At 35.5% G+C, this 125,147-nt stretch overlaps 11 protein-coding genes and 1 long non-coding RNA gene across 13 annotated transcripts; 6 read left to right on the top strand and 6 right to left on the bottom strand.

Annotated features, from left to right (window-relative positions):
- Window positions 1-1,047: 1,047 nt before the first annotated feature.
- Window positions 1,048-19,649, bottom strand: LOC112043630 (uncharacterized). The gene is made up of 22 exons (XM_024079135.2): window positions 19,522-19,649; window positions 18,302-18,410; window positions 16,355-16,411; window positions 15,694-15,877; window positions 14,559-14,659; window positions 13,631-13,723; window positions 13,139-13,177; window positions 12,595-12,633; window positions 12,472-12,513; window positions 11,700-11,826; window positions 10,776-10,914; window positions 9,824-9,950; window positions 9,408-9,641; window positions 8,419-9,343; window positions 8,076-8,228; window positions 7,129-7,255; window positions 6,057-6,193; window positions 5,811-5,834; window positions 5,574-5,732; window positions 3,944-4,390; window positions 3,461-3,717; window positions 1,048-2,825 (listed from the first exon to the last, which is right to left on the bottom strand). Exons 2-22 carry the CDS (start codon window positions 18,382-18,384, stop codon window positions 1,064-1,066), a joined length of 5,256 nt encoding a protein of 1,751 aa, XP_023934903.2. The 5' UTR covers window positions 18,385-18,410; window positions 19,522-19,649; the 3' UTR covers window positions 1,048-1,063.
- Window positions 19,650-20,164: 515 nt separating this feature from the next.
- Window positions 20,165-27,140, bottom strand: LOC112043631 (E3 ubiquitin-protein ligase RNF181). Its single transcript, XM_024079136.2, has 3 exons — window positions 26,861-27,140; window positions 22,586-22,760; window positions 20,165-21,865 (listed from the first exon to the last, which is right to left on the bottom strand). The coding sequence occupies exons 1-3, from the start codon at window positions 26,992-26,994 to the stop codon at window positions 21,731-21,733; spliced, it is 444 nt and encodes a 147-aa protein (XP_023934904.1). The 5' UTR covers window positions 26,995-27,140; the 3' UTR covers window positions 20,165-21,730.
- A 158-nt stretch (window positions 27,141-27,298) lies between these two features.
- On the top strand, window positions 27,299-29,180 carry LOC112043633 (uncharacterized). Its single transcript, XR_002886694.2, has 3 exons — window positions 27,299-27,503; window positions 27,949-28,105; window positions 28,471-29,180. It is a non-coding gene; the product is annotated as an uncharacterized LOC112043633 (long non-coding RNA).
- An 8,560-nt stretch (window positions 29,181-37,740) lies between these two features.
- Window positions 37,741-53,492, bottom strand: LOC112043634 (uncharacterized). Its single transcript, XM_024079138.2, has 14 exons — window positions 53,121-53,492; window positions 51,473-52,049; window positions 50,304-50,869; window positions 49,632-49,806; window positions 48,314-48,445; window positions 47,183-47,262; window positions 45,393-46,395; window positions 44,458-44,531; window positions 43,616-43,766; window positions 42,401-42,540; window positions 41,153-41,730; window positions 39,606-39,725; window positions 39,272-39,373; window positions 37,741-37,922 (listed from the first exon to the last, which is right to left on the bottom strand). The coding sequence occupies exons 1-14, from the start codon at window positions 53,148-53,150 to the stop codon at window positions 37,835-37,837; spliced, it is 3,816 nt and encodes a 1,271-aa protein (XP_023934906.1). The 5' UTR covers window positions 53,151-53,492; the 3' UTR covers window positions 37,741-37,834.
- A 1,453-nt stretch (window positions 53,493-54,945) lies between these two features.
- Window positions 54,946-57,367, top strand: LOC112043601 (protein N-lysine methyltransferase METTL21D). The gene is made up of 3 exons (XM_024079085.2): window positions 54,946-55,511; window positions 55,884-56,079; window positions 56,386-57,367. The coding sequence occupies exons 1-3, from the start codon at window positions 55,255-55,257 to the stop codon at window positions 56,614-56,616; spliced, it is 684 nt and encodes a 227-aa protein (XP_023934853.1). The 5' UTR covers window positions 54,946-55,254; the 3' UTR covers window positions 56,617-57,367.
- Window positions 57,368-57,856: 489 nt separating this feature from the next.
- On the top strand, window positions 57,857-63,499 carry LOC112043635 (ATPase H(+)-transporting accessory protein 2). Its single transcript, XM_024079139.2, has 8 exons — window positions 57,857-58,010; window positions 58,085-58,215; window positions 58,306-58,404; window positions 59,781-59,924; window positions 60,090-60,230; window positions 61,235-61,364; window positions 62,193-62,338; window positions 62,765-63,499. Exons 1-8 carry the CDS (start codon window positions 57,923-57,925, stop codon window positions 62,933-62,935), a joined length of 1,050 nt encoding a protein of 349 aa, XP_023934907.1. The 5' UTR covers window positions 57,857-57,922; the 3' UTR covers window positions 62,936-63,499.
- A 101-nt stretch (window positions 63,500-63,600) lies between these two features.
- On the bottom strand, window positions 63,601-75,133 carry LOC112043638 (LIM and senescent cell antigen-like-containing domain protein 2). Of its 2 annotated transcripts, XM_024079143.2 has the most exons (9): window positions 74,930-75,133; window positions 74,765-74,819; window positions 72,464-72,577; window positions 71,725-71,837; window positions 70,311-70,503; window positions 69,750-69,891; window positions 69,361-69,477; window positions 67,505-67,646; window positions 63,601-65,940 (listed from the first exon to the last, which is right to left on the bottom strand). In XM_024079143.2, the coding sequence occupies exons 2-9, from the start codon at window positions 74,770-74,772 to the stop codon at window positions 65,750-65,752; spliced, it is 1,020 nt and encodes a 339-aa protein (XP_023934911.1). In that variant the 5' UTR covers window positions 74,773-74,819; window positions 74,930-75,133; the 3' UTR covers window positions 63,601-65,749. The 2 variants fall into 2 exon arrangements, with proteins under 2 accessions (XP_023934911.1, XP_023934913.1); XM_024079145.2 differs by lacking the exon at window positions 74,765-74,819 and having other exon boundaries at window positions 74,930-75,132.
- LOC128198394 (myosuppressin-like) lies at window positions 72,599-73,328 on the top strand. Its single transcript, XM_052883738.1, has 2 exons — window positions 72,599-72,793; window positions 72,902-73,328. Exons 1-2 carry the CDS (start codon window positions 72,771-72,773, stop codon window positions 73,134-73,136), a joined length of 258 nt encoding a protein of 85 aa, XP_052739698.1. The 5' UTR covers window positions 72,599-72,770; the 3' UTR covers window positions 73,137-73,328.
- Window positions 75,134-75,347: 214 nt separating the features above from the next.
- Window positions 75,348-77,045, top strand: LOC112043637 (DNA polymerase delta subunit 3). The gene has a single exon (XM_024079141.2). The coding sequence runs from the start codon at window positions 75,477-75,479 to the stop codon at window positions 76,941-76,943; it is 1,467 nt and encodes a 488-aa protein (XP_023934909.1). The 5' UTR covers window positions 75,348-75,476; the 3' UTR covers window positions 76,944-77,045.
- Window positions 77,046-77,788: 743 nt separating this feature from the next.
- LOC112043636 (TAF5-like RNA polymerase II p300/CBP-associated factor-associated factor 65 kDa subunit 5L) lies at window positions 77,789-83,868 on the bottom strand. The gene is made up of 12 exons (XM_024079140.2): window positions 83,643-83,868; window positions 83,415-83,566; window positions 82,603-82,977; window positions 82,090-82,234; window positions 81,048-81,123; window positions 80,796-80,934; window positions 80,095-80,277; window positions 79,721-79,873; window positions 79,391-79,538; window positions 78,977-79,145; window positions 78,365-78,593; window positions 77,789-77,921 (listed from the first exon to the last, which is right to left on the bottom strand). The coding sequence occupies exons 1-12, from the start codon at window positions 83,709-83,711 to the stop codon at window positions 77,813-77,815; spliced, it is 1,947 nt and encodes a 648-aa protein (XP_023934908.1). The 5' UTR covers window positions 83,712-83,868; the 3' UTR covers window positions 77,789-77,812.
- Window positions 83,869-85,360: 1,492 nt separating this feature from the next.
- Window positions 85,361-90,597, top strand: LOC112043640 (isatin hydrolase). The gene is made up of 5 exons (XM_024079146.2): window positions 85,361-85,619; window positions 86,174-86,295; window positions 87,850-88,044; window positions 88,571-88,747; window positions 89,637-90,597. Exons 1-5 carry the CDS (start codon window positions 85,408-85,410, stop codon window positions 89,741-89,743), a joined length of 813 nt encoding a protein of 270 aa, XP_023934914.1. The 5' UTR covers window positions 85,361-85,407; the 3' UTR covers window positions 89,744-90,597.
- A 150-nt stretch (window positions 90,598-90,747) lies between these two features.
- Window positions 90,748-124,471, bottom strand: LOC112043641 (RING finger protein 17). The gene is made up of 24 exons (XM_024079149.2): window positions 124,323-124,471; window positions 124,081-124,229; window positions 123,103-123,344; window positions 122,270-122,351; window positions 121,313-121,444; window positions 120,282-120,433; window positions 120,124-120,204; window positions 118,677-118,943; window positions 118,019-118,107; window positions 116,777-116,943; window positions 112,007-112,189; window positions 111,370-111,441; window positions 108,639-108,791; window positions 107,765-107,909; window positions 105,675-105,806; window positions 104,534-104,687; window positions 103,027-103,152; window positions 102,087-102,177; window positions 100,934-101,115; window positions 99,991-100,214; window positions 98,953-99,361; window positions 96,463-96,837; window positions 94,446-94,723; window positions 90,748-93,605 (listed from the first exon to the last, which is right to left on the bottom strand). The coding sequence occupies exons 2-24, from the start codon at window positions 124,136-124,138 to the stop codon at window positions 92,294-92,296; spliced, it is 5,106 nt and encodes a 1,701-aa protein (XP_023934917.1). The 5' UTR covers window positions 124,139-124,229; window positions 124,323-124,471; the 3' UTR covers window positions 90,748-92,293.
- Between the last annotated feature and the right edge of the window lie 676 nt (window positions 124,472-125,147).

Raw genomic sequence — 125,147 nt, 5'->3', positions numbered from 1 at the left:
AGATTAAAACTTTGATGTTGCTATGGACACAGACCATTATTATTTTTAGTTCATGGTATTGGGCCGAGAGCTTGAGATAGCCTGATATACCTCACTTAAAAAGAAGGCTGACATTTTGTCAGACTTACAGTCCAGTTTAAAGCAGCAGCTTCTGATTACTGAGGATGTGAGTTTGATTACGGCCCTCCAACTTTTAAATTATGTGCGTTTTAAGAAATTAATATCAATGTAATGTGTCTCAAACGGTAAAGGAAAAACATTGTGAGGGGAAACCTGCATACCAGAGAATTTTCTTAATTTTCTGCGTGTGTGAAGTCTGCCAATCCGCATTGGGCCAGCGTGATGGACTATTGGCCTCATTCTGAGAGGTGACTCAAGCTCAGCAGTGAGCCAAATATGGGTTGATAATGATGAATCTTAGTTTTACCATAAGCAAGTATGGTGCAAATTATGACTGGTGGCTTTGGAAGGTATGTTTTCAAGTGTCTTCAAGATACTCAATTGGCTAAGTAAGAAATGTAATTTTTTGTTTTAACATGCTCTCTGAAGCACAGGAATGGAGACATCACCAATTAGTCTTTTTTTTAACAACTTTTTGAAACAAAGAACCCAATACTTGCTTTATTGCATATCCTATAATTGAATCATTACTAGCGTACGCCCGCGACTTCGTCCGCCCTCAGGCCTCCTTAATTCTTAATCTCCCTGCCAAATTTCATGTTTGTACGTCAAGCGGAACTCGAGATTTCGTGATGAATGACCTTTCGCATTTATATATTAATACTATTTTTATTTTTTACAAGTTAGCCCTTGAGTACAATATCCACATGATGGTAAGTGATGCTGCAGTCTAAGATGAAAGCGAGCCAACTTGTTAGGAGGAGGATGAAAATCCATACCCCTTTCGGTTTCTACACGGCATCGTACCGGAACGCTAAATCGCTTGGCGGTACGTCTTTGCCAGTAGGGTGGTAACTAGTCACGGCCGCAGCCTCCCACCAGTCAAATATTATATCAGGAATACAAAAAATCTATTTAACAAATTGATTAGGTATTAATGCATTTATTTGGTTTTTTCAGTAAGTGTCAAAGTTGCACTGTATAGATGAAATTGCTGTCCGTGTCTTCTTATATTCAGTGTTACCGCCATACAATAAATCAGTCTGTTGAGGCTTTCACATTTCAACATATATGCGGCTCCTTGACTAGGACTAAATACTGGAGCTCCGTAACTCTGACAGTCAAACATAAAATAAGAATTGCCAGCTTTACCGAAACCTAAATTTTTTCCAGGGCTGACCAATATCCCCAGGGAGTTCTTTTCAAAGAAATAAACTAAAGCCTTGCTGAGATTAAATCGATCTGGGTAAATATTATAAACAAATCCAAATATAACTTTTTCAAATTTCACAGAAAATGAGTAGGGGTACATATCATCGAATTTCGTTTCCATGTCCTCGAGAACGATTTCATGGTTTTCGCCAAACTTGGAATTACTTTTTTGATGATATTCGTTGCCGGCTTCAACAATTCCATCCAAAAGGCTGCCAGTCCAAGCGCTCAAGCTGCAAGCTTTAATCATAACGAGCGCAACAACGCAAGTCGCCAAGTATTGTTTGCCGCGAACTTTCTCGAACTTCGAGTCCAAAGGATGCACCGAACCCCAGAGCGAATAAAGATCTCCAGGGAATTCTATGTCCCAGTCTTTCCACATAGTTCTAGGAGTCTTTCTCTCCAACCCCAAATCGTTGACGCAATTCATACGCGACCACGGTATACTTTCTATATTCAACCAATACATTTTCTCGTCAACAGTGGGACGAATCCTTCTTCTCCGTAAATATGGCGTGTTGGGATTTTCGTCCGGTTTAAAGAGTGGACTGAGTCTGTAGTTCAGGGCGGAATGACGCGGTGCCGGTTTGATCGAAGTCAGTTCGAAAGTATAAAATTCTGGAGAGTTAGGCGAGCTTACAACTTTTTTTATTCTATGATTTAAAGCTGCCAGAGAGCGATACAGAGTCCAACCAGCCACAGAGCCCACCTTCTGCGATGGGAGTTCTGTGACGCTCGCTCTAGAGTCCTTGCTCTTCTTCCTCTCCTGGTCCTGCACGAGCTCGGGGTCAGGGTCTTCGGAGGGCGGCGGGTAGGGATCGAATAAGTGGTAGTACCCCTCGATATTACAGATGACCATACTACATGACGGGAATCTAATAATGACGTAACGTAGCCTTCTTAAAACCGCTTTCAAATACTGTTCCAATGTTTTCTCCGGATTCTCATTGACGACTATAATTTTTTTTATATTAACGTTAACAAACTTTCCATCTAGAATGATGTTTTTGATCATTCTCTTTTCGCAGACGCTCAGGTTAGTAGCTTTTTCGTGAATCTCCAAGCCTTTTTCAATGCAGGTATCCACCATGACGTGATCCCAGGTTCTAATAGGGTGCATAGTCGCCATTAACATGGCGATCAAACAGACGAAATGGCAGGATTTTACATCTGAAGTAGACGCAAGCATACTGGTCCTCTTGTCCTTCATTGCTGTTGTGCCTTCTACTCTGTATATGCCACCGATCTGTTGGTATCCGACCACAGATTCAGTTTTGGGCTCGGGGGTTTCGAGTGTGGATGACTTACCCTTATCAGACGACTTAGACTCACCAGCAAAAGACCATTTCGTTTTTTTACTTTTGGGTGCCATTGTGGCAAAGTCGTAGTCGTCGGGCAATTTCATGCGCGGCTCTATCAGGAGTCTTCGCACTATTATTCTGCTCAGTATGAACTGTTGGTCCTCGGTTTTGCCGTCTTTATTATACCAAACCCTGAATATAAATACAATAAACCATAAAACTTACAAAATATAGTATCTGGAATTGGTGTTAGGTACATCATTAGGCTCTGTTTATGCCATAGCGTCTATATTTTCTATGCTAAATTCAAAATCACTTTTCAATGCCTCTTTGTCAGGGCGACTAGATTCGGCAGAAGCCTACTGCCAGCAAATTTAGAAATTAGGTAAAAAACCAGAGTCTTTAAATAAAAAGGTTTAATTTTTTGAAAATTCCACGACAGTCGACACTCTTGAAATAAGTAGGATAATGGCTTTCGGACTTTCATCATAAATAGTTACCTAACCAACATAATCAGTCTATTAGTAGTCCATTATTGAAGCTATGATGCGACAGACATACAGAACCTACACTTTTTTTCGTCGAGGATTAATAATAACAATTAAAATTACAATTTAAAAAAAAAATATTTGCCATATCTTTTTTTTTTAATATGATTAATAGGTATGCCCATTCCCCTCCAATTAGTCGGGAATGACTATTACGAGTGGGTACGACAATAGACCAAGGAGGCGTGGATCGAACCACCACCCCGGTTATGAGTCCGACCGCTCTTACCGTTGACCTATTGAGGCTTAAACAAAGCTATTGTGGCTTAAACAAATTACCTCGCCACTAGATCGTGTAAAGAAGTGAAACGCATTAAACACGCTTTCCCTTTGCTCTTGTCAACTTCTCTCAAACCCATTGCGTTGCAAGAACTGCCGTCGTACAGATAGTAGAGGTTGTTCCTCTTGAAGAACGCACTGCTGTAGGTGACAGTCGTGAGCATGCCTCGGTCGTACTTAGACAGGAACTTGCGTAAGGCATCTTCGAGTTGCCAGGTGGCACCTTCTCCTACCACGTCAATATGAGCGTGATAGGCCTGGAAATGAGTAAAAATACTAAAATATTCTTAAGTTTTCCTAAGTTGGCCAACGTTAGTAATCTTCTTAATCAATATATCAGCCGATGGGCGTATACCGCTGGACATGGCCACTTTTATGGGCATATGAATGAAAAATTATATTGGCCTCAACGTTGGCCATCATTGGGGATTGACCGTCCAAGTTGTATTATATGATAATAATAATTATTAATACTCCATTCACCTGGTGACCGATAGCAATCTTCGGTATAACGTGAACAGGGGCAAGTTGGAACTTTTCTTTCTTATTCTGATACAGTTTCTTGGCTGTTTCCACCACAAAATTGACCAAACCGACTGTCCACGAGTTCACGGTATACTTGTATGAGGTGACTATCGCCATTATGGCAGCGAAAGGCAACACATCAGTGGAATCTGACTCGCTTACAGCAGAGGTCCCCCTTATTATCTGACTTTTGTCTGGCAAGTTTTTGAAATTATGAGGCCTGGCTAATTCCTCTTCGGCCTTTATCTCCGCGCCATCTTCTATTAGCGGTAGGGTCATCTTCTTGCGCAGTTGTCGCAGTTTGAAACGGTACACAGCGTCCTCTGTGAGGAGGATCCGGCGGTCAACGTTGACCGGCGGCGCAGTTTGGATCTCTTCCTCGATTATTTCTCTAGGTTGCGCTAGCTAAAATAAAAAAAGCGTTATTAATGGAATTGTAGTCCTTACAGAAATTTACAATTACAATTAAACTCTATAACATAAAACCCAGAAAATGAGGTTTAAACATTGAATTTTCCTGAATTTGAATTAGGGTATGAATTTGTGTTCATGAATGGTTTCCTTCATTGTCATGGTGATGATCATGACGAGGTACGTGAATAAAATATGGCATAAACTTCTGTAAAAAATTTATAATTGAAGATTATTCAATAATATGACACTAGAAAGTTATTAGAACTCTTTTCTCTCATGACGCATACAGAACTATAGTATGCGCGTTATCATCTGAGTCGTCCGGTCATAAAAGTCAAAAAAGATAGGAATGTGCAGCGCGCCTACCTGCGCACCCTAATTATCGATAAACGGCTACCTGCGCACGTGCTAATGATGAGTCAATAATGATTTGGACGATTCTGATTGGTCGGTTTCTAATGTAATTGCATTGCGTATTTTTTTTGCTATAAATGTGTTTACTGCAATTAAATAAATACATTCATGTGTTACTCGTTGCGCACTATGGATACTTTATTTTCTAACGTTGATCTGAAGAAATTACATGGCGATATTAGCCCTCAAGCTCGAACACTGATTCACAACGTATTCCTGTTTCTCAATGAATTGAAAAGTGATCCGAATAAAGTGGCTTCTCTAAATTTCAACAAACCACGTGAAATGGCCGCATTTGTTTGTGGTGTGAGCAGAGCGACAGTGGACCGAATCAAGACGGAAGTATCACAATCAGGCAGTACCTGTATACCAAGAACAAATTTACAAGACGAAGATTCTGATGATGAAGACTCAGATGAAGATTAATTTTATTTAGTTAATAATTATATAATATGAAATATGTATTATATTAAATCAAATATTGTTAATTTTTTTAATTTTGTGAACAAGATACGATAATAAACTTTACTTATCGATAATATGTCTTTCATTGTTACACCCTTCACTAGACGGCTCCATAAGACCCATAAGTGCAAGCGAGATAGATATAGAGAAATGATTTATGGCCCTAAGACTCAGTTGTTAACGATAGTAGTATACGTTCCAGGACTAGATATTATACAGTAAACCACTTAATATTCGGTAGGCCATTTGCTTGTTCCGTCAACTATTACTATAAAAAGACATAGTTATTCGGTACCGGCACTTCGGGCTCCGGCTGCGGCGAGGGCGGCGGCGGAGGCAGCGGCGGCGGGAGCTCCTCCGCCTTCCTGCGAGCCTCTTCCTCCTCTGCTTTCCTTCGAGCTTCTTCCTCTTTCTTTCTTTGCCCCGCCTCTTCATCTTCTTCTTCTTCCTCCTCCTGAGAAAGTATATCAATTATATATTTTTGTCATATCTACGTATTTAATAATAACAAATAATCGCAGACGTATTTTACCTCTTCTTCGCCTCCTTCCGGTGACTGTAAACATAAAGAACAATGATTATTTTTGTTGTTGGACAAAAGCTATTTTTTTCGACATATTTGACACAGGTCCCGGTCTGTGCCCACTCTAGTACTCTGGGCTGCCAATATGTATTTCTATTATGATACTAATAACAGACTTGATGTCTGGGGCCAGGCCCACCCGAGGAAATAATCCTAGATACGCCAATGCTCGGGATCCGAATGCCATCGTCATACCGGCAGCGGCGGCGGCGTGGGCGGCGGTGTGGGCTCGGGCTCCGGATCGGGCTCGGGCAGCTCGTTGGTTTTGTCGCGCGGGCGGGGCCACGGCGGCACCACCTGTGTCAGCGACACCGTCGGCGAGTCCAGGTTCACTGCCGGCAGATAAAGGTATTGAGGATACAAAGTTTGGACATCCTCAATATCAACAAGCTTCAGCGGTACTTCAAGCATAGCTGTTTTTTTTTTTATTCTTTACAAGTTAGCCCTTGACTACAATTTCACCTGATGGTAAGTGATGATGCAGTCTAAGATGGAAGCGGGCTAACTTGTTAGGAGGAGGATGAAAATCCACACCCCTTTCGGTTTCTACACGGCATCGTACCGGAACGCTAAATCGCTTTGCGGTACGTCTTTGCCGGTAGGGTGGTAGGTGGTAGCCACGGCCGAAGCCTCCCACCAGCCAGACCTGGACAAATTAAGAAAATCTCAATCTGCCCAGCCGGGGATCGAACCCAGGACCTCCGTCTTGTATATCCACCGCGCATACCACTGCGCCACGGAGGCCGTCAAAAACAATATCATAGTGTGAATGTATTACATGGGATTGCTTCAGTGCCATAATTGCACTGTCGCAATGGCATCGGTTTTTATCCGATACTAGCTGACACCGCGCGGTTCCACCCGCATGGATCCCGTTCCCGTAGGAATACGGGGATATTGTATAACCTATAGCCTTCCTCGATAAATGGACTGTCTAATACTGAAATATTTTTTCAAATCGGACCAGTAGTTCCTGAGATTAGCGCGTTCAATCAAACAAACTTTTCAGCTTTATAATATTAGTATAGATATAGATACTTTTGAAAACGCACTCTCTGGATCTCAGGAACTCTACAATAATGTCCTACGTAGTACATGCATCAACGTTTCTAATACGAACTACGAAAACACTAATTTGTAATTAATTAGATAATATTGTAAACGATAACTATTTAGGTAGATATTCCCAAATAGAATTTGCTTCCTCAATTGATTTAAACTCCGAACATGAAAAAAAAAACGTTGCTTATCTACGGGTATTACAAACCGACTTTTGGCGCCATTTGTTCGGCAGGCATGTTCTTGTACCTCAAAGGTATAGGCGGCAGGTAGTCTTCCTGTACGCTCTCCACCAAGGAGATTATGTCCCCCATATGTTCTTCGTCCACTTGTAGCTAAGTAAACGTTTAAAATAAAGATAATTGAAAATTTCAATTGGATAAAATAAAGATACCTAATTGAAGATTCCAATTGGATAAAAATTAATAAATATCAAGTTATACAAAATGGAAAAGTGATTTAAGCCTCAACAGGACCAAGAATGAAGGCTGGACTCAAAATCTGATGTCTTGAATTATGTTTTAGCTCAAGATAGCGCCCCTATTTTTTGATACAGTGGCTAGCTCAAATATTACGAGCTTTTAATACATGGGTAGGCCCTAGAGAAGCACAGTCGTGTTTTACCTGCAGAGCTATCCGGTTGTGTATAATTAAAAAAAATATATTAATTGTTTTGTATTTATATTTCGTAACTAATTAGTCTTTTAAAAATACTTCCATTTCGTGTACCACAAAAAATGGTGGCAGTGGTTGAATGCAAAAAATTAAAAATTAAAAAACGTCGCAGGACCGCCTGTGCATAGATTTAAAGGAAGGTAAAAAAGGGCTCATGAAAAATAAGCAAGAAAAGTCTTCTTTAACTTATTAAGTTGGATGGGGAGATATTGGTCATATTTCAAGATATTGCAAAAATACCTTGAAATATGACCAATATCTCCCAATATGCGAAAATTATTTATTGTAACGAGGATTAATTTATCCAACATGATAATTATAAAACGTAGCATTTATCCATATTGAGTGAACTGCTTGCCTCTGCTTGTTAATATTTTGGCATGTTTCTGGAAATGCTCATTTGTAAATTTGTATATATGTATGTTTAGTTGTCTGTCTGAGACTAACAGTTACTGAGCACTGCAAACAAATGAACCTCACCCCGGTAGGAGACGCCTCATCAAGGACTTCGAGTGGCAAGACGTCGTGAGCTATCTCCCTGTCATCGCCATGAGCTTTGCTCATTGGTAGAACTTTGCGTTTCGTCTTAACTCCTGGCAATTGTTCATCACTGAGAGTGCACAATATTTGAGCCTGAAATTATGTATTTAAATGAAGTTATCGTACCTAAGTACCTCTTTGCTTCAAATGTGCCAAATATTTTTATATTTGTTTCCACTAGTGGTTTAATTTTTATCATAGTTTAGCAATGACAAAAACAATTAAAAATATAAAAGTACACGAATACTCCTAATTGTACCAAGACCTTCGCTTTTTTAATTACCTTAACATCTTTCTTCGTCATTTTGAGAACTTTGAAGGCGTGAATGTAAAATTGTGTAGTTGCAGGTAAGTAGTCCCAGTTCTTCTTGAACACGTCAGCCATAGTATCCGAATTAAGAAGCATGAAACAACACGCTTTGCCACCTTTGGCTGATCTGGATCCATCATTAGCTCGTGGGTAAGGGTCGAATATATAAAACATGTCTTTCTGCTTCCACACCGCCAGTAAATAGTTATTGAATTCCAAAATACCACTGTTGTATTCTTGACTAAAGAACTCATGGAGACCTGTACGAATGTTCAACAAACACTCCTTCGTCGTAAACAATTGTCCTTTAACTCTTTCCCTGTAAATGATAATCTCACAAGCGTATGGACCCACTAGTATTTCGTTCGGTATATTATCTATCGTCAAATCAATCAGTACTTTAGGCTGCAAGCAATCCATGTATAATTTGTTGCCTAGACGTAACACCTTGTCTAAAGTTTTCGAGAACCATGTATTCGGCGGTGATATTTTAGCATAAGTCATTGCGACTATTGCAATCGGCAAAGCTTGACGATATTTTGCATCTTCGAAACATCTATCACCTAAATGCATATTAGCATTGACGATAGCGTAGTTTTCGGTAAGAATTCTGTAACCCATCATAGCCTTTTCTGCCTGCGTCAACTCTCTGTCCGAGTCGAAATCTTCATCACATTTCTCACTCACCATCTTTAACACTTTAACGGGTGACAAAACATATTTTTGATCCTCCAAGACGCTGCGTGCTAGCAAAACTTCGGCTACCGATGACAAATCTTTGACATTTATAAGAGCTGCGCTACCATTAGAAAAGTTGGAATAGGCCTTCGAATCCCTTCCAGCTGGATCGAATATATAATAGCATATTCGATCCTTCCATATCACAACTTTAAGCACCCTAAAATATACATAAATTGTTAGAATGGTACACATCAAGCCACATAAAGTCACAAATTACGTACCTAGACAATAAAATGCCAGCACGATTGTTCTTAAAGAACGCCTTGAGTCCTCTACAAAGATTGTAAACGGTGGGATCCAGGGACATAGTGTAGCCGACAACGTCCGGCTCTCCGAGCAGTACTTGCATTTTCTTTCCGTTCAACACCAAAGTTTGCTTCTTGCCAAAGGGTAAAACTTCACACATGCCCATCACTGCCGAGTGATCGTGAACTTTGTCCAAACACTGGATGTACCTAAAGTATTTTTAAAGTTAGAGTGCAACCTAAATAAAAAGCAGATGCAGAAATCCGTTACGGAAAAGTCCACACATATTAACAAAATAAAAAGCATGGCACATAAAGAATACCTACTATTTCCATCGATTAATGATTTATATACTCGTACCTATACTTATCGTAATTTTAGGTGGTCTTACCACTGGTCTCCCGCGTCTATCAAATTGTCCAACAATTTCATAGTCCATTGTTTTGGATGATAGTGAAAAGCTAAGCAGTACGCCATGACGCTCATTGTGAGGGCTTGTCTGCCTTTCGACCTAGCGCCTACAAACAACAAGCAATACCTAATCAAAAACCTGTGATGTAAGTGATCAATAATAATGAACTTATCATCATCAATCTATTTTAATGACCCATTAAGGCTAGGGCTCCATCCTAGGAGGTATCGTTTTAACAGAAGGAAAATTGTGGAACTTACTACGCTTACTTTGTGGGATAATGTTTAAATCTTTATAGATCACTATCAGATAATGACTTGGCTAACTTCCCGACTCAGGGTTAGCACTAAAAAAGTCTAGGAAGGGAAAATAGCTCAATATTTCTTAGCTCGATCCAGAACTCTAACTTAACACCACATAATCCGAAGACTCAGGCTATCACTGGACTAACGAGGCACTAATAGGTACGTCATCATCATCATCATCATGATCATCATCATCATCATCATCATCATCATCATCATCATCATCATCATCATTAATAGCCACGGCTGGACATAGGCCTCTTGCATGGACTTCCAAACAATACGGTCTCGAGCTGCGAGCATCCAGCGGCTCCCTGCGACCCACTTGATGTCTTCGGTCCACCTAGTGCGGGGTCGCCATTCCAGCACCTTGGGACCCCAACGTCCATCGGCTCTTCGAACTTTGTGGCCTGCCCATTGCCACTGCAGCTTCGCGAGCTGAGCTATGTTAGTGACTTTGGTTCTTCTGCGGATCTCCTCATTTCTAATTCGATCACGCAGAGAAACCCTAAGCATAGCTCGCTCCATCGTCCGCTGAGTGACTTTGAGCCTTTTTATGAGGGCCACAGTTAGCGAAATAGGTAAATCAAATTAAATAGGTAAACTTGTAAAAATATTGTACGTACTGAATTTGCCGTCGTACATATTAAACGATCCTGTCAATATGCCATAATGTATTGCGGGTTTCCGTTCCTTTGTGCAAGGCAGCACGGTCAGGGAGTGGGTTTGAAGCGTTCCGCGTTTTAGATTTGCTGGTATTTGCACCTGAAAATAACATTGAATAAAATAATATAGTACAGTAGAAAACATTGGGTATCAAACGATGAAAATATAATAGTGTTAATATATTTTAATGGATTTACAATGTCAACTAGAAAGCGCAGTGTTGTCGGGCAGCTTAGGAGCGTGATGTTTGGAATAGGGTAGTTGACTCATATAAAATTTAATATAAACAATAATAATTTCGTGTAGTAAATGGAATAAGGGTCCGAAATATATCGATATCAATGAATAAAAGTAAAGGATTTCTCATAAAACTTAATTTAAATATCACGTATTTTTTCAAATTTTCCAAACGGCACAAACATTGTCGTCCATTTTTTTAAATATCACGTATTTTTTCTCCAAACGTTGAAAACACTGGTGTCCATTTTGTGACGTCACTAACACACTTGATGTACTTAACGGCAAACTAATTGTTAACTAATATTTTTGTCAAACGCTCCATTTGTATGGGATTTATTATAGTGACGTCATGAAACAGTTGAAATATATCATATTATCATATATTTAATATATCATATATTTAATATGACTGTCATGCGCATGCGTTTTAGATCGTATTGTCAAAAACATATTTAAAAACTAAAATTTTCATGTAATCACGTCTCAAAAAATATGAAAAAAAAAATTCAGTCTAGTAGAACGATAATGAACTATTTAAGACCATTTAAAAAAAGTGTCAGCTAGCCTATTCCCTACAATGTCTATGTCTAGCAATTGACGTCCAGCGGCTAATATGATGATGATGATTTCTATTGTCAACTTACATGTTCAGGGCGAGGTATGTCGTCGAGGCCGCAAACGGACTCATTGTCGTCGAACTTCTGCGTGCCGCGCGCTCGCGGCTTGCCGTCCTTCACTCCTAGGGTCGTGTACGTTGCCTCCGAGCAAAATCTGAAGATATAATATATAGAAAAGTTGGTGTGTGCTTCAAATTCGCATTTTGCTGACTTGACAGTAAGCAAATGCTTTTTTGCCAACATTTTAGCAGTCGCAGAAAAATATGCTCTTCTCATTTGATGAGGAATAACATGTAGATGTCTTTAGACGAGAAAAGTTGTTATCCCTAAAATTGCAAAAGCTATATGCAAAAATAAACGGAGATTTTCTATAAATTAGTTACATATCTTAAAAATTAATATGGTTTTTAGCAATTACAAAATAGATTTGAGAATCTTTCAGAAGAGGAAATTGTCTAAAAGAGCAAATAACTTTCGGATTTGTAAGACCAATATTTCAGCTATTCCAGAAGTAGATTTCCCGCTTCGGACATTTTATCAATATAAGTAAGCTTATTACAAGATACAGATACTCCTACTTTGCCATGTGGCTGTAAATACGATGAGAGTTCATTACTGAGTATAGTCCTAGAATTACTCATAAGCATTTCATCTCTCTAATCTAAAATCTAAATCTAAATCTAAACAAATAATAAATTAATTACATTTGGATTGGATGAATTAACTCTGGAAATAGCTATATGTTATGTTTCAACAACATGTTGCTACAGCAAAATGTTGTTGAAAATATTTCGCTTACCTTCTCCTTGCCATCCTTCTTTTCCTCATTGCCGCGTATTTTCTAGAAAATAATAAATATAATAAAATTTAGTGGCTTATTCGAATATTTAAACTTATTATAAAATATCATATAGCAACTAACCTACACTTTTTCCTGGTACAAGTTTTTTTTGTGCATACACTGGAAAATAATAACGTTTTATTAGGTAGGTATATCTAAGTAATAATAAATAAATAAAAATTTAAAATTGTTTAAAATATTTTAAAACAATTGATAAAAAGTTAACTCCGAAAAAAAAAATGTTTCTATAATTCGAATGAATAGGTAGGAATTTAAAAAGTTAGGTATACGTTGTCAATGAAATGCACTACTTTTTTATTTTATCAACGAAACACGCGAGCTTAGCCGTGCGTGAAATCTAGTACATATTAAGTATTTTGTAATTGATACAACCCTAACGTCAGAATAGATGTAATAATAATGAGAGTTAAAGATGCATAAAGCGGTAGGCTAATAATTTTGTTCAAACTGAATTACGCCGTATTGTGTCATAGCGAGAGTCACTATTTATTTATATGACGTTGCGGAGTGAATCTTCTGTACTTGTACATATTTATTCTGTGACATAGGTACCTATATACAACGAAAACGTACGTAAACTAGTAAACTCAACAAAAGGGCTCACCCTCCTTTGTGACCCGGCTTTTTCTTCGATTTTTTATCACTGAAAATAAAATGGTAAAATAGTAAACACTGATCCTTTTTAAAGAGATATTGTTAGGGTAATTATTATGCATTAAAAAATTTAAGAAAGTTTTAGCAGACTCAGAAGTCATTACCAAAAATAAGAAAACTAATGTCGAATAAACGTCACAACATTTGTTAGGACAACTTAATAAACAAATAAAAATGTAACCAAAATAAGACTTTAGAATAGCATAGAATGACCTTGAATGAAGTCACGCACTTGTGAATGTTGTGTGTAGGGTTAAAGGTACGTTTGACTGTTAACGAACACTCCCCTTCTCCACTCAAGTCACTCTCCCCGCCTATCTCAAGTAACCCATAAAGAAATACACAACAAGAGATGTAGACGGCTCGAACGCCACGAGCACACTGAAGCCGTCCGTACCGCAAGTAGTTGCAACGCGGCGATAACAAAAGTAACTTTACTAACCTTTCAAAAGTTCTAGGGCCAGGCATGTGGACAACGTCAGGAGCAAAAGTTTTAGTTTTGTTGACTATTATCCCGCTATGCGGTTTAAACAATCTGAAATAAATAAATTAATATACCTAATTACACAATACACACATCAGTACTTTGCCCCAAACCCCCCGTGTTATGGGTACTACGATAGAGGATTTTATATCATATACATATAATTACAGTGGTAGTTAAATAGCTACAGCTTGGCAAGTTCGTTGATGACACTCCCATGATATTCGGGCGACGGGGGGAACGGACTGCGCGGGTGTGAAGACGAATGCGCGGGGGGTAGAGGGAAGAACTGCGCGGGTATGAAGTCGTGGCATCACTGCCCCCCTCTCTGCCCGCGCAGACCATCGGGAGTGTTACGAACGAATTTGCCAAGCTATAAGTATAAAAACTATTGTTTATAATGCTTGTATATTTCTTTCCAAACCAACAAATCATCACAGGTTAATTTTTCGTCAACTAGTTAATATTTTTAGTTCCTTATGATGATAGGCCTAAGATTTGAAAGATCGTAAATTTTACCTACGATTTCAATTACTCGATCGTACCTACATCGTACAAGAGAAAAAAAAGTCGTAAAAATATGATCAAGAGTACGACAATAGCTATTATTGTACCCAGTCCTAAGCCTTTCCTGACTAGTTGAAGGGGAATGGGATTATTGGACATATTTTATAAAGAGAGATACTTATGGCAAATATTCTTTAAAAAATATTGTTTAGTTGAAGGACAGCGCATAGAAAGACAACTTCCTAGCATGCCATGCAAATTGTTTAACTTTATATATGTCGGTTCTCCACTTGACATTATCTACTTGTTTCGTCAACTATACCTACTATATAATAACTACCTACATGAAAAATAATACCTAATAAGACAATATTCTTACTCAAAGCCAGTCTTCGGCGGTAGAGGTGGTTTGTAGTCTGTTGGTTTTGCAATAGTCCTCTGAGCTGCAATTACTTCACCGCTAACCTTAGGGCTCGGCACCTGACGAGAAATAAGAGAATAATTCTTACTTGTGTTTATAATAAAACCACTATCTTTCTTCAAAGAAGAATTAGGATCGCTTGTTGTGTCTTGCGATACTTGTAATTGATATTTGTTAAGATCCTTTTGCTAAGGAAAACGCGGTATCAAATCAAAATGAGTAACAGATATTGTCTGTAGTTACATTTTATTTTGTATGTACCTATGTAGGTACATATTTTGAGCTTTGAGCTAATTGCAAGGGAATCAACACTATAATACGCAGTGTACCTACATGGCAAGAGAAGTACCGGGGAAAGGAGGCAGATACGTAGTCGGGTAAAATTATAAATGTACCTAATGCTCCTCGTCGGCCCACCGCTCTTTTAGTTAGAAGCCACGCCTTCTAACGCAACTAAAGGAATAAAACCAAAAAAACGGTAAATTTTATTTACGGTTTCCAAAACTCAATACAATACTCATAAGCTGCTGGTAAACGAACTACAAATACTTAGAGGGCCTAGTGACAGTTTCATGTGACGATCGAAAAACGAGAATTTCTAAGGAATTGAAACAGCGCCATCTATTGGCACTACTGCACAACTGTTGCAATCAATACTAAAATTATAAAGATGAAGAGTTTGTTTGTTTGATTGAACGCGCTAATCTCAGGAACTACTGGTCCGATTTGAAAAATTCTTTCAGTGTTAGATAGCCCATTTATCGAGGAAGGCTATAGGCTATATATTATCCCCACGTGGGTGAAATCGCACGGTGTCAGCTAGTTCCATATAAATTCGCGTTTAAGTTAACGCGATAATAACAGTATGAAAACATTGAAACTCCCATTAGGCACACAGTTTTCCTACAGATACCTACTTCAGTTGTCGTTCGAGACACCCAATCCAGATCATGTTTTCATTAGAGCAATGGGTAGGTATTTTCTGTTTTCATGGTTTACAAACTTCGGGAATGTTTTATTAATGCACGGAACTCTCGGTGGGCGACTATGACTCGCACTTGGCCAGTGTTTTAATCAAATAGCATGTGCTTACATTAAAGATGGAATGGTCAGATGCTGTATGTTTGATGACTGGCACTGGCTTCGGCAGGATCACATCCCCAGGCAACATGTCAAAGTAGCGCACTTTCTTTTTGTATTTCTTTTTTGACTTCCTTGATGTACCAACGTCTTCTTCTTCGGATGTGGAAGCAAAATCGAAACCCGAATAGGCTCTCCTAGAGACAATAATTAACATTTGAAAAGTAGTGATTTTTTTACTATTCATTAAAAAATAGTGATGCAATCTATTACCTATATAGTCAGGGATCCCTAGAACATTTTGTACACGTGATTATTAACAAGCAAATCGTGAGTCATCTCGATGAGACGATTACCTTTTTTATTTACGAAAATTCTTGATTCTGGTAGCTAGCTGAGTTACTAGGAAATTAAAATTTTAGAGCGTCGGAACGAGATAATACGCAATAATGTACATTGCGTGATACAAGAAATTTCGTAAATAAAAAAGTTGATCGTCTCATCGAGATGAAGCTACTCACGAAAAATTAACTTGTTAGTAATCAGGTATACAAAATGTTTTAGGGATCCCTGACCAATAGTGGCAACTTGCAAATGCAAATCCAGCCTGGGGTATACGGATTAAGAAAAATGCAGAAACTAATAGAAATATAGGCGTTTATCACAAAACTCACTTTTCTTGATCGTCTGTTTGATGTGGTTCTAAAGCGCAGTGGCCAATATATTTTAACCTGAAATTATAAATACATGCGGCATTCAATGAAAACTTTGCACACAGAATATGCCTTAAACATTGGGGGTACTAAAATTTGTCTATACTATCTTATATATTGTTGAAATGAGAATTGGACCAAGCGAGATTTAACTGACTAGCTTTTTTTTTTATTATTTAGGGTAATTCCAGGATACATGCCCCAGTGGGATAGATGACTTGATTTTTATTTCACTATGTTAGGAGCACTGTAGGAGGTAAATTTTACTGTAAGTAACGAGTCCTCCCCCTGCAAACCTTAGTGTCGGGAGGAATTTCGACCGGAGTGCATACGCTTCGTCTGTGTGAGTAAAAATGTTCCGCGGTGAGACGACAAAAGGCGCCAAAATAAGATTCGTAAGTTCTTTCAACAGTGTATTTTTTCTCTCGCTTATAATTTTATTTTTTTTTCTATTTGTCTGCTTGCATTGAAGATTAGCATATGTAAACTGATAGATTTTATAGTAATTGAAACTCATCTTTTGTTTTTATCGATAAAGGCATCTATCCCCTACAAAAAGTATAGTTGCCCCGTTTTTTATTAGGATAGATGCCCCTAAGGGCAACTATCCCCAACTGTTTATTATAAGTGTTGTATTGTTGCAGAAGAGCAAAATGCCTCGTAAATATAAAAGAAAACAGGGTGTTGTCCCTCGTACTGTAACCTAAACCGAAGACAGTATGCTAGCAGCGTTTGAAGAGATGAAAAAAGGAGAGAAAGGCGTAAATCAGATTTCTAGAATATAAGGAATACCATCTAAAATATTAAGACGAAGATTTGCCGTTAACAGCAATTCTTATTTTCAAAGTTACTGTATGTGTTGTTGTTTTAAATTTGAATTACTTTTAATTTGTATTGTATTGCATCATATCATTGTAGTTAGTGTCTGGCATAATTATTACTGAAAAAAATTATATATATCCAGCATTTATTTTTATTTGTTTTATGAAAACATCCTGTAATAACAAAAAACGACTCGTGGCTCTTACATTAAAATTAGGAGAAGCTGGATTTCCACTGGACCGAACAGCAATACGTCAGTTAGCATACCAGTTTGTTAAAAAGCTACAGCTAAAGTATAACTTTGACAAAGATGGCCAAGAAATGAAAATGAAAGTTATATAAAACACCATAAAGACTGATTATAATAATATAATGGTTTGATTTCAGAACAAACCAATTGCAATGTTCAATCTAAGTCGCCAATCCCCACTAAGGGCACCTATCCTCAGAAGTTTTTTCATGATAAGTCTTCTATCCGCCACAGTAGGCGTCTATCCCATTTTTTAGAGGTCCATAAAATTACAATTTACACAAAATCTACACAGTCTATATCAGAAAGATTCAGATAATATAGAACATTAAGAAATATATTTAATATCTCCCAAAGAACGCAATGCTCTAAGATTATAAAATTCGGAGTTATTTAGCATTTTCGAAAAGTGGGGCATCTATCCTGGACTTACCCTACAAGTTAGCCCTTGACTACAATCTCACCTGATGGTAAGTGATGATGCAGTCTAAGATGGAAGCGGGCTAACTTGTTAGGAGAAGGATGAAAATCCACACCCCTTTCGGTTTCTACACGGCGTCGTACCGGAACGCTAAATCGCTTGGCGGTCCGTCTTTGCCGATAGGGTGGTAACTAGCCACGGCCGAAGCTTCCCACCAGCCAGACCTGGACAAATTAAGAAAATCTCAATTTGCCCAGCCGGGGATCGAACCCAGGACCTCCGTCTTGTAAATCCACCGCGCATACCACTGCGCCACGGAGGCCGTCAACAACTACGAGGTGTAATAAACAAAAAATCTATTAGACTGAAGACTTTGAACTACGTTTCTTTATATATCTAAAAAAAAACATCTAACCTTGTATGCATCGAGGGAACCATCGGAACACACGTATCCTTATAATGGCGTGGCACGAACTGTTTTGTTTTGAACTTCGGCATCTTTACTTTACGATCTTTCTTTGAACCTTTAAATAATACAATTAGATTCAATACCTCTGTAGCTTCGCGGTTAAGAGGCCGGCTTCAAATGCGAGAGGGGCTTGGGTTCGATCCGCGCCACTTGCGCTATTATCATATTATCGAGTTAAGACAACATCTAATCCGGCCCAAATGCACTTAACTTTACCGCGGCGCTAGGCAATAGACGAGGCTCTGACGACCGACTAACGGCGGCATAACCGTACACACCTAACCTGACTTCTGGTACGAGGGAGCAAGCAGCGGCTTTGAGCTTTGGCTTTGTATAATTTGTCTCAGAAATGTCTGGTGCAGGCAACAGGAAACCACTGCACTATCGATTCCCTTGTCGTCAATATGAAATGATGGTCCAGAGTTCCTGGCATCCCTTGGATGGGACAGGGGTACTAAAATACCCCAGGAGGCAAACACGATACATTAAGTCGGGAAAATGGAGCTTAAAGTACACGAACGATGCAAACTCATACAGCTCATGTTGGTATAAAAGGACAGTATAGGAGTGCAGGTATTTGCAATTTGTAGTCTACTACCTACTAAGTACTAACTGCCTCGTTTGTTGCGTGGCTATCCTATCGCTTGGGATCACGAGGTCCTAAGTTTGAGTCCAGGGTCGTAAAAATTCTGTCCCGAATTGGGAAGTTGGCGTTACATCCCTGTGCCTCGAAGAGAAAAAAATAAAACCCTATCGTCATAACTAACATCATAACTGCAGCAAATCTGATCATGCTGTCACAATACTTAGTTGGTATTTCAAACCAATTATAGAAGGACCAGTATCGTACCCAAATTCACGAACAAAATTTGTCTGTCATTATCTGAGAAAAACGAGCTTAGATTTGTTATTTATCTTATACTGAACTGGGAGTTTTTGCCCATTTTTAAACAATTCAAATACACAAAAAGGTATTTTTACGGAGATCTTTATAGTCACGTTAGATCGTTGATCATATACTATGAAAGAAAAGTGACGTCTAGCGAGGCAGCTCCTATACAATAATTCTGGTCAGATCTGATTCGTAGGTATATTAGAATTAAGTTTTGACTCTCTCAGTAGACGAAATTCTCTATGTACCTTGTTGTAATAAGTTTGTAACTTACTTTGAGATTGATATGTAAGTGCTTCTACTATTTCTCCAATATCTTTGCAATCGGGGACTAGCGCATGTCTACATCTATGTTGTAGTTTTCGAGGACATTTGCAAGTTCTGGAAAAAACACAAATTGATTGTTATCTATGTAAAAAGTAAAAAGTATGCGATATAATTTTTTTACACTTACCGTTTTCTGTTGCTCATTTTAGTGTTTTTTTTGTAGATTTTTATAAATTTTAATAACAAATAATTTCACATTACTTATTTAATGACTTGTTTTCGAATGTGACAATAACATGTCATTGAATATTTTAACGTCATGTTGGTTTGGAAATTATCTCTAAAGAGGTACAATATTTATACCAAGTATATTCTATTCTATGGATACAACAACATCCTTGATTTAAACAGGTACACTGTACCGACTCCTAAATCTATGATTTAAACTTAAAAACTAAGGTCTAAAACGCACTAACGGTTAACCGCGCAATTCAAGTTTAATGATAATAAATTAATACTTAACTTTTACTTAACTGTCACAAAAATAAAAAAATTGTGACGGTTAAGAGCATAAAGCACAAGAGTTGCATATTAAATCTTGAAAAGCGGCTAACCGCCCCCACTGTAAACCTCAGAATAATAAAATGCAATTCCAATTTAATTAATGTAATTATAAAATCTTCAACAATATTTTATCACCCAGTAAAATATAACATGATAATTGATTTGACGTAGGTATAAATAATAATTTACTATAATAATTTGCTTAACACAATAGATGGGAAAAACCAATCACCAATAAATACACTTAGTATCGCTATCAAAGAAAATATGTTTGTAACTTTTTAAATGTAGTCATTTATTTTCCTGTAGTTTGAGTCTTAAAATGGACTGTTGAAACTTTTTAAAATTAATTCATCTGTACTTTAATGGTTATAACATGTTACAAACATCAAACTGTAATGTTACAAACAAATAACAGTATTAACCTATAATATTCCTTTACTCATACAAATAAAGTTACAACCATTTTAAAATCAAGTATTGATTATACTTGATTCTTAGAAATCTAAAAAAAAATACAATAATGTAAAACTTTTCAGGTAGGTACATCAACATGATGTTCATTGTTTACATAAAATATATTTTACAAAGACCTTAACATTAAAATAAAATAAAATAAAATAAAGATGGTCCTTGGACTACGTTTACATGGACTATATTTAGTACTAGCGAACGCCCACAACGTCCGCGTGGAAATCGATTTACTACTTTTAACCCCTATTGCATTCCCTTCTCCTTTTATTTTCGCTCATTTTATATAATAAATAGTCCACTAATCATTTTACAAAAATATAACACAAAACATGACCGATTCGTAATAAAAAATTCAACCCCGTTTTCAAGGGGGTTGAATTTTGAAAAGTCTTGTAAGAAATTATTTTTAGTATTTTTCATACCAATTTTTAAAAAAAACGTGTAGCTTGAAACTTTCAACCCCTGTTTCATTCTGATTTATTGAAATAATCAAACTAAATTACATGAAAAAGGTCATCATTTCATCTTCATTAATATGATTATTAAAATGACTTTTAAGTCAGTGAAACTGAACTATTTTCTTTAAGAAATATGATTGATTAATAATATTCTTAATTAATAATATATATTCTATAAGTTTTTAATAATGTTTTAATAAATATTAATATTTATAAATGTTTTAATAAATATTAATATTACTTAAAAATTTAAAAAAAAGGGGAAATAAATATTTTAGAATTTAAACTATCGTGAGTGTTATTCATATTAATTGATTATGAAACACGGCTAAAACACGGCGTACTCCGACGTAATATCACGTGAGTTTTAGCCGTGTTTCATAATCAATTAATGGGAAATAAATAAATGATAGTATTAAAATTTATATTATAGATGAATGATGATTCACTCAATTATTACCAATTTATTTAATTTAATTTCATATTCTTTAAAATATTATCAATGTGATTAATTCATTAGGATTTAGATATGATTGACTGGAAAAGTGACTCAAAATGTTTAAGTGCCATCAATCCGCCATTATTGATCATATATTTCACTTCTTGAATAGAATGTATAATTTTCACTGAATTAAAATCAAGTTGTTTTATTTTTTTTAATTTATTGACATTGGCCAGTCGTAAGCTTCGTACAATTCTGGACCTCCTTTGAAAGTGAAATCAACTAAACATAGAGTTATGTAATGTTTCTATATCTTCCTTCCTTTGCTCAGCTCTTAATTTCTGTTTTTTAAAAGCTTCATACTCTTCATCATCTGTTGGTAATTCATAGCGACAAAAGGGACAGGAATTGGTCTGAAAAATAAAAGAGTATTTTAAAAACAACCTCTGCTATTAAATATTTGCAAATTAGAGCAACTTTAATATGTAGTAGTAGAGTACCAATCCGTGATCGTCCAGTGGATATGACCTCTAACTTCGATTCCAGAGGCAGTAGGTTCGAATCTGGTCTGGCGCACGCACCTCCAACTTTCAGTTATGCGCATTTTAAGAAATTAAATATCACGTCTCAAATGGTAAAGGAAAAACACCTGGAGGAAACCTGCATACTTGAGAATTTTCTCTATGTGTCTGCCAATCCGGATTGAGTCAGTGTGGCCTACTACTAAGCATGTGGAGAGACGAATATTGCCAATAGGTGTCAAGTTAATTCGCACGAGTTACACATCAATACATATAAATAAAAATGAAGTGTCAGTGTATGATTTGAGGATAACTGGGTTTTCTCAAGTAGTTATTGTTATTTACTCAATACTAAAACACAAGGTTCATTGTCAAAGGTTTTTTAATATTTCTGTCTATCTGTTTGTCCAGGCTAATCTCCAGAAAGTTGAGAGCATCCACTAGTATTTAAAAAATTAAGTTTTTATGTGCCAATATTAAATATAATAGGGTTACTAGTATAAATAAGTGAATAAAATCATTATTTTCACATTAAACAAATTAATAAATAGTAATAATTAAAATATCAACCATAGATTAGTATTCATGTTATGAAAGTTTTAATATAGTCACCTGATTAAGCCATGTTATAATACATTTTTCATGAAACAAGTGATGGCAAGGCATTTCCTTAGCTTTTTCATTGACTTGAAATTTTTTTAGGCATATAGGACATTCCTTGTTTTCAGTTTGTATTACAATTTCTTGTAGATTTTTCACTGCTTCTTTAGATGCTGCTGGTGGTAATCTAGAATAAACATTATTCTCCTATAATGTTCAGTCTAAATAGTTAAATAATATATTAAAAATATTTAACTTAAAAATCAGTATAAAATAGTTAGGTAAATGCAGCCAGTAGCGTAACGAGCTAGACCAATATTTGTTGTTGGTGAAAAAAAAATATTTAAATTACAATAATAGAAAATCAGGTTTTAAGTAACTATAATAAACATTTTTAACCAACTTCAAAAAATGGAAGAGGTTCTCAATTTTTTTGAGGTCTGTATGTTTTTTTTATTACTTTCATAGGTATACTATAGTCCACAACTTTAGGCTTTTTACACAACAATATCACTTCTCAAAAAGGTTCTTTTAGGGCGACACTTTTCGTTTCGATTCACATACATTGTATTTTTAATAATAAGCTTTACGGCTCTGGGTTCTAGCCCTTTTGAGCCCGGATTCACAAACAATAAATTAATTATCTCGGACCAATAATAGAAGGACCTACCTCGCAAGACGTTACCTCTCTGTCAAAGAATCAACGATCTATCTATATAGAGCGGGGCATTTAGAAGTGTTTGTAAAATCGACTGGGATAGTTGAGCGGCTAACGCGTGTAAAAAAACTAACAAACGCGTTAGATTGTTCGATTGTATCGATGTTTCATTGTTGTAATCGTTTTCGTCGTCTAAAAAACTCCCTAAATATTCCGGTTTGTGTAGTAAGTAGTTCAATGGCATGAAAAACGGCCAACAACTTCTAATTCAGTAAAAGATGACGTGACGTTCAATTTGAAAATATTTCTATTTTATTTTTGTTATTCTTTACATGTTAGCCCTTGATTTCAGTCTCACCTGATGGTAAGTGATGATGCAATCTAAGATGGACGGTATGATTTCTACACGACATCATACCGGAACGCTAAATCGCTTAGCGGTACGTTTTGTAGGTAGGGTGGTAACCAGCCAGACCTGGCACAATTAAGAAATTCTCAATCGGCCCAGCCGGGGATCGAACCTAGGTCCTCCGTCTTGTAAATCCACCGCGCGTACCAGTGCGCCACGGAGGTCGTCAAAAACATAATTATAATTTATAATAAATTTGTAATAAAAACAATATCTAAAAGAAAAATTCCCAACATAGCTTCTCTAAATCTACAAGAACACCTAAATAAAACTTGTTCCTGGCTCAAAAAATGGAGAATCAAAGCTAGTGCAACTAAATCAAGCCACATAACATTTACGTTAAGAAGGGGAGATTGTCCTGCTGTGAAACTAGACGAGATTACCTTACCCCACCAAACAACCGTAAAATATTTAGGTGTACATTTGGATAGAAGATTGACTTGGAGAGATCACATTAAGGCGAAACGAGATCAGGCCAATATGAAATTTCGAGAACTGTATTGGTTGATTGGGAGAAAATCCACACTAAGCCTGGAAAACAAGCTGCTGATATATAAATGTGTTATAAAACCAGTATGGACTTACGGTATTCAACTCTGGGGCTCTGCTAGCCACTCAAACATTGAAATACTTCAGCGCTTCCAAAACAATGTATTGAATGTAATATGCAATGCACCATGGTTCGTCAAGACTGCAGAAACGCACAGCCATCTTAACATTTCACCTGTTAAGGAGGAAATAGACAGGTCACTAGAGGCCTACAAACAGAGGCTTGAGCGCCATAAAAACAACCTGGCTGTCAAATTGTTAGACGTCAGGGACTGCAAATTCCGCCTGAAACGAACACGACTGGCCAACATAGTATAGTAGTATATACTCATTCCTGGAGGGACGCTACATCAGTGGATGTGCAGAGCCCGAAACGACATACTAAAAAGTCATTTGATCGGATTATGTTCTAGAGACTGATCTCCGATAGACCAACAAACAAGAGAAAAAAAAAAAAAAAAAAAAGAAAAATCGATTCTATTCTTCTAACGAACTAACGAACAGAACATCGATCCATTAATTTAACGTTCTGTGTACAGATTATATTATTCTTGTTAAATATTTTATTATTTATTCTTGTTAAATATTTTCGATGACTGAGTTTACCTCGTCCCTTTCAAAAAACGACAGACAATTTTGTTGCTGCATTTGGGTGCGATGCATTTCCATTTCTAATTCCTCTATGTTAAATATATAGAGTTTGCACAAAAACAATACAAACGACATAAAAAGAACCCAAGCAGACATGAGTCACAAACCATTATGAAAAATAAAGATATTGAGTTTTATGGGTATTAAATGTGCATTTATAAAATTAAATAATAACTTTAATAATTTTTATAAATGTCGTATTTTCATATCAAAAGAAGATGTTTTCTTTTATTTTAATGTGAATTTTACCTTTCATTTATTGCAGAAATACCCTATACTATGATTAATTTTTTGATTTTGTGTTATTAAGTGAAAGAAGATTTGACATTTCACACACACACACTTCACAGCACAAAACACTACTTTATTTGTTGTCTGTGACTAATACTCCTACCTCACAGTATTCGTTAACTAAATCCAGACTGTTGTGCGTATTTTCTTCCTTTGTAATTTTTATTATTTCGTTTTGTTCTCGTTTCGTTGTTGTTGTTAATTATTGTTTATTTGTTGTTTGTTTTTCGCGCGTATCTTGTATGTATTATTTATTACCTCATATCTTCGAAACCGCTGAACGGATTTACGTAATTCAGATATCCTTAGATTTGTTTTAATAACCCAAGTGTTCTTAGATAGGTGAAATTAAAAAAAAACCAACAAGACGACTGTGAGATGCTATAGAATCGAGGTGATTTTTTTTTAAATATTGCAACAAGGGAATCAAATTCAAGGGCTTTTTGTGAGAATTTCAAAATGGTATATAATGGCCAACAAAAAACTACAATTAGAAAAACGTTATTTATTAATTGTATATACATAATACGCGAGGCGGACGACTATAAGGTTTATGAAGTGTAGTTATAAAATACCTTAAATAGACTAAATTAAATATATTGATTGTAAATCTCGTCATGTGCGAGTCGGATTCGCCCACCGAGGGTTCCATAGATTTTTTTGAATATTTACTTATCCTCGGTTGGACGTAGGTATACACTATCGTACTTTGTAACAAACATAACAAATAAATCCGAAATTCACCATCTATCTAACTAAAAATTATGAAATAAAATAATTAAATAAACGAATAACCCGACTGCATAAATGATACAAAAACTGATTAAACTAAAGTGGGGACCTATTAAAAAATGTAGACGTAAATCATTATATTCAATATAATAGGTCCCGACTGTTTTCTAATTTTTTTCTACACTTCTGGACTGAGCTTGTTTTTTTTCTTTTCAGTTTTTGTATCATATAGGCAGTCGGGTTTTTAATTGTTTAATTAATTTATTTATTAATTTTATTTAGTTTAGTAGGAAAATGAGTGAAGCGGAGCCTGGTACTAGCCGGAGCAGTTATTCCGCATTGCTATCGTTTCCGTCACCAAAAAAGAAACATACGAAGCTATCACCCTTATCGTCCTCCGAGAAAACCGTTTTGATTAATGTGTTTAAATATGTCGAGGATACCTTATGCTTGCTTATACATAATAAAAAACAAAACTATAAGGGTTCTTTATTGACTACGGAACCCTGAATATAAGTGAAACATTATCTGTTAGATAAATAACAGGATATAGGAATATAGAATAAAAAAAATATTGGTTATCAAAGGAAGTTTTATTTCATGACAATATTCGTAAATAATGCTGTAGTAAAATGTTGAGCACTCCTGAGTCAGCTGTTTTTGTTTATTTACATTGTTTAAAATACCTACCCGATCTGACTATAGATATGACTGGTCACCATGACTCTGCATAAATAATACTCACGAAAATGGAAATAATTACTAACTTTGTGATACATACAAAACGAATTTGCAGGCCTTAGATGCAGGTCTGATAGGGGTCGCTAAAGTAACTGATTCTTAAGGGATCATAAAAAATACTTAAATAAATTACTGTTGCATCTCACTATTTTACTAATCTGTTTGAGTCATTCTCATTCAATCCATACCTTTTCGTAATTCTTGTGACATACCCATTATTTATCTAAAAATTTCTAAATATAGGTTGGATAAATACCTGGGCCATTCTCCGGTCAAATAGTCATCATAATGACCAAAATCAATTAGAAATCTTGCCATGTGAAGAAGATGATTGGGTTGTTCACCATCTTCTAATTCTCTCCAACCCATTTCTTGAAAATAATCTGCCATGGTTTTGGTAAAATATAAATTTATTGCACAGACGGTTAAGAGAGTAGGTTACACTGTTTTAAATATTTTTGTTGTTAAAAAAAATTAAAACATTTAGCAGAAATTATTAAAGTTTTAAAGTTTAGACACAAAACATCAAAACAGACGGGCGACGGCCGTCAAAAAATGAAATTGACAGAATGGCAATGACAGACAGCTGACAGACCACAGAACAGTAGGCTAAAAATACAGGTAAATCACACATCATTATGACAGTGTCTATGAGTTTAATTTATATAAATTGGCTTCGTTCCAGTTGGGGTTCGTAACCAAAGATTACTGTCACAGATTAATAGATACACTGTTTTTAACGTTTTTAACGATCACGCCCATTACCGTAGTTTTTACCGTTACCTACATTATTTTGCTTGCGAGCGTTGTAATAAACGTTAAAGCCCTAAATGGACTACAGAAATGTTTACGTTTTTAAAATAATGTAAGATTACAATTTTGCCGTGTGTGGTAAGAAGGTAAGGTGATAATCTATGAACTAAATATTAATGTGGATACGCTAATAATTATTATACAATAATATTTATATGGATAACGCTACACAATATCCCTAAACCATAAACAACAATAATACAATGGTCAATTTACTTACTTAATGGCTCATGTGAGCGTAAAAATGGGCCTCTATAAACAGAAACAAACCCAAATGATAATCATAGACCGCGCCAATAAATCGCAGCTTACGGGTTTACTGAATTTGGAAATCGTGCAAAACTTTATATATCTGGGATCCAGCATTAGGTATTAATAGTAATACTGGTTCGTGCGTAACTGAAATCCAAAGAAGAATCGAAATGGCCAAAAGCGCTATGTCTCAGTTACATAGAACGTAGAAAGACCACAAAATAAACACAAAGAAGCGTCTTGTCCATGCACTGATCTTTCCCATATTTACATAAGCAGCTGAGACCTGGTTCAAATCCGCTGATCGGCATCGCATAGACGCTTTCGAGATGTGGTGCTGGAAAAGAATGCTCCATATTCGTGAACAGTACCTACATAGAACTAATGTATCGGTGCTAAGATAACTTAACATCTCGAAGAGACTGTCAGTATGTCAGTAAGTATTTTAAAATTTTAAAGCACTACAATAAGGTCTGGTCTTAATCTGATGATGGAGCCGAAGCACAGATCCTCATCCTCATCGATTTTCGTCAGTACCTTGTGTTAGTTAGTAGTTAGTGTAGTATACCTTGTGTTTGGGCTTGATTAATTTGTATTGATGAGAGCTTTACATTTATATGTGTTGAGACTTGTGTGACTGTCATTAGCGGTCTGGTGATGGATTAAATACACTTTCATTGACTTGACACTTAGGTACCTCTACCAAAAATATAGAAAATATAAGTTTACAGGTATTTTGTAGTTGTAAGCTATATATTTTCACACACCAAGAATTTTAATATAGGTACTTGTATTAAATAGTGAGTAACGACAAGTACAACACTCGACGGGCGACGGGGGGAAAGACGGGGTGAAAACGTGCGTGCGGGGAAGTGAGGTGCATCAGTCATGGGGTTTTCATTTATCGCTACCCGCCCCCCGGGCGTTCCCGCTATCGGAAGTGTTAGGTACGAACGAAGTTGCCAAGGTATAGTCCTCTTTATGCTTTATCAGTCTCAATGACTTTGTAATCATTCAGATTACAGCTGTCCTATTTCAGATAACTTACATACTTACCTATAAAAAGACATACCGTTGGTATGCCGTATGTACAATATAATGTCGCTGCCTATAACCAAATACCTAACCATAATAAATTAATAATTATTATACTCGTACATATAATAGGTAGTAATAAGTACGAGCGAATAAAAACTATGAATCACAAGTTAAAATGTTGGCATAGATATTATAAACTTGTCCCTGCCTACCTATCTCTATCTGATTACTAATACTACGTCATCATATTTATGCTTGTTTGATAAATGATAAGCAGGGCAGGTTTGATATTTGAATTTAGTATAGTGCCGAAATACGCTTAGCTATTAGTTTACCTACACTAGAACGCACACGCAGTCACGCAACGCATCACGCAGCAGTAGAGGGCAGACTCGTAAACAGACGAACGTGTGTAAGCGAGACGTGGTAGTGTTGTGATTAATTATAATTTGTTAGGCCCGCTTACGGAATCCGGTAAGACCTTGTTTACGCGCCTATTTTTAAACATTTTATCACCTACCTTATAAGTACAGACTACGTATTGATATCATAGCATTAATGTTGACGATTTTATCTACAAAATGCCATTAGTTTTATTTTTAATATGAAGCAACAATTAGTAACACTCCATGATGTCATCGAAATATTTCATTTGAGGTCAATCAGCGATTTCATACAAACCAATCATTATTTTAATTGATTGTTAACTGTTAACTACTTTCTGTTTTTTCAATAGAAAGCTAAATTATATAGACTTAGATAGTAGCAACATTTATGTTTACCGCGGAAGGTGCTGACTTTACACAGGCACAGAATATAGTACATTATGTAGTACCTACCTATATATTTAAATACTTGATTTAACTGAGCCCAATAGATTTTCCATTATTTTTTACAGTGACACATTACCTATTTTTATCAGGAAGTTACATACATTGTACCTACTACAAGTTTTTAACATTTCCTTCTGATAATTGAAGTATTTACGATATTGGAACTATATTTACTTATCTACTACCTACTTAACTACGTTTGGAACTACATTAAACACTAGTAAAACAGGTATAGTATCTACCTACCACGTATTGTGAACATGAAGTCATCATTTCTACATCGTAAGCAAGTTATAATTGACGTAAATTAAAAAGAGCGCTGACGATTTACGTAGTACCTATATAGCAGGGGTGGCCAACAAGTCGATCGCGATCGACCGGTCGCTCGGTACTGTTAAGTCCAGTAGATCGTGGCAAGGCAAAAAATTTATAAAAAAAATATGTAGACCAGACTGCGCAACGTAATTGGCAACTGCTTCACGCATCATCTTGTATAATTTTTATAAAAAATATAATATATAATTTAAGATAGTTGACACAGAAAAGAAAAAATTTGAACAATGTGTAAGTATCAAAGATGATATTTTGAAAAAACGTCTACCTACAACTTCATTCATGTGAAGTACACGACAGAAATTAGGGCAGTGGTAGCAGACTTCGAAATTTGCTAAAGCGATTTCAGAAATTCGAGAAGTTGGTTCAATTTATCGGTTTAATGATTTCATTGATCATAGTGAATTGAATACAAAAAACGCAATAACGCACTAATATATACGAGTAGATCGTACAGGGTTTTAACAGTCAATCAAGTCTAATCAAGTTGGCCACCCCTGCAATATAGTATACAGACTACAATAGAGCAATACTAAACATTATTAAACAAACATTGCCCTGCGGAATCATCTCCACAAATCCCGTTCCGTAAACAATTTTTGTAACATTTTACTAGATTTTTACTAGAATTGACGACCTCCGTGGCGCAGTGGTATTCGCGGTGGATTTACAAGACGGAGGTCCTGGGTTCGATCCCCGGCTGGGCAGACTGAGATTTTCTTAATTTGTCCAGGTCTGGCTGGTGGGAGGCTTTGGCCGTGGCTAGTTACCACCCTACCAGCAAAGACGTACCGCCAAGCGATTTAGCGTTCCGGTACGATGCCGTGTAGAAACCGAAAGGGGTGTGGATTTTCATCCTCCTCCTAACAAGTTAGCCCGCTTCCATCTTAGACTGCATCATCACTTACCATCAGGTGAGATTGTAGTCAAGGGCTAACTTGTAAAGAATAAAAAAAGAATTAGATTACTGTTACAATAATTAAGTAGGTACAATGATTCAAAACCTTATCATAATATTATGATGTTACGTAGTTTTCTGTAAGTGGGTTACCGAGCAGCCTACGCGAATAGGTAGGTGTAAGACATGTATGTAACCGACAACCGTTCGATGGAACCGGTTTGAATTTGAAATGCGTTAGCGCCATTTTAAGAACGCATCAACGCATTCTTTGAATAAATCAACATTGACCGTCGTGAGAAACTTTCGTAAGATATTTTTCACAAATACTACATACTTTAGTGCTTTTAACGACCTCAGCTGTAGTTGTGGAAGATTGTATTTAATAACTAGAATTACAAGAATACGGGGATAAATTAATATAGAGTAGCTGCTTCTTATCAGTGAAAGAATTTTTTAAACAGATTCAGTAGTTTCAGAGCTTATTAAATGCAAACAAACAAATAATACTAGATGACACTAACAAATAATGTGGATTTCTTTTGTTAAAAGAATTTTCAAAATCTTTTTTATAATATCAAATAGAAGATAGGTAAAGTCCGGGGTTTAATTCCCAGCAATTTTAGGATTCTATAGTTTATTTATTAAATTGGCTCTGCTTTGGTCTGCTTCAGCCATGGCTAGTCATCACTAACACTTGAAGACTAATACCAATAAATTCGTATTGGAACGCCAAGCGATTTAGCTTCCAATACGAATTACGACACTGTTTACAGAAGAGTTGTTTTGAATAGTAATTGGGATAGCAGGTAAACGTAATTAACGATAATTTTGATTAAAAAAAAACTATGTATACCGCTTAATAACGTGCAAACGTGTTATTAAAACGCAATAACCAACGTGTATTATACGCGTTAAATTGATAGGTCTAAGAAAGGTCAAAGTTCCAAGATCCAAGATTAAAGTTAAATAACCTTGACTTTGAACCCATAGAAAGGGCATGAACAAATTTAAAGTCAACGGCCGTTGTAACTTTTTTTTTTATTCAACTTACAATCTCACCTGATGGTAAGTGATGATGTAATCTAAGATGGAAGCGGTCTAACTTATTAGGAGGAGGATGAAAATTCACACTCCTTTCGGTTTCTACACGACATCGTACCGGAACGCCAAATTGCTTGGCGGTACGTGTTTGTCGTTAGGGTGGTAACTAGCCACGGCTGAAACCTCCCACCAGCTAGACCTGGACCAATTAAGAAACCTCAATCGGCCCAGCCGGGGATCGAACCCAGGACCTCCGTTAATAAATCCACCGCGCATACCTAAAACTATAAACATAATATAGAGAATGTAGGAGATGCGAACTAATTGTAATTTATAGTTTGACCGTATTTTATTAATTTATTAGTTAAAAATAAAATCTTTAACTTTATTATATTATTATACAAAAATCAGTGGCTCAGCAGGTATATGACTCAAATAAAAATAGTAATAGTGACTAAACTCTACATACATATACCTAGTACGAGTAGGAGGTACAATAGTAGGTAGCTACTTTAATAAAAATTGCCGATTTATAATGTTATACATTTACTAAGCATGTTATACATTTTAAAAATAAATACGCAGATTAAATATTTAAGTTTCTGTAAGTGGAAAGGTAAAGGTTCCCATCTCCCTGTCAAAGTAGGTAATCTTTTATTAGATCGTATTACAACCTGTAGAAACATCAACTTGGGCTCTACCTATGCCCACGCTAAGCGATGATGCAATTGAATTCTATTCTATAGGCCACATGAGTAGGAAGGTTCATTTATGTCCTTGTTATGCTATAAATGGTAGTTAGGTACATTAAATTAATTGACTGGCAACCTTATCACTGTTACGATAATTTGGTTTATCAAAATACTATGAAAAATAAGGTCAGACCTTAATAGTTTGTGCATGAAGTTACACATACTCGCACCTTTAGGTGTCCCCGATTATTACGTCATCCGATCGTAGATTCCATCAAGACACGTAGATATTAATCCCTACAAAGTTACAATTTGCAATAGGTATAGGTACAGTTAGTTACCAATTTAATGAAAATAACTTTTAACTAACTTTCATTGCATCCTATCGTCTACCTACCGTAAATATAAAGTAATATTTTAAAGAGGCAAGATTGATTTTTTGTTGTTGGTACTCATATGTTACGTTCTAACTACTCGACCGATTTTAAAATCTCTTTCAGCATGGGGCTATATTATAAGCCGCGGGGCCGGCAAGTATCTAAATATATCTAAAAATAAATGTTGGTATGTCTCACGTAGTGGCCATAGTCGACACTCTAGACCAGAGGTTCCCAAACTTTTTTCTCATAGACCACTTTCTAATTCAACTTCTACTCTTTTTTTCTTAATTTCTATCCAAAACTCGACAATTAATGTGAAATATTCGTTGCAGTTGCAACAGCCAACACGAAATAACAGTAATAAAATTGTGAGAATTGATTACTTAATTAAATAAATTGATTGTTTGCAGATGACAAAAGTCAGTAAAATTGTCAGGGAAAAAAATTTGATTCCACTTATCTCTGGTGCCCCCTAGAAGGGATGCCCTAACCAATTGCTTAAATAGCTTATAGGCTAATGCAGAACTGTCCGTCAGCGTCACTTAACTATCATATCATGAAGCAACATTACCTTTCACCATTCATCATTATCAATCCATATTCGGCTCACTGCTGAGCTCGAGTTTGATCTCAGAATAAGAGGGGTTAGGTCAAATAGTCCACCACGCTGGCCCCTTATGAATTAGCAGAGTTCACACACGCAGAGAATTAAGAAAATTCTCAGGTATACAGATTTCCTCACGATGATTTACCTTCACCGTTTGAGACACGTGATATTTAATTTCTTAAAATGCACATAACTGAAACGTTGGTGGTGACTACCTATGCCTACGCATATGTATGATGATCGGATTCGAACTTACACCCTCCGAAATTGGAGGCAGAGGTATCCAATGGGCTATAACGGCTCACATTCACCATTGCTTTGTTCTAATGGTAATTATCTGTGCAGGTGTTAGGCAAAAAATAAAATTTAAAAAATATTACGGAGGTACCTACACCTACTTACATAACACTTTTTTTTCAGATAAAAGATGGGGAATATAATCTTTTCCATAATATGGCTCATCATCCTAATATTTATTGCATTTTGGGTCGCGGGCATTGCTGCCGGTATCTACATCATAGTACTTCCATTTACTGTTTGCATAGAAGCTTTATCTGTGAGTATTAATTTATTATCATTGTGTTAAACAGTTAGTGACCAAGTCTCTTGCCCTTGATCACTTGGTCGTTATCTAAAGGGCCTCATAAGGCCTTCAGTCACTTAATGATGCTATTAGCTATGTTATCTCTATCTCTCCGCAGAAGAATCAAAGCTACCAAGTACTGACATAGCTCAACGTGTCCCATAACTGAAGTAGCTCGTAGCTATGGGCGGTCATATAGTTCTTAGTACCGGTACACGTTGGCCGTTAGGGTCTCATGACCTGCGTAGTATTGGTAGATCCAGATCCTCCACTAGGTGGCCTGATACATCAAACAAGTTGCAGAAGGGCTGATATTGTAGGCCCTGCAAGACCGGTGTGTTTGGAATGTCCCGGCTTACAGAAATCCTACGACTATGTCCAGCAGCCAGCAGTGGAATTCCATAGGTTAATTATGATGATACTTTAACAATAATAATATGTTCCCGACCGAATATTTCGACCACGGCAGTTAATCTCATTTAGATTTTAACCATATATGCAGGAAATATATACACACGTGTGCACAAATGTGTGCGCAAGCACAGGTGGACTCAGTCTAATAGTCCGATGAGACGGAATATCTATTACTAATCACCCCTGTAAGTTATTTTGGCAATATATTTAATGTACAGAATTGACCTCTCTACAGATTTATTATAAGTATAGATATATATTTTTTAAAACATGGTTCCTTCTTGTTTCAGGGTCTAACGGACTTCCTGCTGTCAGTAATTCAATTCCCTAGATACTGCGCCCAATGTATGATGGACGGCAAAGGTTTCGGATAAATTATTCTACATTTACAAGTTATTTATAGTATTTATTGTTATGTTATTATTTAAAAGTTTACCTTTATATTATTAATATAATGAAAAATATGTATGTATGAGTATGATGAGTGATCAATGTTTTTAATTTAAATAAAAAAAGAACTGGAAATACTCTTGGTTTTATTAAATAACTAAATTTAATTTAATTAAACCATGTTTTAAACAAACAAGTAATTAGATTGATTGAAAGATAGGTATAGTGCCACGAACTTATCTAGCCCAGTGAGGGTGTCGCTGTCGTCGCGATGTTAAAGACCGGCCGCTCAGAGATTGCATTTCTGACAGGTCCTGATCGAATGGGCGATGTCTTAAAACTGGGGTACAATTTACAGCTAAATTTTGATAAAGTATCTTTTTTTAACCTTAATAACGAGTAATAAACTAATCACATTAAAAATTGAATAATTATGCCAACTTATAATAATTGATTAACAAATATAAAAACAATAAAATAAAATTATTAACAATTGATTAACAAATATAAAAACAATAGTTTTTAGAAGTCTAACCAAGTCATTTCAAGGTTATATCAACTGTTTTTTTTTTATAAGGATACAAGGAGACAGAGATAGTGATGTCAGAAACGCAATCTCTGAGCGGCCACACATTACCTACTATGTTTTTCAAAATGGCGACCGCCGCGAAGTTAGTTTATATTTATCTTTTTGCGTTAGTTCCAGTTTTGGCCAACGGGTAAGATAAGTTTGTGGCACTGTATGCGCCAAAATTGTAATTCGCTCTGACATTGCACCATGTCGAACTGCGAAGCTATTTGTATGGGCAGCATACGCCTCGTGTTCAGAGCGAACTCGAATTTTGGCCCATACCTACTATATACAGCAAATTGCACTGACAAAGTTATTCTGCAACATTTCACCTCATCAAAGCAGTTGTCTATATAAATATAAGGAATTCGCCAATTTGTTACATTTGAAAGAAATAGATTAAAAACTGAAAAAACTACCCGACGCCCGCGACTTCATCTGCTTGAAATTTAGTTTTTCACAAATCCCTCGGGAGCCATGGTTTTTTCCGGGATCAAAATACCTATATGTTAATTCAAAGTAAGTCTATTTCCATTCCAAATTTCAGCCACATCGGTTCAGTAGTTGCGGCGTTAAAGAGTAACAAACATCCATACAAACTTTCTCGTTTATAATATTAGTAGGATAAAATAAAATTTATAATATTAGTAGGATCTAAATAAATATAACTTTACACTATTTCTATAAACTAATTGCACGCAAATTCCATATAAAAAGACTACAACTACTAACAGTCGTGTGATATGGGCTAAACTTCTCATAGTTCTCCGAAGTTGCAACCCCATTGTTTATTATATTATCACCACTTTTGGATTTTGTTGCACTACGGACTAGAAGATTGGTGCATAAACAGTAAACCGCAATTACGAAGTTATTTTTCCGTTTCCCGTCGGCCCAGCAGAACAGATTTCTAGTTTTGCATTGAATCTGGATAATATATCTGCTGAGAAACTGAAAAATATGTTCGTGACAGAGATTTGAGAGAATTATTTAATTAAATCAATATGTGAATAGAATGTAGAAAACGCTAAAGCGTAGAAACGGGTCGGGGCCCGCGTATCCTCTTTCGAAGACGTATGCTTAAGCGTTTGGATTGTAAAAAAATAGATTTTATTAAATTGTTGCATAATGTAAACTTTAGTGAGAACTGAGTGCCAAGTGGCATTTTTTGATGTTACTGTGATTCGCGTAACCGTAAACGCGAATTTGTAAGGAATTGAAACAGTTGTGCAGTAGTGCCACTAAACGGCGCTGTGACAATTCCTTAGAAATTCGCGTTTACGGTTACGTATATTTTTCTACTTTTCGAAGCGATCGTAGAAAGAGAATCGACGTGCCACTTGGCTGCAGGGGCAGCATAGATATATATTCTATTACTGCTTGTGTAACATTAGAATGAATTTCAGCTCTATGTACCTACCAATCAAATAATCAGGTATTATCAATCAAAAGTCTTTGCTTTCGTTTCCATTTTTTTTTAAAAGAAACAAGACGTCGAATATATATATGAATTTAAATATTTTTTTTATTTTTGTTCAACGGAATTATTTTTACCCAAAAAACAAACATACGAAACATTTGAAGTTTAAACAGTTATAACAAAATTAAATTAACAGGACTTAAAACTACAATTATTTCCCGCGATCCATGCGAGAAATAAACGACATAATAGTAACAATTCTTTACATAATTTCATTACATGAAACGCAGGCGCAGGGCCTATCTTTTCTTGAAACGATTAATAGTACTTTTTGTAAATTTGGTCTAAAGGAGATGGTCCATTTCAGTTCCACTCTTGTATCATTAAAATTTAAAAAATACAAGGATTTTATTAAAATCTAAATAAGTGAATAAATCTAACTTACTAAAAGAAATAAATAAAGTTAAAACCCAAGTTTTTGAGTTATATCAAGATGGCGCCCTTAAAGCAACTATGACATGACAATTGACAGCAAACGTCAAATCGACTACTGCATGGAAAACGTCATCAATCCGCCATTAATAACCATATAATTGTTGCATTTCTTGGGAGAGCATGAATATTATTTCGAAAGAATTAAAGTAAATTCATAGATTTGTAAAATCAAAAATAGTTTAAAAAAATATTTTCTTTTATTTCCGCTAGGGTACTATGACTGATCCTGGGCTTTTTTTTGGGAATTTTGGACCATTTCCTTTCCGGATATGATGTAAGAGAATACATACAGTTAAAGGTAACATACTACTCATGCCAAGTTGTAAGTGTATAATTAGTATACTCTATGTTTTATGATAATAAAAACAATCTGTTTACTATTCTAAGCAATTTTATTCAAATCGGTCTACAACACGTATAAAATCGCTTACACGATTGTGTACATTCTGCCCCCGGTTCCAATATTATTATATGTATTCCTTGATCGCTTCGAGAACCAACGTAACGGATTCCATTAAACTTGTGCCTTCTTCCAAACAATCGGCGATGAAATTGCTGAAATAATATGAGAGTTAAATTAATCTATATATACAGGATACTCGGGAGTATTTCTCATTACTTCAAGATGTTAATTTAAAGGAACCGAACTGCATAACTAATTCATTCTTAACGAAAAAAAAATGTTTTATGTTTTCATACAAACTAATTAAAATTATTAAATTATTCCAACTATCCATGTAACACACGCCTTTATCTATCCTTGCATTTTAAAATACGTAATAGTAGTTGTAAGACTGAAGACATCGACGAGATATTGCAATTGGCACTCCTCACTTCACTAGTAAGCTACTTCATGATATTTATCAATTAATATATTTGGCTAGGTCATAATATAAGATTGCGATATAAGGGACACAATTTAAGATCGATTTAAAAAAGAAATATTTTTTACTCCGAAAATATTCATATTAGAACACGTCATGTTGTCTAGACATTTATTAATTTTTCTCAAAGAATATAACCCTAGAGTTATGAGAAATACTCCGAGCACCCTCTATAAAAAAGTCGTGTTAGTTACACTATTCATAACTCTAGAATGACTGGACCGATTTGGATGAAAATTGGTGGAGGAACTTAGAACCAGGAGACGGACGTAGAATACTTAGGGTAGGGGTAGGTTAGAGGTAGGGTAGGAGTAGGGTTGAGTAGAGTTATGGTGGGGTAGGGTAAGGTTTCACGCGGACTAAGTCACGGGCATCCGCTAGTTTTAAATATACTAAAATAGCCAGTCTTCCGCATACTGTGTTCCGTTGAAGTAGTATAAAAAAGGTGATCTGTCTAAAGATATTCGATTTTGACGAAAATTTAACATGCCAACACACGACCATCATATTCATTTCATTTTATTTTGTCAGTAAAATTGCAACTTTAAAATTTGTACTCTATCGCCTTAATTCTGGTTATAACCAGTTACTCGTTAATTTTCTGTAAACAAAAGTTTTTGGGCCAAATTTACCGGTCTAGGCTCCAGCCTACTCAGCCTGCTGGTAAATCCGCCACTGAGTCCTTATGTAATTGGTCTGAGCTGTCTATGGTGTGTTTATCGAGCGTGGCAGGTGTCACATGTATGATGTATAGTGCCAAAAACTTATTTGGGCCATGAGTGTCGTTCATGTCGCGCTTTTAGTATATTTTGCAAAATGGTGATTTAATGGTGATTAATTTAGTTTTGGATAAGGGGTTTAAAAACACTATAACTAGAGTTTTAACTTTATTTTCGTTTACTCTTACACAGGAGGGATTTTAAAATATAGACAACTAGGATAAAACCCAAGAAAAAGAAAAAATATTGAGTTAACCTGACTTAACCCTATTAAAGGATATTTACATAAAAATATTCTCACCTGTAATCTTCCTTGTCACTGTTTTCACATGCGATATCTTCAAATTCCTTCCTTCTCAGTATTTCAAAAATATTTTTATTTGTCTTCTCTCTTGTTAATATACTAAAAATGTAATTGTTTATGTATTATATCAATTACAACAGAAACTTCGAGTCAACCTATTTTGTGAGGAAAAAATAAAAGGTCCATACATCCGACAATCATCTTAGAATTCTATTATCTCTTTGGTATGGACTGCATCCATAGTCGTTGTTTACTTATTACTTTATGACTGCCTTCTACAGGTTATATACCTGTACACTATAACAAATATTAGTAAAAAAAGAAAGTTTACCTATTCAATACATCACATATCTGCTGGATTTGTGACGAGGAGCTTTCCGCTCTCATTTGCATTCGACTTAAATCACTCTCGCTCAGTTTTGCAGTCAGTAAACTTTCACAGGATTTAACGCTGCAAAGGAATAAGAACAACTATTATCTTTTTAACCGACTTCCAAAAAGGAGGAGGTTCTACGTTCGGCTGTATGTATGTTTTTTTTTTTTTTTATGTATGTCCAGCGATAATTCTGTCATTTGTGGACCGATTTTGAAAATTCTTTTTTTGTTTTGAAGAGTTTGATTCCAGGGTGGTCCCATTTTTTTCATGTCAGGATCTGATGATGGCATCCTGGAGAAATCGAGAGGAACTTTCGAAAATCGTAGAGACGGCTAGTGCGTTTGTTAGTGTTTCCATAAGGTATTTTAAACCACTACAATTTTATGAAGGTCTGGAGTTGGTCTGATGATGGAGCCGATACACAGACGATGGAACTGGTCAACGATTTACAGCAGGTACCTTTTGTTTGGGCTTGATTTATTTGTATTGATGAGAACTTTCCACCTAGATGGTTGTGACTGTATTAAGGGTCTGATGATGAAGACGAAGGACAGTGAAGAGAACTCCTGGACGGTTCACAGTAGCTACCTTGTGTTTGGACTTGATAAATTTGTATTGATGAGAACTTTCCACCTAGATGGGTTGTGACTATATTAGGGGTCTGGTGATGAAGACGAAGGATAGTTAAGGGAACTCCTCGACGGTTCACAGTAGCTACCTTGTGTTTTGACTTGACAATTTTGTATTGATGAGAACTTTCCACCCATATGGATTGTGACTGCATAGGGGGTCTGGTGATGAAGACGGAGGAGAGTCATCATTCAAGTTTTTCTGAATATTCATACCTATTACGTGTGGATAAAGGGGAAGGGAAATTTTGTATATGAGTTAAGGTAGTATTTTTAAAATTGGCATTGTAGGACTTAGATACTTATCATAAGAAAATAACGTTTCAACTAATTGCTCATTAATTTTTGTTCACACTTAGTTAGGTGTGCTAACACTAAAAATTAAAAAATAAAAATTTTAATAAAAAAAATTCAACCGACTTCCAACTCAAAAATTAACCTAAACTAAAAAGCAAAAAATAACATCTTACCTATGTGCTACCTTCTGATCAGTTTGAAGGCGGTGCCAATCCAGTGTCATGTTTTAATTAAAGCCGTTTCTGAAAGAACCACAGAAATTGTGTAATTTAAACGGCTTGAATTAAAACATCACTGGATTGGCACCGCCTTCAAACTGATCAGAAGGTAGCACATAGGTAAGATGTTATTTTTTGCTTTTTAGTTTAGGTTAATTTTTGAGTTGGAAGTCAGTTGAATTTTTTTTATTAAAATTTTACATATTATTAGACTGCGGTTTCAACTGTTGTCAACTGGTTCACCGTTGAACCAGAACCATATATTTTTTTAATCTAGTAGAACGATAATAGTTTTTTTAAGACTTTTTTTAAGACCACTTTAAAAAAAGTGTCAAATAGCCTATTACTTAATACTTACCAAAAATCTTCAATTGATGCATAAGCCCCAATGATAGCTGATTTCAAACTTTCCATCACCTCTTTAAAAGTGACAATATCGCTCTCAAACGCAATATTATCTGAATTCAAACTAGTGTTCATATTATCTTTCGGGATATTATTATCAAAATCGTACATCATATTGTTAAATTCTACAAAATTAGTGACATAATTGTCATTATACAACTCTTCTGCGATATTATCGACATCTGCATATATAGATCCGTAAATGTCTTTATTACTATATTCTGCATAGTTAGCAATAGGCTTAGATTTATCTTTTAATCTGTCATGAAGCATTGCTTCATTCTCTAATCTGTCATCCGCTGTAGAAACATCAGAGTAAGATGCAAGCCAACGGTCAGACATCCGAACATTTGGACTTGAATTTTCCTGTATATCACTACTAGCTTTTGTTTCCAGAAATGAATTGGTCTTTTCACAAATATCGTCGTCAGCTTTAGGTGTACTTGAGTTTTTCATCAAATATAAATTTGTTAGGAAAGACGATTTGGTGACATCTCTTATCTCTGGTGTATCGGTATCAACTTGATTCATCTAAAACATATTAATTATTACATAATTGGTAACTATAACTATTATTGTTTAAAGTGATCTATACTATTATAGCATGTAGTTCGAAGAGCCGATGGACGTTGGGGTCCCAAAGTGCTGGAATGGCGACCCCGCACTACTAGTAAGCGCAGTGTTGGCCGACCCCCCACCAGGTGGACTGACGACATCAAGCGAGTCGCAGGGATTCGCTGGATGCAGGCGTCTCAGTATCGAGATGTTTGGAAGTCCCTACAAAAGGCCTATGTCCTGCAGTGGACGTCCATCGGCTGATATGATGATGATGATGGTTGATGATGATACTATTATAAAGAGGAACGATTTGATTGTTTGTTTGCATTGACTAGGCTCCAAAACTACTGAATCAATGAGTAAAATTCTTTTACTGGTGGAAAGCTACACTATCCCCGAGTGCTTATAGGCCATATTATAATTTCAAACAAATTAGGGATCCTTAATAAAACTCCAATAATGTAACCCAAGTTGTAACCAGGATAGGGGTGAGGAATTAGGATAGGGGTATGATAAGAGAGAGAGAGTAGGGCAGGGGTAGAATAGGGGAAGATTAGGGTATGTTAGGAAAGAAGTGCACATAAATCAAAGCAAAGCTTAACTTAAAAAATTAAGTTTCAATTAAAAAAAAACATATGTATACCTCAATAGATTTTTTTGACTGAGATCGTAGATTGTATTTTCCTGGTGATGTAGATGGTGTTTTATTTTTTTTCGGCCTGCGCCTTGGGCTACCTTTCACAATATTTGTATCATCTGGTTTGTCTTTTTCAACGCTAGTGTCTGTAACAATACACTTAAATGTGATACACGTAAAAATATTGTCATGTTTTAATTACGAGACTTATGATTTATAACAAATACAAAAATCAACATGGCCAAAGCCAGAGATTTTTTTATTTATGGTTGAAGGGCCAGTACTGTCATTTTCTGAGGAAAACGAGCTTAGATTTGGTATAAATCTTAGACTAAACTAGAAGTTTTTGCCCGTTTCTTACATCATTCAACTACACAAAAAGGTACTTTTACGGAGCTCTTTAACCGACGAACATGATTACAACTACTATACTAGACTCCGCGCCACGAAAGAAGTCCCGCGGCTAAAACCTAAACTAAAATTGACAGCGCCTTACACAAATGACAATAAGATCGCCGTTACCACACGACAATGAGCGCCATTAAGACATTAGCGCCGCGTCTAGGGGACTTGTTTCGTGGCGCGGAGTGTATAGAGACTTTTTTATAATCGCATTACATCGTTGATCATATACTTTGACAGAAAAGTAATGTCTAGCGAGACAAGTCCTAGACAGTAAACAAGTTAAGTATAGCTTGGCAAATTCGTTTGTAGCACTCCCAATGGTCCGCGCGGTCCAGGAGGGGGGTAGCGGACCCCTTCGCGCACGACTTCATACCTGCGCAATCTTTCCGTCAGTCCTTTCCCCCCGTCGCCCGCATATCATGGGAGTGTCATCAACGAACTTGCCAAGCTATAATTAAAGTTTACTCTATATGAGCTCTATTAAAGTAAATTTTCTTTTAATATAAATTAGGTTTCCCTCCATTTTGTCGGAAAAAACCGCCCACTGGACTATATATTACTGAATATCAATAGTACAATTATTACTGAATCTATACTAATATTATAAAGCTGAATAGTTAGTATGTTTGTTTGTTTGCACGCGCTAATCACAGGACCTACTGGTCGAATTTGAAAAATTCTTTTAGTGTTGGATAGCCCATTTATCGAGGAAGGCTATAGGCTACATTTTATTCCCGTATTCCTACGGCAATGGGAACCACGCGGGTGAAACCGCGCGACGTCAGCTAGTTAAAAGATAAAGTAATGTTCGCCTACCTTTGTCTTCCGTAACAATAGCTTCCCGGACAGTAACTTCAACAATGGTTTCTTGATTACTAATATCGAAGCTCGGGTCTTGTATGTCACTTAGCAATTTACTAAGTGATTTCGAAGCTGTTTGTATGTCTTCATTCTCCATCAAAACACCCTGTTATGTAAGTACAGTATATATCAATATCATCAGTACAAATAATTTAGGGTTACATATTATTTCGTAATTGCTTTTATTTTTTTCTTTGACTATTTAGACTATGGACCTGCTTCGCACCCAAATTCACCAACAAAAAAGTCTGTCGTTTTTTGAGGGGGACGAGGTAAACTCACACATCGAAAATATTTAACACCATTAAATATATTCTGTGTCCATACAATTCACACAACTATAAATTTGACTCGCAATACACACACGCTTTATTTTTATACAGACTAACCAACATATCGCTTACTCTATCCACAGAATATATACATAGAATATTCGATTACTTCATCGATTTTTTGCAGTTCCGTCAAAATAATCGATTCTTTTTAGAAATTGTTATTATTACAAATTTGATAAAATTAAGGTAGAAATATTTACAAATGAAACGTTACTCCATCTTCTACTAAACTACAAGGTTTTGGCCGTTTTTGATGCCATTCAACTACACAAACCGGCATTTTTAGGGAGCTCTTTACGACGAAAACGATTACAACAATGAAACATCGATTCTATAGCAACAGTTTTAATAAACGCGTTAGATCATTGATTTTTGATCTTTGCCAGAGGGGTAACGGTTAGCGAGGCAGGTCCTTGTTATTAATGGTCGAAGTATAATATACACAAATATTATAATACTGACCTGCAAAGAGTCGATAAAGTATACAGCATAGCTGTATAACTCCATGAAGTTATGTGGACTCATTTTTAATTTTTCTGAAATACGATTATATATTTAAATATTAATATTTATATATGGTATAAATAAAATCATAATATATTAATAATGTTTTACTTATTGTGAGATTTGAGTTTTATTTAGATGTAAAAGATTATATATCCTACAACTAATTTGTATGCTGAGTGTGAGTCGCTTTCGGCTAGAAAATTATATATATTGCACACAGTGTTGAGGAAACACAAATCGCTGGCATTTACACTCAAGCTACGCAAAAGGCGTAAAGATGTTGTAGTGCAAACTCCTAGGGCTAGAACCTATTTTCCTAGAAAATAGTTCTGTCTGCAATAACTCGACATATACCCATATAGTAATACTTAAGGAATGCAAGAATCAGTTTAAGAAACAGTTATTAAATATTTATCGTCACTGAACTATGAAAAAGTTGAATCTTTATTAAAACTTACATCCTGAAAAACACACACACACATTAATATAAATTAATTTAGTAATGTACTGGCTATGGAAAAGCGGAGTATTCTAATACTGAGGTAGTTTTTACTACTCCTAAAAGAAGGTTCCAAAGTCGAATGTAGTCGTATTTATGTCATTTTCGAAACTGAAATAAACGATTTTTGTCATTTCATTTTAAAATGGTCGACAGCGTTAATTATGACGTTTAGAAAAATTGAATAAATACCTACATAATTTTCAAGTTTTCTATGAAATTCTTACTTATATTGATTGTTATCGATATATTTCGGACCCTTATTTCACATCCTATACGAAATTTATATTGTCTATATTAAATATAATATGAGTCAAGTACCTTAACAAAGAACAGTGTTAATAACTCTCGAATCAATACTCATACCACTACAGCGATATATCAAACATACCTGGCGATTGCCGCATGATAGACGCACTTCCATGGGTTCCAAGAGTTTCACTGTCAGAGAAACTCTTCACAAACTTGGTCGCCGCTTCCACCACGTCAACATCATGGAGGAAGCATTGCTTCACGCATTCCGCGGCCACCATCAGCGACCACGGCGGCGGCCAGTGCTTGCGAATTTCCGCGCACGCAGCCTCCACATGCAACACCTGGCCCAGGGCTTTCTCCATGACTTGCATTAATCTAGACACCCACACCTCAGAATACACCGTTAAAACTTCCTCCATCCGCTCATCGGTAATTTCAAACATTACATGTTTATCATCTTCTGCTGTTTCTTTTACAATTTGAGATTCATTTTTAACACTCCCAGCAAAGCTTGGATACGACAACTCGCCAGTTTCGCTGCGTTTATCTTTATTCAGATATGCTGCAGTTATAGGATAGGATTGCCATATTGAATTATCAACACTAGAAAGTGAACTGTCATTTGTAGTGGAATCGGTTAGTGAATTCGGTACAACATCGTCGATTCCATTACCATCGGTCAACGAATAGGTGGTCGTGCGTTTACGCTTGGGCCAAACTTTTCTCTTGTTCCGTATAACTGGACGTTTACAGATATAATCTGTTTTACTTGAATCTGGTAATATTACTTCTTTGTTAATATCTTCTGTCACTTTTGGTGATGTCACACAATTGGCTTGAATGCCAATATCACAAGCTAACCTCTGCCGCTTGTCTCTTTCTATGGCGGTATCTGGATTAATACTGATCAATGGCTGGGTTACATTTGGTGATTCAGTACCGACATCTGCCAGGCTGTTTATTTTATTTGGAATTGTAATTGTATAATGACCAATTTCAGGTAATACAGCATCTAAGTTATCAACTTGGGTCCTCATCAAATTAGTTTCTTTCACTAATTGTTTAATTTCTGTAACTGTGAACATGGGAATCTTTAATGTGTTGATAGCATATAATTCAATATCTCCAGTTAGTATAATCTGAAAGAAGAAACAAACATATTAAATATGCTTTTTGCAGTCAGGTAAAAACATTTTCATATATGTAAAAGGCCATATTCATACAAGCTGTGACCAGACCATAACATGTCATGGCCATAAGTATCCTAATATTTTATAGATAGCTTGAAATGCTGCAAATCATATCTAATTCAACTATTTATTTTTTTAAAGTTGAGAATATTTATGTAATTTATCATTTGTAGAATTTTAAAATTATTCATGAGACTGCTTGTCACTATTTTATTTAAATTAGCTCCATTTATCATTTATAATATATTTTAACAATATATTATATATTTTCTACTTCAAAAAGAATTTGTAATTGAGTCCTCCAACAATGAACATTTCCAAGTTAAATGTGACAGACCTCCTCAGTGCTATTTATTAAAAATTTATATCAATAATTTCTCTAAAAACGAAAAAAAAAACTAATTTTAGAAAAAAAACTACAGACTTTAAAAGCATTTTTTATTACTTTACCTTACTGAAATTGACAGAAATTTTTAGCGATTAATTAGGAGGTTATTTCCTTAAAATAAGTAAAAAAATTAAGCGCGCCCATAACTCGAGAATATCAGGGTTTTATTTTGTAACTTTGAAACCCTCCCATTCCATTATGTTACGCTCAAATTATCAGATTTTCGAAATGTGCAGTTTTTAGCTATTATCATCTTAATCTACCTACCTTACCTAATCTGACGTGCTGGTTGAGTTACATGATACATTTTATGGCTATGATATAAAATATCCCAGTTAAAATATTTACCACTTGGTTTCCCTTCTTCAACAGTTGATAGCTACAATTCATTATATCTTCTTTTGTTTCCACTATTCCGGCGCCATCATCTGCAATAAATCGGAATATTACAACATCTATTTGCAATAGGGTAGTTGATTCATAACAATATTAATTTCGTATAGTACATGGAATAAGTGTCCGCAATATATAGATATCTATTAATAAAAGTTAAGGATTTCTTTTAAAACTTAATTTAAATTCAAATTTTCCAAACGTCAAAAACGTTGTCGTCCATTTTCTGACGTCACTAACACACTTGATGTACTAAACGTCGAACTAATAATTGTTGACTAATATTTTTGTCAAACGCTCCATTTGTGTTGGAATTATTGTTGTGACGTCATGAAACAGTTGAAATATAGACTGTCATGGCCAACGGGCGTTTTGGCTATATTGTTAAAAACACATTCAAAAACTAATATTTACATGTCATCATTTCTCAAAAATGTATGAAAAAATTTTTTTTAGCGAAGTAAAACGATAATGAACTATTTAAGATGATTTAAAAAAGGTGTCAACTAGCCTATTCTTAGAATGATAGGTCATAAGTCGTTGGGGTTGGCATTCAAATCTCTGCCGGAGATTCTTAACACCACTTGCCTTGCCTGTGCCGTAACCGCTGCTAGATCCAGGAATAGTGGGGCTGCCAGGGACTAAGGGCTGTGTTTTGGTTTGTCGGTCCATGTGCAAAGATTTGCCCGATACAGACCACACTTGGAGTGTGATAGCACAGAGCCAGATTTCTCGGCTATAATGGCAGTATGACTTACCTATAATGGCAATATGACTTATCTATAAAAGGAGTATGACTTACCTAAAGTGGCAATATGACTTATCTATAATGGCAGTGTGACACCTATAATGGCAGTATGACTTACCTATAATGGCAATATGACATATTTATAACGGCAGTATGACTTACCTATAATGGCAGTATGACTTATCTATAATAGCAGTATGACTTATCTATAATGGCAATATGATTTATTTATAACAGCAGTATGACTTACCTATAATGGCAGTATGACTTACCTATAATGGCAGTATGAGTTACCTATAATGGCAGTATGACTTACATATAATGGCAGTATGACTTACCTATAATGGCAGTATTAGCTTCAACTTGTTGGCATACAAAATACAGAGCCTTGGAAGCGAGAGCGAAGGAGCGTGCTGCACTATGAATCTTGTTTATTACTGTCTGAGGTATGATGAGTCGACATTTTTCATCTGAAATTATATAAATATGTGTATAAATTTTTATTAAAAATGCTCAGCACAGAGTTGTCCAGTTGGTGTTCCCATGTGCCTCTAAGAGCCGTTATTATGTCCATCTATTTATTAGTTTATTATTTACCATCAATATCTGACACAATGGTAAATTTTTCAAAAATTTCAAAGCATATATACTGAATGAGTACATAGTAGGCGTTTCGAAGCGCGCGCTTAGATTACGCGCGTTTTTAGAATATAGAGGTTCTCATTCAAGCGTGCGCTTCTAATCAAGCGCGCGGCAGACGCACGCCCTCAGAATTTCGGTCGAACGCGCGTTGCGTGGGCGTCAGTTGTACATGCATGTGTCGGCGCGAGTAAGTTATTTGATCGATCGGCTCGTGTCGTCATGATAGTACGAAGCTGGGTGAGAAGTGGTGGGAGACCGAGTGCTGGTGATATTAGAGACTGCTCGGGCGATCTAGCTCATTCTTGTCGTGGCGTTTGATCCGTCTACATCTTTGTTGGATAAAAATCCTGGGTTGTTATGGGATAGGCGGGGAGAGTGACTTGAGTGGAAAAGGGGAGTGTTAGACATCTGTCAAAGGGCCCTTTAGCCCTACACACATCGTTCACAAGTGCGAGACTCCACTCAAGATCATTCTCTGCCACTCAGGGTTTATTTGTAACATCCTTAGACCTGACAGACTTTCATTCAGTAATTGTGTTTTGAGCACGACATCCATTTCTGAACTGAACCTGTTGTATGGATACCTTGACTGCGCTCGTAAAACGCCGTACTGAGCGCGGTGTGTGTACGCTATCAACGCCCGCTAAACGAAACGCCGAGAGCCTAATGTGTTTATAAACACGCATTAGAATAACCTCAATTTCTTTGAACTTTAAACAGCAGGCCAGTAGGTCCATTTTACTTTGAAGAAAATTATGGTTTAAATCTCAATCCATTATTATGGGGGTTTCAGTATACTATTTTATAGGAGTTTATTTAAATTGATGATTTTATTTTATTTGTATCACATACATTCAACTTGCATTTAACAAGTACGCTACATAATAACATGTATGATACATAGCATAATAAGCTATGTATGATACATAGTTTATTAAGCTTTTTTTTACATTGATTGATTGATACATTGATTTTTCATTGGATATTATACTAATAGTTTTTCATAATATTTACCTGCATTAAGTATATTAGTGAGGAAATGTGTGTTATTTGTTAACACATATGAGTCAGTGACAATGTACCAAATTTCCACATCTTCACATATTTGTAAAATACTTCGTAGCACTTCTTTCTCCAGAGAATTATTATCACCTTGTGACTTCAGATCAATTTGTGATTGTGAATTTACCTGGAATTATACATACTTATTATTAAATTTGTTAGCATGTAACAAGATATGTGTCTGAAAGTTAAACAAAAAACTAGTTAATGATTATGTGAGTATACAGGGATAAAATATAGCATTCTAGTGGTAAAAGAATTTTAAAAATCGGTTTAGTAGATCCAGAGATTACTGTCTACAACCTCACCAACTTTACCTCTTCATATTAAAATTCAAAATTCATTTATTTCAATCAGGCTTAGTTTACAAGCACTTTTGAAAAGTCAAGTTATGTCATAATTTAAATTAATCTAATGGTGGTAATAATAATCGAAAACTTAAAATTACGAGGGTTACAAACGCGCCTTGGTCTGATAAAAGCCCACAACAAACTCAGCCAAGGTTTATTTTTTTATTAAGTGATCAACCCCGCTTGTTAAATGATTATGAATAATCTTGGCCCATATTGCGACATGTCCTTACAGGCAACCACTAGTGTGTAATAACATATTTCTACTACTTACTGCATTAAAATCTTCATTTACTTCATTATCTGTTTCTTCATCTGTATTAACATTGGAACACCTGGCACTACTGGATTGTGGTAGATCAAAGCTCTGTTGTGTTTTATTATCATCTTCATAAAATTTTTCACTGAAAGAGTAACTTCTTCTTCTATTATACATTGGTTTTTTTTCGGTATCTAAATTTTTATAACTCGACCAATCATTTTCTTCGTCATCTTCATCATCTACTTGTATTTCTGTGTGAAAGCTTCTCCTTCTATTTAACACTGATTTTGGATTTGTGCCGCAATCTTTTTGATTCGAATGATCAAGCTGCTTATTATTATAATAATTATTTTCTTCATCATAGTTTTCTAGTTCTGTGTCTGTGTGAAAACTGTATCTTCTACTATACACTGGTTTAAGATTTTTATTCAAGTTTTTATTTGGTTTTGGTTCGAGCCAATTACTTTCTCCATCATCTTCTATTTTGCCGTCAAAACTTCTTCTGCTGCTACAGGATGGTACTGCATTAGAACTATCATATTCTGTGTCACTTCGCTCATCATTTAAACTTATGGCAGCTGACAAACAAAAGATTATAATTAAATATAATGTTTTATTTAAAACATTGACCTCTTATAACAAAAGGATGCACAATCATGTAGAAAAATTCACTTGAAAACTGGCCAATTTTGCTTTGACAGTTTTAGAATTATTGGCAAAGAAAATTATACCTAAAGGTCTTTAAATAAGTATAGTCCTATCCAATATTTAATAAAATCCCAAATTCAGAGCAAATTCAACCTAAAGGATTGAGTTCAAGGTTTAATTTGCAAATGCGACTACTTGAATTGAGTGCCAAGAAATTGTTTGGCACTCATTGAGTATTTGGTTGTTGTTGTATTGTCACATTATTTGGTTGTTGATTGTGCATCTAGTTATTAATTGGAGAACAATGATTTAAAACATATTTGAGTGAATATTTTGTATACAGCAATTTTATATATTCAATGTTTATAATTCACACTCAATTCCTTAAAGCTATGTCTGATTGAGTGAACATACTAACACCCTGCCAAAATTACTGAAGCTGGAAAATTTTCTTTTTATGGAAATGATGTTAAAACAGCAAGTAATAAACTGCAATTATACATATATAATTATATATAATAAATGTACTATACCTGTTTTAATTCTTAGCTGTTCTTCTTTTTCATTCACAATATTTTCTCTCCTCTTTAAAGATAACAACAGTCGTAAATCAATATTGTTTTTGTTTTTATTGTACTTCTTTTTATGAAATGGTTTATAGCCGTGGCTTACACTAGTTTCTGTTGGTTGTCTCTGTAGAATATCAGAATGCTTTTTAAAATGATTTCTAGGCATTTCTGTTTTTTTTGCCATGGGCTGAGGTTGGTCAAAAGATGGAGTGACAAATATTGGTTGACGAACAAATGCGGCTTGCCATAGAGGAAGAGTTGTAGGTGATTGAACAACATTTAACTCCATTGGATTCATTTGGCCTTGCTGGATTTGGTAATTAGAAAATTTTGTAGGTGATTTGAAGAATTTCTTATTGATTTGTTTATGATATATTTTTGAGTCTACTTGTTGGGGTGACTGGCGCCTACTGGTTGATGTGTTACCAGACATTATTGATGGTGTTTTCCTAATTATTGACTCATCCTCAGGTTCGGGACAACCAATTAAAAATCCTGGCCTTGGAAATAAAATATTTGTTCGCTTTTTAACTTTCTCCACCTGAAACATATTTAATGTATAAAATTAGGGAAAATAGGCCAACATGAGCACAATTTCATTAAACTTATAGATGATGTGAAGCGACACATAGTTGTTTAAAATTTATTTAGGAGTCTTCTTGTAGTCATTTGAAGAATTATTACAATAAGGATCATCTTTCAAGATGGAATCCAACATGTATATGGTGTGAGCTATTAAATAGGGCAATTTTACTGTTTAACACATCAAAATCATGAGAAAATTATTGACATGATTAAAGATTTTTGACAATTAATTCTAATAATTTAAAATCAATACTTAATATTACATAAAGGTAAAGTTTATGCTATTGTAGAGGGCAATCTCTGGATCTACCAAACCAATTTTGTAAATTCTTTCACCACTAGAAAGCCACATTATTTGTGAGTGTCATATGCTATATTTTATCCCTGTATTCTCACAAGAACAGGAACTATGTGCTTAAACCATAGGACGTCAGCTAGTTTGTTATATTTTCTTCAAACATAATAGTTTTAAAAATTATTCACATTCATTATTTTGTATGATTAGCTTACTACAAGTAGTACACGGTCTTGTGTTAATACAGGGATAAAATGTAGCTTAAGACACAAATAATGTGGCTTTAGAAAAAAATAGTAGGTACATCTTGTAAGACACTGGAGATCCTTATAATTGAGATTCTTTCCATTTTCAGAGTTAGAAAACAAATGTAAATAAGTAGGTACAGCACAGTATTTAATTTTCTAGTAGTAGTAGTCTGAACTTTTCTATCAATGATTTTATACTATTAGTTATGCTCATTAAATAGTTTTTTAATTCTTGAACATACGACTCGACATTGTAGACATTAGTAGTAGACATTAGCCACCTTTTATTGTCTCAGTTTTGATGCACTAGTGAGTAGAGTAGTCTTTATTACAGCCTTTCTTGATGAGTACTGTTTACTTTTTTACTGTTTTAAAGTGACCAAGAAACATAATTTACTCAGAACTTAACTATAGTTTAAAATCATTGCCTTATATTCTTAAATTTATAACAATTGTTTCAAAGTTAACCAAAATTGCTATTTACCTCAGTTTCATGGTTCCATGAACGCCGCATTTTCGGAGTAGGTATTTAAAAAGTAAATAAATACAATCTGCTCCTCAAACACAGAGATATTAGGCCTGCCAGTGCCGCTGTGTCGGGTGTCCGAGCTGAGACGACGTGTACGATTTTGATGGACTTGTATTCCAAGAGTTACCTATAAATACCTGATTGTTATGTAGTAAGTATTACTTGATTAATTGGTTAAATCACTACTATTAATATTATGCATTACTGTTTTACTAAATGCACATGCGAAGTCTGAAATCCCATGCAAACGCAAATCAAAAAAACAAAATAAAGTAAACTGAACTGAAGTCTGAACTTCATTTTGTAATTTTTGTATCACAGATTAAATTATTAGAGTGTGAACCATAAATGAAATAAACCCACAGATTAATAGACGTAAATAAACCCTTCATGGCTTGTAAATCTGTGTATACATCTTAGACCATTAATAATGGTTATTAATGGTCTAAGGTATACATAGATAGGATGGATATTTAACTAGTAAGTTGAAATTGAAATTGAGGTATAGCTCGCGTTTCGACCTCTAGTATGAAGTCAAACTACTGCTTGCATATTTACTGTGACATTGCTTAGACTATCCACAGATTAAATACATAGAATATTCGATTACTGATCGATGTTTTGCTGTTTCGTCAAAAGAATCGATTCTTTTTATAAATTGTTTTTATTAAAATTTTGATTAAATAAGGTTTAAATACTTTCAAATGAAACGTTACTCCATCTTTTACTAAACTACAAGTTTTTGGCCGTTTTTTATGCCATTTAACAACACAAACCGGCATTTTTAGGGAGCTCCTTACACGACGAAAACGATTACAACAATGAAACGTCGATTCTGTAGCAACAGTTTTTATAAACGCATTAGATCATAGATTTTTGATCTTTGCCAGAGGGGTAACGGTTAGCGAACCACGTCCAGTTATTAATGGTCTAAGGTGTCAAAGGTCTATATTTATAAGCATAATAGTAGAATGGTATAAACTTCTATATAAACTTAGAATTAAATATATGTGTCAATATAGGTGTCATTATAATATCTTATTCACTTGACGTTTGTGCAAAATGCAAATCATAATTCATATCAAGTTCTTCATTTGTGGTCTGTGATCAAGTCATATTCAATCAGTGTTGCCAGAAAGTTACTTTTGTAACCTTTTAGGTGATTTTTTGACTGCATTGGTAACTTTTAGGTTACATTAATAAAAAGGTTACTTTTACGTGATATTTCGAAATTTTTAGAATTAACTTACAATTTCGTATATGTAAAACAGAACGGTCGTTAAATCAAGAAATGCGGACAAATGCTCAAGAACTCATCGATGTTTCTGTGTCAATCTCACTATAAATGAAGAAGTTACAATTGACGTTGCGAAATAAGCAAGTTGCAGTCACATTGAATTTCTTAAAAAAATCAAGTATGAATTTAAGAAATTAACGTCTATTGTTTTTTAAATCCTTGCTCTTTAATTGTATTTTTCTTATCCCATAAGTAAAAGGCAAACAATCAGGGCCTTACTTAAGATGATTCTATTTACGAGTAAAATCTCCTTCGGTTTGTAGTAATTTAGAACTTGGTTAGTATTCGTAACAGACAGATATTAAAAAAAAACAAAATTACTTTAGCCCCCAGAGGCTGAAATGGTGGTTTAGCCATGCTGTGGAACGCAAAAAGCAAGAGTAGTAGTAGTCAAAAGGTTACTTTTTACACAAAAAGGTTACTTTTTTTAATATTTCGGGTAACTTCTCATAAGATCCAACTGGCAACACTGTATTCAATGTACTCTATGGATCAAGTTAACAAGAACAACCAACAAGATGAATTTTGTATTTTGGTGATGATTGATGGAACATAAATTAATATCATTAAAAAATCCACGTTATTACGTAGATATACAAACTCAACTAGCTTAAAAGTGAACAAGTATTTGGAAATTTGTGAGATTATTTTTATAAAATTACCAATATTCTCTTTGAGCGACAGAAGTGCCTAAGAACTTATTAATTATTTGCATTATTTTTTCTAATTATATAGTGAATAGTGAATGTGGGTATTGTACAAATATATCTAAAAATATATAGATATTATAAAATGTCTCACAGAACGCCTAGTTTTCAACTATGTGATTTATTTCCGAGAGAAATTGATATTGAAGTGTGTCTAAAAACCTTGAAAATATTTCAAAAACTGGAAGGAGATGTGAACTGTGTCGTATGGGATGCTTCTCTAGTTCTGGCGAAATATTTGGAGACTATGTGCCAATCAAAGCCAGACTTCCTAAGTGGTGTCAGAGTTCTAGAGCTAGGGTCTGGACTGGGGGTTGTTGGTCTAACAGCAGCTACATTGGGGTTAGTGTATATTGTAATTCATCATTATTTTTAAACTAATATAGTGCCTTTTTAAACTAATATAACTAATATCTGCCAAATCATGTACTTACCTCCTGATAAAACTGAAGACAAACTGCTTATTTATCTTTAATTGGCAGGAAATTCGAATCCTTGATCCTTCACAGAGACCAATTAAAAACAGCAACACTGTTGTAAAATACAATACAATATAATTTTGTTATCCTTTGAACAGAAGCTCCCTCAACAATTTATGAAGATGTGATGTCAGATCTCTACCCTTAGATTTGGCAATGGACCGAAGTAACATCTACTTGTACTTCTACTGAAACACAGTAGTCACTTTGTTAACTTTACACATTCACATTTCAGGGCACAAGTAACACTCACTGACTTGCCAGAAGCTCTTCCACTGCTTCGCTTAAACATAACTGAAAACAAAACCAAGATTGGCAGCATGGGTGGATATGCAATAGCAGAGTCCTTAGTATGGGGTGACAAAAACTCAGATATTCATAAGCAAGAATTTGACATGATTGTTTTAGCTGACTGTGTTTACTATGAAGATGTAATTGATAAATATTAACTTACTTATATCTTATTGCTGATTAGCTTGCAGTATTTTAAGTATACATCTATATTTGGCTATAGATTAAATTTTAGTTGTTAGAATAAATATTTTTTTTAATTATTTGTCTTTTGTGATTGTTGAGACAAAAAGATTTTTTTTTAAGAACTTTTCTTTTTGAAAATGCTAAGCTTCCAAACTATGCTACTCATATTACCATTACCACATTGCTAACTTTACACATTTTTGTAAAATATTTTATAAAATAAGTCTATGAATTATAATATATTAAGTATTTATTTGCAGGCAATCGACCCTCTAATAGAAACATTACAGTGTTTAAATAATACAATAAAGAAAAAGCCTACAATATATTTGACTCAAGAGTTGAGGGATTCAGAAATACAGAAAAAGTTATGGAGTGATTTCTGTGAGAAATTAGCGGAGTATTTCTATGTGGAAAAAATACCTGAAGATCAACAACATGTTAATTATCGCAGCTCTGATATTTTATTATTAAAATTAACAAAAAAATGATATTTGTATAGCTTTGATCTTTGGTAATTGATTGAGCTTTACCTATACAAAGAAAAAAACATGTGTTTCAAACAAGAGAAAATAACACATATTTTAATAGTTAGGAATTTCATAAAAAAGAGTACTACTTAAACTAAAAGGAGAATTACATTACAATTCATCTCGAATGATCAAGTTTTAAAAAGAGCCAATTGTGACCGAAGCCTCATGACAAACATTAAGAGGAAGAAAAGCGCATTTTTCGGGCAACTGCAAAGGGGAACCCTCTTTGAGTTTCCTAGGTTGAGTCTAGACGGTAAGATACCCGGAAAACGTGCTCCAGGAAGACAGCGAAGAAAGTGGATAGATGATGTCAAAGAGTGGACCGAGCCATAGTGGAGTGGCCATAATGGAGTGGACCATAAACACAGCTTAAAAATATTGCAAAAGACCGGAGTAGTTTTCTACACATGACCGCCAAACTTCATCTGGAAGAAGGCACCTAATGATGATGATTAGAATTACATAATATGGAGTATGTAAATATTTAAACAAGTGATACTATGTAAATATTTAAACAAGTAATACCATGATAAATATTAATTAAGTACTTGTGAACATCATTCATAATCTTTTGTGTAAAAAGTTTACATACTAAGTTAGATTTAAGTTTTATGTAATAAGCCTAAAGCTCAAATAGATTAATAAAGGGAATGTAGTTATATAATAAAACTAGGGCTTGAAGATATAAATAATAAAGTGGTTAAAAGTTTCATGTCTTTTATTAGAGCATTATTAGAAAAAAGAAAGTTGTTTATGTATATTATTTAATTTAAAACTATCTCCTCTCGATTTAAATATGAAATAAAATAATTAAAATAGTAATAAGTGCTCGTGTCCAAATAACAAAAATTAAATTCACCCTTTAAATTTTCGCGCGAAAATGCTGGTTGCGATGTCGTACCACACTAGCCACAGAGTAGATATATTATCCACGGAATAAATACATAGACTATTCGATTACTTGATCGATTGTTTGATGTTTCGTCAAAAGAATCGATTCTTTTTAATACAAGTTTGATAAAATTAAGTTAAAAATACTTACAAATAAAACGTTACTCCATATTTAACTACACATTTTTAGGGAGCTCTTTACACGACAAAAATGATTACAACCTATTATCTATGTATCTAAGATACACAACAATGAAACAACACAACAATGAAATTAAACATTACAACAATATTTTTTATTGAATATAGTCTATTCTCAGTCAGCCATTCTGTAATCTATGACTTGATATTTTTCTGGCAACACCTTGATCATATGACAGTGGAGTGGATCCATTATTTTTCAGGCAAAATGGGTGGAACGATGGTATTTTTTTGGATTACCCTTGTTATATTCGTAATTGGTAAGTAAAAATATGTTCATTGTTTTAATAAATGATGTAAACATATGCTGATAAAGAAATAAAAAATGTTTCAGGTTCCAACGCTTCGGGTGAACTCAGTATATTACACAGTCCAGATTCCCTGAAATTCTCTGGATCTATTAAAACGCGTGAAAGCCTTCTCAAAGAAATATTCTCTGCGAGCCTTGGTCTCTCCGTGGAAGAGGTACTTAAAAAGATTAATTAAACTATATCAATATTTGGACTTCATACTTAAACAGGACAACAGTACTATACAGCTTTATTTTATTTGCAGAATGGAGAATGGAACGGCTTAGTAATAGTCGATCCTTTCAAGACTCCTGAGGCAGTTGTAGAAGTTTACATTGATGGTGTGTCCTCACTTGGTGAATCTGTAAGTATTTTGTATTCTTGTGTTAATGCACATGATTAAAAGTCAAAAAGTATATAATAGTACTATATTTTAAATTTATTAATGCTAATTCAATGATTCACAATCTCTACTCTACTACGGTCATGGCTCATGGTCTAGTATTTGATAACTTTTAGTACATTGGGATGTGGTTCTCTCTTTACAAATTCATCTTCCTAGTTATACCCAAAATAGACCCACCTGGTAGGTGTCAAAATTAAGTCATCATCATCCATCATCATTAACAGCCGATGGACGTCCACTGCTGGACATAGGCCTCTTGCTAAATTAATAATATCTAAAATATTAGTAACAAGTATTTCATTTTAAAGAAAATGGCCTTTGACATGATTTGATTTCAAAGAATATCATAGTTACCAAATAACTCTGATTTCAAGTAAGTATATTTGTTATTTATAGTGAATAGTACTTATTTATTGTATTGCAATATCCCATCCCACAGGATATTTATATTATTTATGTTTAGGTTGCCTGAAAGAGATCACTATTAGTGATAAGGTCGCCTTTTGCCTATAAAATTTGTGTTCTTTTGTTATTTTCTTTTTGTGCAAAAAAAAGTCATAATAATAACTCAGAAATAAAATAATATCTATGTACAAGCAGTTCAAACAACTTAATGGATAAGGACCACATATAGGCTTTAGTTAAGAAAGGATATTTCTAAAAGAAAGTTGGAGGGCTGTAGCCATGGAGCATGCTGATTCTCTTTCAATAATTGGAAACTTTTTGAAAATGTATGGGAAATAAATTTGTTATTGACAGGTCACATGATCAAGTTATTGATCTGATCTGTCATTCCCATATTTTTTTAGTTTTTGAGGTATTAGCGTTTTTTTTAAAGAATTAACATCACACATGGCTACAAGCCCTGGACTCATAGTTTGTCACAATCTACCACACACCTGTGGTAATATTACTGCCAAACTTCCTATGTCTAATTTTATTTAGGTCTGTTGAAACAAACATTGAAATATCTAAATGTATAGACACTTATCATCATCATTAGCAACCCATTTTCTGCTCATGATTGACCACCAGTCTCCTCTCGGAATGAGAACGGATAGGGCATTAGTCCACCACGCTGGCCCAATGAAGATTGGCAGACTTCACACACATAAAGAATTAAGTAAATTCTCAGGTTTCCTCAAATCCTTCACTGTTTGAGGCACATGATATTTAATTTCTTAAAATGTACATAACTGAAAAGTTAAAGGTGCATGCACTGGACTGGATTTGAACCTATACCCTCCGCATCAAATGCAGAGGTTAAATCCACTGGGCTCTACACTTATGATATCTAAATTTAATCTCACTAAGCATGTAATTTTGTCTATCAGACTGGGTTAAAGACGAAGGAGTTTCCACTGATTGTTGATGAATATGAGCCCGATACATTTGCCGCTTTGAGGCACAGAATTAAGCAGAGATTTACAAACAGTGCCAACAAGTTGGTTAACATCAGGCTGTCAGATCCAGATGACGTAAGTAATTAGAAATAGACTAGTAGTTATATGAATATTGATGTCATCATCATATCCTTTTTTTTTGAAGGTGGTTAAAAACACTTTAGAGACATATGACATGCATATTATCTATTTTTTTTAAAAAAATATGAAGCAAGTTCTAACCTTTAGTCTATGTTTCAGTTATCACTGGTGTCAGATGTATTTGGTGAAGTTGTGCCACCTAAACTGACTAAACAAACATACCAATACTTGAAGGTTGACAACGAGGAGGTCTATTCATTCTTGTACGAACTTGAAGTTCTGAAAGTATTGACTGATAAGGTAAATAATGGTGGCATTTCTTTCTTACTAACACCTTGGCAATTGTTGAATTGTACATGAATAAAACAAAGATGTAATCAAGGCTACTTTAAAAGCTTGGCCACTGATCTATTTCTTGTTTTATTTTTAAATACACTGTGCTAGAAATGTATATGTCTTTCAGTCCAGCACTGTAACTGGAATAATACTTTTTCTCAAACATGCTCAGAAATTTGATTCATCATCATCATCATTATATGAAAGACTTCATCATCATAGGACTTCCAAATATAGAAAAAAATAAATAAAATTTGAGCATTATTTTGACAATATTGAGAAAAGTACTATACAAGCCTTGGCCGCACTTAGGTATTAATGTACTTACATATGTGTGCCTCAGTTTCGCACCAGCCCACATTCACTGCCTCTCTTGCCGCCTGCTGCAGTAATATTTGTGGTTTAATTTTATAGAAATGAGTTTTTTTACTGTATTTGCAATTTGTTTGGTAAATTATAATACCATTTTTTTTTTTTTTTCTTGTACGGCCAATCTGCGATCAGTCCTAAGACTATAAACAAATATGTTGCGAGTGTCGAATATACCATTTGATATCAAAAAATGTCTAAACTTAAGGCGTTCTGTTGGGTCATTAAGACACAAGCCAAAAAAAATTTAAACAATATATGCAAAAAAATTTAATAACTATACTAATACTATCCAAACTATATAACTATAAAGTCCCTGCAACTGATGTTGTCTATCCATTTAGAGTCAACAATGAAACATTTCTAACCAGTGCTTAAACATAGATCACATTTTAAACAATTTTTTTTACTATGATAGCCTCTAAACTTTGGTGATTTCGTGATTTGTTATGTATAATGTTAAATGGTATGACTTGAATTCTGGATGTAATGTAATGCATTTTTTTCTTAAGTATATTAATTATGGTACTGAGTTCTAGCCCTCTGCCCACCTCTGCCCTCTGGAGCCTTAATAATGTATTGCATTTTCTAATTCACAGATTAAATCTGGCGCAATATCTGGAGACAATGTTGTTGACTATTACAATTTTAGATTCCGTACTCTTCACGCTCTGTCAGACTTTTATGGCCCTAATTCTATGGAAACCAAAGAAGCAAAAACCTTATTAGGTATGTTGAAAGCCAGCTTTAGCTTTAAGTACCTCAAACATTATGAAATGAACTTTAAAGTACATCAAAAAGAAAATGATGACAAACAAGAAATTAACTTAAAAACTACTACTACGATTAATAATGGATGTACAAAAATAGACATCGAAGAGAGATACTGACATTGACAGACTGAGGCCAAACACTATTCACGCTGCAGAATAACTTCGAGCAGTGCCCCAGGCTTGTAATTCTTGGTGCAGGTTTAAAGGTTTCTTTGAAGACTCGTCAACAATCACCTTCACAGCTTTTCTCGCTTTTTAACTGTCGCGCCGACAGATATATTATTAAAACCTAAATACAGTAGAACCCGTTTAATACGATTTCGCAGGGATCCAACTAAGCGCGTCTTAGATGGGAAAACTATTATATGGGGTATGGGTGGGGGATAGTGAAAAATATAACGAGTAATGTACACATACATAGTTATAAAAATTAGTGTATTTGGTGTAAATACTACATTAGCAATTACGAAATTATCAATTAAATTTTACTTTTGCAGTGCGTCTTCAAAATTTTCAGTTTAGGATCGCATCATGTCAAGGGTCTATAAGATATCATGTATTAGTCTTGTCCTGCAACCTTATTTAAGGACCTTTATGATGTCCTGATCTCTGTGTTGTGATTTTGGAGGCGTATTAAACGGGATGACGAATCGTATTAAGCGTTAGGATATGTATGAAATCATCTCAAATTGTAGGGACTGGCGTAATGGCGTATAATGCGAGAAATCGTTTTAAGCGTGATCGTCTTGAGCGGGTTCTACAGTATATTATGTCTGTGTCGCAGCCAATGCTCTGATAGAGTTGAGCGACGCATTTGTGAAGGCGTACGACGGCTCCGTGCTGGTCGCTGCCGTGTGCACCGACGTGGCACACACGCGCCGCACAGTGCGCGCCGCGCCAGAGTTCCGCGCCGACAAGCTGCAGGAGGCGGTGCGTATAGTATCATCATTATCATCACCACAATAATGATAATCATCATTATCGTCAGTATCATCATCCGTCATCATAATAATAAGGTCTACAGCTGGACATAGGCAAGTAGCGACTTCGAAATTCAACGGTACTTTACTGTGACAGTGCGGTGACAGTGCGGTGACAGACAGATTGTACCATTATTTTGTGTTAGAGGAAACATCTTGAGCAGGTTCCAGGACTTGTGACCTTGGGTGTGCGGTTGAAGGATACCTTTAGAATGCATAAACGCTCACATCCCCTACCTGACATGTTTTCCATGCCCACCCTAAATAATTTATGCTCAATAGTTACAACATGTGCCCGTTGCCTGAACTAGAACAAACTGAATTTTGATATAAAATAATAGCTATTATACTTAACAATAGCAATATTGTATTACAGGAAGACAACTACACAGCCGACTACGCCGCTATATTTAACATCATTCTATGGTTCAGCGTAGTGTTCACGTTCGCTCTGGTAGCCATCGTGTACGCGATCATGGATATGGACCCCGGCAGGGATTCAATCATCTACCGCATGACGAGCACGCGGATGAAGAAAGATAACTAAGCTATCAGCTTTTTAAACATCTAGGGATAGTTTACACTAGAGTTATTGCAATCACAATGTTGATCAAAGCTTCCTTCTATGTATAATCATGTTCAATTAAGGATGTTTGAATCTATTTTTGTCTTGAATGGTTAAGTAAATGTTTGGATTGTACTTAACAATATACTTAAATCAGTAATTATGAGGATTTAAGAATACATAATATTTAACATTCCTTTCTATTGATGCATACAACATAAAATGGTTTTTCATTAATATTATAAATTGTGATACCTGAAACTGAATAAACGAATTTTAAATGAACCACAAACTGTGTGTAAACTGCCTTAGGTGTTCACTAATTTAGTATTACTACTATTTATGTTCCCAACATTCGAATCCGCTTAGCGGAGAATTCCTTAGAGAAATTATGTAAATCAGAGACGACCACAACTGTTTCTGTTACGAGCTAATTTTAGACATTTTTTTTAATGTTAACTCGTTACCTTTATTGTATTAAGTGTAAAATAATATGTTATGTGAGTTGTAATTATGTTCAAATTAATAAATTCGTTTTATTTAAAATTGTTTTTATTTATTTCCTGAACTGAATAATGTAAGTTCTGTAAGCATGCATTGCATAAGAAACTATAAATAAGATGGAGGTTTGAAAATTAAACAAAATGTTAGTTCAATTGTTATATTCAAAACATTAAGCACCATTAAAATAAATTTCTATTATATTTTTTTAACATATATTTTTTTCTTTTTAATAAACGTTTAGTAAGTCTTATCATTTATATTATTATATAATAGAAGAGGCACTATTGAGAATTAAGAAATATTTATAATAATAGAAAACATCATAAGTAAACAGTCACAAAACATCATACATTTTTGACCCTACTTAAGTGATTTACAACAACAATTTTTTTTAATTAAAAAAATCAATATATTGAGGTGTGTTCCACTAACGAGAAAATTAGTAGTCAGTAATTTTTTTTACTCTTTCATTTATTTATTTCTTCTTTTTTTAACCAACTCAAAAAAAGGAGATTCTCAATTTGACGCATGTGTTGGTTTTTCTATATCAATGTTAATAAAATACAAAACGCTAAGCTAAGCTTTTTAGGTGTTGGTCAAAGCTTTTCACTATAAGACTATTGACTGAAAAGACTATCAGAACAATTCTTCTTTATAAGAAATACAGAAAAATATTTTTTATAAGGAATAGATTCTTTGAATTTACAAATCTTCTATTATTGTTCGGAAGGCACATATTCATTTGTCAGACTTTTTTTTAATCCACGTTAAAATAAATTACATATTATATTGAAAATTATTAGTATAACTACACTTAACCTATTTTTGGTTAGTAAATTACCACAAAAAAAGAACATTTAATTTGCAAATTTAAAATATTATAAGTCTTGACAACCAAATTAAATTCATAAATTAAATGTCTTTCGCGGACAATATTAATTCATAATCATAATATTAGTACACTTATTAAATATGGCAAAATACAGTTACTTAAAGCAAAAGTTTTTATCAAAAAAATAAAAGTGGAAATGTCAGTAGGTAAAAAAAAAATCGTTTTTTTTATGTATGAAGTTTAAGATCTTTGATGTCATTGTAAAATGCGTCAATACTCAATAACCACTCGCTTTTATGTCGCATTATTTTCATTTATAAAAATATTGTTTATTTCAAGTACTACAACTTATAACTAGGATAGGCACATAACAGAGTCAAAAGTAAATATTTTGTCTGTGCGGTTCATGTCTTTTCATGAAATCTGACAATAAGGCAGCCATTACCAAAATGACAATGACCGCCATTAATACATTAGCGCCGTGTCTGGGGGACTTATTTTATGTAAAGGACTTTTAAGTATCTCTAGCTGTCTGGGCAGTGTGAACAGACGGTGTATAGTCGTCATACCCCTTGACTTAGCACCGCGCGGTCGAGGACTTAGTTATGTTATTTGTCAGGCTCAGTCCAAAAAGGGCGAATTCGCCGCGATTCTCTCGCGCGTATTACGCGCGCCCGTCGCGTTCACAGGGTGCGTGCCAACGCGCGAGCATTTGGGAAGGAATTCAGTACGAAACATGGAGTTGAACGTGCACTCGCTCTAGAGTTCGCGCGTTAAGTGGACGCAACAAGACGTCGATAGTATCTCGACTCGCGCGCAATACGCACGAATCAAGCGCGTGTCGAGAGTCTGGCGTAGTGCACGGGATTTACGCGCGTATTTTGAAATCCTGCGATGCTTTTGACGACCTCCGTGGCGCAGTGGTATGCGCGGTGGATTTACAAGACGGAGGTCCTGGGTTCGATCCCCGGCTGGGGCAGATTGAGATTTTTTAATTTGTCCAGGTCTGGCTGGTGGGAGGCTTCGGCCGTGGCTAGTTACCACCCTACCGGCACCGGCCAAGCGATTTAGCGTTCCGGTACGATGTCGTGTAGAAACCGAAAGGGGTGTGGATTTTCATCCTCCTCCTAACAAGTTAGCCCGTTTCCATCTTAGACTGCATCATCACTTACCATCAGGTGAGATTGTAGTCAAGGGCTAACTTGTAAAGAATAAAAAAAAAAAAAAGCTTGTGGACGCAATGTATTGATGTCTAGTACTTCGACAACGCGCGTATGAATTCGCGACGAATTCGCCCCTTCTGGACAAGGACTACATGACATCTTTTCGTTTTCGGTTATGTAACTGATATACCCACTGTAGGGTGTAAGTGTGTATTAAACTGGCTGGTCTGTGTGGTGTGACTTGTCTGGTCTGTCAGGTGTAAGTTGGGCTGAGCTGGCTGGTGTGGGGCGCGAGTGTCAGCGGCGCAGCGTGTAGTTGTGCGCGCGGCGCAGGCGGCGGCGCAGCTCGGCGGGCAGGCGCTCGTAGCAGCGGCGGCACGCGGGCCGCTCGTCGTACTCGTAGAACTTGCTGCGCGTGCTGAGCGCCGTGTCGCACACCGCGCACGCGAAGTGGTGCACGCACCACGCCTTGTTCAGCGCCGTGAACACTGCACACACACAGCGTTCACGTCATCCCCGTCATCCCCACTAATGCCTTGATCACACGTACCGAGCTAACGGGCGATAGAGTAAAATACTCCTCGGCCGAGACAGTGATGTAAGCGAGTAGTTGTTCACACGTGTTTTGAAATTAGCACAGACAGTTCAGATAAATTTGATTGCATTGCGCAAAATGATTATTAGAAAATATACGAAGTTACTCATTCCACCCGTGATAGCCCAGTGGATATGACCTCTGCCTCCGATTTCGGAGGGTGTGGGTTCGAATCCGGTCTGGGGCATGCACCTCCAACTTTTCAGTTGTGTGCATTTTAAGAAATTAAATATCACGTGTCTCAATCGGTGAAGGAAAACATCGTGAGGAAACCTGCATACCAGAGAATTTCTTAATTCTCTGCGTGTGTGAAGTCTGCCAATCCGCATTGGGCCAGCGTGGTGGACTATTGGCCTAACCCCTCTCATTCTGAGAGGAGACTCGAGCTCAGCAGTGAGCCGTATATGGGTTGATAACGACGACTCATTCCACTATTAGTAAACGTCGGATTTAGTTTACATAGTAGTTTATTTTATATAGTCTATAATATAACTGTATAAATTTAGTTGTTTCGACATGACATCCCATATGTTACTAACAGACATGGCGTATTTTATTTTATTTGGAATTGTTTTAAACGAAAATTATCATAAGAAAAGGCGCATGCGGCGATAATGTGACGATAATCATGTGGCCGTCGGCTGAGTGGCGAGACAATGCATGTTCAGACCTGGCGAGTGAGCGAGCGAGACAGTCCGGGGACGCGGGAGGGTGGACACTCGGCCTAGTATATAGAACGGGAACCGAGCTACTGTCTCGGCGCTTCGTTCGGTCGAGTGCTCAGTGAGCACTCGTCGATATGTTTATACGTACCGAGTACTCGGCCGAGGGCACTGTCTCGCGCGTTTGCTCGGTACGTGTGATCAAGGCATATGGGCCTCACAGCGGGCGATGGAACGAGCGATGTTAGGAGTATCTCTGCGTGATCCGATCAGATATGAGGAGATTCACAGAAGAACCAAAGTCACCGACATAGCTCAACGAGTTGCGAAGCTGAAGTGTAGGGACTTCCAAGCACCATGATACTGAGCCGCCTGCAGCAAATCCCTACGACTCGCTTGATGTCGTCAGTCCACCTGATTGGGGGTTCCATTTCTGCACCTTGGAACCCCAACGTTCATCGGCTCTTCGAACTATGTGCCCCGCCCATTGCCACTTCAGCTTCGCGATTCGCTGAGCTATCTCGGTGACTTTGGTCCTTCTGCGGATCACTTCATTTCTGATTTGATTGAGCATAGCTCCGTTCCATCATCCGCTGTGACTGTCCCAATAAACAAAATGACAATAACATAGTAGACACTTTTTTTAAATGGTCTTATTCATTTTCGTTTTCTACTAGATTAAAAAAATATTTTTCATATTTTTTTGAGACATGATTACATAAAACTATTAGCGCATTTAGCGCACACGGAATGCTGTCAAGTTATAGAGTTTGTAACGAATATCATGACACATACCGTCGCCGGCGATGACCTGGTTGCAGACGTAGCACAGGTTGCCGAACAGCTGGTGGTAGTGCTGCTCGCAGTACGCCAGCCCCTTCTTCTCGTAGTGGCGGTGCCCGTGGAACGGCTTCTCGCATTTAGCGCACACGAAATGCTGGCAAGGTAACGAGGTTGATGTTTTATTTCATCTAACATAAACACGAAATGCTGTCAAGGTAACGAGGTTGATGTTATATTTCATCTAACATAAACACGAAATGCTGTCAAGGTAACGAGGTTGATGTTACATTTCATCTAACATAAACACGAAATGCTGTCAAGGTAACGAGGTTGATGTTATATTTCATCTAACATAAACACGAAATGCTGTCAAGGTAACGAGGTTGATGTTACATTTCATCTAATATAAACACGAAATGCTGTCAAGGTAACGAGGTTGATGTTATATTTCATCTAACATAAACACGAAATGCTGTCAAGGTAACGAGGTTGATGTTACATTTCATCTAACATAAACACGAAATGCTGTCAAGGTAACGAGGTTGATGTTATATTTCATCTAACATAAACACGAAATGCTGTCAAGGTAACGAGGTTGATGTTACATTTCATCTAACATAAACACGAAATGCTGTCAAGGTAACGAGGTTGATGTTATATTTCATCTAACTTAAACACGAAATGCTGTCAAGGTAACGAGGTTGATGTTACATTTCATCTAACATAAACACGAAATGCTGTCAAGGTAATGAGTTTGATGTTACATTTCATCTAACATAAACACGAAATGCTGTCAAGGTAACGAGGTTGATGTTACATTTCATCTAACATAAACACAAAATGCTGTCAAGGTAACGAGGTTGATGTTATATTTCATCTAAAATAAACACGAAATGCTGTCAAGGTAATGAGTTTGATGTTACATTTCATCTAACATAAACACGAAATGCTGTCAAGGTAACGAGGTTGATGTTACATTTCATCTAAGATAAACACAAAATGCTGTCAAGGTAACGAGGTTGATGTTATATTTCATCTAAAATAAACACGAAATGCTGTCAAGGTAATGAGTTTGATGTTACATTTCATCTAACATAAACACGAAATGCTGTCAAGGTAACGAGGTTGATGTTACATTTCATCTAACATAAACACAAAATGCTGTCAAGGTAACGAGGTTGATGTTATATTTCATCTAAAATAAACACGAAATGCTGTCAAGGTAATGAGTTTGATGTTACATTTCATCTAACATAAACACGAAATGCTGTCAAGGTAATGAGTTTGATGTTACATTTCATCTAACGTAAACACGAAATGCTGTCAAGGTAACGAGGTTGATGTTACATTTCATCTAACATAAACATCAAACTCGTTACCTTGACAGCATTTCGCTGTCAAGGTAACGAGTTTGATGTTACATTTCATCTAACATAAACACGAAAGTCTTTTATATCTTTATTTTTAGGTAATACAAAGCAGCAATAATTAATGCACTTCGCATTTTTGTGCGTCTGTACTCCGCAGCGATCAGCACGATACTATAAACAGTCTAATAATAATAGTTAGTTTGACGTTTATTCTTTTAGTGACATCAAGTAATTTCGTGATGTTACAAAGAGGACGACAGCGTTTTTGACGTTCGGAAAATTTTAAATTAAGTGAAATCCTTAACTTTAATTAACTACTAGCGGACGCCCGCGACTTCGTTCGCGTGAAACTCGATGCAAACTTTCAACTACCCCTACCCTACCCCTACTTGTGCAAGTAATAAGTTTATGACTGGCATCAGCATAAACTTATTACTTGCACAAGTAATTGCACTAGTTGTGCAAGTTGTGTTTTATTAAAAAAAAATATATATTTACCTCAACATGCCAGTGCTTGCCGAGCGCGGTGACGATCCTCTCCTCGATGGGGCGACGGCACGCGCCGCATATGGGAATGCCCATCTTATCGTGGCACCGCAGGCAGAACAGATTGTTCTGAAATCACATCGATTTTGTAGTAATTGTTACTGATATTGAAATGCTTATTTCATTAAACTCAATACAAATTACGTAGTAAATAAAATTCAGCAATTAGCCAGACCAGGGAAGAACAGATATAACGATAATAATGTTTTTAATTAAAAAGATTCTCGATAATGGGATCGAGAATGGGATCATATCCGCGTTAAAAAAAAAAACAGTTCTTATCTCGGAAACTTAGCCTCTTAGTGGACCGTGGTACACCTTCACAATATAACAATACATACCACATCGTTGGCGGCGTAGCCGGGTCTGTTCTTGACCTCGCGCGCGGTGTGGTCGAGCTCCACGCCGCAGGTGGCGCACGCGAAGTGGTACCCGTGGTACACCTCGCCGCGGTAGCGCAGCGGCTCGCCGTCGATCACACCACTGTTCAAAACGAAAACATTACTGAGATTGTTTACTTAGTAGTAGTGCTCATTGCGATACAGCTGATGAACAAGGCTAAAACTCACATAATTACTGTTGCAGTTTAACCGAGCACTCGAGGCTAGGGGCTCTTAGTCATGTACATGCAACGCACTGTGAGGCAAACCGCGATGCATGAGCAAGCTCTTGCGTTAGAAACTAGTTGACCTTGGCACATATAAGACTTTTAAATCTTTGAGTCTTCTAAGTTGGGGAGATATTGCTTTTTAGTCAGTAATGGTGGCTGATTTTTAGGGATTAAGACCCCGAAAACTTGGCTTCAGATCCCTCTCCATATTTAAAAAAAAAAAATCTGCCTTGCAATATTTTGATGTTTGGCCAAAAAACAACAACATTATAATGGACTATGTAACACTTACTGGCACTTATGGCACATGTAGTTCTGCAAGCCGTCTGCCTTGATGCGCGCGTTGCAGGCGTGACACAGCGCGCGCCCCGCGTGCTTGATGAAGCCAGCATCAGCCAGCTCCACGGTGCACTCCTCGCAGCGGAAGCAGCCAGGGTGCCAGTTCGAGTTCATCGCTTTGATGACGCGCCCAATTACAAATTCGCCTGATGAATCACACATTTAATTTTAAGTGGACCTGCCAATGCATAGCTTTAAGCAATGTGTTAAAAACATTTACTTAGTCGAGGTTACTACAACATTGATGAGTTCCTTAAAGATAAAAGGCGCTTGGAGGCCATTGGATCAGCTTCCACCTTCACACAAAAAGTAAAACCATAAGAAATTGTAATGTTATCATCAATTGTAAATTATAATACTGTATGATTTTTTAAAAAGAGCAACTGTTGAGTTTCTTGCCGGTTTCTTCTCAGCAGAACCTGCCTTCCGAACCGGTGGTAGAATCTTTACAAATAGTCAACTGACATGTCAAAAGTGCTTGTAAACTGAGCCTACTTGAAATAAATGATTTTTGATTTGATTTGATTTAAGTGCAACTCAAAACCGATTTACTACATTTGGTGAGACCCTATTATAATTAGTTGTGCATTAGTTTCAATTAACTTAAGAAGTAATAATAAAATTAATGAGCTATTGCTTTCTAATAAAACAATTAATCTACAGCCCAGTGGCGTAGCGTGCCTTGAAGAGGCCCAGTATCAAAATTAGTTAGGGGCCCAATAGACAATCAACAAATCTCCCAAAAAGTTCCTAATTCCCACACTCAAACCGAACTCTCAAACCAAAAACAAATATATATTACATCTCGTGTAGTATGTTGCAACAAACATTTTGGTACTCATTTTACATAGTAATGATGAAATAAGGCCTAAGGGTGTTTAGATTTTGGTTGTTTTTTTGTCAGGAAGCACCAGACTAAGTGGGACTGTGGATTATGTTTTACTAATATTTGCTTTCACAAGTAAGGGGCTTCTGTAGTCTAAGGGCCCCATATCATTGATACAACTGATACTGCGGTTGATGCAACCAGTGACTTCCTGGTTTTGAGTTCTCAAGATGTGAACATTCTCATCTTTTGCACCCATCATGCCGAGGCAATGTTGGTGCACACGCAGCCTTACGCACTAGCCTTCAGCAATGCTCCCAAATGAATAACGAAGCATAATCCTTTGGTGGGAGGTCAGACACACATGTTATAAAGTACCTCAATCGATGTACTTAGCTATTTTAATTGATTGCATAAAAATAGATATATTACATTTATAAAAAAAATATGTTAGTGCAGTATACTAGAATGAAAAATAGTTCAATCAAATAAAAGAGTGGTTTATTGCTATGATGCAGTACAAAATATGCAGTATACTTACGACATTTTCCACAGCAAGGCGCAAAAAGTACTTGAAAATCGCGCTCACAATATTTTCGCCCTTCAAATTCGTAAAATACTCCGTCCGGAAAGACTCGAAAACACTGTGCACAGCTATAACAAATCAACAAACATTAAATAATAATTGAACGTAGGTCAAATTCTAATTATTAAGGGCAGTATAATAAGAAAGCTGGAAATATTACAAAAAAAAAAGAAAATTCAAACTCAAACTTACAATGTTAACAAAAAAACACTGTATCATGTATTGTGAATACAAATTGTGTGTTCAAGGTCTCTGTGAGAAAGAATACCTTCAATTGTAACTGGAAGTATGTGGGACATATTAATTTGAAAAAGTCGCACATACAACCTTTTCAAATTGGTCTGTTTGTTTGGTTGAATCTGCTAATCTCAGAAACAACTGGTTCTAATTATTACTTTACTGGTTCTTATTAATTTTTTTTTGTTTTGGATGGTCCATTTGTCGAGAAAAGCTATAGGTAACAATACTACAACCAATAGAAGCTGAATCTTAATATAACAGGAAAGTTTTCCTGAATTATTCCTGAAAGCTTTTGTTGTGTGCTCTGCATAGACAGTACAGGATACTTGTACATGTATCATCTAATTATTACTCTTTGAATGTTCTAAAATAAAGTCCACACAAATCTCAAGGTAATTCATGTGGCAGGAGTCCACTGGTATAACTATAGTACAATGTTTACAGATTTACTCACACAAAGCAGCCAGTGTGCCACAGCTCACCGTTGGAGTTTACAATTTTTTCGTTTGGTTCAAAACCATCTCCACAACGGGTACAAAACATATTGTCTAAAGACATGGTAGCAAGCCTGAAATATCAAAATAATTATCAACCTATAGCATATAGTATCAATATTGATAAATGTCCATAACCAGAACAGGAAAAAAAATATGTTATTGTATTGTGGATAACTTATAATAATAATTAAGGAAAATAACTAAATACTGGTCATATAAACCATGATGTAGTTATTTATAGCTTACAGCAAGTTAATAAGTCAAATGGGTTGGTGTCCAGCAAACAGGTAAAGGCAATATAGCCTGGTCAATTTAAACAACTGAGGTTAAATTAATTCCCATAAAGCTGAAAATTGGTATAATTGTTCAAAACATAATTAAGATTATAATTGCAGTAAAGTGGAAGCAGGTTGGGTGGTGTTGTTGGTGGTGGTGCTGTGCTGGTGCATGGTGTTGGCACACGCCGCGCCCGCGCAGCTGTGCACGGCCAGCTCTGAGAGCGACACGCGCGCGGCACGCTTCTGCCAGGCACTCAACACCTTCCTAGAGCAGTCTGCCAAGCACTCAACACACTCTGACGCGGCGAGCAAGCAGGCAGTAGTATCAAGGTCTCCATCATTAACAAGTTAAAACATACCTAACAGTCATTTGATCAATCAGTCCAGAGACTGATCTCCAGAAGACTCAGGAAAAAGAAAAGAATAACAACCAATTTTTAGCTTTATGGGAATTAATGTAACATATATTTTTCATTACTTTTCCTCAAAAACGCACTCATATTATCATTGCTTAGCAGGATTAAACAACCATTTTAGACTCTAAGGGCTAAATGTTTCATTTTAAATTTTCGTCTATTACGAGTCTTTTAATCTTTGTTCTTGTAAAATTGTAACAATTGTACATTTAATTTCTTACTGAATTATTTTATTTATTTAAAATCATAGTGAAAAGTAGAGTGTAACATGCTAGGCAAAACTCATTATAACTTGGTTTCTATTTAGCCTCACCTTATGACTATAGGGCCCCACTATAGGTATTTTTAGCCCTTTGTATAACAATATTTTATTATGAGTATGTGTTAAATTGACCATACTTATATGATGATGATGACAGTTTTTTTTTAAAGTATATATTAAAGAGCATACTAATAGTAGAGCAATTTTGTGGAAGTAACAGGGTATCTGCAATTAATACTTTTGGAGCTACAGGAATATATAGCATAATATCAGTGAGTGCAGCCACAGATTGCTCTGAATGCTCCTTACTAAATACTAAGAAATCATGATGTCAAACAAAATTACAAATATCTTTGTTATATGTGGCTGGTGGAAGGCTTCGGCCGTGGCTAGTTACCACCCTACCGACAAAGACGTACCGCCAAGCGATTTAGCGTTCCGGTACGATTTCGTGTAGAAACCAAAAGGGGTGTGGATTTTCATCCCCCTCCGAACAAGGTAGCCCACTTCCCATCTTAGACTGCATCATCACTTACCATCAGGTGTGATTGTAGTCAAGGGCTAACTTGTAAAGAAAAAAAATGTGTGTTTCTGTTTATACTTCTTAGAATGAAAATGTTACATGTAATTTAAGGAAAATCAAAATGTATGATTTCATATCCATTAATACATTTATTATTTCAGCAATACCATATACTTTACATTGTATAAAGTATTTTTTTTTATATTTTTAATAGTGTTTTGTGTTATATTTTGTATTTTATTAACATTGTTACAAATGAAAAAAACAGACTAATAAAAAATTTATAAGAGAAAAATACATGTCATACTTTTATTAAACAAAGCAAGACATGAATGCCCATATTTCAACTAATTACATAAAATATGCCTATTTAGATTTTAAAAAAGTTAGCCACAACATATGTTTAATAGTCATTTTGGAAAATTGGAATTTGGGAATTTGGACATTAATTAAATTTATAGCCTCATACATATTGAATCATTTACATAATATAAGTGTGGGTGACTGGTATTAAGGAAGCATATAGCAAGACTGCAAGACAAAGTTATTAATGTATGTCAAAGTTAAGATGGTACTGAATGACATTATATCAATAAGTAGGTTGTGGTGAGGTTAATATTAATAATCCATAAAGGATAATAGTATTTATAAACTGTGCGTTTAATGCAATTCTTAGATTATGGCGATCGCGTTAATTCATGTGAAATGTGATCTACTAGCTTTAGCTAACAAAATGATCCATCTTTGAAATATTGTGACCACTCCCAAAACATTCTTACCCAGGCATTTTCACCACTATTGCAATTTACTATTAATTACTTGGAGTGCTTTATTCTGTCGAAAATAAGAAAATCATTTAATTATAGTTTATAGTATAACTGTGTATAAATTGTAAATGATGTAATAGAACCAAAATAGATACCATATGAGTGGTTACTGCTTACCTGCAATTTTACACGTTGATATCACTAAAAATTGATATTTAGAACAGTTATATATTGCTGAAATACACCAGGCTATAAACTTTTTTGATAAAAAAGGGCTACAAAGTAGTTAAAAATATAATTATTAGATTAAATTAAATAAATACACAGCACACAGACACAAAGTAAAGTCAAGTCAAGAGAAATCATATTCAATGTACTCTATGAGAGAAATCAAATCAAAGACAAATCAAGTAAAAATTAAAATACCTGAAATGACATTTGACGTTCCCCGATCCACGGTTCCGTACACACAGAGTATATTTGAGGTCACAGAATATCATGGTAAAACTCAAAAAGCTTAGGATGCAGAGCTATAGAACAAGTTTAAAAATACACAAAACACAAAAATTGCGCTAAAAAAAATGTCAACTGTCAATTTAAAATGCTGTCAAGTCGATTAAAAATATAAATTTTAGAATATTAAATATTTGTATTCGAATGTGATAGAACATTTGCCCTTTTAATTAATTTTTTGTCGTTTAAAGAATTGTGAATTATATAGAAAATGGATACTGATGATTGTGAAATAACAAACATAAACACGATAAAAGAAATGATACTTGATGAAGAAAAATTAGTGACGTACATCAGCATCAGCAAGGATCTTTGTATTCATGTGAATAATAGTAAAAAACTGCTGTGGAGTGCTGTGCAACAAATTCGCGAAGAAAACCCTCGAATCCAACTCAATATCAGCTACATAATTTCGGGTTTGTGTGCCAATAAAACAGCTGCCACAACATTGTGCACAGAAAAAGAATTGGACGAATTACGAAAAACATTCGATACTATATTTTTTTATCATGTTTATAGTGTGAGTAAGGGAAGTTCAGGCGTAGATCATGTTGCATTGCTATTGTTAAACAAATATGAAGATTACAGTTTGTGTTCAGGTACAATACGGAGTAAACACTGTATCAAAAGAACTTCTGATGAATTAGGTAATCTGAAGAGCCATAGCCAGGAAGCTGTAGTTCTTCAAGATAAGCCATCAACTGTTGCAAATAAGAAACTTAAACAAGAACCGAAGGAAACAGAATCATCAATAGTAAATATCAAACCAGAACAAATAAAAGCAGTGAACCTAACAGAGATTAAGCCTGAAACTAAAATCAAAGTTGGAGTTCCATCTCCTAAGAAGGACTCAAGTATTAAACAAAATAATCAGAAGACAAATGGAATTAAGCCTCAAAAAGGGATTGCATCCTTCTTTAATAAGTCCAATGGTGTACAAAACAGTAAAATTACCAATAACACAAACAAGAAATCAGCCAATGCTGTACAAAATAAAGATATTCCTAATGAACCTGAAGATTGTAAAGTTGATGATGAAAAAATGGACATAGATAATGGAAATTGTGAAAATGGAATTAAGATAGAAAAAGAGGTTATTACTAAAAAACCAAAAAAAGAAATAGAAATCAAAGAAGAAAAGCGAAGCTCTAAAAATAAACCAGTTACTGAAGAGAAAAATAAAGCACTTAATAAAATCAAGAAAACCTCTAAAGTAGACAAGAAAAGAAAGAGAGTTTTGCATGTTTCAGACAGTGAGGGTGATGAAGACAATGACCCATTCTGTGACACTGAAGAAACTAATAATATAAACAATGAGTCTGATGATGAGATTCCTCCAACTCCTTCAGCCAACATTATAAAAATAACATCTGGGATAGTAAATCCCAAAAAAAGAAGAAAGGTTGTTGACAAAACATATACTGATGAAGATGGGTATATATTAACCAAAAAAGAGGAAGTCTATGAAAGTTGTTCAGAAACTGAGGATGATGTTAAAACAGTTAAAGATGTGAAAATAGAAAAAGATGTGAAAAAAGAAAAAGATACAAAAAAAGTAGAGTGTGATGTATCACCTATCAAAAACAAGAAAAATAGTCCAAAAAAGTCTAAAAAGAAAATATCACCACCTCAGAAAGGAAAACAGCCAACTCTTAATAGTTTTTTCAATAGAAAATAACAATATTGTTAAATGATTCTTGGGATCATGTTTTTGATTTTAAAAATAATTGTTTGTTATACAAATTAAGTTTCATAAATAATAAAAAGTAATTTTGAAGTATCTGGATTTTAATTACATATTACAATTATCATTTTTATGTAAATACATTAAAATGAGAGTCCATGATAGCCAAACATAACTCATTGCCTTGAAAGCAGCCTTTCTTGCCTTCTAAAGCCACCCAGCTGGCTTATTCACTAATTTGGTCTTTATTACCTACCTAATAAAACAAACGTTGAATCAACTGAGAAATGTCATTAACCTTTGATATTCACTAAGGGTTGTCAGTAGGCACCAGATAATATTAGTTACATAGAATATAAATTTTGTTTATGTTAACTGAGGCCTGTGATAGCCCACTGGATATGACCTCTGCCTCAGATTCTGTAGGGTGTAGGGGTGTAGGTTTGAATCTGGTCCGGTGCATGCACCTCCAACTTTTCAGTTGTGTGCATTTTAAGAAATTTAATATCACATGTCTCAAACTGTGAAGGAAAATATCATGAGGAAACCTGCATACCAGAGAATTTTCTGTGCGTGTTAAGTCTGCCAATCTGCATTGGGCCAGTGCGGTAGACTATGCACTCGTGTCTCCTTTCATTCTGAGAGGAGACTTGAGCTCAGCAGTGAGCTGAATATGGGTTAACAAGAAACTTACCATTTGGCTGACAATCTCTCAGGCTTCATAAAATGAGGCATGTCTGACAGTTGCAGGCAATATAAATAATCTTTTGTGTTTCTAATGTTAGTAGGATTATTGTGAGGATTATTGTGAGGAGTGAGAAATGAATGAAGAAAAGAAGTTGTAAATAACCACATTTATTCAGTTATCGTTTAGCGCCTATTGCCACCAACCAATCAGGATGTACTTGCACATCCACTAAATATGAACATTTTGTATTGTAAACAGAAGTTGAAATGTCCTGGCTCACTTGCCTGTAACATAAAAAAAATTATATTACAGTTTCAAAATGTTCAAAATTAAACATAAAATAGCTAATTATAAATTATACTGCTGGCTGCTGGCTGAGGAGTGCAAATTTTAGTTTGGCAGTGAGTGTTACTGTGAGATGTCAAGGATACCCTTAACCTGCACCCATTACATTACATTATACATTCTTGGTGCCTAGTGGGAATTGTTAAACTTGTTAAGCAATGGGATGATGACAGTTTTTTAAAAGAAGCTAAAACTGTATGAATTTTCATATAATTACGATAAAAGACACACCTTTGTTTAAAAAAATCAAATCAGTATACATTGATAAAACATTTTAACACTTTCTGTCAACCAATATACATTGAGATTTAAGACTGTTGAAGTGTTGAGTGGTCATCTAAAATGAATTGACATCTGTTAAATTCACAGAAGTTTTACTTACTTGTTCTTGTAACTATCCCACACTGCCTTTATGACGCCATCCATTCCCGCTGAACATAATATTGAGTTGTCTGCATTGGTGTCAGTTACATCTGGCAACACCCTGTTAGTTAAACTCGGCTTCCCCACCGCAGACCAGTCGAGGGCAGTGACTTTGCCGTGGTGCCCTCTGTACTCATGTACACAAGTGCATGCTGCTAAATCCCAAACTTTTATCTTTTTGTCATCCCCTGTGAAAGAGAATAAATAAGTCGTAATTTATTTTTCGTTCCGTAGTTCTCATTCGATCAGTCGGCAGACTACTACTAGACAGAGCAGAGGTGTTATAGGAAGATTTGGCGATTAGACGTAACAATCCCCAGTTGTAGAAGCTCATATATGTGTCATATGTCGCTTTTAATCAAGAATTTTTCTTAGTATTGTAGTTTTAAGTACAATTAAAATTGAATTCAGCATGCCTTGCCTAGTAATGAGTATGGCAATAAAGTCTTTACTATTATTATTTGCCTAAACTGAGCACGTGCACTAGTCACACGCTTCACAGGCGCACGCTGCGGTCAGCGTCGCCCGTCGCCATGTAGGCGTCGTTGTGGTAGGAGCAGGTACAACTTACCAGCACTAGCTAAATGCGTGCCGAGCGGCGAGAAGGCGAGCGCGCGCACGGGGGCGCGGTGTCCGCACAGCACGCGCACGAGCCGCGCGTCGCACACGCTCCACAGGCGTACGCTACGGTCCGCGCCGCCCGTCGCCATGTACGCCTCGTTGGGATGGAATTTAACACACTGCAACAATCACTTATCAATAGGATGGAACATGACATTCTGCTACAAATATGTGTTGATGGGATGGAACTTGGCACAATGCAATAATTAAAATTATTCACGGATAGGTTGGAGCGTGATTCACTGCTTTATTTATGTATTAATGGGCTGTAATTTGACACACTGCAACAATCATGAACTAATGAGATTGAACTTGACACATTTAAATATGTTGACAAAGTTAAATATATTGAAAGAGTACTTACAATAACATCAGATGTGTGCCCAACAAACACTCGCACGGGAAATGTTCTGTCCAATGACCACAGTTTGGCTGTTTTATCATGAGAACCAGTCACTATGAACAGACCATTTTTGGATACATCCATGCACCATATTGGATAGTTGTGGCCCCTAAAACACATTTTCTTTATTACATATTTTGCAAGTATTTTTTTAACTATAATAATATTAAATATCCATACTAATATTATAATGAGCTAAAGTTTGAGGTATTGTATGCGGGTAATCTCGGGATCTACTGAATTATCTACTGATGAATCTCCTTTAAAAGTTGAAACAATAATATTATGTACCTGTATATGGACGCACATGAATAATCAGCAAGTCTCCAAGCGCGCATTGTGTTGTCATGTGAAGCTGACAGCACCAACTCCTCTCGCGACAGAATGCTGACAGCCTGCACTGGCCCCGAGTGTCCTCTCAGGGCTAGACCTGATCCTATTTGACTGAAAATTTATACATATTTATTTATCTATTTCAAGTAGGCTAAAACTTTCTGTAAAATTTTGGTCTAACTTCATCTTTTATATATGATCTTATCAGACATTGAAAATAATTTTTTTGTTTGTACAAACAACTTAAATATGAGTTTAAATTTTATTGTAGCTACAGTATTTAACACAAAAATAGTTATATTATGTAATATTAACTAATATTTTACACATACAAAACATTATCCATAACAGTGTCCGGTTCAGGTGGTATGCAGCATGCGAGCTCTATTTCTGAAATGTTTCTATTAATTTTTCTCTTCACGTAACTCTGTCCAATGTCCCACAGTCTTATTTCTGAATTATCAAAGCCACCACATAGCACATTACAGCATGGGTCCGTTTTCGCACATACTAAACTGAAATTAATAATAAAACTAATTTGAATAGTTTTCCAAAAACGCCTAGGGTGACCAAGTTATATTATAATACATTTTAGAGAAAAAAGTTGGAATGTGCACACTTTTAAATTTTTATGTTGTATTGAAAATTCAGCACCTCCCAAACATTTTTACCAGTAATGTTGTAAATACAAAGAGTAGACACAAGTTTTATACCAATTTACAAAGCTCGATAAGAGTACAAGGTTTTAAAATGATGGTACACTTTATCTCCATACATTTTTTAAAGGGCAATATTTTTAAATGGGTCATGTTAATAAAAGAAAAATAATTATTGCATTCAGACAAAGGCGTGTGTTACATCACACGCCTTTATTTGTCCTTGCATTTTCAAATACGTAATACGTAAAATTATAAAGATGCGAATAAGGGACACATTTTAGAACACATGTTCCTTGAAATTTCTTATTAATTTTCGGAAAATAACCTCAGAGTTATGGGAAAAACTCCCGAGCACCCTGTATATATTTACTTACTGACTGTCAGGTGCTGCTATTTTATATAACTTAAGTGGTGCAATCGATTCTTTGACTCCTTTGATTGCATCTTGCAGTTCTCTTAACTCTTTATCAACTGACTGATATTCTGCATGGCCATTACACTTTGAAAAAATATCTATAAACAAATAATGTACATGATCAAAATATAAATGTCAAAATGGAAGTTTAATATTAAGAAAATGTTGTTGTTTATTAGCAGCAAATAATTATAGATAGATTGATATTTACCATGTTTATCATTTAAACGTTCCTCACAATTTGCATTCATATACATTTCATCTTCAGGTTGTTCTTCATCATCTTCCTGTTAACAAATTGACGATCTTATAACTATTATCTATATTATGTTATGTATAATATCAATAACAATACTGCCAGGTTAGTCCATTGATTAAGAAACTTTACTATAAGAAACAGAACTAAAATAACTGATTAAAAAGACACATGCTGAAATGGAAGTGGGCAGGACATTGATTCAAAGTAGGAAGGAGAAATGGACAAGAGACATAACAGCTTGGTGCCCAAGGCACCATAAAAGATGGGATGGGAGGACTATGTCAGAAAAATAGCAGGGGTCACTTGGAATAGACAGGATAACTGTTTAGTGTGGCAGGCTCTAGGGGAGCATATGCTGAAAAGCACAACAATCTCAACACGCCAGTGTCAACTAAACAAATTTGTAAATATATTTGTGATTGTTTAATAAAGGCTATTATTATTATTATTATATAGTCTGTGTGGCTTTGGATCACAAGATCTTGTGCTCAAATAAAAACTCAGATAAAATCCTGTGACTTGTGATACAGTCATATGTGGGACCCCTTGAAGGTGTATTAACAAACACCTTCACTGCTTGTGTTCCTTCCTGCTCAACCAAACGGAATGGCCATCCCCGGCCCAGGCCTATCCTAACCACCCGGCAATTTACTTATATCTTAAAAAATATAGATAATTCTACTTTTATAATGAAATGAAAAAAAGTTTGCTAAAAAGTTTCACATCATTTTTAGTTCATCTTTATTTTGTACACAACAGAGACAAGCTATGATTGTTGAGGATACAGCCTGAGTTTTATGATATTTTTTGGAGATTTTATTATTGATTTGTTTGTTCGTCATTGTTGTTTAGCCAACTTTTAGAAGATTTTGATGTTTTGTATACCTCAGACACCCACTTAAAATAAACAGATATTATGGTGTTCTATACCTGTTTGAAGGTGTGAGAACATATATTCTAAAAAAAAAAACAGAATTTCATTGCATTAGCTTACTGAATTTTTCTTGTTGTCTGTATTGATGTCAATATGAAACCAGGTCTGCAACACCTGAATCAGCAGGACATGGCTATGTTTAGCCAAATATGCTTTTAGCATATTCAATGCATCCTGTGATAAATAGATATCATATTTGCAGGACCTGCAAATTAAATTAATAATAATTAATTACACTTGAAACCATACATTTAAGAGCTTAGAACCCCTAAGGAAAAGTTCATTATTAATTTATTTTAAAAATGTAATATGAAATACATAGAAAATTAAAGGCATACTTTTCTCTCATGTTACTTTTAATATATAATTATTACCCATGGCATAGCTTCCCAGGGGCTAGGCGGTGTAATTTACCTTTTTCCTTACTAGAAAATCATGATCAAACTGAACTTGGAAAATTATTTTTACTTATAACCTAACCTAACCAGTTTAGTTAGTAATGGGGCCCAATTTTTGTATTTGTACTGGGGCCCTTAGTTACCCAGCTAAGACTATTTGTATATTGATTATTACCTAAAAGCTGCAATAGATGGTCTGGCTTCAACTTCTTGTAAAGTATACACAGAACCAATATCATCCAGTAGTTGATTCATATAATCTTTTTCAGGTGCCTCATTGTCGATTGTGCCATTTTGTAATGAATTGAATAGTTGCTCTAAGCTGTTTGGTCGATATAATGCTGACGGTAGGTTTCCGTCAATGGGCTGGTGATAGGATAGATCCTTCTGTGGCAGTGTTGCAGAGTGTCTCTTGAGGAACATTTGTGCTGCACCACCATGACCTCCGCGCAGCATCTCCAGGTACATGTGACATAGCAGCGGGGTCAGTAACCCCAGCAGTTCATTCTTAACATTCTCTATTTTAATTTCCTTTATAAAACTCACAAGCCTGCAAATAAATATTAATTAAAAAAAAGTTATGAATACTAGCTGCTAAACAATGAGCTGTATAGTTACAAGAATTCTGTAAAACTATGTTTTATACAATTGAGGCTTTAAATACATATAATATGTATGTATTTAAAGTTCTAGCTGACAACTTTTTCATAAGAATTCCACTAAAATAAGATCTTTGTTTAGTTATAAGTAATAAGCAGATAAATTTACATGCACATTTATTTTATTATCAAACTAGTAGACATCCTGCAGTTTTAGCAGCTCAATTCCCATTCCTGTGAGAAAAGAGATAAAATATACCCTATGACAGTCACAAAGAACTTGGTTTTCACTTCAGCAGATCTAGAGATTGCCCTCTACCTCACACGATTTTCCACTTTATAATATTAGTATAGATTACATACATGAAAAATAAGAAAAAAATAGAACCTGGTATATTGAACGTCATAATTCCCTGGATCATTGTTGATACAAGAAAATAGTATCGAATTAGCCCGGCTGGACTCGTACTGTACTATGGTCGCTACGGCCATTTCTTCAGCGCTACGACTTGTCGAACTGTTATTAAAGAAATCGATATCCTGTAGGCGAAATTATATACATTATGAGATGTCATGAATGCTGTTACAAAGTAATTTTTGTGTGAAGAAAACTCACTGGATAATTTCTCCTTTCTAAGTAGGAAGTAACTGCAGCTTTGACTGCATCGTTTCGGGTTCTTTTCATTGAGTTGAAGGAAACTATTTATATTGTAAGTTTGGTCGCAATAAAAACGATAGATTTTAGTGTTATCTAAGTGGAGAGAATCGAAAATTAAATCTAAATCAGGGTAAATAATTAACAATAATAATAAAATGACAACAATCACAATTCACAAAATGTCAATTCAAATCAAAATCAAATATGACTTGAACACAAACATGACAATATTAGTTGTACTCTGTGGTTTTGATATAGTCACAGAGTATAGAATTATGAACACCACAGACCACAAATGAAGACCTTGTGCTATCATTGTAGATTATTAAAAGGTTTTTTTAAAGAGATGGGGTAGAATGGGTCGGGGTATAGTAGGTAGAATCATTTTCTATTTCTTTGTCTATTAAGTATTAGGTCTATTTACAATAGAATAAAAATAACTCAACGCGTAAAGCCAGATAATAATAGAAAATTTCTCTTAAACAGTTTTTGATAAAATTTCTCACACAACACACAAAGATGGAAAAAAATTTTCTCATAAACAGATTTTGATGAAATTTCTCTTAGCACAGAGATGGAAAGGCTAATTTATTTACCAAAAAATAAAAGAGGAATAAAATCTTGAATATGGACAACCTATAATTTCTTAAGTTAGGTAGGCCGTAGGCAGGCGCAGGTATATGTAGGTATTTTAATACAGATCTGTATAAAATATTGTTACATTTTGTTCCATAAAGTACCAACCTATTCAAAAGGAAGCAAAAACCCCATAAAAAAAACTGTAACTAGAATAAAGTCTAAGAGTGAAGCCACACGGATCAGTCATCACTGAACATATGTGGTACGCAGCGCCGTAGCAAAAAGTGCCTGCGGTACGGCGCCGGAACGCACCGTGTGGCATATCATCGATATTGATTTTATATATGCAGGCCGCCGCAGCGACCCCGCTCCGGCGCCACGCCTCTACCACACCGCACCGTGTTGCTTCTCCCTAGCCCGGCCGCCATAGTCACACTATACCTACTTCTCATGCTGCTCGTCGGTCGCGCTGCCGCGATGTTGCCGCAATGTTGCCCTGCCTGGCCACAAACTGCTCTATTCGCGGAATAACTCGCGCGCGCGAATATCACGTAAAAATATATCGCCAGCGCGAATATTTCCGAAGTAGGTACTTCGTCATCAACCCATATTCGGCTCACTGCTGAGCTCGAGTCGTCTCTCAGAATGAGAGGGGTTAGGCCAACCGTCCACCACGCTGGCCCAATGCGGATTAGCAGACTTCACACACGCAGAGAATTAAGAAAATTTTCTGGTATGCAGGTTTCCTCACGATGTTTTCCTTCACCGATTGAGACACGTGATATTTAATTTCTTAAAATGCACACAACTGAAAAGTTGGAGGTGCATGCCCCGGACCGGATTCGAACACACACTTTCCGGAATCGGAGGCAGAGGTCATATCCACTGGGCTATCACGGTTTTCAGGAAGTAGGTACTTACGTATTTCAAAATATAAATCTGATGAAAACTTCATCTAATGATCTGGTGGAATAAGCAGACGGATCATTGTGTTATTTATGTTTTATACACTTTAAAATAACTTTAACGTCAAAGTTCAAACATGGTTCAAACGATAAGAAATTCATATCTGTGTATTGTTTAAGTAATTGAACACGACAACTGGCAACTGATCACTTGCCCTGCAGACCACCACATAATAAACATGTTTAATTTAATCGTTGTGTTGTTCTGTGCATTTAATTCAATCGTTTTCGCATTTGTACATAGTCCGTCTTTAAACGATGTACTATTTAACGGAGGATATGATTTTATTGACCTTACTCATTCGTTTGATAAAAGTACTATTTATTGGCCAACTATGAAAAATTTCACTTTTACTGAAAAGTTTAAAGAAATTAGCGAAGACGGTTCGTGGTAAGTTAGTTTTTTGTTCTTATAATGTTTGTAGAAATTTATTTATTTATACCACATGTGTTTTCTGTGCCAATACCTCATCATCATCATCATTATCAGCCGATGGACGTCCACTGTTGGACATAGGCCTCTTCAATGGACCTCCAAGCATAACGGTCTCGAGCCGCCAGCATCCAGCGGTTTCCTGCAATCCGCTTGATGTCCTTGGTCCACCTAGTGGGGGGTTGACCAACACTGCGCTTTCCGGTGCTGGGTCGCCATTCCAGCACCTTGGGACCCCAACGTCTATCGGCTTTTCGAACTATGTGGCCTGCCTATTGCCACTTCAGCTTCGCGACTCGATGAGCTATGTCAGTGATTTTGGTTCGTCTGCGGATCTCCTCATTTCTGATTCGATCACGCACAGAAACTCTAAGCATAGCTCGCTCCATCGCCCGCTGAGTGACTTTGAGCCATCTAAAAAGGTCCATAGTCAGCGACCAAGTTTCAGATCAGCAATACCAATATCCACTTATTAGGTAATTTAAAAAAAATCTGATAATGTATTTGAACAGGTATGCGGCTAATAATTTCGCTGCAGGTGAGCACGGTGGTACCCACTTAGACGCACCGTACCATTTTAACCTAAACGGCATACGTGTTGGAGCTATACCTTTAGACAAACTGATTGTTCCCCGTGAGTATTAAAATATTAGAAGCCTATAAATTACTATTAGTATGGGTAAAGAATACTTTATCTGCCTCGTTGTCCCTGGGCTTGGTCTATGTGCCTTCGGATTGGATCACGAGTTCTTGAGAGTTCTCTCCCGGAGTTAGAAATAGGTGGTTAATTACCCCGTGCTATGAAGAGCACGTTCAGTCATCGGTCCCTGTTATTATCATGAACAATTCATAGTGATCGTTATTAAGTCACACATTAATATTCTAAACCCATCAATCCACATTGGAGCCGCACTGGTTAAGGCTCTATATTATCCCCTCTACTATAAAGAGGGAAGGTAGGCCTTGTGGTGGGGTGCTGCTGGATGCTGATGTTAACGTAATGTTATATATGTTTTTGTTTTCCTATATGTACAACAAAAAAAAACTTTTCTACTGTTATCTGGAAATTAACTTAACCATTATGTAATATGAACGGAAAATCGCTTAAATTTTTATTATAAATTATTTGAATTTTAAAAGTTATCATTTTATTTTTATGACTACGAATACATTTCACACACTATCTCAATGAGCAGACATATTTTCTTATCAGTTTCGTATATAAGTAACATTTGGTTCTATCAGAGTAAAAAGAAGTGGTTCTATTTTAATAAACAGTCCAATTGAAGATTTGTAGAATTGTAATATTAATAAATTAACCATAGTACTCATGGTAGGTACTAGATGTAGCGTTATTGTAATCTTGCATTATTTTAAAAACGTAAGCATTACTTTATTCACACACACAACAAATAAAAAATGCGTAACTTATTAAACCCATTTTTAAAACAAATGCTTTTTTAAATTTTGAACCTTTTTTAAGGACAGCATAGCTGATACGTATTGATGGATTTACTTATAAAGTATTCAGTAGTTAAAAATTATGCTAAAGCAAAAATACAACAATTAACTACATGAATATATCTAACCCCTGTCTTACGTATTCATTTCAAGCATTTAATCAGTTTGCTTACTTTGTATTTTTTAAAAAGTAATGAAGTTTCTACTAGGTTGTTAACACCTGCTTGCACCTCGTCGGTGGTCTACATCGAATATGGCTCAACTATAGATGCAGTGGCGTAGCTAGGTAACCAAGGGCCCTAGTGCAAATGGGGCCTCACTACTATCTAAACTGGTTAGGTTTTATCAAGTAAAAATATGAAATATGTACAAATAAATAAAAATGCTAAGCTACTCTATGATTATGATTTCTTTTGTTTATCGAAATTTTCCAAGATCAGTTCATTCGCCGATTCCAAGTGGCACGTCGACCCTTTTTCTACGATCGCAAACGCTTCGAAAACTAGAAAAATGTATGGGAATGACAGATATTGATCACGTGATCTGTCGATAGCAAATGTCATTCCCATACAATTTTCTAGTTTTCGAAGCGTTTGCGATCGTAGAAAGAGAATCGACGTGCCACTTTGCTATAGGGGCCAGGATTCGAGGGCCCCTGAGCTTGGGGCTTTGCAACGTCCAGCCCCTGGGTAGCTACGCCATTGTTTAAATGACGTATTTTTTTTAGTCATAGTGGCAGACATAAGTTCCAAAGTAAATGATGATCCGAATTTCGTACTGCAAAAGCATCATCTGGATAACATGTTGAACAATAATTTTGGAAAACCCTTCTACATCGTGTTTAAATTTGGATGGAGCAAATTCTTTGATGATAGAGACAGATATTTGGGAATACAAGCAAATGGCACGTTTAACTTCCCAGGTAAGTTAGCTAACCAACAATTTGCTGTGGTCAAACATAATTATTATGTTTGTTGGCTTTACTAATACGGAAACGAAGGTCGCTAGTTAGAAGTGGATAGGTAGGTAATCTCTATAATAACCCAACTAATCAAGAAATTACCACCTACATACTACTGTATACAAAGCGTATACATGTATACATGATGTAAGTACTGGATTATTTTAAACTGAACTAGATATTCAAGTTAGATTTAGGTGGTGGTTCTAACTCTCTACCTTTAGCTTTTTATTCATTAACTAGCGGACTCGTCGATCATTTGTCATTTCCTATATAATTTTCTTATTACGGGTAATATCCTCTGTTACTTACCTATATTCTTATAAACAGAGTAGGTAAATGTTATGATAATAAATATTCGTAATTATGAGCTAGACATATCGCTACATTGTTTTGTTTGTTGACCTATGTAATAGGTGGATTATTATAATACGTGTAATATATAAATTATATAATAGGTGTAACTTGTCTTGGTTTCATATTTCAGGCTTAAGTGAGGAAGTGGCAGAGTGGATTACATCGTCATACAAAAACATAGTAGGTATAGGCGTCGATACGGCCTCCGTGGATCCAGGTTCGAGTATCGATTTTCCTGTACACAAAATAGCATCAGCAGCAGGTCTCTTTAACACTGAAAATGTTAAACTGGATGTAACTGTCCCTGGTAAAGTTTCTTAGTTATTTCCAATACAATTTTTATTTTAATTGATTATGAAACACGGCTAAAACTCACGTGATATTAGGTCGGAGTACCAAACTGTCAGTTTGGATCGTGCCGCGATGCAAGAACAAGCTCATGACTAAGGGCCCCGTATGGGTTCGAAACTAGTCGGGCATACCCGACCTAATATCACGTGAGTTTTAGCCGTGTTTCATAATCAATACGTTCTTTGTAACCCATATGTACAGTACAACATACAACAGATATAACTCATGAACCGTGATAGTTAGACAGTTGAAATCTTTACACTAGATTTATGTACCTATATTTGTCTGTTGCCGCTATTACAACAAATACGCTAAAAACAGAATAAAAAATATTGAAAACGGGTTCCATACAACAAACGTGATTTTTTGCCGTGTTTGCCGTGTAATCTACGGAACCCTTCGTGCGCGAGTATGATTTGCACTTGGCCGGTTATTTAAAATTTCTAAAAATCTACTACTTGAAATAAATTCAAATGTTTTACGAAAATAAAATTTTAATGAAGAAGCCTTTAAATGCTGCCTATTTCGTTAAAAAAGGTTAATCTGTTTGTTTTTTTATTCTTTACAAGTTAGTCCTTGGGCCTTGACTACAGTCTCATCTCATCGTAAGTGATGATGCAGTTTAAGATGAAAGCGGGCTAACTTGTTAGGAGGAGGATGAAAATCCACACCCCTTTTCGGTTTCTACACGATATCGCACCGATACGCTAAATCGCTTGGCGGTACGTCTTTGTCGGTAGAGTGATAACTAGCCACGGCCGAATCCTCCCACTAGCCAGACATACACACAACAAATGAAATGAATTCGAAACATTAAATGTGTTTAATAATAAAATATTTTTCAGATTATGGTTGTACGGCCCTGATATTGCCGATGAAAATCGCTTCTGGCACTGGGGCGCCTCTACGTCTAGTCGCTATCTGTCCGAAACAAGTACCTACCCGGTTTTAAAAACATATGTACCTGCATTTAATAGTAGATTATGAAACGCTTGCAGATCATTTAATCACGAGTTGCATTTTATAAAACGAACGAAGTGAGTTTTATAATAGAGACATGAGTGCTTTAATGTCAAATCATGCACGTTTCGTAGTCTGCTTTATCTAATCTCATGAAATAGAATCCTAACAAAATAAAAAAGTGTGTCTTTTATTTTGTTAGGATACAGTTCAATCGATTACATTATATGTATAATTATTATTATTATTTCGCCCACAAAGAAGAACACTTGAATTTATTTGATAACTTCTTGAAATAGACTAATAAAACGTTTTCCGAAAACGATGTGGCCTTTTTATTCATTTTCCGTATCATGAAATCTTGGTAACATTTGTCGTACATTTTCCGGGTTACGGTTAGAAGGTAAAAAAAAGATTGATGGTTGTGTTTGTAGTACTTTCCAATATACCCCGTGGAGTTTGTTCCATATCAGAGCTCGAGTCATTTTGCTAAAAATAAATAGAATAATATTAAAATTTTACTGGCGCCAAAATTATCATACGATGATTTTTTTATCCGTATACCAACAGACAAAGAAGCCAGTTAATTGAACTCCTCAACGGTTTCCGCATCCGCATATCATCAACGAACTATAGCCGAATCATTGTTCAAAGGCGAGCGGACCTGCGCTCAGAGACACTCGTACCTTATTTCAGAGATTAGTTTAAAGGTTGCCAATTCGACCATCAAACCTGTATCTAAATCTCCTCGAAAAGTTGCTAGATGTACAGTTTTTTTATCTCAAAAAATAGCTAGACATAGAAGTAAAAAAATAACAAAACAAAACAAAATGTTAACTGAGAAAATATTAATATACCATTAAATTCGCAGGCGTTTGTTAGCAAAAGTTAATTTATCACTATCGTAGCCTAAAAGTAGCCAGTTTTAGCTATAAAGTAGCATCATTTTAGCATAAGTTGGCATAATTTTTGGTTGTTTATAAATAAAACGAACAATGCTGATATCCGTTTTATATTTATAACGGTACGAAAACAAAATTAAAAGTTAATTCTAAATATTATAAACAAAGCTCGCAGAGCATTTAACAGTGGGACTTTTATCACTCAACTTTATAGCTATAAATAAGATTTTAAAGTGAAAACCTTCACTTCGAAATTCTTCACAAACTACATAGAAAATAAAAACATTTCGTCTTTCGACATTTAATAGGCTTATCAACAACTTAAAAAACGTGTTAGAGTAGGGACACATTTTTTTTATTCTTTTCAAGTTAGCCCTGACTGCAATTTCACCTGATGGTAAGTGATGACACTTGCGGAACATTCTGTTGGACACGCTCGTAAGTTCTGTTGCGTTAGTTTTCGCCGGTACACATATATAGTATAAAACCTCGATTGTTATTACAAAATTTCCCCTTCCTTATGAAAGCCTTAGGGGAGCCGAAGATGGGATATTTGCAGCGAGCTGAGCAGATGAACATAAGAGAGTATACCTTGCACGTTGTTGAGTACCTCCACCAAGCATGAGCCCTTAATATTGGTGGGTACGTTTAGGGCAACCAAAAAAGAAAACTAACTTCAGAAATACTCAAACAGCACATCAGATTAAGATAAGATAGGTAGGTGAGTTGATAGCTAAAATGTGTGCATTTCAAAAATCTGACGATTTGAGCGTAACGTAAAGGAATGGGAGGGTCCCAAAATGAATATTTTACACGTTTTCGAAGATATTGATAAGCCTATAACATAAAAAAATATATTTACATACATTTATGTAATACTTATACTAGACATCTGATAGTTTACCAGGAAAGTTATCCAGGAATTTGAAAATTTGGTCATTTTATAGTTAACTTTGACGTGATCTTTCCGAATTTAAATTTTTGTGTAAGATCTGTTGTAGAAGGGAGGGGAGTCCAATACAAAGTTATACGCTAATATAATTATGCACAAATATTTTACACAAGAAATATACGAAAAACGGTGTTGAAGATTATTCATGTTTACCATGCTTACTCTATTACCGCAAGGTAATATGGAAATTAGTAGTAAGCCATAGCACATGTTAAAGTACTTTGCGCGGCATACACCGAAACTACTAAAATTACCGAAAAAAAATTAATGCGATGTAAATAATAGCAAATTTTCTCAACTTCAATTGCCTCTAAAACATTTTTGTCGTATATTGAGTCTGAAAGGAGATATCGTTAAATAACTATTTTTTAACGCGAGAAGCAAAGATATGCGATGGCAGTTGTAATTTGGAAAGAACACTCATCAATATATTATCACATTAGACATTATCTCTTAAAGAAAAATCAACCAATTGAGGCTGAGCCGAAATAAAACCAAAATACATCGTCCCAACACAACAAAAAAGGCCGATTTTTCCGGTTGGACCTTATTGGTTTATCTAATACATGTATATATATTGTTAAAAATCTCTTATTATTGATCATTAGCAAATCGTAGATTTTAAAAATCGTCAAATGCATGATTTGGCACTCATTCTGAAAGTGGTAAACAAAATAAATTTTTCCCTTCAATCACATGGCAAAAGCACGTTTTCAGTGATGAGATTCTCATACACCAACTTTCCATCGATATCTTTGAGTTCAACACTCGGTAAGACATCATTTTTTATGATTTTAACATGAAAAGGATCTTTGTTTAAAAATGTCTCTGTAAACTTTCCAGCGACAACTTTTTCATCAAGGCTGGAATTAATCGTGTATCCATATAAAGTAGCAGTTAACGTCGCAGTAGGTAATTTTAAATAATCATCATCAATTTCTCTCAAATTCTCCAATGACGTAACTTCTATTTTCCCATAATCGACATATTTAACTTTAACGAGCTTTTTGGCTTCACTGTATTGTAATACCATTGCCCGGTACCATTGACCGTCTTGTGGGAATAATACTAAACATGCCTTGTTCTCGTAAACGCCATTTATGGCAGGCTTATTACTGTCCTTTTGTAATTGTGCCTCCATCTCCGTATACATCACTGTAGTGTCATGATCCTGCATGACAATCAATTCCAACTTATTAATGTCATACAACACTTTTATATGACACAAAAATTCACTTTCCGTCATAGATGTGTATGTGACGTATCTTCCTATAGTACTCGTAGATTCCATTTCATCTTCCTGCATGATTTCATACCAATTTTTGCCATCTAGATCAAAAGGCCTCATCTGTACTTGCGACTCTACCGATTCAATGTCACTGTCTTCTATTATGTAATCTGGTCCGGAATTTGTTTCTGTGTTTGTTTCACTACCCTCAGTTGTTGGGATAAATTGTCGTACGACATTTCTAGCTTCGTCTGTGTATTCTGCCATTTCTAAATGTACCAGGTGATCGTTCAAGTAAAGTTCGCCGCATTTGAGTTCAATAGGTAAAATTCCCCCAATTGGCTCACCGGCCACTTTGACGAAGGTTTGTTTGTCTACAATGTTCTTATGAATAAAATCCAATGTCATTCGATCCCATTTTTTTCCTACAGGCCGAATGCCTTTGAGCATGCATTTGTACGCTTGTATCGGGATCGGATAAAGCGCAGTGCTCTTTCTAATATTTTCGAAAGCGCATTCATCCTCGTTCCCATAATCAATATAATGTATGGTGCAAGTCGATGTTTCGTAGTTGACTGCCACAACCCGGCCCCGGTGGAAACATTTGTCCAAAAAAAACATGGCGATACAAGGCTCGCCGACGGTCCACTTTACGTATTTCGCTTTGGGATCTGGGTCTTTAAAACGCGCATCTAGTCCGTTGCGGATCAAATCAAACGTCTCTTCCTGTGACACGTCGTGGAGGTAAATCACACCATTGTCATCGACAAATCTGAAATTAATTGTTTTACTCAGAAGTATGGATGGATGTATTGTGACTTCATAATAGGGATGATGACAATTTTTATAAAATTTTTAACATAACCTTTTAAACGTAATATTGGTTTCAAGGCAGTGCCATAAATGGGAAATAAACTTTGAAGAGCTTATAGCACCGCCTTCAAACCTATCAATAGAAAGGATATAGGTACGATATAGGGTATGATGTTATTTTTCGCTTTTTAGAGTAATGCATCTTTGAAGTCAGTTAATTTTTTTTGTTAGATTTTATTGTTAGTTGTTTATGTATTAAATCTATACTAATATTATAAAGCGGTGGTCTCAGGAACTACTGGTCCGATTTGAAAAACTCTTTCAGTGTTAGATAGCTCATTTATAGAGCAAGGCTAGTCTATACATATTATCACGCTAAGACCAATAGGAGCAGAGCGCTACTGAAGAATGTTTCAATATCGGTGTATTTTTTTCCTATTGAGAGCTGACGCTGCATAAACGGTTAAAGTTTCGCAAAAATCATGTATGACAGAATTATTTCCCTTTAAAAGTTAAAAAAGTCGCTGGCTTTCGCTATCGCTAGTCTATACTAATATTATAAAGCTGAAGAGTTTGTTTGTGTCAACGCGCTCATCTGAGGAACTACTGGTCCGATTTGAGAAACTCTTTCAGTGTTAGATAGCGCATTTATCGAGGAAGGCTATAGGCTATATTTTATCCCTATATTCCTTAGGGAACGGGAACCACGCGGGTGAAACTGCGCGGCGCCTACTAGTTAGTTAAGTGACATTATTTATCTGAAAATCATCAAAACAAAAATATGAAATAACAATCTTACGTTGGTGTGGCTGTGAATTCCTGACACTCAAGCGGCTTTGGAGGCAACCAGTCGGTTATGTATACCGTGTTCGAGCTATTCGGTTGTTCTTGCTTTTCCACATCTTCACATGTGGATTGACTGACTGACTGACTGTTGTTGGTTTCAGGTTCTGCGTCAACACTGAGGGGTTTCATTGGCATCGGCTCAATTTGTAGCCAGTCGTGAATGGATCCCGTAATATTCAAAAACGATAGTACATCGTCCCCAGCGGCAGAGTTACTGTCACCGGTTGTTGCCTGTAATCAATGTGATAAAACCTTAAAAATATAGAAACAGAACAACAGAACAGTTAAAATCTTAGCTTACTTTCTTCGTTCATTGACTTCCTTAGACTACTTGTTTAATATTTGTAGGCATTTGTATATAGTCAGGGATCTCTAGAACTTCATCTCGATAGCTAACTGAGTTACCAAGAAATGAAAATTTCAGAGCGTCGGAACGAGATAATGTACCACGCAATTTGTAGGACAATGTGGCTGTTAAATTGTTCAACTATTAATTAAGCAACAGTAAAAAAAACAGCTGGTTAGTAACAACTTTTAATAAATTCGTTATTGATATAAGTTGGGAGGAGGGTAGAGTAACATACGTTGTTGCTAACTAGATGTTTTTTTTTACTATTGATTAATTAATAGTTATACAACTTATAACAGTCACAATGTCCTACAAATTGCGTGGTACATTATCACGTAAAGACGACCTGAAATTTTGATTTTAGTTAGCTACCAGAATCAAGAATTTTCGTAAATAAAAAAGTTGATCGTCTCATCGAGACGAAGCTAATCACGAAAAATTAGCTTGTTAGTAATCCGGTGTATAAAAGTTCTAGGGATCCCTGACTAATGGGAATGGTCAGGTATGAAGATAAACAGATCTAGAAAAGTGTGTTATGGTACGCGTGCACAGATCTGCAATGTACGTATCGCATTTTTTTTTTTTTTTAATTAGCTCTTGACTACAATCTCACCTGATGGTAAGTGATGATGCAATCTAAGATGGAAGCGGGCTAACTTGTTAGGAGGAGGATGAAAATCCAAACCCCTTTCGGTTTCTACACGGCATCGTACTGGAACGCTAAATCGCTTGGCGGTACGTCTTTACCGGTAGGGTGGTAACTAGCCACGGCCGAAGCCTCCCACCAGCCAGACCTGGACAAATTAAGAAAATCTCAATCTGCCCAACCGGAGATCGAACCCAGGACCTCCGTCTTGTAAATCCACCGCGCATACCACTGCGCCACAGAGGCCGTCAGAAGGCGGAGGCATCAAACGGATCGTAGTATTCTTTGTATAGTACGTGGAGGCACCGTCAACGCCACCCGCTAGCGTCACGGGCCATAAGATGACCGTTTTTTATGACATTCAACTACACAAACCGGCATTTTTAGGGAGTTCTTTACACGACGAAAACGATTACAACAATGAAACATCGATTCTGTAGCAACAGTTTTTATAAACGCGTTAGATCATTGATCTTTACTAGATGGGTAACGGATAGCAAGGCAGGTCCTGTTATTAATGGTCGATGGATGCGACACATCAGAAGCTATCACGACATGTAACAACACATGTGCAAACGTTGCCATACAAAATGTAAGGTACCGATTCTGTTCCACGACACGACTCGTCAGACAAATATAATTCTGCCTTATGGTAGGGTGTCACGCGGGCGTCCGCTAGTAATATAATAATTATGATATACTAGCGGACGCCCGCGACTTCGTCCGCGTGAAACTCGATGTAAACTTTCAACTACGTCTACCTTAACCCTACCCTACCCTACCCTTACCCTACCCCTACCCTACGTTGAAATTTTTCCTGAATTTTCTTCGCTATAAACCTCACGGAGCCCGAGACCTCTTCAACGAATGCAAAACCGTGGAAATCGGTTCGTGCGTTCTGGAGTTATAGCGTCAGGAAGGAAAACCCGACTTATTTTTATATAGTAGATTGCATAATATGTATTCGTATTTTACCTCCTCCTTCGGAATTTGGTTCAACTTGTCCGGCAAAGCCAATCCCTGTTCAATGATTTTTTTATTCAGACACCGCCATTCCGATGTGTCGGGCTCCAGTGCGCCGCCCGGTGTCGTGTGATACACCCACAGTTCCACGGGCATGCTTTTGCCTTTGAAGTCACCGACTTTGGTGATATACAGTCTCTGGTACACGTCTATCAACTCTTTGAGGTACTCCTTGGTCATCGACGGCCAGTCGTCGCCGCCTGCAGGAATGACTCCAGACAAGTGGCACAAGATGGCGGCGTCGCCAACCGCAGTGAACTGTCGGTCTAGTTCTCTCAAGCCTGAGAGGGGCACGCGTTCTGTACAGCCGAAGTCTGAGTAGAACACCTACAATATAATATAAATAATTTATTTGGTAGCACAACTCATAACTACATAATAACCTTATACATTATTATTACTATTATTTGCATACAGGGTTACAGGTTAAGTCGACCTAGATCCTGTAGCTTCCATCATTTCTAATTTTTGTATGGGGTAGGGTCTTACCCAAAAGTTAAGAATTTTTAAGTTATGACACATTTAAGATTTTTAGAAAAAAAACCGACTTTTTGTCCATTATCCATGTTTTTCGCGATTTTGTTGCGATTTGCGATTTGTTGCGATTTTTGAGTTCTAGATGAGTTGTTTCATTATTATAATCACTAAAACAGTAGCTATATGAATCAACTCGGCTGTAGCAGACGATTGAAATTTTAAAATGGAACAATTTAGTTGAAAATATTATTTTCTTTTTATAATTTGTAAAATAACGAAACAACTCATCTAGAATGCAAAAATCGCAAAGAGAAATAAAATAAAGACACAAATTTGCGAAAAACATGGTTAATGGACAAAAAGTCGGATTTTTTTCTAAAAATCTTAAATGTGCCATAACTTAAAAATTCTCAATTTTGGGGTAGGGTCTTCCATACAAAAATTAGTCAGAAATGATGAAAACTAGAACCCCCTAAAGGATCTAGGTCGACTTAACCTGTAACCCTGTATATGAATATTATTGCCGTGCCGAGCCGTGATAGCCCAGTGGATATAACCTCTGTCTCCGATTCCGGAGGGTGTGGGTTCGAATCCGGTCCGGGGCATGTACCTCCAACTTTTCAGTTGTGTGGATTTTAAGAAAGTAAATATCACGTGTCTCAAACGGTGATGGAAAACATCGTGAGGAAACCTGCATACCAGAGAATTTTCTCAATTCTCTGCGTGTGTGAAGTCTGCCAATCCGCATTGGGCCAGCGTGGTGGACTATTGGCCTAGCCCCTCTCATTCTGAGAGGGGACTCGAGCTCACCAGTGAGACGAATATGGGTTGATAATGAATGCTATAACATTTTTTACACATTCTTTTTATTGTATTTTTTCTATAAATAGTGAGACATTAAAGAGTAGAAAATAAATGAGAGCGCTGCTGTAGTCACCTATTGTCGTTCCTCTGGTAACCCTGTTCTTTCATACACTTATGACTACAACTACCTTGAAACTTGATATTCATTGACATTTTTTTTCAATTTCCTTATACATAGATAATATTAAGTTTTTATTTTAAATAAGATGACTTGTGAAAAAAAAATATACTTTATTATATACTATATTATTTATATAATATAATAAAGTATATTTTCCGTTAAAAAATATTTGTTATGCAGTTCGGTTCCTATAAGTGGACTTGTCAACACCTTGAAGTTATGGGAAATACTCCGCAGCAACCTGTTTAAATGTTACCGTTAAATTGTAAAATACGGTAGTTTATAATCTCACTCGTGATATTATAATCTACCGTCATATTGTAAACTGAAAATACTGATTACAATTTGACGTGTTAGTTTTCGGTATATTATAATCTATCGGAAGTGAAACCGGTAAATTGTCAATCAGGATAATTGTACCATAGGATCAATATAAAATTAGGATAAATATAAAAATATTACAGCGGGCATAATAAATATACAATGGACAAATCAAAGAAAAAAGAAAAATAAAATCGGAGGGGTAACCAGTGCGTTTCCTATTTTTTTAAAACACTTAATTTTAAACAGTGTTCTTCCATTAGTAAAATGTTGTTATTGTTGATTATATAACTGTAAATTTTGGTCAAATCTAAAGTTAGGTAAAGTTAGGTTAAAACACAACAATTCGGGTGATACGTGATGTCGCAATTCTTGAAGTATTTTATTTGATTGACATATGTTTCATTCCTAACTCTGTGGACACAGAACGGTCTGCTGTAAGGTCGACCAATCATGGGCAAGTTCGGACAGTTGACGTTCCAAGATTGCAATTTAATGGTTTCACTTCCAATAGATTTTAATATACCGAAAACTAACACGTCAAATTGCAATCAGTATTTTTAGTTGACAATATGACGGCAGATTATAATATCACCGGTGATATTATAAACTAACGTATTTTACAATATAACGGTGACATATTATATAAAAAAACTAACCTTGGCGCTGTCGTCTTCGATCGCGAGTACAGATGCGCGTCGCCACGTGCGCGATTGCGTACATATAGTGCAGCATCGGTCTCCGACTTGCCACTCCTTGTTCTCACCACTGTTATTCGTCACATCCGCGTAATGCTGTTGTATCTTCTCAAACAGCTCGTGGAACAGCTTCTTCTGGTGTACCAGAGACACGTAGATCAGTCCCGGCGATTGGTAGTTCACAACCTTGGCTTCTATTCTCAACGGCCCTTTGTCTCTCACTTCTACCCTCTTTTTGGGTATCGGTTTGTTCTGCTGAAGAATAGTGATTGCGTTTTGCTTCTTAGGTGCCTTTTTTGGTTTCTCCAATGGGTCCTTGTTGTTGTGAACGAGTTCTTCCATTGGAGACTTGTTGTTGAACATATACAGCCTGTTAAAAGTCAAGATTATTATTATAAGAAAATTGACTTTACTCTATCTGCCATATTTATACATATCACCGTAAAATTGTAAATAATGTTGGCTGGTGGTAGGCTTCAGACATGGCGAAAGACCACCCTACCGGCAAAGACGTACCACCAAGCGAAACCGAAAGGGGTGTGGATTTTATCCAACTCCTAACAAGTTAGCCCGCTTCTATCTTAGATTGCATCATCACTTACCATCAGGTGAAATTGTAGTCAGGGGTAACATGTAAAGATTAAAAAAGAAAGATTACAATCTATCTCGCGAGATTGGAACTGTCGAAAGATTGTGTCGAAAGATTGTTAACCGCAACATACTGCATACAATTTAACGTGTTATTATTCAGTAAGTAAGTAGTATACAAATAATTAAAAAAACCTAACCTATTTATTAGTTTCTGAGCCACTCAAGTTCCGGTTCTTTGGAGTATGTTGCGGTTTACAATCTCGCGAGATAGATTATAATCTAAACCTTAAGTAGGTAAACAACTACTACATAAAGTTTACCTTACTTTGAGTATGGAAGTTTAAATCTTAATCCATCTTTATCATTATGGCTGTATGAGTAATAAATATAAGTACTGGTAGTTCTTACCCATAAGTGTATGCAAATTTTCGGTTCACCATCAATTCGTTGATACAGACAATATTATCTTCTTCAGAGTTGTCAAAAAGTATAACACCGACAGATTCATGTGATCGATTATCTTCAACGTGCAACTCTAGTGGTCGTTCTTTGAATGTTTGCAAGAACTCTCCCGATTGTGGACTCCATTTCTTGTTGATTGGTTTTATACCGACCAAATGACACTGTGTGGCCTGAAATTTAAAAAAAAAATAATATCAAAAATTAAACAATATATACCTTCCTAAACAAAAACCGGCCAAGTGCGTGTCGACCCACGGGCAGTGTAGAGTTCCGTAGTTAAAGATCATCCTCACTTTGCATGTAGGTAAGGAACCATAAAAAGTATTTTTGTTTTTTAAAAGACATGAGCCTTTATTGTTTATAATTTATAAGCAGGTCGAAAGTATTTTTTGCCGATATAAGATAGAAATTGCTGTTTAGAAAATAATTTTCAGAAATTTCGGAACCCGCATTAATGACAAATATTTTTTTGATTCGCTCTCTTGTCTACAAATTAAACACAGACAATATAGTAAAAGTATTCAAAACAGCCAATAAAAATAAGTGGATTTGTATTCACATCCAATGTAAGCTGTCAATGTCATGAAATATTGTCAAATGTCAATATGACACACGTAAAAAGGAAACATTAAATCAGGCAAGGAACAAAACAATTCTTTAAATTGCTTAATAGTCGATTTATACGAACGCGACTACGCGAAGATCATTGACAATCTGTCAGGGTGTGAATTGCGACCATGTTTCTATGATAAAAATTCTTAATTAATGTTGTCAGTAATGAAAAAATTGCATTACTACGGAACCCTAAAAAGCACGCGCGCGCGCCGCCCCGACAGCTCCTGCACCGCCCCGCACCGGCACCGCGTACAGTATACAGTGGCACACATACGAGCGCTTTGAGCGTGGTGAACTTGGCGTGCAGACGGCGCAGCTGGTCGCAGCGCACCAGCAGCCGCTCGCCCGAGTCGCACAGCAGCACGCGCGCGCGCCGCCCCGACAGCTCCTGCACCACACCGCGCGCCCACACCGTGCCCATGCCGCGCCCAGACACAAGTACCGCGTACGCTGCGTCTAAAAATCAAAAATCAAAACTTGGATGAAGATTATAGTAATCTTAATATTTAAATACGTAAAGGCCATTCATCACGATATCTCGAAAGCCGCTTTACGTACAAAGTTGAAATATGGCAGTGAGGGAGATCATGTCAGGATGTTTGTAAAATTAATAAGGGTAAGGGTAAGGGTGAGCTGTGATAGCCCAGTGGATATGACCCGTGCCTCCGATTCCGGAGAGTGTGGGTTCGAATCCGGTCCGGGGCATGTACCTCCAACTTTTAAGTTGTGTGCATTTTAAGAAATTAAATATCACGTGTCTCAATCGGTGAAGGAAAACATCGTGAGGAAACCTACATACCAGAGAATTATCTTAATTCTCTGCGTGTGTTAAGTCTGCCAATCCGCATTGGGCCAGCGTGGTGGACTATTGGCCTAACCCCTCTCATTCTGAGAGGAGACTCGAGTTCAGCAGTGAGCCGAATATGGGTTGATGACGAAGGGTAAGGGTATATGCGATTATTACTTTCGGATACTTCTACAATATTGCTTTACTATTAGCATACTCTCAATATACAAACAATATAAAAAAACTTTCATCATCCCTATTCAGTTATTTCAAGTAGGCTTTACTATTTGTAAAAACTACAACCTCATCAGAAGGCAGGTTCTGCGAGAAGAGTTGAAGAAATATGGCTTGATAATGATCATCGTCATTATCAAATGGGGAAATGTATGTGTAATGTAATAATGTATTTGGCTGAAATTTGGAAGAGATAGATTATACTCTGGATTACCAATTTTATCCCCGCAAAATCTCTGCTTCCCATGGAATTTGTAAGCAACTGAATTTCACGTGAAGTCACAGGTGTCTTCTAGTCTTTGGTTAATACATGTGAATGAGGTAATAATGATAAGAAAAACGCAATGAATTAGGAACTTCCTTCTTTTTCTGAAGTCAGTTAATTAAAGGCACACAGACAACTTACCCTTTTCAGGCAAATATACACTTCCTTTGCTATCGCCTGTACGGTATTCTCTATTCATATCTTCACACAATTTTTCATAAGGATGATGGCACTGGAAGTAACATTAAAATAATAATGAAATCAGTTTTTATCCTTCATTTTAACACACTTTTACTTTCAAGCAATTAAAAATCTTGAATTCATGTTAAATTTTGCAAAGTTATTAAAAACCGATACAATAACTTTAAATGTTCATCTCGTTATTCATTTACTTTAACTTCTTTTATTCTATATAGCTTGGCAAATTAGTTCGTAACACTCCCGATGAACCGCGCGGGCCGGGAGGGGTAGTGCGGTTCTTCCCTCTGCCCCGCGCGCACGACCCGCCCGCGCAGTCCTTTCCCCCCGTCGCCCGCATATCATGAGAGTGTCATCAACGAACTTGCCAAGCTAGGTATAGGATTGGCGTTTAAAAAGAAATAAAAGTAGGTAATTTGCACCTGCTATATTAAAAGGACCTTCTGTTAATGTAGGGTGCAAATTACTATTATTATTACTGCGCGCAAAAATATTAAAAATAAACAACTTTTTTAACATAAGATGATTTTCCAAAAAAAAAAAAAAAATAAAAGAATACATATATTTAAAAAAAAAAATTTTATTCATTATTTAATCATTTTATTGTTAAATTTTGGGGTGGTAACTATTATTATCGAGCATCATATGCCTTTAAAACGACGGCCGATAACATGATTGTTCTTTTTTTAAGCAGTTGTATTTTTGTTAAATAATTAAAATATTTACTTTTATTTGAAAAAAATATTTTTTTTTTATAATCTTATTTTTACTTTTATTTGAAAAAAATATATTTTTTTATAATCTTATTTTAGCTTTTATATTAATAAATATTTTTTTAAATAATCTTGGATCATAAGGACATGTTTATTAGCACCATACATACCTTTCTGACAAAGAAGACATCTGGGCTCTCCACGTGGGTAATGACCACATCCTCAATAGAATTTTGTTTGTAATCATTGGTAACATATATTTTTGGGTTTTCACAGAGAGTCATCATTTTTGGGTACTGAAATAAAATTGAAACAATAACAAATAAATTATACTACAAAAATGTCAACATATTATAGACGCGAAAGTACTGAACGGATTATCTAATACATCCGAATATTTCATTACAAACTAGCGGACGCCAATGAAACTCAATGTAAACTTTCAACTACCCCTACCCCTTCAATTTTTTATTTTTTTTGTGTTCTAAGAACCTTTTCCTGACAATAACAAACACATAAAAAAATATTGAAATCGGTACAGCCGTTCACACGTGATGCCGTGACTAAGGGATATCTGGATTTATTTTTATATAATACTAATATTATAAAGCTGAAGAGTTTGTTTGTTTGTTTGTTTAATTGAATCTCGGGAACTAGGTACTGGTCCGATTTGAAAAATTCTTTCAGTGTTAGATAGTCCATTTATCGAAGAAGGCTATAGGCCTATATATTATTACGCTGAAACGAATAGGAACGGAGCACTAATGGAGAATGTTTTGAAATCAGGGGATTGTATCCTACTGAGAGAGATTTCGTTGCGCGCGCTGCATAAACGGTTAAAGTTTCGCAAAAATCATGTATGACAGAATTGTTCTCCTTTAAAAGTTCTAAAAAAAAGTCCACGACAGTATATGTCTATCTTTTATATTTTAGCAGATATAGTAAGTACCCTTTGTACTTTAATAAATCATTTAAATCATATGCGAAGGTATTACATTATTTATACAACGAAACTTAAATCCTTATCAAAATGAATTATCTACTTAATAATCGAGATAATATTATTCTACCAAGAGAATATTTATACGGTAGAGTGGTAACTAGCCACGGCCGAAGCCTCCCACGTGCTAAAAATATAGAGAAAAGAAGAAAGACAGACAAGTAAAAGCCAACAATGTTTCCCGTGTTAGGCTGAAAGGCGGGTACACGGACAACAAGGCGACAGGTAAGAGTCCGGCACTACCTAACTCGGCTAGGTGTCCATGAGGATTTCCCCGTCTGTATACAAAAAAAAAGACAAAAATATTGAATACTAGCGGACGCCCGCGACTCCGTCTGCGTGGAATTTAGTTTTTCACAAATCCCTCGGGAACCATGGATTTTTCCGGGATAAAAAGTAGCCTATGTGATAATCCATGCTATAATATATCTCAATACCAAATTTCAGTTAATTCGGTTCAGTAGTCGAGGCGTGAAAGAGTAGTAGAGCGTTAATGGATTAACGCATAGGCTTTAAAAAATTTGGAATGGAAAGCCAAATCGCTTCAGTAGTAGCGGCGTTAAAGAGTAACAAACATCCATCCAAACTTTCGCGTTTATAATATATATTGGTTTTGATATATTGATATAATATATATTGAATATTGACTATTAACTATATCTGCATTAGAGACTCACCGTCAGGTTACTATTGGGCATGCGCGCAAAGCCTTGGAAAGCGAGCGCGTGCGCAACGCTCACTCCGCCCTCGAATGTAGTTATATCGCATTCCACTCTCAATATGCCGTCGTCCACAGAGAGAATGCGCCGGATATACATGACAGCTCGCTTGCTGAAATATACAAATACACACATAAAAAAAAATAATAAAAAAAATTCAACCGACTTCCAACTCATAAATTAATTTTAACTAAAAAGCAAAAAATAACATCTTACCTATGTGCTACCTTCTGATCAGTTTGAAGGCGGTGCCAAAAAAGTATGTTTTAATTCAAGCCGTTTAAATTTTAAATTAAAACACGACACTGGATTAGCACGCCTTCAAACTGATCAGAAGGTAGCACATAGGTAAGATGTTAATTTTTTTCTTTTATTTATAATAAGCCTTTATTACTGCTGATTGGTTACATTTATATCTATTCTTACTTGTAATACAATACTATTAATATTTAATTAGCAGCTTATTTCTCGACGTAGGTCTGTCTCTTCTAGAGATCTTCTACAACCTCACAAAGAGCAATGAATGCTGACAAAATTTTTTATATGTGTTATACTTATACAAAAAAAAGTGATTTTTTTCTCATTATAATTCAATTATTATATTAATTAATTTTAATTCGATAATATAATAGGTAAATAAAGCAAAACGAGATTATTGTTAAATGAAAAAATGACGGCAACATCGAAAATGGATAGCTTAAAAAACTTTCTATTTTTCTTGATATTGTCCATTTAATATTCGAATTAATTTTGACAGAACAAAAGAATAAATTATGTAAACCAGAAGATTGGCAATTAAGTTGAAAAATGTAATGGAAATACCGATTTATAACTGTCTGCTAAAAATACTCGCTACACTGACTTCTGACCATCTGTGAGGTGTTTCGTAGTATAGTTTTTTTTAGTCTATATAAATAGCGTCAAAAAATTTTCAAACTCGCTTTAGAAATGAAAGAGTAACAAATATACAAACAAACTCATTGTCACTTTTGTAAAATGGATTAATATATAGGTCAATAATAAAAAACAAATACGACATCGTTTGGATCAAGCCGCGTTGCAAGAACCAGTTCATGGCTAAAGGCCCCGTATAACTCACTTGTCGATTATTTTCTGGATGAGCAAGGCGGCATCGTTACTCCAGTTGTCGATCGGCTGGCAGTTGGCTAGACAGCATTCGATGGCCAGCGGGGGCGGCGATTGCAATCGAGCCACGGGAATGAGACGCAATCTGTGTTGAATAAAAAACATCGACTACAATAAAGTAAGAAAGAAAGAAAATAAATTTATTCAAATCTATAAGTTACAGACAGTCAGTACCCTATCCTTATGTCAGCATGTCTGTCTGTAAAAAGACAGGGTGTACAGCTTAGCATATGCCATAGTATCCCCGAAGGTCATGAAATTATATCGATCAAGTCATCAATATTCTCTTTCAGTGCGCTTTCATTTGAGACCCAACTCGAATATATTTGCAGACACTCAGTTATTCTTCCCTATTTTTACCCCCCAGAACTTTTAACGGCTCAACCGATTTTCATCAAACATGTCTAAGAACACTCCCCATAAGTCACCTTTTATTAAAAAAAAACTAAATTGAAATCGCTACATCCGATCGGGAGCTATGGTGCCACAGACAGACTGACAGACAGACACGTCAAACTTATAACATCCCTTTTTTGCGTCGAGGGGTTAAAATGACAGTTGTCCGCGCAGGTACAATTTAAAACAAGTGTTAGGCGCTTGCTCCTCTTGGTTGCCCTGTACATTAAATACGAGTATCTTCTTCCTTCTGGGTCGTTTCCGCAATTGGCCATGTGATTGGCCGTTGTACGTGTAAATACGAGTGTGTATTTAAAAAAGAAAAATCGTACGCGATTGTAATGGCGTCAACATGTTACCAGTGGCATCTCTTATAACTTCACTAACACTCGAAAACGTTGCTGAGCGTAGTTCTTTTTTTTATTCAATGACAAGCTAGTCCTTGACTGCGATTTCACGTGATGTTAAATGACGGTGCAGTCTAAGATGCAAGCGGGTTAACTTAGACGAGGTACAGATTTATTCTACCCATAGTTCTGACGGTTTCATCGCATCGCACCGGAACGCTAAATCACTTGGCGGTATGTCTTTGCCGGTTGGGTGGTTACATAAATATAATGTAATGTGTAATGTAAGCGTTTAATCCATTAATTATTATGGGACACCGTAGATATAAAATGTAAAAAACAAAGGTTAAGGTTAGTGAACAAATTCTTGAATGGCAAACCTAGTTTATATCAAATAAATTGCAACTCAAAACTTACCCGAATAGGTATAGAATAGGCACCCACCCATGTAAGACTGATACACGACTATTAGATAGTGATACTACACAAGATTGTCATTTTCATTTGAATATGTAAGTGCTGACCAAGTAATGTAAGATGAAATACAATCTAGAGTACAATTCAGCATTACAGTGAAAAACAAATGCTAAGCTCAGCTGATGTAAGTTATGCATAATTGACACAGCAACGATTTTGTTTATTAAACAGAGTTATACAGAGTGTCCCATAAATATTACGACATACTCTATAAAGTGATAGCTGACATCAAGGCTTACTAAAATAACACAATACATGTTAGCCAAAATTTTACGATTTTTAAGTTATAGATATTGATTTTTGTACAAAACACAAAAATTCCTATCTTCAGTGGAATTTAGTCGTTCCATGTGCTGAAAAATTACTTAAACGTTTATTTTATACTTGGTAATTATTTTTGAATAGTTGTATCAGCCAATGAAACTTTAGTTTTTTCTTCTACAAATTGAGTTTTTTTCCAAAAAATGGGACTAATTACTTTTTTTATGTTTAACGAATTTTTCGGTTGTACTTTTGTACATCTAGCTTAAAAAATATAAGTCTTTATTTTACCAGGTCTTGATATCTGCTATCACCCTATAGAGTATATCGTAATATTTACGGGACAGCCTGTATATACCTGGTTAGGTAAATGAGTGTAAGCAAAAGTTATAAAAATATGAAGGTTAATTTGCTTCTAAATATTTTTGGGAGTTATGTGTATTTCTTTTTTCACCACCTTTTAGACGTAATTGCATAAGATATTTTATTTGACTTAGGTACAAGTCTATTTTAATAATATTGTAATTAATAAATAAAAATAAAATAAAAATAGTACACTCACTCGTCGATTGAAACAATTTCAGTGTTGCCAAAGTCAATGCAGAACACTTTATACAGTGGCTTGTCCGTACTCCGGTCATCGACGCCATCGATGCGGCACCGGTGCCACATGGCGTCGGCTTTGATGTGCACCAAATACACTTTGCCTACAACAAAATACATTACGAATAGATCTCATGTGTACACTGTTATAAGTCCTTATTATTACATTTAAATGAAACTAGCCACGAGGTTTCACCCTCGTAGTTCCCGTTCCCGTGAGAATACGGGAATAAAATATATCATAGAACACTCACAAATAACGTGGCTTTCTAGTGGTAAAAGGCTTTTCAAAATCTAGATCCAGAGAGTACCTACAACACCACAAACTTTACCTTTTTTTTAAATACAAAAATAAACAAAAAAAAAATACCACAAACTTAACCTCTTTGTAATATTAGTATTATCATCATCATCAACTCATATTCGGCTGATTGCAGAGCTAGAGTCTCCTCTCAAAATGAGAGGGGTAAGATCAATAGTCCACCACGCTGGCCCAATGCGGATTGGCAGTCTGATGATCTGTTATCAGACTTCACACACGCAGAGATTTAAGAAAATTCTCTGGTATGCAGGTTTCTTCGCGATGTTTTTCCTTCACCGTTTGAGACACGTGATATTTAATTTCTTAAAATGCACACAGAAGTGTACACCTACACCCTCCGCTATCACGGCCCACCGGCATCAGTGGATATTAGTATAGAAGTATAGATAGAAACGACTGTCTGTTTTCAAAATAACTGTTTTCCCAAGTGCTTACCCCTACACGTGGCGACAAACAGAAACTTAAGCTACTTATAATAGGGTGTTTGATTATATTCATATGCGTCACATACCAATAGCAACATGTTTGAGCGAGGGCCTGGGCAGGGTGCCGGCGTTCCGGAACTCGCGCAACAACTCCTGCACCGTGCTCTGCAGGCAGACGCGCTGCGCATACAACTTGTTCGGGTCCACGATGTGAGACACGTACACCAGCTCCTGGGCGCCTGTACATTACATCATCATCATCATCATCATCATCATCATCATCATCATCATCATCATCATCATCATCATCATCATCATCATCATCATCATCATCATCATCATCATCATCATCATCATCATCATCATCATGTCTTCGAACAGTGCGTGTTGCCAGTGATGACTTACGGATCTGAAACCTGGTCGCTAACTGTGGCCCTCATCACGTCATCAACCCATATTCGGCTCACTACTGAGCTCGAGTCTCCTCTCAGAATGAGAGGGCCAAGGCCATTAGTCCACCACGCTGGCCCAATGCGGATTGGCAGACTTCACACACGCAGAGAATTAAGATAATTCTCTGGTATGCAGGTTTCCTCACGATGTTTTCCTTCACCGATTGAGACACGTGATATTTAATTTCTTAAAATGCACACAACTGAAAAGTTGGAGGTGCATGCCCCGGACCGGCCCGGACCGGATTCGAACCCACACCCTCCGAAATCAGAGGCAGACGTCATGTCCACTGGGCTATCACGGCTCTTATAAAAATATAGTCTCATAAAAAGGCTCAAAGTCACTCAGCAAGCGATGCTGAGTGACTTTGAGCCTATTTCTCTGCGTGATGGAATCAGAAATTAGGAGATCCGCAGAAGAACCAAATTCACTGATATAGCTCAGCGCGTCGCGAAGCTGAAGTGGCAATGGGCGGGCCACATAGTTCGAAGAGCCGATGGACGTTGGGGTCCCCAAGTGCTGGAATAGCGAGTCCAAGTCTCGGAACCATAGGTCGTCACTGGCAACACGCACTGCTCGAAGACTTTTGTCTTTTAATTACCTACATATAGTCAGATGCAATCTTTATGACGTGTCCAAAATATGCCGCGTGTCTCAACGCGCAGGTCATATTTAAAGTACGCGCAGGGTGATGCCCTGCCGCCGCCCTTGCGTAACCGCGTTTTGTTTAAGGCGTTTTTAAGGAAATTTAAAGATTTTTTAGTTTCATGCTTCTCTACGATTTAATGTTTCTTTATAATATGCGTCATATTGACAACATGACAATATTACATGACATTGACAGCTTACACCGGATATGAATTCGACACCAGTTATTTTTATTGGTTGTTTTGAAGACTTTTACTCTATTATCTGTGTCTAAGTTTAATTTGTAGACAAGGGAGTGAAAAAAAAAAAATTATCTAATTAATACGGGTTCCAAAAATTTGGAAAATTATTTTCTAAACAGCAATTTATATCTTCTATCCGTCAAAAATACTATCGACCTGCTTATACATTATAAATAATAAATAATAAAGGCCCATTTTGGGACCTCAGAATACAGAAAACCACCAGAAGCCACGTTTAGATGTCATTCTATAGTGCGCAGTGTGTCCAAAAATTGTACACAATAGCCTGCACTCGTCGCAATTCTCACCCGCGTAATGTTGCTAGTACATGAGGCTGTTAAATTTTTCCCTATTTTGTGGTAAAAATTTATAATGTTAAAAGGAAAACAATAAGTGTACAGTTCATCACATTAAATGTTAACTTGTATGGTAAATAATAAAAACAGTGGGACCGGTTTTCTCGTGATTGCTAAGAGTCAGCAAGAAAATGAACTCTAAAAAATTTAAGACAAGGACAAATAAATAATAGATATAATAAGACGGTAATTATAAAACTTATCAACTAACAAACTAAAGAAATACATATTTACAATAATAATTTTATATATTCCATATAATTATATTATATTATTATTATAAATATGTATTTCAATCGCGTGCACAGTTATTATTATCTCGTCTTATTTCTCTAATTTTTATGTCTCTTAAAATTCAAGTATAAATAAGGCCATTTAATTGGTTTAATATCTTTTAAGAATGTGTTTTGAAGATAAAAATATTTTATTTAATCCTCTTGCTCAAACAAACAAGCAAACAAGTAGGTACACGAACAAACAAAAGACCAAACAAGCACACGAAAACAAACAAATGTGCAAACAAACACACAAACAGACAAGAACGAACGAACTTATTATAATATAGCACGCCATTGTTATTTGTAAAATTTTAAAGCTTTAAGATTATTTTACACTTTCTTTATCTGCGCTGATTACCACAATTTTATTTCAACTTAATTGCCGGAACCTATACCTACCTATTTAGTTGATTAATATTTTACATAAATAATAAATCCTTGAATTGAAATTAAAAGTAGGGAAAATCAAAACAATTACATTGGCAACACTTACAAAATGAAGTCATCGGTTTCTATGACAACTAAATTCACGTAAAAATTATTCATTATTTTAACATAAGAATATTTATTTGTGCTACTTACACGTGAAATGTGATCCTATTCAGTTTCTTTTTTTTACCAACGGCATTTTTACACGAAGGAATAGCACAAGACGGCTTAATTTAATTAAATTTGTCACCTGTATAGCACGTCAAACAACACTACAAACACAGAGTGAGTAATCGTAAAATGTGTAGTTTAAATGGCTTCACTTCTTTGCGCTATCACTCCTTCTGGTGGTTTTCTGTATTCTGAGTTTGGGACATGTCCTTTAACATTTGTACAAAATTCTAGGATTACCTTCTTGTAGCTGTTTAGGTTCCGGAGTGACTTGAAATGGCGTCGTGCATGCCACTGGCCGACGCTGGTCATCTGGTACAAAGAATAGAACAGTATTAATTTTCATTTCCTAATTGGACAGTGTGGAAATGCATGAAGTTACAGCTTAATGTTATAAATATGTTTAAATAAATAAAACCCTTTTTTATTTATTCTTTACAAGTTAGCCCTTGACTACAATCTCACCTAATGGTAAGTGATGTTTCCATCTTAGATTGCAAAGGAGGATGGAAATCCACATGCTTTTCGGTTTCTACACGACATCGTACCGGAACGTTAAATCGCTTAGCGGTACGTCTTTGCCGGTAGGGTGGTAACTAGCCACGGCCGAAGCCTCCCACCAGCCAAACCTTTATGTCACTAAAGGAATAAACTTCAAACTAAATTAATATCTAATAATTTTGTTTCAAACACTCCATTTGGTTAAGGTTTAGTGTTAATGTGACGTCACGAAACAGTTAAAATATAGGCAAATAAATAGCCAAATATAATTTGGCTAGTCAAATAAATATATCATAATTAATTTTTTTATATATTCATGGCTCAAATAAATATAATAATTTAAGACCCTTTTTTATTCTGGATAGTAGCAACTTACAAGAAACATATTTCTTTTGTGAAGTATCACTGTTGTTGGAATTGAGGGAGTTAGTGGAACCGCCCTTACTGCTGCGATACTGTGGGATGTCCTTAATAAATGATTGCTTCAGAACTGCTTCAACCGGCTTTTTGGCCGGCCGGTCGGCCGGTTTGTTTAGCAGTTTCGTTTTTTGGCGTACATCTAAAATTATAGTACTTACAATATAATTATAATAATATACAACATGTCAACATAGGGATTTTTTCAAAACTAATCAAAAGAGAACCGACATTCCTGCCTAAATACCAATAACAACATTGGATAGGATGTTTTATATACTTTAATTAATAATTAGGTCAAAAGTTCCTAATTACTGTGTGGAAAAAGTTATGGCTCAAAAAAGAACAACAATATTTTTCTTTAAAACGTCTTAAAATAATTTAAGAAGCTTCAGATTATTACTCGGTTACTAGCAAAAATAACAACCTGGTCAATATAAAAAAATATATTCGAAATGTTAGTTGCAGTCGTAACTTGTATGCAACATTCATTTTTCTTTAGACGAGAGATGTAAAACGTGTTCGGTGTAAAAGTAAAAAAATGCGGGTAGTAAGATATGATTATTATATTTGCCGTAACTTTTCTCACAACAAAACAAAAGTTAAAGCACATGAAAAATCCTATCCAATGATATATCGCATGTTGTTATTGGTATTTAGGCAGGCTCATATACATTTTTGCCGGTTCTCATTTGTTGTAGGTAATTAGGTGGTGTATCTACTATTTGTATTTTATCCGTTAATTCTTTATCTTTTATATGTCGCGGTCATCGGGTTGAAATGGCCAGCTAATAATTAATGGCCTAAGCCTTTCATTGAATTCTTTTCCATCTCATTAATTTAAATGGTTAAAAAATAACTAGTCAAGAAAATGATCACATCATTTAAACAGTATATCGATAGACTAAAGCCAAATTCGATGTGAAATATTTATCAACAAAACGAATTAAAAAAAAAGGTATAAATTGGTAGTCATCTTACACCAAATACTAATTTTAATTCACTTGTTCCAATTAATGACAATAAATTAGATTAACAATCTTAGAACAATTAGATAAACATAGTTAATATCTTTTGAATAGCATTTTATAAAAAATAATTTTAAATAAATTAGGTGTGAAATGACATGCAATTTTCAAGATAATTTTTAATTTGTTCGTAGATAAAATTCCACATCAAGTTTGGCTTTAGTATAGTCAATTAGTTAATGACAGATACTGTTATTATCTGTGATTATTGATAAGTTTTGACGTTTGGTTAGGGTGACCATGAGTTCACAAATTAGGACACACCTGAAAATAGGACAGTGTTTTATAAGGCGCGTAGCCATAAGTCCACGAAAGGGGTTCTGAATGAAGTAAGCAATTTTTATTTGGTTTTAATATTTTTTTAACACCACAGCTGGGAAGTTCGTTGTATAACACCCTCGTCTTTCGGATAACACGTTAAGCCATTAGTCGTAATCATTATCATCAAAGTCAAACTAAACCCGCCAACTTGCATAGGAGCAGCGTGGTGTTCTAAGTTCCAAAACATTATATCCAAACAATTTGATATATATAAACATTATATATATCAAATTATATAAATGATTAAGTAGGTCTGTGCCCTTGAATGATAGGCTGATGACTGTAATGATCACTATAATAAGAAATATATGCATGTTAAGGTAAATAGGTATTTTGCTTTGTATTTCTTGTTATGCATATTAGTCATTTTTTTTTAAATTTACCTACTCAGTTCAAATTATGTTTTAAAGTTAACAAGTTCAGGTAGCCAATGTAATTATTGCCTTTGACTTTTGTGACGTCATAGTACACAATTGCATAACGCGCTAAAATGACAGTTTTAGACGCTTAAAATAGGATACATATTTGTAATTAATTTAGCAAAACATAATGAGGTTTTATCTCGGTATTTTACTTTTTTTACAGAATTGTATTTATTTATTTAACACTCAACAGTGGATACTATCATACAATTCATTATTTGCATGCAGTAATTCTATTATATCTATAGTTATTTTTAACCATTTATAGGTTTTTACAAAATTCAAAATAATAATTATATATTTTCTTATTATTTTAATCTAACTACAATACAATAGCCTAAATTATCAATATCTGACATAACATGTCTGTCATAATGTGCCGGTATAATACCAATACCGTAGCTAGATTAATGTTATTAAAGTAAGACAAAGATTTTCTAACTCTTTGGTTTAACCACGTAGTCTTTACAGTTCGTTTTAATTATTTTGTACCTTACCTATTTGCCCAAAACTTCCGTCAATATTTGTAGAGAAATGGCATGTAATGTTATAACTAAAGTACAATGTACAAGTACATACAAACATAAACCCTGTTTTGTGCTATAAATCAGCATGACAATATTTTTAAAGCCACACACAGGACTTTAAAAATCAACAAAACGTGTAGTGTATAAATTCTGATATTGCCTTCCCCACAATTTTGACGTGACAACGTCTTATAAATTGGTTTGCCGGGTGACACTTCAAGAAACTGCGTTACGCTCCGCTCACGTTATGCGCTCACAATGAGAGCGAGTGAGAGGCACGCGTCCCTTCCACTCGGGCATGGTTAGCCCGCCTAAGAGCGAGAGAGACAGACATAAAAAGTGAAAGGCACGCGTCCCTTCCACTCGAGCACAGTTAGCCCGCCTAAGAGCGAGAGAGACAGAGCGAGAGAGAGAGAGAGTGAGAGAGATAGGCATACACACCGGTTCAAATTATGAATATTCACATTAAAATTATTTTACCACTCAAAGTCGTTGTCACGTAAAACTTTCGCCCGTATACCGACTTTACAGGCAACCAATTTTTTTTAAATGTAAAATTCATCACACTGCTTTTTCGTACCTATGTAAAAAGGTATCCTATTTCAAACTAACCATAATAAGGAATCAATTACCACGTCATTCATTAAGATATGTTGAGTAATTTAGGCGCTAACAATGATCACAACAACCATACAAAGTCCGGCCGCTCAGAGATTGCGTTTCTGACATTACCGTCTGTTTCATCACTACAAAACAAACAGTTGACATAACCTTGAAATGACGTGGTTAGACTATAAATTATTGTTTGGTTATTTGTTAATTAATTAATTGTTAATAATTTTAGCCCAAAATTAACACGTTTATTGTAAGTTGCTATAATTATTCTATTTTTAATGTTATTACTCGTTATTAAGGTTAATAGGACAGGACTGGCGTACAATTTACGGCAAAATATTGAATATCTTTACAATTTTGCCGTAAGTTACATCGCCCATTCGATCACGACCTGTCAAAAACGCAATCTCTGAGCGGCCGGACTTTATAGTCTAAAATACAAACTTACATAGACTGCTATAATCAAAACCCTTCTTAATGGCTACGTCGTATTTGGATAAAATTTCAATTCCTTTGTCAATTTTGTGTTCTTGCCCTTAAATCCAAATTTAAATTCGGTTATTTCAAGTAGATTTTGTTTACAAAAACAATTTAATATTTTTTTATTAAGTTTATTATTATTTATTGTTATAATTTCATGTGCACTTGAAGTTATATAAATTATAATATTATAGTAAAAATACATAAATAAATATGTAAATTAAATTAAAGGATATCCGATTTTTTGCTTTAAACATAAAAGTAAATTTCAACACGATTCAGTTTTCGAATTAAAAATGGGTAAACTTTCAGAGTAAATATTATAAACCATGGTTTTGGTTTGGTTCATCAAAAACTAGTAATGAAAAGTTGCTTGATGTAATGGCACAGATAACCTATAGACTATCATGATGGACAGTGTTTTCTGACGTTTAATCAAAAGTTAAATTTTATATTAAAATTTGGGAGTATTAAAATCGCAAAAAATACGATGTATTAAATTGATTTGCGGAAGACGGTTTGGCTTGTGATAGTAGTAAGGGCGATGCCTCACTACGTGTCGTCGCAACGGATCAACGCATATAATATTGTATGCCACACCTGCGTTGCGTTGAGGCACGACGTCGCAACGCAAAAGGACAACGCAAGCACCCAGTCAGTCTCATCAATGTATGTGTTACCGTTAAATTGTAAAATATGTCAGTTTATAATCACACTCGTGATATTATAATCTGCCGTCATATTGTGAACTGAAAATACTGATTACAATTTAACGAGTTATTTTTCGGTATGTTATAATCTATCGGAAGCGAAACCGTTAAATTGGAATATTAAAACGTCAACTGTCCGAACTTGCCCCCGATTGGTCGGCCTTACAGCAGACCGTTCTGTGTCCATAGAGTTAGCAATGAAACACATATGACAGTCAAATAAAATAATTCAAGAATTGTGACTTCACTTATTTATTTATTATACCTAAAGACTGACCTAAGACAGACGGCTTAACGAGAACTCCGGCTGAGGGTTTTAACAACCAACTACCCAATTTAATATTTCATGGCCCAACCTCTCTCGATACGATTTTTTATACATAAATAAAACGAGTTTATTTTAAAATTATATTAAAACTACGTACCTATCCATATTAACTACATATTGTTATTGTTAGGGGAATACAAACAAAAAGTATGATATTAGTACTGAAATGTTTAATTATAGAACTTTTATGACCCACCTGTTTTTACGTTTATTATGTGTATAATAAGTAAACGAACTAAAAAAGAAAAAAACAAAAAAATATACAATAAATATTTGGGCAGCAAGTAAAATATTTTACCTTTAACAAGCTCTGGTGGGTACACAATCGACTTTGGCACTGGTGGTATGTCTTTATTGCTTTTAGCTAACTCTTCATGAGTGTACAAACCATATTTTGGACTGGCGTTGCCCTCGACTTTTATGTAGTCGTCTATTAATGAATACAAATCATCTTTCACTACCAAACTGTAAATGGAAATTTATTTTACATTATAAATATTATTGTAGATAGTAAACACGAAAACCTGAAAAAATTCGAGTCGGACTTACACACAGGGTTCTGTACAAATAATTATACTTAAGAAGCGAAAACTGTGTACGACACCCTGTTTTTAAGATTTGATTACAAATGTATAGTTTTAAGACTTCACTATACTTGTAGTAGATGATGTAACATACCAAATTTGTTTTGGTAGTTTTTTTTACGTTAAGGATTTATTCAGTTTCAAAGAAGAAGACTGCGTATAAAGGACCGTGAAAGTAATCCTAAAAGCGTATCGTTTTTTCTTTTGAGTTACGGAGGCCTAAAATTTATTTAGATCGTTTTGAGACTGAACTTGTCAAGTTGTCAACATGTAGAATGTGATCCATGCATGCCCTGCAGTCATGCTCCTTTTAAGCGACTAGTAGCCGCCCTGCGGGTACACCCGCATAAGTCCCGGTCCCGTGAGAAAACAGGGATATAATATAGCCTAAGACACTCACAAATAACGTGGCTTTCTAGTGGTAAAAGAATTTTCAAAATTGGTTTAGCAGATCTAGAGATTACTACAACACCACTACCTCTTTATAATATTAGTATGGATGCCGATGGTTTATATTTTCGATCAGGTAGGCCATCTGTATAGTCTGTCAAATATTATGATAAATAATAAAAATAAATAGAAAAAATAGTCAAAGGTTGCTGATAGGGTTGAAACAGAACATCTTTTTAACATAATACCATCAATCACCTATTAAAAAGTTGATGCACAATCAGCGACCAAAAATCGTCCCAACTCAATGACTGCCAAAACAACTTCTTGGCACTCAATTCAAGTAGTCGCATTTGCAAATTTATCCTTAAAACAAATCCTTAAGGTTGAAATTGCTGTGAATTTGGTAATTTATTGAATATTGGACTATATTTAAAGGCCTTTAGGTATAATTTTCTTTACCAATAATTCTACAACTGTCAAAGCAAAATTGGCCAGTTTTTAAGTGAAATTTTCTACATGATTGTGTGTCTTTTTAATATAAGAGGTCAATGCATAATACATACTTTAAGGTATTTTCAGCATCGTCGCAATGCAAGTACCATGGAGTGTTAACAACTTCCATTGCTTTGTCGATAAGCGTCATTAAGTTCAACTGAAAAAGACAGAAGCGCTTAAAATTACAGAGTCAAAAATATTTCTATCATTCCAAAAACCCGGATAAGTGCGAGTGGGACTCGCCCACCGAGTGTTCCGTACGTAGGATCATTGTAAATAACTTAGGAATCGAATTGCGCAGTAATCACTGAGTTTTCCCCCACTGTTCTTTGTTAATGTTGTCTATAACAATGTTACTTGCATTTCCTTGAGTCAAAATAAAATGTTTTTTCTGAATAAACAGCCTTTTTTATGTAAACTTAGAAGTTTGATTTTTTTTCACAACCTCATAGGAACGTAGGTCTCAGTATACAGTTTACAAATTCATAACTCCACGCATTTCAGATATGAAGGGTCTTGACAAACAAGTAGACAACAGTGACCTTATAAGAGTTCCGTTTTGTCCTTTTTACCGGACCCTAAAAATTAAGTCTGTTTGCAATTTGAAATCGTTGCTTTCAAATGCTAAATTGAGTAAGAATATTTTTAAAATTTTCATTAATTGTAAAACTGACAATGTTAATATCGGATTTCGTTTTATATTACAAATGTAAAATACATACATACCTCATTTAGTCTATTTAAATCCAAAGAAATTATATCATTTAAAGTGCTTTTTGCTTTCTTAATACTCTCACAAACAATATCTTTGGTTTTATATAGAGATTCCATTTCCTGGCCTTTCAATTCAAACAGTTTGTTTGTAATATCATCCTTTTGTTTTTGTATGATGGCATTGATTTTGGAATAGTGCTGTTCAACATTATTGAACATTTTCACATATTGAGATGAAGTTCCTTCGTTGTGCAACTTCGTCAGCAAATTTCCAATATCCTAAAAACCAATGTTGTTAAGGATCTCATCATCACCATCATCATATCAGCCGATGGACGTCCACTGCAGAACATAGGCCTTTTGTAGGGACTTCCAAACATCACGATACTGAGCCACCTGCATCCAGCGAATCCCTGCGACTCGCTTAATGTCAGTCCACCTGGTGGGGGGTCGGCCAACACTGCGCTTACTAGTGCAGGGTCGCCACTCCAGCACTTAGGGACCCCAACGTCCATCGGCTCTTCGTACTATGTGCCCCGCCCATTGCCACTTCAGCTTCGCAACTCGTTGAGCTATGTGGGTGACTTTGGTTCTGCGCTTAAGCATCTACCTCAGACTAATTATATAAGGATCTGCCTCACTAGACGTTACTTTTCTGTCAAAATATATGATCAACGATCTAATGCGATTATAAAACTGTCTCTATAGTATCGATGTTTCATAGTTGTAACCGTGTTCGTCGGTTAAAGAGCTTCGTAAAAATACCTTTTGACGGCCTCCGTGGCGCAGTGGTATGCAGGATGAATTTACAAGAAGAGATTCTGGATTCGATCCCCAGCTAGGCCGATTGAGGTTTACTTAATTGGTTGGCCGTGGCTAGTTACCACCCTACCGGCAAAGGCGTACTGCCAAGCGATATAGCGTTCCGGTACGGTATACTGTTTGAGTGAGTAAGTTGACTGAGGGGAATAACTGAAGAAAGTTAATTTTTCATTATTTTAGTAGTTTCTTGTTAATTTTTCATTATTTTAGTGGTTATTATTAATTTATTTTATTATTTTAGTGGTTGCTAAACATCAAGATGTTTAGCAACCACTTACAGACAGATCATAATTTAATAAATTGGTCTTGTATTGCTGACGCTCCTTCAGATTTTCACACCAACACATAGTCACACAACCAACTGACTCAAACAAATTATTTATATAATTCATTTCATACAAAGTTTTTATTGTTTATTGATTACTAGCAGACTACCGCGTGGAATTTTACACAAATCCCGTGAGAACCATGGATTTTTACAAGATGAAAAAAGTAAAATGCATTTCCATTTAATATTTCAGCCAAATCGCTTCAGTAGTCGCAGCACAAAGGAGGAACAAACACACACACACACACACACACACACAAACTTTCGCCTTTATAATAATAGTGAAAAGTGAAATTACAAACTACTTACCACACTAGTATTAGTGAGTCTTCTTAATATTTCATCAACTTTGGGAGCCAAATCAGAAAGGTCAGATGCAAACTTTTCATTCTATAGAATTAGAAAGAAATCAATTAATACATTACAAGAATTATTTCTCATACAATTTTCAATAAAACATTACATACCGCTTCGCGAATAGTTATTACATCATGGTCTTTGCAAGCCCTCTCTCCTAGCAACGCACAGTTCACACAAAAAAATTTTGAACAGTCTTTGCAATAAAATCCCATCATTGTATCAGTATGGACGTTGCACTTAAATATTTCTGGTGAAGATTCTGAAAGAAAGAAAGAGATCTATTTTCTGCATTATAATTTACAAGAATAGCTATAATATAAAAAATACTATAGCAATGTTATAAAGAGGAAAAATTTGATTGTTTTAACCCCAAGTTCCCAAGGGATCAAGATCTACATGTCGTCTGCCAGAGAGATATTATATCCGAAATCTCGTAGAAGTATTCCTGTTTCTCATTACCTTGAAGTATGCAATAAGAGTAAAAAGGCAAGCTCTTTCACAATTTTAATCGACTCCCAGGTGAACTGTCATAGGAATGTGCTGGATGCAGGCGGCTCAGGATCGTGATGTTTGGAAGTCCAACATCATCAAGGACATCTATCAACTAATATGATGATGATGAAGATCTCAATTTTCATGTTTTAAAAGAGAGAGGGCACATACCCTGTTATAAGCTCACAAAATATTTAAAGCAAATGTCATAAAGACATTGAAGTTTTGGTTTGGACTGGCACCCCTGGCCGACCCCTCAACTTTATTCAGGGCTCACAATAGTTTTGGGTTGAAAATGAAGAAGCCATCGGAACTCTACAAACACCTTAGAGTTGAGTGAATAAATATTATGAATTAACAAACGTATTAACTAAAAATGGCTATGTAGTTAGTCTGTACGCCATAGAAGTAGGTGCAAGAGGATTACCAGCAAAATTTCTCTATAACTTGCTTAAAGACTTTGGCCACCCTAGAAGTGCAGGTAGTTCTATATTAGAACAAGTATCCAAAGCTGCTCAAATAGGATCTTACCAAATTTGTATAGGCAGCGAGAACAACACATCCTGGACTTCGGTGTTTTTCTCTCTACCACACAATGGACCCAGCACCTGCACGGTGAATCTGGTAGGATATTTGTCTCACTTACCAATATTTCGAAGTACATGCGTTTTGAAAACTGCAAAATTCATATGTGTTTTGTTGAAGCAATCCTTACAAAGGCTTTGCACACACTGCTGGCACATTTTTGAAGTTGGTCCATGGCATTCAATGCATTCATCTAATATAGAAAGAAATGGATAAAATATATATAGAGAAGTTTGGGTTACAAATGCTTATTAATTAATGCTCATCAGCAATATTATTTAGAGAAATATTTTTTTATTGAACTATATATACAAGAAAACTGATTATTCTTCTTACATATTTCTGAACATTAACATGTAGACTATTACACTACAAAATAAAGTGATACTTATTGTTATCTTAATAATTTTCTGTGTACTCCTAAAAAAGTTATCCAAAGAATGCAAATCTAGAAGGATCATACCAAATTGGGCTGGACACGGAGAACAAGTGAAAAATAGAGTGATTACAAGTTTAAATGGAATTTCTGAACTCTAAACCACACAACAACACAAGTTCCGGGATTTGTTTCACTTTGCCACACTATGGTCCTGGGTGAATCCAAGGAATTAATGAATGAAGGAAACTTTTTTACAATCTCTTCCTTTACATCAAACCCTTTACTACAATCTCACCTGATGGTAAGTGATGATGCAATCTAAGATAGGCTCAGCCGGGGATCTAACCCAGGACTCTAGAACTCCATGTTGTAAATCCACTGTAAATGGTGCATACCACTGTGCCATGGAGGCCGTCAACTATGTGCAATATAGTTGTGACGGCTCATATTGTACATGACATATTGTTGTAAGTACAATGGTACCAAATTTTACTACTAAGGTTAATTTGCTTAAATCACTTTATGAAAATCTATTATACTTCTTTCGTTTTTTGGATGTTATCATGAACAGAGACTACCAAATAAACTTATGGAATGTTAATATACTTGTTGTATGAATTAAAAATTGATATTACTAACCTTGTATCTCAACATTGTTAATGATAGATTTTATATCTGTGTAATATTCATCAGCTGGTATCTCTTTATTTGAATCTTTAATCTGCAAATAATATTTAATGGAAATTTGAAATGATGAAAAAGTTATATCTCGAAGGTTTGCTGGTATATTCCACTTTACAACCCTGATTGATTACTAGAAGACACTGCAATAAACATTCAGTTGCTTGCCACAGGCAGAGTAGGGTTCCAGTTGTATGTCACCAATACAGGCTGCTACAAAAAATTGTGGTTTATGCATCAATCTCCTATTAAAAAGTGGATGCACAATCAGCAACCAAATAGTGTCCCCACTCAATGAGTGCCAAGCACAACTTCTTGGCACTCAATTCAAGTTGTCGCATTTGCAAATTCAATCTTAAACCTTAAGGTCGAATTTGCTCTGAATTTAGGATTTTATTGAATATTGGACTATATTTAAAGGCATTTAGGTATAATTTTCTTTATAGATAATTCTAAAACTGTCAAAGCAAAATTGGCCCATTTTTAAGTGAAATTTTCTGCATGATTGTGCATCCTTTTATTATAAGATGTCAATGGGTTTATAGTTGGCCAACCACTCTTATAAGATTTAATTCCTGTTTTTTATAACAAAGCATAATAGTTATGTTAGCCCAGGTCTGGAGGCATGCCTATGCCTCTAACTTTTAATATTAGCCTAACCCTTCTAATTCTGAGACAAAACTGCAACAGATAGTTATGATGTATATAGGTTGTTAATTTTGATGATGATATCAATATTTGTAATTACTTTTAAGAAAGCAATAATAATACAAGTTATTATGATAACATACCTCCATATGTTGCAATGCAAGCTCTCCAACCATATAAACATTGACGGGAAACAACTTGTACAGTGACACTTTATTCTGCACCAGTTGATCTGCATCTGCAGCGTCCAGTTGCATGGTTGTGAGGCATATTTTACAATCAATTGGTTCTCCAAATTTCACCAAGTTTCGGACACAGTTCTCACACGTAGAGTGACCACATGTCAGGAATAGTGGAAGATTAGGAAAGAATTTGGAATTTGTTGCTGGAATTAATGCAAAAACACTGTATTGCTGTTAAGCAGTAGAAATAAGCATGGCAGACATCCCTGAACAAGCAGTCTACTACTAAACATAATAAGCATACTTTTAAACTGCTTTTTAAGCAAATGTGCACACTTAGAGAGCAAGGTAGGCCATAAATGTCACCTACCTTGTTAATATATAAACATAAATGCAAAAGGTACTCAATTCATCACAAAATAAAAACTTAGAACTAGAGAACAGCAATGATGTTTGGCAGCAGTAATAAAATAAACTTAACCCAACCAGCTTTTTACTAGTATACTAGTAAAAATTAGGGTATAAATCACTAGTCAATATTTAACTAATTTTATTTGTTCCTAAATTAATGACAAATAATTTGTTTATTATTAAGCCCAGAAAATTATTTAAAATATATTCTGGATATATATCTTTAAAGGTATAAAGGACTTTATAGTTCTATCCAGAATAACATTTTATGAGAAAACAATACATAATTAGCTATGAAATTACATGTGTATATTTATTTTTAAATTGTTTGTCTGTATACATTCCGCAAATAGTTTGGCTTTAATGTAGCTGCTGAGATACCTACTCTAGCTATAATAGAACTAGAATTTATTTTATACTAACATTGACCATCATAAAACCGGCGAAAACGTTCGCGTTTGTTTTGATTTGCACACTGCACATAAGCACAACAAAGTCTCGTGTAAAAATGTTGATCTTCGAACTTACCTTTCAGTTGATATAACTGACAGCAATTTGGACAACATTTTTTAATTTTTTCGTCCATTGTATTCAAAATCTTATTAGTTTTCAGTAAGTAGGTATACCCTCGAATGTATAATTTATCTGACTCGCATCCATAAATTACTTGATATATTCTGTAAGTAGTAATAAAAGATATTTAAAACATCGGAATAAGTAAATAATAAAATTGTTTTCACGTTAAAGTAATAAATACTATCCTTACTTACCCAAATAATATGGAAAAAATAATCTTCGAATTTTCTGATCAGATTTCATCCGCGGCAGTCTTTTAGAAAAAGTTAAGAAAAGAACCATAGACAGCCGACATAGACGGGAGAGCAAAAACGTTGTCTATAATAATTTACTCTTTGGTCTTAATGTCCCACAAAACTAAACGCAAAATTCCCTAAATTCTGTGAGAAAAATATTTACAATCCTCACAAATTCATAAAATATAAAGGAAAACAAATGCATTTGTGCAGTTCAGTGGAAATAATACAGTTTTAACTGGTAATTTTAGGGCTTCTGACATTATATCTTTAAAATGAAGAATTTCACTATGTGCAAAATCGCTTGAAACTTTGTTACAATAAAGCTCTTATTTACCTACATATAAATTACTTTTTGTTTTATTTAAAAATAACAAGTAGTTATGATTTTACATGTACTCAAAGTTCGCATAAATATTGACTCCCGCTAACAGTCGCGTGATTGTGCGTGACGTCATCGTGTCACACTCGCTCACTGCTCAGCCCTCAGCTGGCTTTTTATTACCGCTACCTTACCTACTCACGAACTCCTGGTTAGAATTGAAAAAAAGTTCATTTCGGGAGCTTCTGTTACATGTGCTGCAGTAAAGTTTGCGACATCATAAATCTATCTTTTAATCTTAACTCGCTATAATCTTTTTCATTTCTATATATCTTCTATATATTTTATTTCTATAATTTGTTTTTTCTAAACATTATATTAATCGTAATCCAAAAAGTACAATATTCGTCACTATTATTTCATTGAACAAAAATTGAGTCCAAATTTCCCATAATTCAGGA

This window comes from Bicyclus anynana, chromosome 10, assembly GCF_947172395.1.
Source record: "Bicyclus anynana chromosome 10, ilBicAnyn1.1, whole genome shotgun sequence".
Lineage (NCBI taxonomy): Eukaryota > Metazoa > Arthropoda > Insecta > Lepidoptera > Nymphalidae > Bicyclus > Bicyclus anynana.
This window is presented reverse-complemented; position numbering and strand designations above follow the sequence as displayed.

What these genes read in the sequence shown, in the direction of transcription:
- LOC112043634 (XM_024079138.2), bottom strand. Translation starts at nt 53,150, where the DNA reads ATGCGGCGTTCATGGAACCATGAAACTGAG. An exon ending in TATTGTTACGGAAGACAAAG is followed by an intron (nt 42,541 to 43,615) that starts GTAGGCGAACAT and finishes GTATTGTTACAG; the next exon opens with ACACTAGCGTTGAAAAAGAC. An exon ending in GCATCAATTGAAGATTTTTG is followed by an intron (nt 39,726 to 41,152) that starts GTAAGTATTAAG and finishes ATTCCTTTGCAG; the next exon opens with CGTTAAATCCTGTGAAAGTT.
- LOC112043636 (XM_024079140.2), bottom strand. Translation starts at nt 83,711, where the DNA reads ATGAAAAGAACCCGAAACGATGCAGTCAAAGCTGCAGTTACTTCCTAC. An exon ending in TAGAAAGGAGAAATTATCCA is followed by an intron (nt 83,567 to 83,642) that starts GTGAGTTTTCTT and finishes TTTCGCCTACAG; the next exon opens with GATATCGATTTCTTTAATAA. An exon ending in ACGTTTAAATGATAAACATG is followed by an intron (nt 80,935 to 81,047) that starts GTAAATATCAAT and finishes ATTTGTTTATAG; the next exon opens with ATATTTTTTCAAAGTGTAAT.
- LOC112043641 (XM_024079149.2), bottom strand. Translation starts at nt 124,138, where the DNA reads ATGGACGAAAAAATTAAAAAATGTTGTCCAAATTGCTGTCAGTTATAT. An exon ending in ACAAAAGAAATATGTTTCTT is followed by an intron (nt 111,442 to 112,006) that starts GTAAGTTGCTAC and finishes TCTTTGTACCAG; the next exon opens with ATGACCAGCGTCGGCCAGTG. An exon ending in TCACCACGCTCAAAGCGCTC is followed by an intron (nt 100,215 to 100,933) that starts GTATGTGTGCCA and finishes TTTAAATTTCAG; the next exon opens with GCCACACAGTGTCATTTGGT.
- LOC112043635 (XM_024079139.2), top strand. Translation starts at nt 57,923, where the DNA reads ATGACAGTGGAGTGGATCCATTATTTTTCAGGCAAAATGGGTGGAACG. An exon ending in TTGGTCTCTCCGTGGAAGAG is followed by an intron (nt 58,216 to 58,305) that starts GTACTTAAAAAG and finishes TTTTATTTGCAG; the next exon opens with AATGGAGAATGGAACGGCTT. An exon ending in AGAAGCAAAAACCTTATTAG is followed by an intron (nt 61,365 to 62,192) that starts GTATGTTGAAAG and finishes TCTGTGTCGCAG; the next exon opens with CCAATGCTCTGATAGAGTTG.
- LOC112043637 (XM_024079141.2), top strand. Translation starts at nt 75,477, where the DNA reads ATGGATACTGATGATTGTGAAATAACAAACATAAACACGATAAAAGAA.
- LOC112043638 (XM_024079143.2), bottom strand. An exon ending in TACATGTGCCATAAGTGCCA is followed by an intron (nt 69,892 to 70,310) that starts GTAAGTGTTACA and finishes CGTTTTGAACAG; the next exon opens with TGGTGTGATCGACGGCGAGC. An exon ending in GCAAGCACTGGCATGTTGAG is followed by an intron (nt 67,647 to 69,360) that starts GTAAATATATAT and finishes TTACCTTGCCAG; the next exon opens with CATTTCGTGTGCGCTAAATG.
- LOC112043640 (XM_024079146.2), top strand. Translation starts at nt 85,408, where the DNA reads ATGTTTAATTTAATCGTTGTGTTGTTCTGTGCATTTAATTCAATCGTT. An exon ending in TGGCACGTTTAACTTCCCAG is followed by an intron (nt 88,045 to 88,570) that starts GTAAGTTAGCTA and finishes TTCATATTTCAG; the next exon opens with GCTTAAGTGAGGAAGTGGCA. An exon ending in ACTGGATGTAACTGTCCCTG is followed by an intron (nt 88,748 to 89,636) that starts GTAAAGTTTCTT and finishes AATATTTTTCAG; the next exon opens with ATTATGGTTGTACGGCCCTG.
- LOC128198394 (XM_052883738.1), top strand. Translation starts at nt 72,771, where the DNA reads ATGGGTTGGTGTCCAGCAAACAG. An exon ending in GGTTGGTGTCCAGCAAACAG is followed by an intron (nt 72,794 to 72,901) that starts GTAAAGGCAATA and finishes TTATAATTGCAG; the next exon opens with TAAAGTGGAAGCAGGTTGGG.
- LOC112043631 (XM_024079136.2), bottom strand. Translation starts at nt 26,994, where the DNA reads ATGGCAGATTATTTTCAAGAAATGGGTTGGAGAGAATTAGAAGATGGT. An exon ending in TTGACCGGAGAATGGCCCAG is followed by an intron (nt 22,761 to 26,860) that starts GTATTTATCCAA and finishes TGTTTATTCTAG; the next exon opens with ATTACCACCAGCAGCATCTA. An exon ending in TTATAACATGGCTTAATCAG is followed by an intron (nt 21,866 to 22,585) that starts GTGACTATATTA and finishes TTTATTTTTCAG; the next exon opens with ACCAATTCCTGTCCCTTTTG.
- LOC112043630 (XM_024079135.2), bottom strand. Translation starts at nt 18,384, where the DNA reads ATGCCGAAGTTCAAAACAAAACAGTTCGTGCCACGCCATTATAAGGAT. An exon ending in TATGTACGACGGCAAATTCA is followed by an intron (nt 9,951 to 10,775) that starts GTACGTACAATA and finishes TGTTGTTTGTAG; the next exon opens with GCGCTAGGTCGAAAGGCAGA. An exon ending in GCTGGCATTTTATTGTCTAG is followed by an intron (nt 9,344 to 9,407) that starts GTACGTAATTTG and finishes TGTATATTTTAG; the next exon opens with GGTGCTTAAAGTTGTGATAT.
- LOC112043601 (XM_024079085.2), top strand. Translation starts at nt 55,255, where the DNA reads ATGTCTCACAGAACGCCTAGTTTTCAACTATGTGATTTATTTCCGAGA. An exon ending in CTAACAGCAGCTACATTGGG is followed by an intron (nt 55,512 to 55,883) that starts GTTAGTGTATAT and finishes TTCACATTTCAG; the next exon opens with GGCACAAGTAACACTCACTG. An exon ending in ACTGTGTTTACTATGAAGAT is followed by an intron (nt 56,080 to 56,385) that starts GTAATTGATAAA and finishes ATTTATTTGCAG; the next exon opens with GCAATCGACCCTCTAATAGA.